Raw genomic sequence first — 144,179 nt, 5'->3', positions numbered from 1 at the left:
GAAGGGTCCCTTGGGATGGCCATGCCCGACGCCACCTACATGTGGTGAGAGGTTATCTATTAGTAATCAACATATATAAGCAGCAACTTGCAGAATGGACAAGTCTAAAAACTATAAACTACGAGCTTACCTTTATTGATAAGTTCTTGAAGGGAATATGCACCTCACATGGTGTCCGCTGAGTGATGTCATCAACGGGGCAGGTGGTTTCGTCCTAGGTTTGCATGGCGTCCATGCTCTGTGATCCTACCTGCCCCGTTGAGGCGCAGCTGCTACGATTGCTTGAAGGGCTAACCATTGCAGGAGGAATGTACGGCTGGGGATCCTAGGACCGATGTGCGGCCATGAGTTTATCCACCTTCCTTGCCACCTCCTCTTGCATGCTGAGCTCGTAGCTCGATACCCTGTACTCAAGATCTGCAATCTTCGCCTCGGTATCTCTCTTGCTCCTCATCCGACTCATGTACGTGTGGATGTCCTCCTTGAATCCAATCTTCTAGGGAATCACGCCTTTCCGTCGTGTTCGTCCTGGATGCTCGGGAGTCTATAGGGCAAGTGACAGCTCGTCCTTCTCTCTGTCGGGTCGGAATGTGCCTTGAGAAGAGGCTTCCACTACGTCTGTTAGTCGACTGGCAGCCTCGCGTATCTGATCGCTGAAGTCAAGGGAGCCATCAACTGGGTTAAGCATTCCACCGTGAGCATAGTACCAGAACTTCGATCGATCCGGCCATTTAGCGGTGGCCGGTTCGATACCCCTCTCAATCAATCTTGCCTCCATCTCCTCCCACTTCGGCATCGCGACGCTATAGCCGCTTGACCCCAAGTGGTGATGGTACTTCTTCTTGGCGGCATTTTCTTTGTTTTTGACCATCATCGCTTGCCCTTGTTGCCCTGTCTTGTAAGCAACGAACTCGTCCCAATGATCCCTTAGCTTTGGGAATACGTCGAAGTTCGGTGTTAGTCCCTTCAGGATGTATTTCTTGTAGAGATCTCCCTTGAAGCTCTAGAACTATTCTGCCATTTTCTTAAGAGTCCACTGTTTCACTATGTTCTCCGTATCCGCGGGGAGCGTGAACATCTCGAGCATTGTGGTCCACAGCATCTCTTTCTCTGATTCCGGGACAAAGCTGTCATTATCCCCGCGTGCCCTTGTTCTGCACCAGTACACCGTGCTGACAGGCACGTTATCCCTCACAACCCAACCGCTGTGGCGTACAAAATTCTTGGCTGCTTCTGCCGGGGCACTAGGTCGGCCGTCTTCGTCCACCTCAGTTATGATGTGCCGACCCTCTATCTTCTTCGCAGAACCTCGTTGTCCGCGTGCCGTCTTCTGTCCAGCGGAGGGATGACTTTCACTAGCCTCCTCCTCCTCGTTCCCCTCCGCATCCCTCTCCACGTTCCCCTCCTCGTTCAAGTACTGGTTTGGATCCTCGTTCCCCTCTTCTTCGTTCTAGTACTGGCTGCTTCCCTCTGCGATTGTATCGTACATTATCTGTTCCTCATCGCGATCAGCCATTTGTTCATACAAGAAATATTTGCTAAGTCTATAGGTCATATTTGCTAAGCGTAATATTAAAACTCTACTAATCTTATATTAAATCTCTAATAATCTTATATTAAAATTGTAATAATCATATATGCTAAGTCTAACAATCTTGTATTAAATCTCTACTAATCTTATATTAAAATTGTAATAATCATATATGCTAAGTCTAACAATCTTATATTAAATCTCTACTAATCTTATATTAAAATTGTAATAATTATATATGCTAAGTCTAACAATCTTATATTAAATCTCTACTAATCTTATATTAAAATTGTAATAATCAGATATGCTAAGTCTAACAATCTTATATTAAATCTCTACTAATCTTATATTAAAATTGTAATAATCATATATATGCTAAGTCTAACAATCTTATATTAAATCTCTACTAATCTTATATTAAAATTGTAATAATCATATATGCTAAGTCTAACAATCTTATATTAAATCTCTAATACAATATGATAAGTCTAATAATCTAATAATCTCTAACACTCGCATTTGCTAAGTATAATAATCTAATAATCTCTGACACTCACATTCGCTAAGTCTAATACAATATGCTAAGTCTATCACGAATCTCTAACACTCACATATGCTAAGTCTAATAATCTAACACTCACATATGCTAATAATCTAATAATCTTATATTAAAACTCTAATAATCTTATATTAAATCTCTAACAATCACTTTTTTACATCACTTGCCTGCGCGAATTCCTTCGATAGCTAGCTACCACTTCGGCTTGAGGGACGACAACGACGTCTTCTCTGCAACATTACCAGGAAAATGTATTAGTCTAAACGCAAAGGAACATATATTGTATTTCACGTTTTCAACTATATATATAATCATATATATATATAAATATATATATATATACAAATAATCAAATATATATCCTAAGTTTAATAATCATTTAATTATCTCGTTCGTACACGTTTCGCTCGCGTTCGTTCTCGTTCATTCACGTTTCGTTCACGTTCTTTCACATTCGTTAAGCGTTCGTTCACGTTTCTTTCACATTCATTCACGTTCGTTCGCGTTCGTTCACATTTCGTTCACGTTCGTCAAGCATTCGTTCACGTTTCTTTCACGTTCGTTCACGTTTTAATCACATTCGTTCACGTTCGTTTACGTTCAGCAATGTCGGGGCGCGCGGCAGTGGCGGCAGCGGAGCGGTGGCGTGGCGGCGCGGCGGCGGCGTGGCGCAGTGGTGTGGGGGCGTCTCGGCGGCGTGGGGTGGCCCGGCGGCGTGGGGGCGCGGCGGCGGCGTGGCGTGGCGGCGGCGTGGCGAGCTCGAGGCGGGGGCGGCGGCGTGGCAGTGGCGTCGGCGTCGTCGCCGTGGCGGCCGCGTGGACGTTACGTCGTCGGCGGTGTCGGCTGCGTCGAAGTCGGGGTCGGCATCGGCGGGAGACGGAGTGGGGGTCGGGGTCGGCCGCGAGCGTCGACGTCGGCAACGAGCTAGGCGGCGGCGGTTTGGAGAGAGAGAGAGAGAGATCGAGAGAGAGAGAGAGGCAGCGGCGGCGAAGGACCGCGAGACAACGGCGAGAGACGACGGCGCCGTCAGCGCGGGGTTGCCCTAGGCAGTGGCGGCGAAGGAGAAGCCGAGATCGATCGGAGGAAAAACTTCTAAGTGTTGGTGGAGAAGACGAGGGCACACCGGGAATATATATACCCCTAGATCTTTAGTCCCGGTTGGTTAGAACATCCGGGAGTTAAGATATCTTTACTCCCGGATGTTCTCACCAACCAGGACTAAAGATATTTTTTCGCTATTTTCAAATTCTTTTTAACCCCGGTTAGGGTTAAGAACCGGGACTAAAGATAATAGCATTGAATTTTGAATTTAATTACATATGCGTTTCTAAAATAGTAAATAATGCATTACAATTATTTAATAAGCACATGAATAATTTAAAATGGTTAAAAATTCTAATAATCATATATAATTAGCATATGCATGATATTAAATTGTTAAAAATTCTAATTAACATATGTAAATACCACATGCATGATTTAAAATTAATAAAAATTCTAATAATCATATATAATTAGCATATGCATGATATTAAATTGTTAAAAATTCTAATTAACATATGTAAATACCACGTGCATGATTTAAAACTTTTAAAAATTCTAATAATCATATATAACTAGCATATGGATGATTTCAATTTGATAAAAATTCTAATAATCAAACATAATTAACATATGCCATACAACAATTGATTTCTATGGATATTCAATACATCCAAAATAGTTTACATCGTGTACACAACAATTACGGCAATACATCGGCGGTGACGGTTGACCGCACGTACTTTCTCCTCACTATTGTTCCTTCCTTGTGATCGCTACGTGAGTAAGGGGTGTCTTCATTTGATAGGAGGATGCTAGGGTCAATCGTCACCGTGAAAGGGGGTTGCCCATCAAACTGATCGTAATCCTCATTAGTCTTGTCCTCTACTCCGACGATTTTTCTTTTTCCTGGAGAACCACGTGGCTGTTCGGCTCGTCAGGCCCTTTGCCCTTTTTTCCTTTCCTAGACATGTCCTTGACGTAAAAAACTTGCGTTACATCATTGGCAAGGACAAAAGGTTCGTCCGAGTATCCAACCTTGTTAAGGTCAACCGTTGTCATCCCACTGTCATCAATCGTTACACCTCCACCAGTCAACCTAACCCATTAGCACCGGAATAGAGGGACCTTGAGAGGTCCATAGTCAAGTTCCCATATGTCCTTGATGGCACCGTAATACGTGCCAGTTGTACTATCGTGTCCCATGGCATCGATACAAACAGCACTGTTCTGGTCCGTGCTCTTCATGTCTTGGACTCTCGTGTAGAATGTGTACCTATTGATTTCATATCCCTGGAATGTCGTGATCGAGCCAGATGGTCCCCTCGCTAGGAAGGCCAGTTGTTGGTTAATCGTCTCGTTACCCATGAGATGTTGTCGCAGCCACACGGAGAAAGTATCAATGTGATGCCGTGTAATCCATGCATTAGACTTACCGATGGTTCTGGCACGAACTAGAGCCAAGTGCTCCTCGATGTAAGGAGCCACCAATGAAGATTGTTGTAGAACCGTGAAATGGGCTTTATGGAATAAATTGTTGTCTACCGTCATTATTGCTTTCCTTCCGAGAGTCCCCTTTCCCCGTAGTCTCCCTTCATGGTGTGATTCAGGTACCCCGATTGGGTGAAGGTCTTCAATAAATTCTACGCAAAATTCAATGACCTCCTCTGTTCCATACCCCTTGGCGATGCTTTCCTCTGGACGAGCACGGTTATGAACATATTTCTTCAGAACGCCCATGTACCTTTCGAAACGAAACATGTTGTGTAGGTACACAGGGCCGAGAATACCGATCTCTTTGACAAGGTGACAAAGCAGATGCGTCATTATATTGAAAAATGAAGGTGGAAATATCAACTCAAAGCTGACAAGACATTGCACCATATCATTCTGAAGGGCTTCTAATCTATCTGGATCGATGACCTTCTGCGAAATTGCATTCATGAAAGCACATAGCTTTGTTATTGTTGCCCGGACATTGTCTGGGAGGATACCCCTTATTATAACTGGTAGCAGCTGTGTCATCAACACGTGACAGTCATGAGACTTTAGGTTTATGAACTTCTTCTCCTTCGTGCTTATTATTCGCTTTATATTCGTAGAGTATCCTGACGGTACCTTGATGCTCTCCAAGCATTCAAACATACTTTCCTTCTCTGCCTTGCTAAGAGTGTAGCTGGATGGACTCAAGTAATGGCTTCCTTTCTCCTTTGGTTCCGGGTGAAGGTCGCCGCGTTCTTCCATATACTTCAGATCATTACGTGCTTCCAGTGTATCTTTCGACTTTCCATATACACTTAGGAAGCCAAGAAGGTTTACGCAAAGGTTCTTAGTGAGGTGCATCACGTCGACTGCGTGGCGGACGTCCAAGAATTCCCAATAGGGTAACTCCCAAAATATGGAGTTTTTTTTCCACATCGCCGCGTGACCATCTTCGCTCTCTATAGGCTGGCTGCCAGGCCCCTTTCCAAACACTACTTTAAGATCTTTCACCAAAGCAAACACTGTTTTACCGCTGCGATGTTTTGGCTTTGTACGGTGGTCCGCCGTATGTTCAAAGTGCTTGCCTTTCTTCCGTACTGGGTGGTTTGCTGCAAGGAATCGACGATGACCCATGTACACAACCTTCATACTGTGCTTAAGATACGTACTTTCTGTTTCATCCATACAATGAGTGCAAGCATTGTACCCCTTGTTGGACTGCCCGGATAGGTTGCTAAGTGCAGGCCAATCGTTGATGGTTACGAACAGCAACGCTCGTAGGTTAAACTCCTCCTGTTTGTCCTCGTCCCACATGGGGACACCTTCCTTCTTCTACAACAGTTTAAGATCTTCGACCAGTGGTCTTAGGTACATATCGATGTCGTTACCAGGTTGCTTGGGGCCTTGAATAATAATCGGCATCATTATGTACTTCCTCTTCATGCATAGCCAAAGGAGGAGGTTGTAGATACACATCGTAACAGGCCAAGTGCTATGGCCGCTGCTCATCTCTCCAAAAGGATTCATGCCATCTGTACTTAAACCAAACCATTCTGTCGAAGTTTCGCCACTGCGAACCATCGGCGGGGTGTCTCAGCATCCCGTCCTGTTGACGCTCTTCAGCATGCCAACGCATCATTCTAGCATTCCCCTTGTTCCTGAACAAACGCCTGAGCCGTGGTATTATAGGGAAATACCACATCACCTTAGCAGGAATTCTTTTCTTCGTTAGCTACCCATCAACTTCTCCTGGATCCTCTCGTCTAATCTTGTATCGTAGTGCTTTACAAACAGGGCATGCTTCTAGGTTCTCGTACTCCTCACTGCGATATAGGATACAATCATTCGAACATTGCGTGAATCTTCTGAACTTCCAGTCCTAGAGGGCAGACTATCTTCTTAGCCTCATACGTTGTCTCAGGCAATTTGTTTCCCTCCGGAAGAATGTTCTTGACGAGTTTCAATAAATCGCCAAATGCCTTTTCACTAACACCATTTTTTGCCTTCCATTGCAAGAACTCCAAAGTGGTATCCAACTTTTTGTGCCCCTGCTCACAACCTGGGTACAACGACGTTCTGTGGTCCTCTAACATCTTGTCCAATTTATGGGCCCCCTTTTCACTTTCGCAGTCCTCCTTGGCGTCCTGCAACATCTGACCAAGATCATCCACAACGCCGTTACCATCAGCATCCCTTTCCTCCTAGCCCGTTTGATTTCCTTCAAATCCAGCGTACTGAGCAAAATCCGGAATATTGTCGTCTTCCACTTCATCTTCTTCCATTTCAACCCCTTGCTCTTCGTGGGATGTCCAACAATTATAGCATGGCATGAACCCCGACTCAAACAAGTGGAAATGAATAGTCTTGGATGCAGAATACTCCTTCTGATTCTTACACTTATTGCATGGACAACAAATAAAACCGTTATGCCTGTTAGCTTCGGCCACTCTCAAAAAATAATGCACGCCGTCAATAAACTCTTTGGACCGCCGGTCAGCGTACATCCATTACCGATCCATCTACATGAAATAAAAAAAATCGTACACAAATAATTATTCGTACAATAATGACAGTCATACAATAATGATAAAATAATTACAAACTCTTTCAACAGTCATACAATATTGACATATCATTATTCATACAAAAATTATAAAATATTACACCAAATAATTCTTATTTACTATTTCTAAAGTTTTAAACTCAAATTAATGTGTTGTACTTCTTTTAATTTTCATTTTAGTGTGTTTTCTATTATTTAAGATTAACTTTCACTATATTTTCCTTCTCAACTATTTTATAAATCCTTCTTTAGCAAATAAACTAAATTTCTATATATTCTTTCTTCCCCACACAAATTTTCTCTCTCATCAACTTACAACAAAATTTTGGAGACAAAAAAGTGTGCAAAACATAGCTCCAAATGTAATATGACAAAAAAAATACATTGGAGGATGAAGTTGCTAACCTTTTAGGCACCTCCGATTTGTATATAATCACCAAAATAAATTCGCTAGAAATTTTGGCACGACCTCCCCTCTTTTTTTGAAGAAATTTTGAAGCTTGCTCGGGCTGGAGGAGGAAGAAGACATATATATAGGGGTGGGACTTTAGTCCCGGTTGGTGGTATGAACCGGGGCTAAAGATCGCCGGGGTCTTTAGTCCCGGTTTGTAACACCAACCGGGACTAAAGTTATGATCTTTAGTCTCGGTTGGTGTTACAAACCGAGACTAAAGATCCCGGGGACCTGATAAGCCCTGACAGCATTTGAACCGGGACTAAAGATCATCTTTAGTCCCGGTTTTTATTGCAACCGGGACTATTATGGAATTCGGCCGACCGACGAAATATGGTTTCTTCACCAGTGGTAGGACTACTGCCTCCACCAAAGTTGCTGATCGGTACACAATGACGAAGGGTCATGATCCTCATGACAGCATCCCCAAGGGTACTGAAATTACTGATCCTCACCCAGAGAAAGCCATCCCCAAAGAAGACCGACGAGATTAGTGAGTCTGATATCTAAGCACACCGCCTCGCCTTTACTTCTCCAAGAATCACAAGTGGTTAATTTCTTCATTTTTATTTTTAACGTGTGCAGTGGTTAATTTGTTATTTTTTTCGATCAACATGTGCAATACACGTATAGTTGATTAATTACTTGATTTGCTGGAATGCAAAATGTGATGTAACACGTGCATTAATGGTTAATTTGTTCTTATTTTTTTATCAACATGAGCAATTCACCCACCATCGTATTTTGGTTTTTCTAAATACTAATTTTGTCATATTTGTATTTACCATGTATCCAAAACATAAATGAAGAGTAAATTAAATGTTTGATCGAATTCAAGGATCATCTTAATACTTATTGGTTCAATGAATGCGTACGAAGGCAACACTTTACACTCGGCCTCCTCCGTATATACTTTCTTGCATAACTTGCATATATGTCTATCAGGTGTAGTGCCACCCTTATCCCAAAAAAAAAAACCAAATCGGCTAGGGTTTCAACTGCGAGACAATGAGAGACGGCGAGGTAGTGGTTAACGGCGAGAGGCGGCACAGTGCGGCAAGGTTCATGACAATTGGTGGCACAATGCGGCTTACACGCTCGGGATCCCCATGGCTTCTCCAAGTGGATGCAAGGGGGTATATCAAATATTTGCGAAATGTTGTGATGCGGATGAAGCCAAGTGCATAAAAATTGCCTACATAGCACTCCATGTTGACGGTCAGCCATAATCAAAGGACGATTGAATCGAGGGTGGTAGTTGGTACAATAAATAAAGTGTACCGAGCTAAGTGATATTATCACACAAGTTTAAGGTTCGGCCTTATATTTCACAAGTATTTTTTTTTTGAAAAATGTTGCTATATTCTTATATAAATTTGATCAAACTCAAAAAAAGAAAGTTGTCTTGAAAAATTTAAAAATATCTTATAGTATGATGGGGAGAGACAATATCTTAGTTTGATGGGTTATAACCCCAGAAATGAAGACTTTATTCAACAAATATTTTTGGAACGCTAGAGGACGGAGTATGTCACAATCTCGGTGCCCGCAGGGTCTTTGAGACTCTTGACTCGGACTGGTAATGCTTCCCAAATCAATTCGCTGTCAGCCCACATACGAGATACGACTTAGACTCCGTACCGGCTACAGCCCGTGCAGCCACGGCCTCATCGCAGCGATTCCGCTTCCTCTTCTTGCTTGCCGTCTTCCTGACGTGGCAAAGTACCCAGTAGTCGTCGTCGTCTTCCTCCTCGTCGGCGCGCCGGTACGTACCGGGTTCCGTGATCTCGTACTCCGCCAAGACCCACCCTCCCCCGAAGGTGCTCAGCCGGCCGCCCTCGTCGCGCCGGTAGAAGCAGTAGCACGTCTTGCTCCACGGCACGACGACGCCGAGGTCGGTCACCGACTTGCCGGACCCGGTCCAGCTCTTCTTCCACAGCCCGCCCGCACCGCCACCGCCTCCGCCTCCCTCGGCGACGGTCCGCCGCACGTTCGGCCGGCGGCAGCGCCTCCGCCGCACGAAGTAGAACGCCTCGCCGCGGCGCCTGTCGGCGGCGCCCCCGTGCCGCGCGACGAGGTCCAGCGGCGCCGCGGCGGCGGGGTCGTCCCTGACGCCGATGACGGGGACGTCGCAGTCGGCGCAGTGGAAGCCGCGGAGACGCGGGCGGAGGTGGCGCAGGACGAGCTCGCCCACCGTCGGCGTGTCCTGGAAACCTGTCGCGCGCAGATTATCGGACGCCTCGCTGGCGTCGTCCGGGGGATCGACAACCATTCCGTCTTCTTCTACTTCCTCCTTGACCTTGCTGGGTCTCCAGCAGATGGTTGTTGGTTGCGTTGCCGCGGAGCTTGGGGATGCGCGGGAGTGGTCAGCTGCAGCAGCGCAGATCGCCAGGCGCGAAGGCGAAAAGAGCGCGCGCGGCGTGTGCGTGGCGTCCGTGTCCGTGGCGGCGGCGATTTTTATGAAGCGAATCATCTGGTTTGTTGTGGCCCACGATGGATGCAGGACACCGAACTGAAATTGGTTTCAGTTGTAAACCTGATACGAAACGGAGTTTGAAGTGGAGTCCTGTTACAGTGTGAGTAATCCGGTTTAGAGTTTAGACCATATGTATCAGGTGCTGCGACCTGCGAAACCAGAGGTGGGCTCGGGTCGGAGGCGACATGGGCCACGGCCCAGTACATAGAGATGGAGAATGGGAGACGAAAGGGACGAAATGGTCCATTTGCCACCCTCAACCATGGGCTGATTTTGATTCGCATTTCTCGAATTTTTTTATTTATACATTTTTTATTAAAATATTTACGAAAATAATTTTTTTAATCTAGTCGCCTCTCGTCCTTTCCAGAGAGCGATAAGGGATCTAAATGCAAATTTTCCAGCACAGCTTGTTAGCTCTATAATTTTATAATTTAAAATTACATTATATAAAGTCAAATGAAATAAAACTTTATATCAAAATTGTAGAGCTTGAGGAGATCTACAACAACAAATTTTACATTTAAGATCTTTTAGATATCTAAATATTTGTTACAAAATATAAAACCTATTTAAAAAAATCTCAGATCTACATTTTAAACGACATCGGATGGAGATAAACTTTATATAAAAGTTGTAGATCTCGATGATATCTACAACTTTATAGTTTATCACTTTTCCAGTTAAAATCAATTGAAGTGTCGAATAAGCATTATTAGTATTTAAGCATTAAAACCGGTGGAAAGGGTTTGAACACAAATAAAAAAAATTTGCATTTAGGTCCCTATCGCCCTTTGGAAGGGCGATTTTTAAAAAACGCCTTTCCAGAGAGGCGACTAGATTTGTAAATTTTCAAAACAAAAAATTATTTTTGTAAATATTTTAATAAAAAAATGTAAAAATAAAAAAAATTGGATTTCTCTATTGACTATCACAACTGTTATAACCGGATCATTAGTCCTCCCTCACTGGTTAGCAAGGTGCTTTTGACCGATATAGGACCTGCATAGTATTACAGTCAGCACAGTACAGGACAATGCTTTAAGCTGATACGACATCTACGTGGTATTATCATAGAAAAAAACATCAATAAGATCCACATCAGTCAACCTCATCTTCTTCCTCCAACTCTTCATGTCCTTCATGCTCTCTCTCCTACACCCTCTACGGCAGCCCTACATAGCAATACTAGCAAGGAAGAAGACAAGACATGCAGCGGCCTCAAACGGTACGGTGATGACCTAGGCAGTAGCAGCAGCCAATAAGGATGATGCATGGTTACAGGGAAAGGAGCGATTGTGTTGATTTGGTGGGCGACTGCATCAATGACTTCACCAGATCGACAGTGAGCTCTAGCGCGTTCTCCGGTGGCCACCACCTTCGTGTGATTCTCTAGCAAGATGACGAGATGGTGTGCTCAAGCCTCTATCTCTCCATTGCTCGTGGCCACCACCTCATCGCCCTTCCCGTTGCCTCCTCGTGACCAGTGGTCGAGCTCGACGAGAGCCCTATGCATGTGCCTCCTTCCTTCCTTCCTTCCCTCGCACTTGCCATCTTGTGTTGTGACCAAGGGGCGTCCTCACCTCGCCGTTTGTGTCACTCATCATGGACCTTCGCCGCTGCCATGTCACTGTTATTGACTTGTGCTACACCTAGGATGGCATCGCCACCTCACCGCTACTACCACCGTCCTCACCAACGAGTGGAGGACGGCAATACAGGGGAACTGAAGGAGTAGCATGGGCGTGCTGAGGAGTGAGCCGAAACGGAAGGGCGCCACGGCCTTCGGCTACACAACATGCTGCTCCACACCTTCCCGGTCTGGCTCCTCCATGATGTCGATCTAGCCATTCATGGCACCTGAGCTCACCGGTTGGCGGTTGCTCGAAGAGGTCAAGCTATTCGGATTTGGATGGGCCACACCAGGAGCCGCTTCTCATCCTCCTCTCTTCCTTCCCAAGCGTAAGAGCCACATAGCCGCTGGCCTTATCGAGAGCATGGGTGTCAATGTTGAATCGGCCTCTTTGGTCCCCAATTGTCGGCTCAATCTGCTGCCCCGGTGGCAGCAACTGCAGAAGTCTCTGTTGTCTGGTTAGGCTCCACCATACGCTATACTACTGCCACTACAGGTTAGAGAGGGAAGAGAGGACTGATGATTGTGGTAGAGAAAGTGGGTCACTTTACTTTTTATCTTAGAGAGGACTGATGATTGTGGTAGAGAAAGTGGGTCACTTTACTTTTTATTTTTCTTATTTGACTGATATATGGGTCCCACATAATTTTTTTATTTGTATGATAAAAAATATCACTGATATGTATGTCTTATTTTGTTTTATAATTGTCATATAAAACAAAACCATCGTTAAATCGTTCAGGAAGATAAAATAAACCGTTTCACTAGTTGGAAGTGCCTTTATATTCTAAGGGTGTGTTTAGTTCGTGAAAAGAAAATTTTGAGGTGTCACATCGGACGTTTGATCGGATCTCGGAAAAAACTAATTTCATAACTCGCATGGAAACCGCGAGACGAATTTATTAAGCCTAATTAATCCGTCATTAGCACATGTGGGTTACTGTAACACTTATGGCTAATCATGGACTAATTAGGCTCAAAAGATTCGTCTCGCGATTTCCATGCAAAATGTACAATTAGTTTTTTCTTTATCTATATTAATACTCCATGCATGTGTCAAAAATCGATGTGATGTTTTTTGGGCTAATTTGTTTAGAAATTAAACAAGTCCTAAGTTCTATGGTTGAAGTTAAGGGTTGCAAATCAGATACGCGTGGATGGGCGACGAGTGTGGCGTTGCGGTGACAGCCCACGCCCCACAGCCTCAGCAGCCGGTGGCCTGACCTCACCACCAACCGGCGGCCTATGCGCGGGGAGCGAGCGTGACGATCGATCGAGAGGTGATCCACAACACATCGTACGCTTGCCGACACTACTACTACTAAATAATCAATCATGTGTACATCAGTGATCCGTCCTACGTACGCGATCGATCGAGTTAGTAGCTAGTGCGAGTGCGACACGTACGTGCATGGACGACGCGCCCGAAACTAAGGCAAAAGCTCGAAAAGCATATCAATCACACTCCAGCATGCATTCATCTAATTAAACCGTACCATGCATTAAGCGTACAGCTAGCTTCAACCACAAGTCATGCCTAGCTTAGCCTCGTGGCTGCTGGGCCAACACACAAGTACACACAACCACCGTCCGAGATCGACCATACTGATTCACTGCTTTGGCTTAATTTGGTCCACACGACACGAACAACATCATCATTATATATTGGAGTTTATTCTTTTGGATTCGTGTACCGGTGCGTGCACTGCACTGTCTAGCTCGCAGGCTATCTACCAATTAAACTTTGGCCCGATGACGTACAGCTGGATGGCTAGCTGTTAGGTGTTCGACTCCGGTACTGTACTAGTGTGTTAGGAACAAACGGTTCGATCGATCGCTTTGTCGACAAGACCACCATCTGGCGCCTGCAGCACAGTCAACAGCAACAAGCCGATTAATGGCACCGCCCTTGGCTATGTTGCTGGTTTGATGGATTTTTTACACATGCGTAGCCACAGGCCCACATGGGCGAGACAAGTACGTTACACGTGGACGCGAAAGCGACGCAGGTGCAAACATGAGCAAATTAAAGCATGCTAATGTATATTTTTGTTCGATGGTATCGGTAAGGTCAATTCTTGTCATTGTTCACGGCTTTGAGTTTAGGCCGTATCGAAAGTAAAAGAAATTAGTGGTAGGCTGCAAAGATAAATAAAAAAACATGGTAATTAAGCCAGAGGCCGCGGCAACAACAACGAAAGAGGCCAGACAATCAGCCACCTTACAGGTTATAAGTTCAAATAGAGACAATAAATTGATCAAAGATTTACCCAAAAATGTCTTAATAATCTGCTTGAACAGAGCTCCGTCGAGGATGCGATCCATAGCTTGTGATGTAATTGCTCGTTTCAGGTATCAATCTATATTTTCCCAAAATACTTATAGCTTTGAGTTTTTATTTGTAACGTTTGATCATTTGTCTTATTTAAAACATTATGAAAATATTATTTATTTTGTTTGTAACTTGCTTTATTACCAAAAGTACTCTAAGTATAACTCCTATTTTCTATATATGTATTAATTTTTCCAATGAGGCGAATGGTCAAACGTTGCACGCAAAAAGTCAAAGCGGCTACTAATATAGAGCGGAGGTAGTAGTTGATACTACTTACTTCTAAATCTCAATATGCAAATATGTCACATCATCACCCATTAGTAATTATTATCTAAAGTATTTTAAATCACAATGCAAGTGTACCACATCATCACCTACTAGCAATTATTATCTAGATTATTTAAATCTCATGCAAACGTAACATAAGATTATCATTTTATTGTATATTTAGAAATCAATATGTAAGTAATGTTTACTCATCATTTCATATTATTTAAACATATACCTATTTTCTATAATGTAATATATATTCATTCACATATTCTGTAGCAAAGCGCGGGGTATGAACTAGTTCTTGCCATACCGAGTTGCGCCACTCTCTCCAAGCTTTTCAGTTTGCTTTTAATATATTAAATGCCGGGCCTTTCTTGCAATTTAAGCATAAAGAAAAGTTAACTTTCTTTTTTGACAAATGGTCCAACCATGCATATTCGTGATTCCCACCTAATTGATGAAATTACTATATGCTTACTATATGCTTTTTAATATACGACTAGTGTTGACTTTTACCATTCGTCTTATTTAGAATTCTTATGTAAACATAAAAAATATAAATCATGCTTAAAAAACCTTTAATGCTATAAACCAATAAAGAATAATCCTCAAGGTTCAAAATCTGCGGAAATCATAAGCTCCGACCGAAGCCATTATTGGAGATTAAGGAAATTTGTGATCGTTCGCTCCTAAGGTAAAGCCATAAGGACATGTACAGACGCAAATCAGATTGGGTGTTGGAGATTTTTATGGGTAAGGAGTTAAAGGACAAATGGACATCAAAATATATAGTTGCTACATGTCTTATATTTGTTGTTGTATCGTTTGTGTCTAGGGTTAGACGCATGGACAAGCCTGCTTAGTCGCTGTCCTATACAAGGGCTGGATCTTGTTTGTTTGATTGCTGCCCCGAGAGATCTTTCCACTCGCCTGGCCTAAGAGAACTTGCCTGTGGTTTGGTTGCAGTAAATTAATTGTCAGCTAATGGAACCACTAAAATATTTTTCCCTTAACCCGAATTGTTTTATGACTACTGATTTTTTTTCTCAGGCACGTTTAGCCTTAGTTCTTCGAGAAAACAGAAACCAAATGGGCAAGCCTCATCAGATTTTAGCACCACTTTTTCTCAGGCACACACTTCAAACTCATCATACTTAAGTGTGCCACATCTCATATATGATAAGTTTGGTCCCCATCGGTTGGCTTTTTCCCTAATAAGCCAAAACGGCTTATTAGGGAATAAAAATAAATTTGTAGGTAAAATTTTTATATATATGTTCTTATGACTTAAAAGCCAATGGTGAAAAAGAAACTATGTTGAAAATATCTCAAAATTAAGTTAGAAAATTTAAAATTTGGCTTTTTCTTTGGCTGATTATTTTTTATAAGACGGGGAGAATATATAACTAGCGTACTATAGCTATAGATGGCCATATGGCCCGCAGCCCGACAGCCCGGCCCAAGGCACGGGCGTTTGGCCCGGCCCAAGCACGGCCCGGCCCGTCAGTGTTCGTGCCCATGCCGGCCTGGCCCGACAGCCGGGCCGTGCCTGGGCTCCCGCAGCAGCATGCTGGGCCGGCACGGCACGACCGGGCTGGCACGGCCCAGGCCTATATAACGGTAGGCACGGCCCGACGAGGCCCATCGGGAGCCGCCGCCGCGCACTCGCACCTCATATATAAAGGCCGCCGCGTCCTCTCGCCTCCGCCAGTTGTCTCCCTCACAACCCTAACCCTAACCCTAGCCGCCTCCGCCGATCCACGCACGCCTCCCCCTCCGCCTCCGCCACCACCTTGACCGCTCCGCCTCCGCTTCTGCCTCCGTCGATCCACGCCTCCACCTCCACGCGACCACGCCTCCATCTCGTCGCCATCTCTGATGAACGCCTCGCCGGATCTACCACCGAGGGTCGCCGCCTCGCTGGATCTGTGACCTTGTCTCATCTCTTCCTCTCCAGTCTTCGGATCGTCGGCCGTGCTCTCGATTTCCTCTTTCTTTTTCATTTTTTTTGCCACTCTCGCCCGCTCGCCGTTTCTCCGTGAGCTCTTTGTCAGATCACTCCCCAAACCCAGTCTCTGCTCTCTTCTTCTCGTAGATCCGTCGATCTCTATCATCAACAGCAACTCCGGTGCTCCGGATGCGCAGGTACACCATACACACCTATCTCTGCTCCTCTCTCCTCTCTTGGTTTTCTACTTCTCTCTGGTCCCTAACTGCTCTCTTCTCTCATTCTGTGCATTGGTGATGGTAGTAGTAGGTTCTAGAACCCTGGAGCTGAAGGGATGAGGCTTATCGTGTGTGTTGCAGGTCGCTGAGCGGTAGCCGCCGTTGAGGAACCGGAGTGCCGACGATGGACGATCCATCCTCTTGCAACCACGAGTTGAGGTTGATGGGGATGCGGGGTGATGACGAAGATGACTTGGAGGAGGAACGCGTGCAGGTGTTCGGAATCACTTCGTCACCTCCTCACTTCAATGGGTCGCAGCCGGAGTCGGAGCCGGACGTGGACGGTACTGGTGGCAGTGACGGTGATGGTGGCACAGGCGCGCCGTCCGGCACCGACTTCAGTGCTACCAACAAGCGGCCAAGATCATCCAAGGTATGGGATGACTTTGAAGAACTCTTTGAATCACGCAATAGCGCGCAGGTTCGCGTTTCTGCTAAATGCAATCACTGCAAAAAAAACTTTGTCTGCTCATTCATCTGGTGGCACTAGTCATTTGCTTAGACATCTCAAGTCATGCAAACCTAGAACTGCTAGTAATTTGTCTCAGTCTATGCTTAAGTACAATGCTGATGGTACTGTTCGTCCATGGGAATATGATCCTGATTATGCTAGATCTGAGTTGGTTAAATTGATTGCTGTAGAGGATCTGCCACTTAATTTTGGTCAATCTCCTGCTTTTGAAAAGTACATTCAGAATGCTCATAACCCTAGATTCCATGCTGTCTCTAGGCAAACTATTAGTAGAGATGTTTTTAAGTACTTTAACAAGAGTCGTGCTATGCTTATTGAGAGGTTCAAGTCTGTTAACTCTGTTGCTTTGACATCTAATATATGGTCTGGTAATGCTAAGGAGGATTATTTAAGTGTTGTTGCTCATTTTGTTAATTCTGATTGGCAATTAGAGAAAAGGATTTTGGGTCTGGTGCTGATTGATGTGAAGCACACTGCTGAGAATATTTCTGAACGTGTGCTTTCTGTTGTTGAAGAATATGGTTTGACTGATAAGGTTTTTTCTATTACTCTAGACAATGCCTCTTCTAATACTAAGGCAATGGATTTTCTAAAACCTAAGTTGTCTGCTTATGTTGGTGATTTATATTTGCATCAGCACTGTGCATGTCATATAATCAACTTGATTGTTAAGACTGGTCTAGAAGTTTTCAAACACATGCTTCAAGATTTTAGAACAGCCATCTCATTTGTGAATGCATCTTATCAGCGCATTGCTTTATACAAAAACTAGTGTATTGCTAAGGGTGTTCGACCTCGTAAGTTTGGTTTGGACATGGATGTTAGATGGAATGCAACTTATCTAATGCTTAAGCATCTCTTCCCACATAAGGAGCTTTTTTCATTGTTTATTGAAACTCATTATCCTAGGGAAAATGGTAGACTATTGCTTACTGATTTGCACTAGACAATTGCTGAAACTGTGCTTTTATTCCTTGAACAATTTTATGATTCAACTGTTATTTTGTCTGGTGTTTATTATCCAACATCTCCATTAATTATGCATCACATTCTTGAGATTGCTGACATCTTAACACTTATGAGAATGATATTAACTTTAGAAATGTTGTTGTTCCCATGAAAAGTAAGTTCTTGGTATACTGGTCTGAGATTCCATTTCTGTATTCATTTGCTTTTATCTTGGATCCTAGGGCTAAGATCAGAGGTTTTAGCAATGTTCTATAAATTATGTCACAAATTTTGACCTCTCATTACTCTACTTATTTAACTGAGGTTAGGGCTGCATTGTCTGACATTTTTCTAAGTATGAAAGTAAGTTTGGTGCTATGAGATTGCAAAGAACAACCCCAGGCAGTACTGCTAGTAAGAAAAAGACAGCTTGAGGAAAGATTTTTGGTGCCAGTGATGCACTTGGACATGGTGCTGGTGCCAGTCCAGAACCTGGACTTGGTGCTGGTGCCAGTCCAAGTTCTGGACTTGGTGCTGGTCCATTTTCCATGAGAACTTCTGCTACTGCTTTGATTCAAGCTGTTTCTTCTAATGCTAACTTGAATGACTCTGAGTTGTCTGCCTATCTTGATTGTGACACTGTCAACCAATTCGACGATGACTTCAATATCCTAAACTGGTGGCATGAGCACAAACACACATATCCTATTATGTCCATATTAGCTAGAGATGTCTTGACTGTTCCTGTTTCTACTATATCGTCGGAGTCTGCTTTTAGCTTAACTGGCAGGATCATCGAGGAGCGACGACAGCGTCTAGGTCCTAACATGGTGCAAGCTTTGGCATTGATCAAGGACTAGGTGCAGGTAGACAAGAAGTTGCAGCACACTGCTGAGAATGTAGAGCTTATAAAATCATTTGAGAATTTGTGTCTTGATGATGTAACCAGTGGCAGTGCCACTGGAACTGGATGATTGTACTGGACTTGGACTTTAATATGATAGTTAGATGAAAGCTATGGGCTGCACTCTTTTTTCCTTTCTAGGGTTTTCTCACGAGGTGTGAGTTTTTACCTAGAAAGGTTTTTAATGAGGCAGCCATTGCACTACACAGCTACTATTATTTTTGAAAGTATTTGTGACTTGATCACTTGAGTTTGAACTGTGATTTGTGAACTGTTAGACTTAGTATTTGAAAGTGTTTTGTGGATTTGTGACTTGAGTTGTGAATTGTGAGACTTAGTAGTTGAGTTAGAGAATTGAATTGTGATATTGCACATACTATAACTTGTGAATTGTGATATTGTAATCTGAGACTTGTGATATTGTGATATGTTAACTTGTGAATTGGATGGTTTTGTGCTGATTTTTGTGATGGACATTGCATTTTCGATATGTATGTGCAACACTGAAGTGAACAAGTGGCAGTTAGTGTTTGGCGTGCCTGGGCTAGCCCGGGCACGGTGGGCTCATCGTGCTGTCGGGCCGGCACGGCCCGGCACGACTGCTGTCGGGCCGTGCCTGGGCCTGAGGTTCAGCCCGTGGGCAGGCACGGCACGGCACGAAGTGCCAGGCGTGCCGTGCCGGCCCGATGCGTGCTGGGCCGTGCCTGGGCCTGAGGTTCAGCCCGTGGGCAGGCACGGCACGGCACGCGCCGTGCCGGCCCAATCGCCTCGGACCGTGCCTAGGCCAGGCGGGCTATATGGCCATCTATAACTATAGCAACTAAATTGCCCTAATATATTAGGCAATTCTCAATACAACTCACCTGCTAGTGTCACAATTCAAGAGGTACTTATGTCGCCTATTATAAAATAGAGTACACATGGCCCATGCTAGAAGTTATTTGTGTCTAGACCAGTAGAAGTCTACGTTGGTTCGGTCCCTAAATACATATACATCGCAAAGTGATTATTTCTTTATTGTTAACTTTCAAAATCAACAATTTGTTTATGTAGCATTTTAAGTGCCTTGCAAATTTCAACGGGACTGTAACTAGTACCACTTGCATACAAAAATAAGTTCACTTTATATATGAACCTGGTATAGGCTATATCTATATTTATGTACAAAATTGAAGTTATTGTAGAACGGGGCAGTAAATATTTTTGAGCTAGGGTTCAACTATCTCTCTTTGTTTTTAGTTACCATGTGTATTACATCTGAAAAAAAAATAAATACTCCCTCCATCACTAAAAACAATGAATTTGGACTTAGTTGAGTTTTTTTTTATGGAACATATAAAGTACCTGGTTATCCCCAACCGTACGAATGCAAATGTCCCAAGTACCAATTAAAAGTAGGTAAAATTAACTCCAAAGAAGTGGCCAAGAACTCAAAAACCCCGCACTCCCCTAATTAAGACACAAAATGGGGATATGAGACTTTCTAATTAAGCAACGGACCTAATGTAGAAAAAGGTACTACTCGAACTAGAAGATGTAAATTCCTTCCTCTAAACCGTACGTCATCCATATATAGTGGGAATTAGAAAAGGAGCGCTATCTGTACAAGTTTTCACAATTTGAGCCTTTTAAACAAACTAATTTTACAAATGAACCGCCGCCAAAACTTATTTTAAAAATGATCCTTTTTTTCAGCGCCAAATCATGTGGTGTTGAACTTAGACACCTCAGCGCTACATCAACTAGCGCTGAATACCGTACCACCGCAGATGGGAGGCTAAGTCAGCGTGCCAACGTACATTCAACGCTATGCTATTTGGCGCTAAGGTGTCTAAATTTAGCGCCACACGATTTAGCGTTGAACAGAAGGGTCAGTTTTGAAATAAGTTTTGACGGCGGTTTATTTGTAAAAATAGTTTTGCAAAGGGTTAAATTGTCAAAATTTGTGCGCTAGCTGTGAGTTAACTAGCCACTCTATATATTTCTGAGGGTGTTTTTTTTATACAGCTTTAAAAGTTCTGGGTGAAAAATAATTGCTTTTTGTAGTTAGGGAGAAAATTAGTCTTTGAGCAAGTTAGACGTCAAAAATGTACTTTACCCAATTAATAGCATCACCAACAACATTGGCTAAATTTCATCTCCAAAAATATGAATTTGAGAATCTTAAATGAAATTTGATGTGTAAAAATAGTTATCTTCTGTTCAAAAAAATTGGGTAAAATTAACCCCTAAAACCAAAAGGTGGGCCCTATATGAAACTAACATAATATCGTACAGACGGGCACCTGTTAATCAGTACTACAGTTGTACAAACTACAACGTAAAATATGACAATGAAAGTAGAAATTGAATTAAATTATTGTGATCCTATGTATTTTTCTTCCAACACCTAAATTAATTAAAGTGGACTATCATCGAAGGGCAAGCATGTTGCCCGTGTACGTTCAGATTAACGGAACAAGCACCACTACGTACTAAAACAGATTCTTGCGTAGGATCGGAGACGAGAGACGTTGAAATGTTGACATCCTATCATGATGATCCCCCTTAATAGCTCGGGCTGGTGGTTGCCACTTGCCTGCAGCCCTGCTGATAAAGTCAGGATCTATCTGTAATCTGACATCCGCTCACATTAATCCCGTGACAGAGATCTGCAGACGCTCAACACTCGCATAAAAGAAAGGCAAGAATTTTGCCGGCGACTTGCATTGGTGTACGTTGATCGAGTTAGTTAGCTGGGCTACACTAATTGGAAATATAATTAAGCACATGTGGGTACACTAAACATGCATGTATATCAATAGATCCATCTCACATGTATATGATTTATACATGTATACGACAGCACTGCATGTGAATAGATCAACACGAAACATAGTCGAAACGTACTGATGGTTTAGTTCTAAAGGACGCACAACACCACTGCTACAAAATACTTCATATCTTATAGGAAATTGCTCGTAGGTAAAACCGACACATATAAACTTTTCCCACATCCGTGTGATGAAAAAAATATAGAACTAGCATTTTTAAACACTATAGATCCACATCCGTGATGAAAAAATATAGAACTAGCATCTTTAAACACTATGGATGCCAGTTCTTAAAAAAAAAAGGCACTTATACTTATAAGTACCGACACATATAATCCTATGTATATATACTTATATAATTCATCTAATCCACTAAATATAATTAATGCTATTCTCTCTTTTCTCATTAAGTCACATCACCCCAATTATTTTTAGTCTTTGGATGATAGGTCTATGGTTCAAATTGTCTCTTTTTTCTTCTCTCATAACACTATGCGATCTCACTTGTTTTTAGGATCAAAATTCATAAATATCAATTTATTTTAGTTTTAATAATCATATTGCATCTTATTTGTATATATTATGAAACTTAATTTTCCACGGTAACGCGGCAGAGTATTCATCTATACCAAACCGAGCCGAGCCGGTGAACCGAGCGCCATCCTTATCTACTCCCATCCAGCGCTTGCGTCCTATCCATTTCTCTCGTCTCTCTCCCTCGCGTCTCTATGCCTCCCCTCTCTCTCGCACATCTCTCGCCTGGCGCTCGCTCTCTCCCTCGCCCGGCGCTCGCTCTCTCTCGTGTGTCTCTCTGCCTCCCCTCTCTCTTGAAGCGGCTGCCTAGCGAAGGCGGTGGTGGCGGCGGCGGCGGTGGGCTCCCTAACGCCAGATCCAGCGAGAGGGGAGGCAGCGGCAGAGGCAGCGCTCTCCCCTCCACCAGATCCGGTGAGAGGGGAGGCGGTGGGTTTCCCACGTGTGTTCCTTTAGTTCTCTTCACACGCATTACTTAGCCATGTTTCTTTCAGCTTAATATTATTGTAATCTAGATTATTGACCCAGATTACTATAAGTTGGTTTATAATAAGCTGACATAGTTGTTAGCTGTTTGTTTATCTGGATTATTAGCTTTTTGTTAGTTGTTAGCCACCCAATAATTTAAAAAAGCACCTTTAGAATGGATTACCAGATTATAGTAATCTAGCTTATAGATTGTAATAATCTATTATAATAAGCTATATGTTCGTTGTAGCTTACTTAAAATAATCCATATTATAATAATTATAAGCTGAATCAAACATGACCTTAATTGATTAGAAGAGCATTAATTATTTTAAGGTGGTTTCACAGGCATGCATGTCTCCCGTGGGCTAAAGACCCACGTATAATTTCATCATATCTAGACATATGTACTATAAGCATTAATTTATGTGTAGATTAATCCGGCTAATAAAAACACAAAGCAAACAAAAAGATACAACACATTCATACTAAAGTTACACTGTTCTATATTTTGCAAACTTAGGCCATATATATCTGTGTGCAAGTTCAAGTGATTGACAGATAAAAAAAATAGACGACTAACAAATAGCAAAACTGTAATTTATTTTAATATCATCAAGACACATCAGCAACAACTTGTATATATGGTCAATTAATATGTAATAATGTATTAGTACCCGGCGTACAAGTATATAGATACACTTGCACATACATCGGTTGGCTATATATATAACCGATGAGTCGATATAAATTAACTCGGCTAGCTAGCTAGATAGAGCTCACGGCCGGTCACTACTCACCATCGAGAGGAGAGCAAAAATAATTGAGTGATAGCTGTTAGCTAAGCTACCTAGCATCATGCAGGGAGGCGCCAATAATAAGGGCTTGGTATGCTTGATCGCCGCCGCCGCCGTGGTGTTGGTATTCGCCGGCAGCAGCGGCATTGCGGCGGCGCAGGCGGCCGGGCTGAAGAAGGGGTTCTACAAGAAGAGCTGCCCCAAGGCGGAGGAGATCGCGCAGCGGGTGGTGTGGAACCGCGTCGCCGGCAACCCGGAGCTCGCCGCCAAGTTCCTCCGCATGTTCTTCCACGACTGCTTCGTCAGGGTACGCACACAAATTGAATATATCCATATACTGGCCAATCATATATATATTCCCCTCTGTAGATTATAGGTTTGACTGATTAAAGTTAAACTACTTCAAATTTAATTAAGTTTGTAGACATATATATATAGGATGTGTTCTTCCCCCTTTTCCCAACTCACATCTCTCGTTTTCTACGCGCACGTTTTTCAAACTGCTAAATTGTATGTTTTTTTGCAAAAAAAAAAAACATATACGAAAGTTGTTTAAAAAAATCATATTAATCTATTTTTTAAAAAATAGTTAATACTTAATTAATCATGTAATAATACGTGCTTCGCTTGGGAGGAGAGGTTCCCAACCCCTTCTCTCGAACACAACCATAGTAATATTTACAACACCAAATTAGTTTTATTAAATCGATAATTAAATATATTTCATAATATATTTGTCTAAATTAGTTTTAGATCGATAATTGAATATATTTTTATGATATATTTGTTTTGTGTTAAAAATGTTTTTATTTTTTCTATAAACTTGGCCGAATTTGAAAGTCAGAACGAGTTATAATCTGAAGCAGAGAGAGAGTATATCCAAACGATACACCATGCACAATTGTATTCTTGATGTGTGCAAATGGATATATAATGTACATGAAGGGGTGTGACGCGTCGGTGCTTCTGGACTCGGCTAGCAACACGGCGGAGAAGAACGCGGCGCCGAACCTGTCGCTGGCGGGGTTCGAGGTGATCGAGGAGGTGAAGGCGGCGGTGGAGCGGGAGTGCGCCGGGGTGGTGTCGTGCGCGGACATCGTGGCGCTGGCGGCGCGGGACTCGGTGTCGTACCAGTACAGGAGGAGCCTGTGGGAGGTGGAGACCGGGAGGCGTGACGGCACGGTCTCCAGCGACCAGGAGGCGCTCGCCGACATCCCGGCGCCCACCTCCACCTTCCCCATCCTCCTCGCCAACTTCTCCGCCAAGGGCCTCGGTCTCCAGGACCTCGTCGTCCTCTCAGGTACGTACACAATTTCTTACATTGCTTGCATCGATCACTGAAGAAGTATACGTACGGAGACTAATTATTTTCTTAGATAATGGGCAGTTCATTAAGACTGTGTTCGGCAGTGCAGGATGGAAACTCATTTCTTTTACACGTAAAACGGAGTGGTCTTTTAACATGATTAATTAAGTATTAGCTATTTTTTTTTAAAAAAAGATCAATTTGACTGCTTAAAGCAACTTTCGCATAGAAATTTTTTTAAAAAAACACACTGTTTAGTAGTTTGAAAAGTGTGCGCGTGAAAAATGAGAGATTTGGGTTGGGGAGATGGGGTGCCGAACTCAGCCTAAGTACATTCATGAAAGCATCCGTTTTCTGAACAAAACTGATGAACTCGACCAAAACACAACGACGCACATGGAAGAAGAATAAAAGAACAGTACCGGCCGGTACTCCCCCTATTACATCTTAACTTGAACAAACTCATTAGCTAAGTCCAAGATGGTTACGCCATCCAAAATTAGACCACAAAGCACAGGGACAACTAATCATTGGGGTTGATTTCTTGATTTATCACTTCAGCAGTATCAAAATTGTTTAACTAGCTAGGGCCTATTTTGTTTATTTGTATATGCCTAGTATTAGCCTGTAATATGTTTTCCAAGTTGTCCTAGTGACCTAGTTCACGACATTTCTCAAGAAAAATTCTACTTTGACATTTCTTAATGCATAAAGGGAAATAATTTTACCATCCTTGTAAAGGTAAAAAAGATAACATATTTTCAAATTGTAAAATTTGGTATCTACTAATATCTCAAGGTATTAAAGTTTTTAGTTTAAAATCTTGATACATTTAGTTACTTTCTCAAGTAAAGTAAAATTTGTAAAAAGAAAAAGAAAACCGTCCATATGAAAGGTTGCATGGATTTGAATTGAAGCATGTTGATTAAAGACAACTGTTCCCGTAGTGTGAAAACAACCGCTTGATTGCAATAGCCCAGCTGAAAATGACATAATTGTCGGTGATGGGGCAAAGAATTAATTAAACTTCACCACAGGCCACATGCACGTCCGGTTAATGCGCATGTGAGCCAAAACAGTATACGAAGATGCAACCACCAGATTGGATAGATTTAGCTTCAATTCGGTAGGTAAAAAAAAAACAATCCTTGGGAAAGTAATCCCAGTCAAGATAGCAGCTTTAGGAATTAAAAAAATTCAAATCAAACGTCGGATAAAAAAAATTATACCAAACATGAATGTTTTTTTATTCATATTCAACATTATTACCACAGTCCATTTTTGGATTGTTGTAAGACGGACTACTCACCGTACTAAAGTAGGATGGATGACTGCAGTACTTAAGTAGAATAGACGGTACCGCTTAGATAGCAGACAATCCTCCTAATAGCGTGCGACCCATACTTAGAGCGCGTGAAACTCATCACATGTTATCTTGAGCGGTATGTTACTAGAAAGCGTCGGTTTCTCATCAGTGTTACTATCATACAGCTGTTCAACTTAAAAGCTACTCGCTCTGTGGTTCGCATGGGTCGTGCCACTATCTATTGGACAAGACCCATAAACATAAATCCTTCGAATAGAATTACACAATTTTATACATATTCTCTATGTTAATATAAGTTCTTGTTTTTCGCAAAGTAAATATTTGAAAACTAATCTTAATGAAACAAGTCAAATTTAATTTTGGAACTGATGGTACAAGAGCATGTAAGGTGGAGCAACTTAGTACATGAATATGTAAAATGATTCGTTCGATCTATATGAACTTTTTTGGATCGTGTGGATCAAGACCAAAACAACGTACTATGACTAATTTTGTTTAGTTGAACTCTGATCGATTAATATAGGCGGGCACACCATCGGAATCGGGCACTGCAACCTTTTCAGCTCTAGGCTCTTCAACTTCACCGGAAAGAACAACCCCAGCGACGTCGACCCGTCCCTCAACCCATCCTACGCCAGATTCCTCCAGGTAATTAATTAACCTGTTAATTAGTGGAGTAATGGCTAATCTCTGCAGTAATTTAATCTCATCATGTCTTGTAAAATTCAGAATTAAGATCAGTAGCTGCAAAAAGGAAAAAAAAAAGCATAGAAAAATATGTACTACAGCAATTGTGTGTGTGTGTGTGTGTGCAAGTGCAGGGGCAGTGCAGGCGTAACCAGCAGGACCCAAACGACAACTCGACGGTGGTGCCGATGGACCCGGGCAGCAGCGTGTCGTTCGACAGCCACTACTTCGTGAACCTCAAGGCGCGGCAGGGGATGTTCACCTCCGACGCCACGCTGCTCACCGACGGCCGCGCCGCCGCGCTCGTTGACAAGCTGCGGGACCCCGGCGTATTCCTCGACCACTTCAAGAACTCCATCAAGCGCATGGGCCAGATCGGCGTGCTCACCGGCGCCGCCGGCCAGATCAGGAAGAGGTGCAACGCCGTCAACTCCTAGCTAGCCGGCCGCTCGCTAGCTTGGCTTATTATCATTCTCTAAGCTTTTTAGCTCTTACGATGAAAACATGCGTCATATCCGCTGCGCGCACAACCATTATTAGTTGTTGTATCCTAATTATTGTTATGCGTTGAATACAGTAAAATTAATGCCCACGAGTTAAGTACAAGAAACATAAAAAGATTACAGATATATATATTTTATTGCTAAACAGAAGTACTGCCAGTATATACTGGTAGTACATTGTACCGTAAAAGTTCAACCCAGCCATCCCTTCAAATTTCAAACCTACACCTCTCACTAATTTCCCCTCCCTCTAGCCGTCCTACGCCCTCCTTGATAATCCCTCTCGAGTCCAGACCTCTCCCTCCACTTACCCTTTCTTCGGCCACCCACAGCCTCAACCCCACACTAGAACCCTTATCGATGGGGCTTGTTAGCAGTTGTCGATAGGGCTCATGCGGGTTTTGATAGGGTTGGTTAGAATCCACTCGCTTGGAACGGACGTTTGCAAAAAGCAATTTCAAACAAATTTCTTCTTTTACAACGAATGAGATACCAAGATACTTGCTCCCCCATCATCTACAAGCTAGTATTACGTTACGAAAATGCTTATCATCATACGTCCGATAAAGGAGGAAAAATTGGACACCTCAACTCAACGGAGTAGTAGTATAGCACAGGTGCATGACAACTGACAAGTGCAAGCAGCCAATGGAGCATGCATGTAAATCACATCGATTCAAAATTTAAATGATCTTTCTCTTAAACTATTTATCAGAATTATGAACTAATTATACCATTGGATTTGTTATAATTAACTATTTATAACAAGATCTCACATGACAATATTCCGATGATTTTTATCACATAATGTTATTATAATGTTTCAATATGTTTTTACTCATGTTTCACTAATTCAGATGTAATGTTGCATGTGGTCTTTTTATATGCTTTATGCTTTAGTAAATGTATTTTATGTTTCAAAAAAAGTACAACTTGACGCTTCAAGAGTGATATAAAATTTTAACAAAATAAAATATTTGCAAATATGTTGCACCATATATATTTTTATGTTTCCCTAGGTATGACCTAATGTTTTATGTAATGGTAGTTATTGTTGCAGCCAGTAATTTTTATATAGTTATTGTTACACGTGATCTATTTATATGTTTCAGCAAATAAAATTTTTATGTTTCAAAAATTGCAGGTTAACGTTTCAAGAATGATATAAAATTTAAACAAATTAATATTTAAAAATATGTTGCATCATTTTTTTTTTATGTTTCAGTAGTTTGGGACATAATATTTCATGTGACGGTGGTTATTGTTGCATTTAGTAATTTTTATAAGTTACATCTCTCTGGGTTGAGTTATCCGTACAAGTGATAAAACAATATTATGGTGCAACGAAAGGTTGATTTTTCCAAAACACATATAAAATGTTGCATGGCATTATTTCGATATTTCAATAAATATTTTTCTGACGTTTCACTAGTTTATTTGTGAATGTTGCACGTGGTACTATTGGATATTTTAGTAAGTATTTTCTAATGTTTCACTAATTCATTTATAAATGTTGCACGTGTTGCTTGGGATGTTGCAGTTAATATTTTCTAATGTTTCAATAATTATAACTCGTTGTTTCACATATAATATACAAATGTTTCAGTTAGTATAGGTGGAATCTAAACCATACTCCCTCAACAATAGGTGGAATCTAAACCATACCCCTCAACCACAAAACCGGGTAAACCAGTGCAAAATGACTCCCTAGATGGTTTTGAAGGTGGTTTTCGCTGACGTGGTGCCTACATAGCACGGTTGACTTGGTCTTAAGCTGACGTGGTGATTATGTGGCATTACAATGAAAAAAATGTGAGACCCACATATCATTCACATAAAAATTTATTGTGGGACCCACTGACCATGTGGGACCCATATATCCTCCTGTCCCTCCTGCCCTCCTTCCTCCTTCCACTCCAGTGTTAATGAAAAACACGAGGCCTGGGAGATCAGCTTAACTCCAGTGCAGGTCCAAAACTCGCCTTCAGGTATGATAGCGTGCCAGTTGATTTGATCCTGCAATCAACTAGAAATAAAGACAAAGAAACCGTGGTTAAATCCATAAACGATAGCCAATCGACTAAGTGCCGATGACATATCGTTTATCTTTGAGCCGATGTCATATATGCATCGATCGGCAGTTATAAATAGATAATAAAGAACTAAATCTACTCGATCGGCTGTAGACATTAACAATATATAATCCTTATGTCGATATATACTTAAATCAAGTAATTGGGATAGATCGGTCGCCATGCCTTGACAGTATAAATCACTTAGATTGAAATATATACTAACAACAAGACTATATATGTTCATAGCATAGCCGATCAGATAGATCTAGCATGTTAAGATATTAAAGCAAGCAGAATATACCAAACAAAAAGCCTAATATACTTAAATGCAATAAGATTTTGACATAAAGGGTAGATTTAACATGTCAATAAAGCATATAAAGCAAATATAGTTAAATCAGGTAAGATCGGCTGAAACCCCGATACTACCCTAATCGGCAACCAAGAAGCAGGCTAGAGATTGAGATTCTAATCACGACTCATAAGATCAAACTCAACTGATGCAGCTATAAGTATGAAAAGAAGGACAATATCTAGACAATCAAGCCATTGGAAGTTTCATAGAGTGGTGGATATCATATATAATCTAAGCCAACATCGATACTTAACCTAATCGGGTGCCCTCTATTGATAGATGTTAGCTGAGTGTAGGTTAGATAGTGATATTGCCACAGATTATATAAGATATATGATAACTCGACGAATTACATAAACAAGATTAGAGTATCATAAAGATGGAAGCACTAATCCCAAGAACGCAAGCCGTCATAACAAGTTTTACCTCTTGTTGAAGATCGAAATCGATGCAGCTCAACCCGAAAGCAAGAACTCGTCGAAATAAAACTAAAGTAAAAAAGGGTGGCGATGCGCCGAGATTGTATTGAACGTGTGTGTTCCTTTGATTACATAGGGCTCGGGGTCTATTTATACCCGAGAATTATCCAACATGTCCATATCGGACACGACTCTTATCCTTGACAAACTCTAAGATACCATAAGTCTTTGCGGCAGACTTTTGCCAAACATATCTCTAAGGAATTTATATAAAATATCCTAACTAATAGATACAGTCGCCTTCTCAGGACTCTATCCATGCGTGGCAATCATCTTGAAGCATATCAACTCGACCCGATGTCGTACACCAAGTCGTATTGTCGGAATTGGCTGTATCACCTAACCCAGTCTGACTCGGACTTAGCCGATCCCAATCCTAGCCGATTCGAACTCCAGCCGATTCTTACTCTGTTTCCACGACAATCCTCATCTTTGATTCTGCTTCGATCTAATCTTCTTCTCCGATACTGATATAACCAAATTTGGTCGTTAACACATGCCCCCCAAGTCCGGAATATTTGGTAATGTTTCGGATTTGCCATATATCGGCTCCGAGCAAGATTCGCACTCTGTTGTTTTCTGACCGTTATTCCAACGCTTTAAATACTAACCGTTGCTCCTGAAAAGTCTTCACCGCCGAAGCCAACTTTTTCCTTTCTCTCTCCGGCGATTTCTCCGACGCTCAAGGCGATCCCCAAGCGACTCCATCTCCGGCCAAATCTCCGCCCACGGCAATGTCGTCCTCCGCCAGCCCGTCTACCGCGCCGTCGACCGAATACGCTGAGGTAAGTTTTCATCGGCTAGATCTTCTCCTTTCGCATCAGATTGATTTCCCCTTTCCTCATCTTGTTTTCTTCTTCTCTATTCTTGTTCGCATCTGTAGCATCTGTCCAATTTGTTTGCGATTCCAAGTCTATCGCATGAGGGACATTATTTCCTCGGTTCGATCCGTAATCTAGATCCCACTGACTTCATCATTGGCGAAACCAATAGAATCCCCTTCAGATTAGCCAACCCTAATCTAGGTCACTGGAAGAACACCTTCAAGTCTTGGCCGTCTCTCGAGAAAACCACCCCTGAGAAGAGTTGGACCTCATGGTACAAGCGTGTATCGCCAGCAAGCAAACACATTGGGATGAAATTGGAATCGGCCAAGCACTTGCCCTCACCATAGCAAATTCAGCCAAAGATGAACCCTTAATGGCCATCGCCACCTACTTCTGGTCCAATACTATCAATGCCTTTCTGTTCAACCAAGGGACAATGACACCAACTCTGATAGATATTACTATGATCACTGGTCTAGATGTATCCTCATCTGCTAATCCCATGAACCTGAACACCAAGAATCAATACGATTTCAGGACCAAAAGCATAGGTGGTTGGTCTGGTTATGTGGCAGCATATATGGGCCACGGATCTGTTACTCCTCGAGAGCATGTGGCATTTTTACTCATGTGGCTAGAAAAGTTTCTTTTCTGCGGATCCAGTTGTGGCCCTACAACCAACTGGCAGTTTGCAGCCAAAGCTCTTGAGTCAAAAAGAGAATTTCCTCTAGGCAAAATCCTCCTTGGCTACTTATACAAAATGTTGAACAATGCATCGGCCAAAATAGCCGTCGGCTCGGTGGTTGAAGCAGGTGGACCATGGTGGCTGCTACAATCTTGGCTCAACTTAATGGTCATGAAAGTTGTCAATCGGCCATCAGTGACAGAAGCCGAATTCCCAAGGCTGGAGCCGATCATAGAAGATGATGGAGAAGAACGCACCCATCGCAGATGCATGTTATATGGAGAGTATGCATCCACATCAGCCAATGCTGGAGCAAAACTATCGGCTGAACTGCTCAAGGATTGGTTCTGCAGCTTTTATGAGGACTCAGCAAACCTTGAGCTCCCGTCAGACTTTAGATTTTAAGATATCAATCATAAAAGATACCAAAAGTCCAGGGAAGTTTTCTCAGTTGCAATCAGCCCATGCATCCTTTCTATCGGCATTCATCAGGGAAGAAACATTCAAGTCTCTTATGAATTCTATCACCCAATGAGCTCAGCCAGACAACTTGGAATGGGCCAACTCCCAATCGGCTTATTTTTCGCCGATAAGATCCAGTGCCGAGGGGAAATTTCATCAACCTTGATGATGGATCGACTGCTCAATCTCTAAGGACCTCCTCTGGACAGCATTGAGAATATCGAGCTGGCGGGATTCAAGAGCAAAAACTTTGACATATGGTGGGGTGAATGGAAGCTACATCTATTCCACCAACCGGCCTCGATGTACATGACAGATCTCTTCCCTGATGTTATACCTCAGGTAAACCTTGTCATCATTAATCTAAACAATTGTCAGCTGATTCATAACTTGACTAATCTTTTGTTTCTGTTTTGCAAACAACCGAATCTTCCCCACCACATCAAAGCAACAGTGACAGAGACATTGAATATGCCCCAGGTCTGATTCCCAATGGAGGTGGGCCATCTCCTCCTGTCATCGGCTATCATGCCCCCAAGACTTCAACTCTTCTCCAAGGCCTAATCAGAGAACCAACCGATGCAGGCAAGAAGAGAAGAACCAGGTCATCGGCTGTGGACACATTGGCTCCAGCCCCAAAGAAGAAGGCCAAACTCAAGAAGTCTAAACCAACCGATGACCTGCCTGCCCTAGATCCATCCATTGAACAAGCTCTAGGTGAAGAAGAAATCAGCGAGGATGTTGATCAAGCCACAGATGAAGTAAGCGATACTGAAAGAACCCCATCGGCTTCACCTAAGCAAACTCCTCCAACTCCTTCTGCCCCATTCCATTTTTCAAAGGTAAGCAGCTTTCTTTTTGCAATCCCTTCACTTATAGTCGATTACTCACAGATTTTATGGTTGCAGAAGAAGAAAATTGCTATAAAGAAGAAGTCGGCAGCACCAATTCCCAAACCGGCTCCACCAATAAGATATTCTTAATTCTTTTAATAGTTGATCTCAACCGATTTTCCGTAATACTTATCTTTTTGCAGCCTCCTCCTCCTCCTTCTCCTGTTCAGCAACCATCAAGCGATCAAACTCCATCGGCTGCAAGGAGTCATCATGTTGAAGAAGAAGTACAACCAGCTGCTCCTGCCATCCCAATAAGTCTTGTCTATAAAAGTCTTGAATCAGCCAAATAACTCATGTTGAGACTCAATTTTTTAAATTCCTTCTTGCAGGCCTTAGCCGATCTGTTCTCTTTCGATATTAAAGACTATCTTGATGAAGAAACAGAAGAAGACACTACTAGCAAGTCTTTAGCTCCCTTGTCCGATAATGTGAAGAAAACCCTTGAAGACATCTCTCTTCGGCTAGAGGCATCATCATTAGACAGCTTGGTGGTAAACTGTGGGCCAATTAGGACTCGGTTACACGAGGTTCAAGCTCTAATCCCAAATGAGCTAGTCGACGTCCTTACTCCAGCTGTCTACCTTGAGCAGCATCAATTCAAGCTGGAGAAAGCCAAACTAAGACTAGCCAAACGTTGGGAGCGCAAGGACATTGAAGCCACAATCCAAGCCAATTGGCAGCTTGTGCATGAAGAGAAGTCCAAGCTTGATCAGCTATCCGAGGGCCCGATCAAATCCAACGTTAATCGGCTCGAAGCTCGCAAGATTGAGCTCTTGGCCCAACTTCAAGAATGCAATGCCGAACTGGATCTGGAAAACAAAAAGCTAGCCGATCTCCCGCGAGTCGTTGAAGAACAAAAGGCGAAGCTGAAATCGGCCATCAAAAACGTCGCTGATATGACCAAGTCCTTGAAAATCATCCCTGGAACCGACGCTCAAGATGTCCAAGCTATTGAAGAAGTAGAACAAATTAGGCAAAGAGCTATATCGGCTATCCAGCAATATTTGTCTCGGTGACTTTCTGTGTAATAGATCTTATAAATTTTTGTAATCGGCTAAGATACTCTGGTACTTTATTGTCTTGACAAACCTTTGTGCCGATTAATATAACTTCTAAATTTGCTCAAAAATTTTCATTTTTCGTATATATGTGCCCCCCTAATTTTACAACGTCAAAAGCATTGACAAAATTATAAAAACAACTAAAGGCGATATAACCATATCGGCCATCGGTACATCGGCAAACCACAACCGATTACAATATGAAAAACAACTAAGGGTGATATAACAATATCGGCCATTGTACATCGGCAAACCACAACCGATTTACAATATGAAAAACAACTAAGGGCGATATAACAATATCGGCCATCTCAAGGCAATGTAGACACATCGGCTGTCATGTATCGGCAACATCAGCCGATCATGCATTAACCCAAACACTTAGGTAATATTTCTTCAAATACTTGCCATTTAGTGCGCGTCCATAAACTTCTCCATCAAGTCCATGCAACATGTAAGCTCCCTTAGAAACAACTTTGTGGATTTGGAACGGTCCTTCCCAATTCGGCGACCACTTGCCGAATTTGCTATCTCGAGTCCCAATCGGCAAAATCACTTCCATACAAGCTCACCTTCAGAAAAAGTCTTGGGCACCACTTTCTTGTTATAATGTCGGGAAACTCGTTCCTTATCCTTGGTAACCCTTGCAAGGGCTCTTAATCTAGACTGAACCAAGTCTTCCCTTTCATCGGCCATGAGATTATAATACTCATCAACTGTTAAATCATTTTACAATTCCGTTCTCCTTGAGCCGATTCTAACTTCCCATGGTAAAACAGCCTCATGTCTATAAACAAGCTTATAAGGAGGGACTTGGATCGATCCATGACAAGCCATCCAATAATACCACAATGCTTCGGCCAACCGAGTATGCCACTGCCGAGGGTAATCATAAATCTTTCTCTTAATCAATTTGATCAAACTCTTGTTAGATGCCTCGGCCTGCCCATTAGCTTGTGCATAATATGGTGAAGAATTCAACAATTTGATAACCATGCTATCGGCAAACTGAACAAACTCATCGGACACGAAAATTGAACCTTGATCGATCGTAATGGTTTGAGGAATACCAAATCGATAGATTATATGCTCTTGAACAAACTGTATAGCATCCCAGAATCAACTTTCTTCAAAGGAATCGCCTCAACCCACTTGGTAAAGTAATCGGTTGCCACCAATATAAACTTATGCCCTTTACTCGATGGTGGATTAATCATACCGATCATATCAATTCCCCAACCCCTGAATGGCCATGGCTTAATGATAGGATTAATAGCCGACGCTGGTGCTCTCTGGATCGCCCCAAATTTCTGACAATCTTGACATCCCTTGTAATATTTGAAACAATCCTCTAACATTGTCGGCCAAAAATACCCTGCGCGTCGAAGCAACCACTTCATCTTATGAGCCGACTGATGAGTGCCACAAATCCCTTCATTAACTTCGCCAATTGCAACCTTAGCCTGATTGGCGCTCAAACACTTAAGCAACACCCCATCAATCGTTCAATAATAGAGTTCATCATCCAATAAAGTATACTTCAACGCCTTATATCTCAATTTCCGAGAGGCCGATTGAGATGGATTCTGTAAATATCGATGTACATCATATCTCCAATCATCGGCTGTTATTGCAGCAACTTCAACCTTAACATCTTTGATCATTGGCTTATACCCTGACGCCCCTTAGGCTAAATCATTAGCTTCAATATTTTGCTCTCGAGATACATGCTTCAAAGTAACCAGCCGAAATTCCTTCATTAGTTCTTGGCACTTCTCATTATAAACTATCAATGTATCATTCTTGCACTCATATTCTCCTGCCAATTGACTGATTACTAGCAAAGAATCCCCCCATAATTTCAATAGCATCGGCTTCAACTTCCTTGAGTAACTGCAACCCTTTAAGAACTGCCTCATACTCAGCTTGATTGTTGGTTGCATAAGGTTTGATAGTATAGGCAAACTGAAAACTTGCCCCCCGAGGGGAAATTATAACCAAGCCGATGCCACAACCATGAGTGCATACTGACCCATCAAAGAATAAAGTCCATGGCACGATCTCAACCGAGCCGATTGAATCATCACGATGTTCTGCAATAAAATTGGCTATAGCTTGCCCTTTGACCGCCTTCGGTTACTCATACCGAAGATCAAATTCAGTTAAGGAAAATATCCACTTCCCAACACTTCCTTTCAAAATTGGAGCTGATAACATGTATTTAACGACATCGACTTTGCATATAACAGTGCATTCGTTGGACAATAGATAATGCCTTAACCTTGTACATGAAAAATATAGGCACAAGCACAACTTCTCCACAGGAGAATATCTAGTCTCTGCATCCAAGAGTCGACGACTCAAGTAGAATACAACTCTTTCTTTCCCTTCAAGTTCCAGAATCAAGACTGAACCGATTGACTTCTCACCGGCCAACAGATATAATCTAAAAGGTATTCCTTTCTGTGGAGGAATCAAAACTGGAGGAGAGCTAAGATATTCCTTAATACTATCCAAAGCCTTCTGTTGCTCTACCCCCAAGTAAACTGTTGATCGGCTTTCAATCTTAACAACGGTGTAAAAGGTTCTAACCTTCTAGACAAATTAGAAATAAACCTTCTAACAAAAATTATCTTGCCGATCATCTCTTGCAACTCTGTCTTGTTCTCTGAAGGCTGAATCTTCTTGATTGCATTAACACTTCTCTGAGTAATCTCAATTCCCCTCTCATGAACAAGAAATCCCAAAAATTGGCCAGCCAATACACCGAAAGCACACTTTGTTGGGTTCATTTTCAAGCCATATTTTCTGGTTCTCTCAAAAACCTTCCTCAGATCGGCTATGTGGTCCTTTATCTCTTTAGACTTAACAACCACATCATCAATGTAGACCTCAACCAACCAACCGATCAGATCATGATATATATAATTCATGGCTCTTTGATATGTAGCCCCAGCACTTTTCAAGCCAAAAGTCATTACAACCCACTCGAATAAGCCGATTGCACCAGGACACCTAAAAGCTGTCTTATGAATATCTTCTTCGGCCATAAAAATCTAATTGTACCCTGCATTACTATCCATAAAACTTAAAATCTTGTGTCCTGAAGCAGCATCAACCAGCTGATCGGCCACTGGCATTGGAATTCATCTTTTGGGGTAGCTTTATTCAAGTTTCGGAAATCAATGCACACCCTGACCTTGCCGTTCTTCTTGATAACAGTAACTATACTAGAAACCTACTCAGCATATCGGCAAGGACGAATAAAACCAGCATCATATAAACGTTTAATCTCAGCCTTGACAAGTTCAAGCATATCGGCTTTGCATCTTCTCGGAGGTTGTTGATGCGGTCTAACCCCTGGTTTGATAGGTAGCCGATGTTCAACAATCGATCGGCTGAGTCCTGGCATCTCATAATACTCCCAAGCAAAGCAATCTCTGAATTCCTTCAATAGCTCTATCAACTTGGTTCTAAACTCCGGAGATAAATTTTTACTAATAAATGTCGGCCTTGGTCGATCACCCAGACCTATGTCAATTTCTTCCAATTCATCAGCCGACATGAAACCCTATCCTTGCTTGTCATCGAGATCATCTATTGTATCCTTGATGTAGACGTTTGAACCCTCCACGACGCCCTCAAAATAATAGCTTTGGTTCTCCATCTTCAATTGGCCATATATCAGAATCGGACACTTTTAGAAAATCTCCATCCCAAACTTTTCCAGATAAACAATCAAGACCATCCATCTCCCAAAGAGCTAAATCGGCACTGGCAACATTGACTGACCTGTTGGCTGGCACAATTTCAATCTTGTCGCCTTGCCACTGAATCAAGCATTGATGCATGGTTGAGGGAATACAACAATTGGCATGAATCCAATCCCTTCCAAGCAACAAGCTGTAGAAACCCTTCCCATCGATGACAAAGAACGTTGTAGGTATAGATTTGCTGCCGACGGTCAGTTCCATATTCAAAACTCCCTTGGTTTCTGATGGATTGCCACCAAAATCTTTAAGCACCATGTTTGTCTTGATGAGACCTTCAACATTTCTACTCAACTTCTTGAATGTAGCATAAGGCATCAAATTCACTGCAGCCCCACCATCGACCATCATCTTGGACACCGGCTTCCCATTGACATAGCCATTTATATACAATGGCTTAAGATGCCGATTCTCTGTCCCCTCTAGCTTCTCGAAGACTTCTTGTTCTGGTGATAAAATCAACTTAGCCGATTCCTCTTCAACTTCATCGACATCGGCTTGCTTGACCCCAAACTCAGTAGGCAGCGTGAAAACCATGTTAACCGATGCAGTCACAACACTTTTTCCTTTGGCCAATCTCTTTGCTTCATCGGCTGCGGCCTCGTCGGCTACAGGAGCTTGTTTCTTAACGCGCCACTCCTGCTTTGGCTTCGTTTTCTTTAGCTGATGATTGATTTCCTGTTCGACCTCCTGAAAACGCTCCCTGTTCCTCAATCTTTAAACCCTTCTCTTATGATTCTTTGTAAATATACCAGAAGGACATCATTGAGTCTTCATGTTTTCATTGTCCTCCTGGTTACAATCTTGGTTCACTGAACCCAATCTTTGATGAACAGGAACTCTAGTCTGCATTAGCCGATTGCCTCTATTATATGATCGGCTTGAGCTTTCTACAATATTACCGCACCTAGGACAGTCCTCGATAGATGGCAGCCTCACATCCTCATTCCAGCAAAATCTAAAGAACTCGCAGCCCCAATGAGGATCAAAACCGTCATCACCTTCCTCGTAATGCCTCTCCTGCTGTTTGTCATACTTCTTCTGATATTTGTTGATAATTTTTGCCGAATTCACCTGAAAACCTCTTGCACGTCCTCCATCAGCTGTTCGGCCAGCTGTTTGCACCATATTAACAGGAAAAGGATTGCCATCAACCTTCATCAGCCTCTTGGAGTCATCAAATTTTATTTTGCCTCCCTCAATAGCCGCTTGGATCTGCTGCCTGAAAACCTTGCAATCATTGGTAGAATGAGACCCAGAATTATGCCACTTGCAATACCTCTTCTTGCCCAATTCTTCAGCCGATGGAATCGTATGACCAGCAGGAAGTTGAATCTGCTTCTCTCGGAGTAGCAAATCAAAGATTTTATCAGCCTTGGTAATATCAAAGTCATACCTCTCCTCCTTTCCAGAACTCTTTACCCATTGGCACGGTATAACTTTCTTGCTTCTAACCCATTCGGCTGCTGCTATTTCGGAGTCATCATCATCATCATCATCATCCAATCCATACATGTAAGGACAGACATGATTAACTTTTTTAAAGTTCTTCCTTACTTTTGAAAACCTCTGTTCATGCAAGGTCACCTTCTGTGCAAGATGTGACAAGCTATCAAAGTCTTGAGATGAGAACTTCTCCCTGATTGGAGCAATCATACCCTGAAAAGCCAAATCGGCTAACTGGGCATCAGTTAAACTCAAGCTATAGCACTTATTTCTCATCTCTCTGAATCTCTGAATATATTCATGCACAGGCTCATCATGTCTCTGCTTGATCGCTGTTAAATCGGACAGTTTCATCTCATGTACCCCACTGTAGAAATAGCTGTGAAAATGCTTCTCCAAATCGGCCCAACTGTTAATTGATCCATATGGCAAAGAAGAAAACCAAGTGAAAGCCGATCCAGACAAAGACAACCGGAACAACCTAACCCTTAAGGCATCCACAGCCGATGCTTCACCACACTGGGCCAAAAACCGGATAATGTGTTCATAAGTTGACGTACTATCTTGCCCTTAGAATTTTGAAAAGTCTGGAACTTTGAACCGGTTAGGTAGAGGGACTCTCTCAAACCATTCAGGGTAAGGTTGCCGGTACAAATTTCCAGCGTCTTTCGGCCTGAGCCCAAACTGCTCCTTCATCACATCCGCAATCATATCGGCCCATGGTCGTTGCTGAGGTGCTCCTTGAGGTTGTTGTGGCATGAGCTCGAATTGATTGTACTGAGGAACAAATTGAGGTTGAGCCGATCCTCCCTGCTGATATTAGACTTGCGGTGAAGGAGGTTGATACTGATAATTCAAATTGCCCCCCTGGTAATCTTGAAAATTTGGCTGAATATTGCGCACCAAATGCTCGGGAACAACTTGAGGTACCACCGTTTGATTCGGTTGCACATTATGGACCAAATGCTCTGGAACAACTTGATTCGCAGCATGCTGCCTTGGCTGATTATCAGGTCTTGCAAACCCAGCCGATGCATTCATCGAGGCTTGCTGTTGAATCAGCTGAATAACTTGTTGCCTTAACAGTGTTTGCTGAATTGGTTGCAAAATCTGCCGCCTAGGTGGCGTCTGCTGAATTGGCTGCACAACCTGTTGGATTGGTGGCGTTTGTTGAATCGGCTGCACAATCTGCTGCCTTGGTGGTGTTTGCTGAATTGGCTGCTGCTGGGTTGGGTCAACAGTAGGTTGAGGAGGTAAGAACATAGCTACAACCTGACCTTGCGTTAGCTGATTCACATTCTGTCCACTATGCTGCGGTTGCTCTCTAACCAACAACCGGGGATTCACTAATTGACCCGGCGCCGATGATGGTGCAGCAGGTGCAAGAGCCGATACTGGTGCCGTCGGCTGAGCCGATGCTGCATTGGGAGGAATTGGTTGAACAGCTGGCTGATTATCAGTGACTAATGGCCGATAATTCGGGAACACCCCTCCTGGTAGATAAACCGGTCCTGTAGCCTGATATTCAGCCATTGAACCATCAACCATTGTCTTCACCATGTTTGACAAAGTGTTGACTAATATTCCAGATTGATTGATCAAAGCATGGTGCACGGCATAGTCAACCTGATCCTGGATGTTGTTAAACTGTAACTGTGCCGCATTGCCGTCTTGATTAAGGCCTCCACCTTGAATTCCTTGAGAGCCAACACCCTGAACTCCTTGAGAGCCATCACCTTGATTTCCTCGAAAACCATCTACAGCACCTTTATACTCGGTTGAGCCGCATCATGTCACGTCCCAAAACAACCCTAAAATATATCCTTTAAATTATGCCTAGAATAATTAAAATCCGTGTGAAAGCCTCCAACAATTAAAATGTGCAAAGTAAAAGTAAAATAAGGCTTAGAGGATTTTTGTATATTTCCTAAAAGCCTAAAATGTGTAAATAAATTTTAGTGGAATTTTCAGAGCACAAATAATAATTATTAAGGAATAAACAAAGTTGAAAAGGTTTTATAAAAAGAAAAACCCTAAAAACCCTCCCTCCCTCTCTTGGGCCGGCTCGGCCCACTTCCCTCCCCCTCTCTCCTCTTCCCCGCGCGCGCGCCGCTGACGGGCGGGCCCGCCTGCCACCCTCGCTGACGGGTGGGGCCCACCCGTCATCTCCTTCCTCCCACCGCTCCCGCCGCCTCGCCCGCGCCTAGCGCCACCGCCGCCGCGAATCCCGCCGCCTCCCGTCGTCCCCGCGTGAAATCAATACGGGGGAATTACTCCCCGTGATCCCCTCTCCCTTACCCCCCATTTTTCCCTCTCTCTCTCTCGCATTCAAACGGCCGGATTTGCTCCCTCAAATCTCGCCGGCGCCATTGATGGCGACCGGACCTCCCGGCCGGTTTACTTCCTTCCCCGGCCGCTCTCTCCCCCTTCCAACCCTATTTAAACCCTCCCCGCGCCTCCCTCGCCCGTTTCCGCCCCTTGCCGCACCGTCTCCTCGCCGGAATCGAGCTCGCGCCGCCACCCTCTCTCTCCTCCGTCGCCGACGACCTTTGGCGGCTCTCTCCGCTCGCCGGGACCGTTTCCCGCCCCGGCGTCGCCTCCTCTGGCTTCGCCGCACCGTCGCCGTCCCCGTCTACCCCCTCGTCGAGCTCGCCGACCGCCGGAGCGCCGCCGTCCCCCGCCGTCCTCCGCTCCGGCAGCCTTTTTCGTCATCGCCGTCAACCTAGAGTGAGCCGTGGACCGCCGCCTCGTTTCCCCCTTTCCCTCCCCTCTCTCGGCCGCCGCTCCGCCGTGCCTATGGCCGCCGCCGGCGACCATAGGGGCGCGGGCGCGCCGCCTCCCGCCGGCTACGCCGACGTGGCCGCCTTCGGGCGCGCCGAGCGGCTGCCGCATGGGGTCCGGCCGTTAGCCGCCCGCGCCCTCGGGTGCGGCTGACATGTGGGGCCCACGGCGCCGGCCGGTGTGAGCCCGGGTGCACCCGGTCCACCGTGGACCGTGAGGCTGCCTCATGGGCCCCACTCCCGTGGACCCGGTCCACGCGCCCTCTCCCCTCGGCTGACGCAATAAACCATTTTTAAATTAAAATTTAAATGAAGAAATTCGTAAATATTCATTTAAAGAGCATATAAACTTCAAATGGCCATAACTTGGCCATTCGAACTCGGAATTGGACCGTTCAAGTCTCTAATTTTCCCTTAAGAAGTCAAAAACCCATTTTTGTGCTTTGTTCCTGCTTGTTATATGGAGTTTATTAGAGTAAAAGCATTTTTCCTTTCCGTTGGTCGTGTAGACGCTGCAGCTTCGGAAGATCCGCTCTACGTGGAGGTTGAAGCCGACGTTTGGGAAAGCGAGCAAGGCAAGTCACATCATCCTTGAACATATTGAATCCCAGTTTATAAAATTATTTTGATTTAAATTATTGCATTATCGCTTTATTTAAATTCCCGCGTTATCACTGTTTTATTTAGCCATGCCTTTTTACCTTTGTTATGACCTTATTATTATTGTTATTGTTATTATTACCTTGTTCACCCTAGAATAAACAAAACCCCAACTAGTGGATACTCTATTCATGGTACCACTAGTATGAATTTAGGTAGATGCTTCGCTGCTTAATTAGGCAACATCAGGTGGTTTTACAACTCTAGACTTTGGGAATATTCTTATCACATGGACACTATGGAATGGTTGGATTATTGTGGAATTGGATTCACACCTCCCCCTCTATTCAAAATCCTCAAAATGGTTTTAGGCTAGGCTCAGGGTGCATGGTTTTGATAATAGCACCTCGGCCACATAAGGACCGGTCTTTAGGCCTCTGTTGCAAAGCACTACCGTACTTCCACATGTCTAGTGGGTAAGGCTTAGTTTGTGGCTCAGTCTGGTTATAAACAAAACTACACGGATGGAGATGGACGAAGTCGGGGATCGATGGACATCTCTAGGGCAAATGAAGGCTACACGAGCTGCGGCCCGGTAATCGAGATGTCATGGCACAGGGCTGGTGTCCTGCTGCTAGGGGCTCAGTCCTGCCTACCTGTCCCGGAGGTTCCGGCCGTAGGTGGGGTTGGGTCGGTACTCTTGTCTATGGCTAGGATGGGTTGGAAACTATGTCACGTCTTCCGTCCGTATACCATGGTGGTATGTGGGCACGTGGTTACACGTGAGGAAGATGTGTCTTGTGGGTAAAGATGTACACCTCTGATCAGAGTATAACCTATTCGAATAGTCGCGCCCTCGGTTATGGGCAAGCCTAGCAATGTACCCAAGTTAGTGTTTTAATTCTTAAAACCTGCTTAACAACTAAAATGTGGAATGGTTGGCCTGGGTTGGCTTGGGACGAGCTGAGACCCAGGGTCGGGTTGCCAGTTCGGTCTGAATCATCGTAGGCCTTGGGTTAAGGCAGGTTCGTGTGGGTTCACGGCCTTGATTAATAATATTGCATAGCTCTAGGATCGTGTTTACAAAGTAGCTTTAAGCAACTAAGTGACTTTTAATGATGTTTACTGCAAACCCTAACCCCCTATATTATGGCTCCCTTATACTCCCTTGCATTTATTCTGCACTTATGGGTGTGTCTTGTTGAGTACGGTGGTTGTACTCAGTCTTGCTCAATTTTTCCCAAACCCAGAAGAGGAGTTCCTGGAAGATGAAGGCTTTGGTATCTAGTTCGTGCCTGCCGTCAAGCGCCTGTGGTCGTCGCCCTAGTCTTCCGCTGTTTTTCGTTTGTCTTCTTGTGTGCTGGGCCTTCGCCGCCCATGTAATAAATTATCTATTTACGCTTCCGCTTGTTAAACTCTGAATTGTATCAACTTTTGGTGTACCTTGCCTCCTGGGACAAGGAATAATACATGCACGTAAGGAACGCCCGTTGGGTTATTTCCGGTCGTGACACATCATCTGGAGCTTGTTTCACTTCTTCATCCTTAGAAGAACCGGTCCTAGGAACATCAGCAATTACCTTTACTTTGTACTTCTGAACCAGTGTTCCCTTGCGGGACTCCGTGAATGAGCTCAAGAACTGATTCCGTGCTTGCTGCATCATTGTATCAAGGTCTTTTTGCTGCTCAGGTGTCAATTTATCCAGAGTGATAGGCACAATGTTGTCTTCATCAATCTCAGATAGACCCAGCTTCAGGATCTTTTCTTTAACAGAGCTAGGACCAGCCTGGACGGCGATGCTGGCAGTTTCTCGGCCATAGGGAAAACTGCTGTTGTGATTCTGACTTCTGATGGGTCCCACCAGGCGTGCCAAAAGCGTGTTGATGAAAAACACGAGGCCTGGAAGATCTGCTTCACTTCAGTGCAGGTCCAAAACACGCTTTCGGGTATGCTAGCATGCCAGTTGATTTGATCCTGCAATTAACAAGAAATAAAGACAAAGAAACCGTGGTTAAATCCATAAACGATAGCCGATCGGCTAAGTGCCGATGACATGTCGTTTATCTTTGAGCCGATGTCATATATGCATCGATCGGCAGTTATAAATAGATAATAAAGAACTAAATCTACTCGATTGGCTGTAGACATTAACAATATATAATCCTTATGTCGATATATACTTACATCAAGTGATTGGGATAGATCGGTCGCTATGCCGAGACAGTATAAATCACTTAGATTGAAATATATACTAACAACAAGACTATATATGTTCATAGCATAGCCGATCAGATAAATCTAGCATGTATGGCTAATAATCCGATACCACCCTATGTTAAGATATTAAAGCAAGCAGAATATACCAAACAAAAGCCTAATATACTTAAATGCAATAAGATTTTGACATTAAGGGTAGATTTAACATGTCAATAAAGCATATAAAGCAAATATCGTTAAATCAGGTAAGATCGGCTGAAACCCCGATACTACCCTAATCGGCAACCAAGAAGCAGGCTAGAGATTGAGATTCTAATCACGACTCATAAGATCAAACTCAACTGATGCAGCTATAAGTATGAAAAGAAGGACAATATCTAGATAATCAAGCCATTGGAAGTTTCATAGAGTGGTGGATATCATATATAATCTAAGCCAACATCAATATTTAACCTAATCGGCTGCCCTCTATTGATAGATGTTAGCGAGTGTAGGTTAGATAGTGATATTGCCAGAGATTATATAAGATATATGATAACTCGACGAATTACATAAACAAGATTAGAGTATCATAAATATGGAAGCACTAATCCCGAGAACGCAAGCCGTCATAACAAGTTTTACCTCTTGTTGAAGATCGAAACCGATGCAGCTCAACCCGAATGCAAGAACTCGTCGAAATAAAACTAAAGTAAAAAAAGGGTGGCGATGCGCCGAGATTGTATTGAACGTGTGTGTTCCTTTGATTACATAGGGCTCGGGGTCTATTTATACCCGAGAATTATCCAACATGTCCATATCGGACATGACTCTTATCCCTAACAAACTCTAAGATATCATAAGTCTTTGCGGCAGACTTTTGCCCAAACATATCTCTAAGAAATTTACATAAAATATCCTAACTAATAGATACAGTCGCCTTCTCAGGACTCTATCTATGCGTGGCAATCATCTTGAAGCATATCAACTCGACCCGATGTCGTACACCAAGTTGTATTGTCGGAATCGGCTGTATCACCTAACCCAGTCTAACTCGAACTTAGCCGATCCCGATCGTAGCCGATTCGAACTCCAGTCGATTCTTACTCTGTTTCCGCGACCATACTCATCTCTGATTCCGCTTCGATCTAATCTTCTTCTCCGATACTGATATTACCAAATTTGGTCGTTAACATCCAGCCACCCCACCGGATCCACCAACGCGTCGAGCTCGTTCTGCACAAAGATGGTCCCCGAATACTCCTTCCACGGCCGCGCCATGTACGTCTTCGCCTTCTCCAGATCCGGGTGCGGCGCCACAATGCGGTTGTGCAGCCCCGTCCCTCCCGCGACCTGCGCCGTTAATTATGATGTTCACTTGGTTCCCCATCGGCTTTTGCAGCTGGATCAAGCAGTTCTGGAGCACCACCTGCATGCATTTCATTTGCTTTTCTCAATATTTGCTTATTCTTCTTCGTCGTGGTGGTGGTGTTAATTGTTGGATCAAAAGAAAGAGAAGAAGAAGAGTTTAATTATATACTTGCCTGCGAGTTGCAGCATATGAAGTCGATGGTGCCAGACACGGAGCAGTCGCGTTAGAACTGCCGCTGCGCATGCGGGTAGAGCGTGTCCTGGTACGTCTTCACCTTGTCCGTGAACTTCTCCAGGTCCGGGTGCAGCACCACCATCACGTTTGGCTCGAATTCCTCCGGCTCGGCCTCAGGCCGCGGCGCCTCCAGCAGCGGCTGCTTCCCGCCCTCCGACATCCACGTCGGCATGCCGTCCTCGGCGAGCAGCCACTGCCCGATGCTGAGGCTGCCGAGCGTCGACGAGAACTGGTCGACCACGGCGACGATGTCCTCCATGAGCTCCTGCGAGCTGTTGAGCGCGTTGGGCATCTTGGCAGCGGCATCGGTGGTGGTGTTGAGGAAGCCGTCGAGGCAGGTGCCCTGGTAGGTGAGTGCGGCGCTGAGCCACGTGCGGAGGTCGTCGACGGCCTTGTTGAAATTGGTCATATCGAAGCCACCGAGCTTGTCGAAGGACGTGTTGAGGTCGTCTATGGCGTACCCGAGCAGCTCCTTGCAATTCTGCAGCGCTCCCACTATTAAAACCGCTGGTGCCCTTCCCGGCTCCTACTCTACCTCGCCGTCGTCGCCGCCGCCCTCTCTACTGCTGCTAGAAGGGGAAAGGGGAGGAAGAGGAAGAGGAAGAGGAAGGAGAAGGCAAGGAGAGGGAGAGAGAAGAGGGAGGAGGAAGAAGAAAAGGGGAGAGAGGATAACATGTGGGCCCAGATGTCAGTAGGTCCCACAATATTTTTTTTACATATGGGTCCCTTATTTTTTTTATTTTAATGCCACATAAGCGACACATCAATGTCAAGTGAGACGAAGACTAGGTCAACTATGCCACATAGGCGCCACGTCAGCGAAAATCACCTTCAAAACCACCTAGGGAGTCATTTTGCACTGGTTTTAGTAGTTGGGGGAATCGTTTTACCCGGTTTTGTGATTGAGGGATATGATTTAGACTCAATCTATAGTTGAGGAAGTCAAATTATACTTTTTCCTCCCCACTGGCCCACATCATTTTAGCCCAGATACAAGCTAGGGTTGGGCCTCCCAGCGAAGGCCATAAGATGCTGAGTAATCCAGCAACACCACCACACAAGTAATTACCGTATTCCTTGGATTATAACTTCATAAGCAAACTAAAGTTTTGCATGGCGATTATTAAAAAAAAAAAAAAAAGCTTTGCATGACGAGAAAGGTACACATGGGCACTTTCACATATTAACAGGATTTTACCCTAGCCATGCAATATTATCAATGTTGTCCCTCTTCCAAACTCAGCGTGAATGCGTGATGCAACCTTCCAACTGCAAGAAACTCTCTGAAAGAGTCAGCTTCAGTAAGTGAAGGAGACACAGCTTCAGCACCATATAAAAAACGATGTTGCGCTTGTGTAAAGTTAAGCGCCTATGAATTGATCAAGACTTTTTTACACACCAGAGACAACCATAAGTTACACATGATATATGGCAGTAAATTTAAAGGGGCCAGGTGCTTTGCTTCCAGAGATCAACATTATGCCTAACTGGCTAAATGATTCGATCAGCAGCTGGTAGACTTCAGGCACCAGCCAATGACTCGATCAGCAGTTGGTAGCCTTCAGGCACCACGCTCTGGTTCTTTACGCAAGCGGTGAGGGCAGGAACATCTGCTTTTATGTCTAGGAAAGCAGCAACCAGGAGGAGAAGGTGGAAGTCCGAGATCCGCTTAACAAATGGTAGATGCTTAGCACGATCCAGGTGGCTCTTGAGCGCGCTCATTGCTACAGGGTTTCCACGGTTCTCGATAGGAAAGCCGGTTGAAAGTGGACCCTACATACACAAAATAAATATAGGATGTTAACTGATATATCTTTATGGATAGAAGGTATATGCATATAATCGACTAAAATGGTATAAGAGCAAATGACACAAGCTCAGTTGGTGGGGGGTGTGGGTATCTCTTCTCTATTGATTCAATTCCAAGCTCCTCTGCATCTTTCATTTTTAGTTTTAAAAAACAAAAATTAAATGATAGCAGAGTGTTGAATCATTGCCCTGTTCCCTGGGTGGAATTATGCAAGACATGCGAGATGTACAGCCCTTTTAGAAAACAAATCATTTGCTTTTCTTGGAGAGACAATGTTAAAAAGAAGAGTCACCATCATTTTGAAACCTCAACTATCCTGAAATCAGGTGTATTTCGAAACAAAAGGATGGTGGCCATGTTTATAGTCTAAATAGAAAAGGTTCTTGATTAAACAAATTGACAACCCACAATGTAATCACCAAAGCAGTAAATGAAGAGATTGTGCATATGAAGATTGATCTACGCCCCAGAACACAAATCTACCAGAAGTAAAATGCAACGCTACCACATTCACAGTTACATTCACAGTTATCTGATTACGCTAGTTTCTATTATGGACATCAAAAGATGGAAAAATAGTTGATTTCTAGCTGATCCCTTCCACTCTAATCACTGGCCCAGTACATCATGATGAACAAATATAGGTGGCTTGTTTAGGAAAAATACAGATGCAACACTGTAATTTAACTTCCATAATCAAGTGCATGCGAAATTGCCCAACTAATTAATGATGAAACACAACAGTTTCACTGAAGTATGTAGCCAGGTGCATATTGGCTTGATGCATGGACTGTACAGTCCAAATTAAACGTATTTTCGTTTGTCAGCAAACAAGACAGAAGCTTACCCCCAATTTTAAGTGTTTAAAGTTTAATGTATATGATCATCAAATGCCTGATGATAAGTAAAGGTAAGTTAATATAGATGATCTTACATGAAGCTCAAGTTATTCCAATAGTCTAATTATAAATTTCTGTAAGTAAATACAGAAGATAGATTCGGATACAGGTTGTATTGTGACATTCAGTTTGCCACGTTTTCTTTCCACATAGGGAATCAAATACTGGATATAAAGGTAATGAATTATTAGAACTTTTTAAAGATAAAAGGTAAATGTTCAGATGGAGATTCTTATATTCTTTTCAAAGTAGATTCATGGAATATCTGAGAAAAAGAACTGTTAGTGTATTCTAGGTCAGAATATCAGGTTCCCCTTTATTCTCAGGTAAGCTTCAGACTTGTTCTACACACAACTATCTGTGTCAGTGCTAAAGCAGTACATGCCGCATCTTGTTCTATACAAAAAGATCAGAATAGTTATCTTTGATGCACTCTAGCACCATCCAAGGCCTCAGAACACTGCCATAGAATTCTTCCCTAGAAGCACACCAATATAAAAGAAACCTTCTACTCTTAGGACCTATAATTTTTAAAAAAAGAAAAAAAAAACTTTTCACACCTAGCACATCAGATGCATGACATACATGACATCACCCTGGCCTATTCCATATACACAAGAAATGGTTTACACTAAATATACTAGAAGGGCACATACACTTGGTACCTCACTAACTCTCTCTCTCTTTTTTTTGGCCAGGCGAACAATGGTATGCCGGCCAAATTTTATTAAGAACAAAAGAGAAACCAGTACAAGGAAAGCAACAATAGGATCATTGAAGGCACCCAAGCTTGAATTCTTAGAATGCTTAAAATTAGCAACAGGACCCCCAAGCCTAAACATGAACTAGAACAGCTAGAACAAAAGCAAAAGGAAGAAACAAAGTTAGGCAGGGCCTCAGCAACCCTGTTGTTGTTTCCTTGTACTATTATGCCTTCTATTCTTAACTAAAAAGAGGTTGCATCATATAAGAACTAAAAATCACCCATTGATTCTGCTCTTGAAATAAATTAAATGGAATCACATCAAATTCATGATATCAGTTGCATAGATATCAAGAATCGTCATTCACAGATTCATTCTCATCTAGATCAGCTCTATGAACTAGGATGCATCACTGAAATAAGATGCTCTTTTCTAGAGTAAATTTCACAAACACTATAGATATTTTGGCATATCTATCAAAAAACCACAGATCTCATTGCTAAGTTTGCAACAGCTACAACATTTTGGCAACACTTCCTGACAAACACAAGGCTTTGTCCTGTTCCATGCCAAATAACAAAAATGTGTGCTGCATGTCATAGAACAGGGCCTTTGTGTGTCTGCAAGTGGTTTGAACAAGTAGTTAAAAACTTGTAGTTCTATGGAACATAAGAGTAACTATATCTTTACGTTCTTGAAACAGTTACTTAAATCAGTAGGTCTTCAATAAATGTGCCAAAATGCCTGAATTTTTCTACACATACTCCTTTTCTTATATAGTGGTCAATTACTTCTCAAAAGTGGATCTATTATTACTAGAATTATGAATATTTGTGGATGGCTGTTTACTAACAGTCTAACACTGAACAGAACTCATATATCATGCCCTTACACCCAGAGATTCAGTTTTTCAAGACAGTGCAGGAGGCCCTCTACGAAGTTTGAATCAAAAAATTAACAGAAACATAATGACTTTGCAGAAAATAAATATGTCATGAATTAATTGGTTGCATGCAAATAGGCACTCTACTATTTAGTGGATAACACAAAGGCTCTAATTCTTCTCTTGTATTGGGAAATTTTTATTTCTAATTCATGCGGCATATCTACCTTGTTCGCTGACCATTATGTTGTTTCATTGTCAGTTTTACATCAAATTACTAAAACGAGCACCCACTCAGATCACCTGATGATTCAAGGTTTCAAACATGCTGCTACCCAGTCAAGTGTTAATATTGCTATGTTGTAGGAAGCAAACTTATTTAGTAAACTGTAAGTTCATTATACTATGCAACAGAGTAGGAAAGAATAAGAATACCTGATGATCAGAGATCTTGACAGGCACCAGGAAGAAGTCATTGTCCACCTCCATAGTATCCTTTCCCCCAGCCACCACCTCTTTCCGCATCTTGGACAGGCGGGGATCGTCTTTGTCCCCAATCTCCGTCTCCAGCACACCATCCTTGAACAGCTTCACACAAATCTCACTCATCTGGAACGCCTCGAAGTGCACATCACCGGAGCCATCATCCCCCACCTCGAGCTTGACTATGGCGGTGACCCACTCCGGGATCCCGCCCTCCGCCTGCAGCTCGGTGGCCTGAAGCACCTCGCGGTTGGACATGGTGTACTCGCCAGTGTCGCTGGTCTTCCTCCCGACTGCCTGCGTGAACACCAGGCCGACGCGGCGCATCCCGAGGCCGTGGGCGATGGCGTCGACGCGGGCCTCCTCCTGCGCGTCCCGCATGAGCTGGACAACGTCCTCGGTGCCGACCTGCGGCGGCTCGTAGATGAAATCGACGAAGACCTCCTTGGTGTCGGCGTCGACGCGGCCGTAGAGGAAGCCGGCGCGCTTGGTAGCGAAGGCGAGCGACTCGGCGACGTGGAGCTGGAAGGCGTTGGCGGAGTCGCGGTCGAAGGAGGCGGCGGCGCAGAGCGGGGCCTCCTGGCGGGTGACGCGGATCTGGCGCGCGATGAGGTCGTCCATGGTCATCTTCTTGCCGAAGGAACCGGCGGCGGAGAGGGCCTTGGGGGGAGGCGGCTGGGAGGAGCGGGCGTCGGGCGGGTAGGAGAGGTAGACGAAGGAGCCATTGGAGAGGCGGAGGGAGGAGAGCGGGGCGGCCGGGTCGGCGAGCAGGGCGGCGGAGGCGGAGGAGGGGAGGAGGAGCGCCGGGTCGAGGGAGAGGCGCTGGAGCGGGACGGGGACGGTGACGCGCGCCGCGATGAGACGCTGCAGGTCGCCGACGGTGGCGGCGGCCGGGTCCGGCACGGTGATGCGGTCCGTGCCGTCGCGGCTGCGGATGCGGAGGATCATCGCGGCTTGGGTTGGGTTGGGGATCTCGGTACTTGGCTTGCGCGGTGGGGTTTTTGGTTGCGGATTTATAGAGCGGGGGAAGGTGAGTTGGGGGAGATGGAGTGCGACTCGACTGCGGAATCTGTGCGGGAGGAGGAAACGGGACGGCGGCGGAGAGGAGAGGAGAGGGGAGGCGACGAGAGATGGATTCTCGAAGGGTTGGAGGCTTTGGGGCGGTGGTTGCGTCTTCGTTGGCTACGGTAGTTTGGGTACACCTGGCCCGGTGCGGCGGAAAGACGAGCTCTTCCTCTGGTTTTGCTTTGTAAAAATTGGATTCTATTCTATGACCATATGTGATTCTAATGGTGTTTGAATTTTATTTATAAAGATGAAGATAAAAATTAAGTGTCTCACGTAAGATGAGGTGGTAATAACATGTGATTAATTAAGTTTTAATTATTATAAACTTAAAAAATGGACTAATCTGATATTTTAGAACAACTTTCATATAGGAAGTTTTCACACGAAACGTATCGTTTAGCAGTTTAAAAAACGTGCCATGATAATCTAAAATTTTATCGTCCACTAGTAGGAGAAACGAACAGGGCAATCGTCGATCTCGGGAGCTTTTATCGTTTGAGCTGCTACTCCATCAATCCTTTTTAAAGTATGAGAGATTTTGGTTGGACTTCTATAAAGATTCATAATACTATAATGTATCATGTCGAATCAAAATATCTTATATCTTAAGATGAAATGAGTAATACTCCTACTTAGATATGTCCTTTATCGCTAAAGAGAGTAAAAATTGAGCTATCCAAATGCTATCGACCTAACTATAACCTACAGAAAACTTTGAAAAAAAATAATAATACTTTAGAATTAGCAATGACATAAATATAGGCATGCATATGCTGGCCTGCCAGATTCCAACCGACCACCAAAAGGTGATTAGGTGAGTATGGAATTTCACCTCCATCCATGCATATCCTCTTTGTATGCTCTTCCGACCGAGCACAAGGCCGTTGACACCTTATTGACACACATGAACAATACTTTTCCATTATTCTTTCCTTCTTTTCTTTTCAATTTAGTAACAAGCATTCACTTGTGATCTCACTGGACATGTATGCTATGGGCTAACACAAACATGGAGAATTTTCTAGTATAGAGAAATAAAAGAAGCATTAAAATATTAAGCATTAAACGGTTTAAAAGCTTATATCTGAAAACAAACTACAATGAAAAACTAAAATTAACTCTAAATTTATTAATTTTCAAAATGAGTAAAGTGCACGGTCAGTCTCTTCATACGTGTTATACATATTCCGAAATTCTCAAAATGTATTTTGTTCTCAAACTTGTTAAGGTATGTCATTCTAGTCCAAATTACAATAACTCTTCGGATCCTATGTTGCACACAAATGTTAGATTTATTTTCTTTATATTTTGTACTCCCTTTTTCTTCTCTTCTTCCTTCATGTTCGTGTGAAAAAAAAGACAAAATAAGATAAGGACAACACAGAGGGGAAGGAAAAAAAGAAAAAATGGGACTGGAATGTCAGTGTGGCATATCGCTTTAGTGACTATGTGGCATGCCATGTAGGATACTCGAAGGGTCATGGCAATTTAAGACTGAAATGACTCACTTTGATAAGTTTGGAGACCAAAAATGCATTTTGAGAGTTAGAGAACCCAGATGACACAACTGAACAAGTTTAAGAACCAACAACACACTTCACTCTTTTTTTTTAGAACACACTTCACTCTTCCAAAAATTATTTATTTTTAGCACTCGCGTTTATGAGCTAACAATAAGACGGTAGTGTTAATACATTCATTCGAGCTTTTAAATAGTTAGCAGGTTTAAATGATGCTTTATATATATTTCATATAATGATACTACCTCAAAATAATCTACTATTCATATTTTTTATTCTCACCCTTTCTCCCTTCATCTATTTTACTTACAGTAATATATTTTTAACGCATATATGATTGTATCATATCTTATGTCAAAATTTTAGCATTAATATTCGTCCTTAATTTATAAGTAACGCTCCGAGGACTTCTACCACTTGCTTGTAGAGTCAGCCTTTTCCTCCATCACCTTCATCATCCTCGCTAACGGTGAGACCACAAGGAAAAAGAGACATGTTTCTTGTTCGTTTGTAAGTAAGTTTGGAGAGAGTTCTATCATATGTTTATGGTCTTTTAGGATGTTTATGAAGTTAGGCTTGTTTAGAGCCTCTTAATGGCTACTCCTTTTCATGAGGTCTCTTATGAAGCCTCATTTTTCACTAGGCTCTTTTTAGGATGTTTATTGACTTATTTGTTGAGATTATTGGTGACGAAGTCAGTAGCCATTTTAGGTCATGGCTGCCGAATTATTCAATATCATCAGTTTGTTGTTATGTCTATGAATAAAGTCTTGCTGATATTTGTCAATATGATCATGCATATATTAGAGTAGTCAACGTGATGTGCTTGTCTATTTGCAATTCTTACGATGTTATAATATATAGAGTATCTTTGATCTTACGATGTTATAATTATGATGTTATAATGTATAGAGTATCTTTGCATCTCCTATGATGTTCTAATACATGGAGTCTCTTTTGGTCTGTGTTACACATTTTTTATTTGTCTCCAATATTACTCTTAAAACAACATTATATTGCCTTTTTTATATATTTATTACTATACTAGCCAAATGCATGTGCGTTGCAACAGTATTGAAAATAGCAAAATTAAGTCCTGGTTGAAAAAAATATATTTTTAATTGGTTGAAACACAACCTTTCAACTAAAAGAAACAAACAAGAATATCATGCTTAGAAAATTAAAGATCTGCAGTCTACATAGTACAAACAACTCCCCAAAATCCTAATATCATGGGCCACACGTAAGTGATGGTGCTGGTGGTAGAGTCACCACAACCACTACTATCTTTTAATAGTAGTATAGATCATCCATGGAATCCTTGGATAATCAATCGGTTATCCTACTTAAAAAAGGGATAATTTATTTGCATTTCACACAAAAACATTCCGAGAAAATCTTATAAATTCTGCACCATTCGATTGCTTTGAGATTTGTAGAGTACTCTAACTCTAACCCCACCTCTCCCCCCTCCTCACTCCTAAAGTCCTAGTTCCATCAGCATGCCCGTCCATTGCTCGACCTCGCGCTTGGCTAGAAGTCGCCAATGGTGCCGGCGACCCCCTGCCTCGGTGGGCCTTATCCGCCACCCCCTCCTCCTCAAGCTGGCAGCAATTAGATGCCCTCGCCTGTTGTCTTCCTATCTCCAGCAGCGGGAGCCATCGGATCCACCACTACCGGCCTCCTAACTACTCTCCTTGCCTTAAAAAATCCCCCTCGATTTTTTTGTCAAATATTATTTAGCAAATTACGAGAATGCTTCGTCTCGAACGTTCGAATGTGGGATGAAATATTAGATGCATCATCGAGTGAGTCCCACCACCGAACCAATCTCCTACCTTTTCCTCTCCACTATCAAACTTATACCCGTTCCCCTCTCTCGCATCTCACTCTCTTCCTCTCCACCTTTCGCTCCCTGGCTCTCAGTTGCTTCGCTGAGATGCAATAGCAGGAGGCCGGCTTTCCAACCTCCACGACCACCATTGGTGCCTTATCACTACCGTATCCCGTCGAATCCAACCACGCTAAGCTCCGGGCGTTAGATCTGGGCTGGATCTAGGGAAAGGGGCGCACTAGTCATGAAGGGAGGAGCTTGGCCTCATCTTCGTCGCCAACGGCAATAGGGATGATGGCATATGCAACATGGATCAAGCTTCAGCGCAAGAAGGCAATGGGCAATCTTTATGGCATTGGTAAGTAGAGTTGTCAAGGGATGGCATCCCGGGCGTCAACACGTTGGCCTACTACTAGAGAGGAGGAAGAAATAGATCTAGCCTACTGTTTGTTTTCAATTTTTGATGTTTCAGCTCAACGTATTAGATGTTTCACTAGTTAGGTAAAAAATGTTGCAGTGATTTTTTGTGGTATTCTTTTTGCCGAAATCATTCGGATCTACTGATGTTTCAGTGGTCCATAACCGATGTGTCATATGTTGTACCAAAATGTTTCAAGTGTAAGTTGATTGTGTTTAATCGTTTAGATTGTTGATGTTCAAAAGTTGAGACATTTTTGTTCGAGGAATGAAACCTTTTTTTTCTAAAATGATGAAACATGCGGAACACTTTGCAACAATATGACGCAACACCGTCCGACATTTTACGTCTGACGGAGATGGAGTGCGACTCGACTGCAGAATTTGTGCAGGAGGAGGAAAACGGGGACGGCGGCAGAGAGGAGAGGGGAGGCGACAAGAGTTGGATTCTCGAAGGGTTGGGGGGCTTTGGCCTTTGGGGCAGTGGTTGCGTCTTTGTTGGCTACGGTAGTTTGGGTACACCTGGCCCGGTGGGGTGGAAACGTGAGCTCTTCCTCTGGTTTTGCTTTGGAAAATTGGATTCTATTCTATGACCATCTGTGATTCTAAATCGTCGATCTCGGGAGCTTTTATCGTTTGAGCTGCTACTCCATCAATCCTTTCAAAAGTACGAGAGATTTTGGTTGGATTTCTACGAAGACTTATAGTACTACAATGTATCATATCCAATCAAAATATCTAATATTTTAAGATGAAATGAGTAAAAATTGAGCTATCCGAATGCTATTGACCTAACTATAACCTACGAAAACTTTGAAAAAAATTAATAATAATTCGGAATTAGCAATGACATAAATATAGGCATGCATATGCCTGCCTGCAGGATTCGAACTGACCACCAAAAGGTGATTAGGTGAGGATGGAATTTCACCTCCATCCATGCATATCCCCTTTGTATGCTCTTCCGACCGAGCACAAAGCCGTTGACACCTTATTGATACACATGAACAATACTTTTCCATTATTCTTTTCTCCTTTTCTTTTCAATTTAGTAACAAGCATTCACTTGTGATCTCACTGGACATGTATGCTATGGGCTAACACAAACATGGAGAATTTTCTAGTATAGAGAAATAAAAGAAGCAAATAAAAATAATTTCTATGTAAAATATTAAGCATTAAACAGTTTAAAAGCTAATATCTGAAAACAAACTACAATGAAAAACTAAAATTAACTCTAAATTTATTAATTTTCAAAATGAGTAAAGTGCACGGTCAATCTCTAAACTTGTCCATATGTGTTATACATATTTCGAAATTCTCAAAATGTATTTTGTTCTCAAACTTGTTAAGGTATGTCATTCTAGTCCAAATTACTATAACCCTTCAGATCCTATGTTGCACACAAATGTTAGATTTATTTTCTTTATATTTTGTACTCCCTTTTTCTTCTCTTATTCCTTCATGTTCTTGTGAAAAAAAAAAAGACAAAATAAGAGAAGGACAACACAGAGGGAAAGAAAAAGAAAGAAAAATTGGGATCGGAATGTCAGTGTAGCATATCGCTTTAGTGACTATGTGGCATGCCATGTAGGATCCTCGAGGGGTCATGGCAATTTAAGACTGAAATGACTCACTTCGATAAGTTTGGATACCAAAAATGCATTTTAAGAGTTTGAGAACCCAGATGACACAAGCGAACAAGTTTAAGAACCAACAACACACTTCACTCTTTTTTTAGAACGGGCTTCACTCTTCCAAAAATTATTTATTTTTAGCACTCGCGTTTATGAGCTAACAATAAGACGGTAGTGTTAATACGTTCGTTCGAGCTTTTAAATAGTTAGCAGGTTTAAATGATTGCTTTATATATATTTCATATAATGATACTACCTCAAAATAATCTACTATTCTTTTTTTTTATTCTCACCCTTTCTCCCTGTTAGAATAAATGGGCTAGGCCCAATTTATTTTTATTAAAATCTCAAGGGGCCATAATAAATCCTATCTTCCTATATAGTTTATACCCACTAAGAAGCATTTACTCCTATAAAGCAAGACATGCAAGAAGCCACATCATCAACAATTTTAAGCTATTAGATCATATTAGTACAAAGATAATAACCATTGGATCAAGAAACTACTTATTCATCCAATTCAATCATTTATTAGTTATTGCGCATGGAAATAATATTCATATATTATATATTATACTAACAATGACGCTTGGAAAAATAAGGCATGAATTGTATTGTAGTAATAACACAAGGCATATATAAATCCACATTATCATATATTTTGTATATACATAGAGTTACACCTAACCATTTAAAACTACAATTTTGTTTGACAATAAAACTACAAAACCCGTGGCAAAGACGCGGGGTGCCAACTAGTGTTAAAGATAATAATACCACCTTGGAGATTAAAAGTGGAGTATCTCAACTTAAAGAGGGAGTTATTGAAGGCTCCCTATTGACCGGTTGAGGTGGGGGTCGGATAGCCACGCGCGCGCGCGACAAGCCAGGCGTGGGCGTGGCGTGGCGGGCGAGCGCTGCCGCTCGGCTCTCTCTCTCTCTCCCTCCCTCTCTCTCTCTCCTTTTGCAACGGCTGAGAATTCAATTCGCGAGATTACCTTTGTGATGGGCGGGCGAATCAATTCTGATTGATCGCATCATTACTGCGGCAACGGATGCGAATCCTCTCTCTCCCTGCGCTATTAGGACGAGACAGCGACCCAATTCACGAGATTACCTCTGTGATGGGCGGGCGAATCAATTCTGATTGATCGCATCATTACTGTGGCAACGGATGCGAATCCTCTCTCTCCCTGCGCTATTAGGACGAGACAGCGACACACGAACAGGCTCTCCACGAATTCTCTCCATTGCTGGTTCATCCTCTGTGCTGAGAATTCAATTCACGAGATTACCTCTGTGATGGGCGGGGGAATCAATTCTGATTGATCGCATCGTTACTGCGGCAACGGATGCGAATCCTCTCTCTCCCTGCGCTATTAGGACGAGACAGCGACACACGAATAGGCTCTCCACGAATTCTCTCCATTGCTGGTTCATCCTCTGTGCCTATGTTGCTTTTGTTCTTCCCCGGTTCTAATCGCTTGCACGCACAAGTGATTGGGACGATCAGGGCCTCCGGAACCACACCCTTGCCTGAGATCTGCATGGGTAGGCGGGTGATCAGGTTTTTGGGGAGTGCTTCCGCACGACTGCTCTTGCTACTTCCTCTGCTCGTCGTCGTCGTCGCTATGGCTTCTACTGGAGGTGCACCCGGAGCAGGAGGCGGTGCTTCGATCGACAACACCAACGGAGGCAATTCTGCCTCACAATCCAACGGAGGGATATTCACTAGATCGCTTATTTCTGTTACCATTTGTTTTTCCTTTCCTAAAACTATTAGTTGCAATGCTATTGCGTTATATTGTCAGTGTTGATGCTTATTTTACTTTAAGCATGCTCATGGTTATGTTTAGCTTCATCACTAGATCGCTTCACATTGTGTATGTCATGTTTATTGTCTTAATATTTTGGATTAAAATATACCGATTTATGACCATATTTCCAACACTCCCTTCATCTATTTTACTTACAGTAATAAATTTTTAACGCATCTATGATTGTATCATATCTTATGTCAAAATTTTAGCATTCATGTTTGTCCTTAATTTATAAGTAACGCTCCGAGAACTTTTGCCACTTGCTTATAGAGTCAGCCTTTTCCTCCATCACCTTCATCATCCTCACTAAAGGTGAGGCCACAAGGAAAAAGGGACATGTTTCTTGTTCGTTTGTAAGTAAGTTTGGAGAGAGTTCTATCATATGTTTATGGTCTTTTAGGATGTTTATGAAGTTAGGCTTGTTTAGAGCCTCTTAATGGCTACTCCTTTTCATGAGGTCTCTTATGAAGCCTCATTTTTCACTAGGCTCTTTTTAGGATGTTTATTGACTTATTTGTTGAGATTATTGGTGATGAAGTCAGTGGCCATTTTAGGTCATGGCTGCCGAATTATTCAATATCATTAGTTTGTTGTTATGTCTATGAATTAAGTCTTGCTGATATTCAAAGATTGCCCATTGCCTTCTTGCGCTGAAGATTGATCCATGTTGCAAATGCCATCATCCCTGTTGCCGCTGGCGACGAAGATGAGGCCGAGCTCCTCCCTTCATGACTAGTGCACCCCTTTCCCTAGATCCGGCCCAGATCTGACGCCTGGAGCTTAGTGTGGTTGGATTCGACGGGATACGGTAGCGATAAGGCACCAATGGTGGTCGTGGAGGTTGGAAAGCTGGCCTCCTACTATTGCATCACAACGAAGCAACGGAGAGCCAGGGAGCGAAAGGTGGAGAGGAAGAGAGTGAGATGCAAGAGAGGGGAATGGGGATAAGTTTGATAGTGGAGAGGAAAAGGTGGGATATTGGTTCGGTGGTGGGACCCACTCGATGATGCACCTAATATTTCATCCCACATCGAACGTTCGAGACGAAGCATTCTCGTAATTTGCTAAATAATATTTGACAAAAAAATCGAGGGGGATTTTTTTTATATATTTTGAACCAGTCGAATTGCTTGCAGACTCGTGCGCAACTACTCCTCTAGCTTTAGTGACCGACGGTGGCTCAACAAGCTAGTATTTAGGGGAAGGGGGGAGGGGAGGGTGGAAGAGGGGGGAAATCGTCATGCTTAGAGGGATGACTATGAAAGGCGGTAAACATAGGCAGGTCAGCGAGACGATAGTACCGGAGCTGTAGAGATGAAGGAGGGTGGTGGGCCACTGGTAGTAGGGGCAAGGCAAGGAGAGTAGTTAGGAGGCCGGTAGTGGTGGATTCGATGGCTCCCGCTACTGGAGAGAGGAAGACAACGAGCGAGGGCATCTAATTGCTGCCGGCTTGAGAAGGAGGGCGTGGCGAATAAGGCCCACCGAGGCAAGGGGGTCGCTGGCACCATTGGCGACTTCTAGCCAAGCGCGAGGTCGAGCAGTGGACGGGCATGCTGATGGAACTAGGACTCTAGGAGCGAGGAGGGGGGAGAGGTGGGGTTAGAGTTAGAGTACTCTACAAATCTCAAAGCAATCGAATGGTGCAAAATTTATAAGATTTTCTTGGAGTGTTTCTGTGTGAAATGCAAATAAATTATCCCTTTTTTAAGTAGGATAACCAATTGATTATCCATGGATTCCATGGATGATCTATACTACTATTAAAAGATAGTATTGGTGGTGGTGAGTCTGCCACCAGCACCATCACTTACATGTGGCCCATGATATTAGGATTTTGGGGAGTCGTTTATATTATGTAGACTGCAGATCTTTAATTTTCTAAGCATGATATTTTTGTTTGTTTCTTTTAGATGAAAGGTTGTGTTTCAACCAATTAAAAATATAGTTTTTTTTAACCAGGACTTAATATTGCTATTTTCAATACTGTTGCAACGCACAGGCATTTGGCTAGTATAGTAATAAATATATAAAAAGGCATAAAAATGTTGTTTTAAGAGTAATATTGGAGACAAACAAAAAAGGGTTTTTTGGAACTATGCCACCCTATATTTGCAAAATTTGAGATATACCACCCGTATCTCAATGACATGTAGGACCCACATGAGTCAATGACATGTGGATCAGGGTGGCATATCACAAATTTCGCAAAATTTGTGTGGCATGGTTCAAATTGTCCCAACAAAAAATGTGTAACACAGACCAAAAGAGACTCCATGTATTATAACATCATAGGAGATGCAAAGATACTCTATACATTATAATATCGTAAGATCAAAGTACTCTATATATTATAACATCGTAAGAGATGCAAATAGACGAGCACATCACATTGACTACTCTAATATATGCATGATCATATTGACAAGAATTGGTAAGCAGAGTTGTCAAGGGATGTCATCCCGACGTCTAACACGATGGCCTACTACTAGAGAGGAGGAAGAAATAGATCTAGCCTATTGTTTGTTTTCAATTTTTGATGGTTCAGCTCAACGTATTAGATGTTTCACTAGTTAGGTAAAAAATGTTGCAGTGATTTTTTTGTGGTATTCTTTTTGCCGAAATCATTCGGATCTACTGATGTTTCAGTGGTCCAAAACCGATGTGTCATATGTTGTACCAAAATGTTTCAAGTGTAAGTTGATTGTGTTTCATCGTTTAGATTGTTGATGTTCAAAAGTTGAGACATTTTTGTTCGAGGAATGAAACCTTTTTTTTCTAAAATGATGAAACATGCGGAACACTTTACAGCAATATGACGCAACACCGTCCGACATTTTACGTCTGATCCGTAGTCGCCACCGTAAATTATAAATTAGGTTAAAAAGTGAGCTACTTCTATAAATTAGTTCAAGAATTACTCTCATATATACATAGCCCTCTAATATTGGTCGGATGGAATGTTAGATTTTCTTTTACCTCACCGCCTCACCGGTAAACGAGTCACCGGCTATCCTGGCCGGGCACCCCGGTCTAAAAGGCCCAATCCCATATGTGGAACACCGAACGTCCCTTTGGACGGACCAGATTGCTCCGACCTCACCGTCTCTCTTCTTTCTCCCCAATCCCTATAGCTCTCGCTTCGTCAAATTCTCCGGCGTTTCCAGTTCAAAAATAAAAAATAAAAAATCTCCGGCGCAAATCCTCCTCTCCGCCGCCGCCGCCTCCACCTCCACCGCTCGTCCCCTCGCCGCGCCTCCACTCCTCACACCACGCTCCTCCTGACCTCCTCCCTCGCGCTTCTCCGGCGGCGCCTCGCTCCTCTGCGCGGACCGTTGCCCCTGGCCGAGCGCGGCGCGGCGCGGGCCGCCCGCGGGGGGATCGGGCTCGGGTAGAGGCGGGCGACCTGGCGGGGGAAGTAAGGGGTCACGCGTGGCGGGGAGATGATCTACACGGCGATAGACACGTTCTACCTGACGGACGAGCAGCTGCGGGACTCGCCGTCGAGGAAGGATGGGATCGACGAGGCCACCGAGACCGCCCTCCGCGTCTACGGCTGCGACCTCATCCAGGAGAGCGGCATCCTCCTCAAGCTGTATCCTTCTGCCCCTCCTCCCAGATCCCCCCACCTTTTCCCGCCTTGTTCTTATGCCCAAGTCAAATTGTTAGGGGTCTCTCAAGCATGCTAGGGTTTCCAGCGGTTCAGTGATTACCATCCATGTTTACTAGCGCTCGCTGAATCGCAATTGATAGGGTTATTTGGTTTGCTTAGTTTTAGTTCGAACGTTGTGCTTTGGATTAGGGTTTTGGTTTTGTCAGATTAGAGATGTTTCTCTTTTATATTATCCAGCTAAACTAATGAAAATGTCAATGCTTTCTCTTTCTTTTCGGAGTCTTATGTTTTTTTTTCAATGTAGACCAATACATCATTTATTCAGTTTGATGTTCTCAAGAAGATTAACATTATATAAGGTTACACGCATCACTGAATCTTGATAATTTTGATTCCAATGAAAAAAAATGCAAATAAATGTGTTATGTTTCTTTGTTTATGATATAGGGGAAAATGAGGATCTCTTGGGCTTACTTAAGGTGATAAGTTGTTCCAGGACGGTTGATAGTTGCCATTGCATTTTGTTTGTAGAATTTTGTCTTTTCATGCCATTCAGGTCATCTGTTTTTAACAAAGTTCACAAGCTTGAAATCTGTAAATTTTTGTTGGGCAAGGAATCAGGATGATATGGGTATTAATCAGTGTGCTACTCACATATATTAGGTTATGCACTGTTGCATGGTTTTTTCTGTTTAATGAAATATGATGGAAACAGTTGTCGGTTGCTGGGCTGAATGAAGTGGTACTTGTAGTAAATGGTGCTCGCTACACCATCTTATCTTCTGCCTTGCAGAGGTAAAATAAATTGGATGGAATTGATAGTTGATGTAAAATACATAAAATTTGTCTTCTCAAGCCATTCAGGTTATCAGATTTTCACAAAATGCACAAGTTTGAAATGTGTAAATTTTTATTGGGTCAGGACTCAGGATTATGTGGGTATGGATCAGTGTGCTACCCACATGTTTTAGGTATGCATTGCCTCATGATTTTTGCTGGTTAATGGAATATGATGGAAGCAGTAGGAGTTGGTTGCTAGGGTGAACGAAGTGGTACTTAACTTGTAGTAAATGGTGTTTGCAACGCCATCTTATCTTCTGCCTTGCAGAGGAAAAACAATTCGGATGGAAGAGAGAGTTGTTGCATATATTAGGTTACTTTATAAATTATATACTATAAGTAAAAACCTTTTTCTCATACTGACCTATTTAGGAGAGGGAACAAATCTATAAGTCAAATAGTGGATGGATCACATGCGTGTCCATGTTTTTACATCGATTACAAATTTGAATATTCTCATATCTGAGGTTGAATTTAGATATCATCATTGTTTTAACATGAAATGATCCAAAATGCCAGAACATGAAATGTGCATCCTATGGAGTATTTGGGAAGCACTGAAAGTACACTCTGTGGAGTGGCAAAAATGTTTTTCACTCTGTTTTGTTAGACATGCCACATATATCTTCATTGCATTTTCTAGTTAAAATAGAAAAGAGCATAATACAACATATCCAATGGAAAACATTAAACCATATTTGCATCTGTCAAATCTAGATGAGTGGCTTATGAATTGGTTAGCACAACAAAGAAACAACAGTTGTGGTCAAGCCACCATATTTGCATCCATTCTATTTCAGATGTCAAATAATTTAGTTAGTCAGATGTCCAACCAAACTAGGGGTGTCAATCGGATACGAATTATCTGTAGACTACACAATTCTTTAGGTTAAAATATGGTTTATTATTTCCATCGGTTAAATAGTTTTTCCCTCTATTTGATTGTGTATATGTGTTCTACATTTCCAAATAATGTTATCTGAGCCGTTTGTATTCAATAAACAATATACATATTTTATTGTAGTTTGCCTAACAGTTTTTTCTTTTTATGTTTTTTCCCTGTTCACTCAATTTAATATAATTATTAGTTATGTTTTCTAAGAGGTTAAACGTCCTCAATATCATACTGCTACATAAATTACATGGATATTGAAAATCCAACTGAATTACTTATGTGTTTGTTTCATATTTTTATTCATCACAACAATCAGTTTTCCTTTTTAGTCCGTGTGAGCGTATTTGAATATCTTTTGTTATGTGCTTAAAACATGAGCATGAATGTGTAAAGACCTTACTCGATTCTTATTAGATCTGTTGACATCCCTACCCCATACCGTATTTCATGTTGCCACAATTGATGTAGCAAATCTTCAAAGAAATCTAGTTGGGAGATAGTGATTTTCATAATTTTCTATGTAGCTTGAATTTAGCTAGGCCCCATTCTTGCAACTTTTATTTTCTTTTCTTTTTTAAAAGTATAATATTTGCATGTGGTGGATTCCTTGACGCACCAAAGACCACAAGCAGTGATGGCCACAGCACAAGTATTGTTTCATCGTTTTTACTGCAAGAAATCATTTGTTCGGTTTAGCGTTAAGGTAAGCAAATCTTTTGTCTCAGTTACTCTGATCAAACCAGTCTTTGATTTTATGAGTTGAACCAATGAATATCTCTGTTTATGCTTGCAGAGAGTTGCTGCAAGCTGTGTTTGGCTGGCAGGGAAGTTGGAGGAGAGTCCAAGGAGATCAAAGCATATAATCATTGTCTTCCATAGAATGGAATGTAGGAGAGAGAACGTACCAATAGAACACTTAGATGTGTTTTCAAAGGTTTATCTGTTTCTTTACTCTCTGTTTATTTTAAATAGTTTTTGAACCTTTGTGCACTTCAAATCTTGATGTCTCTAGTTCTTGCTCTCTTGCTGCTAGAGCTGTAATACCTATGCTTTTTTTTAGAAAATATGTAACTTTTATAAAGAATTATGCTAATTGAAAGCTGTAACTATTTGTTGCAGAAATACTCAGACTTGAAGCATGATCTGGTAAGGACAGAACGCCATCTGCTGAAAGAGATGGGGTTTATTTGCCATGTAGAGCACCCTCATAAGTTCATATCTAACTACCTTGCAACACTTGAAGCCCCCGAACTGACGCAAGAGGCATGGAACCTTGCCAACGATAGGTACTTCATTTGAACTAAACTTACCTTATTGTAGTTAGATATTCTTATTGAATTTTATGCAGTTCAATTATATCTTACTCTTAAGTCTTAACTAGTTTTTTATAGTCCTTGGGAGGTATTTCTAGTTGTAGACTATTAAGGCTGTGTTCGGCAGCTTGTGTTCCCAACCCCTCTCCCTCGTTTTCTGCGCGCACGCTTTTCAAACTACTAAATGGTGTGTTTTTTTGCTAAAAAAATTCTATAGGAAAGTTGCTTAAAAAAATCCATTTTTTAAGTTAATTTTAGCTAATACTTTTTTAATTATGCGATAATAAGCTGTTACGTTTTCCATGCCGGAGGGATAGACTCCCAACCGGCACAAACGAACACAGCCTAATTGTACCTGTTATCTTATAATACCTCCCAAGGACTAAAAATAATAATATATTCTACCTTATTGGTGAAATTTTGTTTTAGTTTAGAATTATTGGTTCTCTTAAAAGATTTTTCCAGCATTGCTCTTGACTTTTCTCTTCTTATAGTACTTTGTTTGTCTCGCAGATCCTTACCATTTCTAATTAACTATTGAAAAGCTTGACTAAGTGATACCTTTTATTTTCTGTAGTCATCTGTCTGTATCATGTCATATATGTACATGAATCCTTAATATTCTGATCAGTGTAAATTATGAATGAGTTGCCTGTAGTTTCAGAATGTACAAATTTGCTAATTGCAACAGCAAAAATCAAATAGGGGCTAAAATGCTAAATGAACTGTATTCTGGACATATAGTTCTCCCTTATGCTATCATATGTATAGAGTTGTAGATAGTGCTCTGGTACAGAATGATAACAGTTAACAAATAACAAATCTTCCCACGACAGTGATAAGATCCAGTTAACCTAGTGCAGGTTTGTAGTTTCAGCAATATGAATGCAGCATTGTTAAAGGTGCCCTTAGACCAAAACAAGCCTTCAATAATAATCGCATTAGCTTTTGGATTTTGAAAACTTAGTCACATATGCTGGCCCAAATTACAAGGAGTATGATTATGCTGTAGAACTTGTGGATGAACTTGATGGCCAATACAATATTTTTTTATAAAAAATATGAGTATGTTACCAAAATGTTGTTAGCTGATGATCAGCCTTACACTTCATTGGAAGATTATCATGTATGTTGTATGAAAATCTCATTTATATCTCTTAGCTTCAGTAAGATAAGTGGAAGAGAAGAAAAGAAAGCAAGGGAAATGTAACGTGTTAGCACTCTTGGTCTAATGCAACCAGAATTTATTGTGCCTTTACCGAGATGACTTTTATTTTTTTTTTCATGTAATAGTATATTTAGATGACCAACCTATTTGCCAAGATGATGCCTGTCAGCCATCTCATAAGGAATGCATGTGTCAAAATATTTTAAAACTTCAAGTCTGATCAGTCAGGATTTAGTGTACCATAAAATAGATTTATTATCAAGGCTTACTGCTTTTGCCTTGAGCTTTTTCAATCATACTGAGAGTTGAGTTCAATTTGCACTTCTAATTCAATGCGTATTTTGCATAACAGCTTGCGGACAACTCTATGTGTAAGATTCAAGAGTGAAGTTGTAGCATGTGGAGTTGTGTATGCTGCAGCAAGGAGGCATGGCGTGCCCCTCCCTGAAGATCCTCCCTGGTGGAATGTGTTTGATGCTGATGAGGCAGGAATTCAGGAAGTTTGCAGAGTTCTTGCTCATCTCTACAGCCTCCCCAAGTCACAATATATACAAGTGTATAAGGACAATGATTCCTTCACGCATAGGAGGACTTCTGATACAAATGCTTCAAAGGTTAAAAAGAATGATTGGACTCGTTAAGTTTAATTTAAAAAATTGTTACCGATGTCATTTTTTTGTACTCACGTGCAGGAAAGTCCTGCAACAACTGTTGCAAGCGATAAGGGTACCCCTGTACCGTCAAGTTCTAGCCAGGAAAAGGATGCACTGATTAAGGCAGGGTCAGATAAGGTGAAAGAAAAAGGTGACGATGATGGGAAGACGTTACCTTCTGAACCCAATGGTAAAGAAGGCCCTGCAGTGAATTTGAAGAGTGAGAAGTCAGAATCCAATGTTGATCGCTCTCGGGAAAGAGAAAGAGATAGATCAAGAGGGCGGGACCGTGATAGCAGGGGCCGGGACTCTGATCGTGATAGCAAGGGCAGGGACTCCGATCGGGAGAGGGAGCGTGATAGAGAAGCAGACAGGGATAGGCAGCGGAGACACCATTCTAAGGACAGAAGTTCAGGTATTGCCATTGATTTTTCTGCTTTGGCTCTTTTTATAAGCATGTTACGTTTTCCTTATGTTGCATGATGCCCCTCCAATGCAGGATACTCTGACAAAGAGAAGTCAAGGCACCGCTCATCAAGAGGTATGCTAGCACATTAGCGGCCCTCCAGTAGACCATATATAGTTTTCTTATCTGCTTCATTTTGGCTACCTTTTCAGATCGTGGTGATCACTACAGTTCGCACTCATCTCGTGACAAAGATCGGCACAGGCGGCAGTAATCTAGCAGAGCTCGAAAACATGTAAACTGATGAAGTACACGTTGCACTATCGTGGTAAAATTGCCATTGCAACTGGGCTCCGGGGTGTTTGTTATGATTGTTAAACTCTTTTTTTATTTGCAACAGAAAAAGAATTCTTCTTTTGTGGTGAGTATCAGACTTCATAGACTTAGCTTTGTATGACGCGTGGGTCTGGGCATGAATCACTTGCTATGGGAGAAACTTATTCTTGCTATGCAAATCTATATATCAGTTGATTCTATACTATGGCCACCCAGATTTTACATAGAAGTTGCCTAACCCTTCGATCCTCATCCATGTCGTGAGTTGGATTAGCATAGGGATTAACACTTGGATTAGTGCTTGGTGCCCTCAGTTCCCTGCCTCTCCTTGTGGCCCAAATTGTTGGGTCACCCACTACCTCCAGGTGTCTGCCCTGCCAGCGCCTCCTTCCACTGCTCCTCCCCCTTTGTGGCCCAAATTGTTGGCCCGCTCACTACCTCTAGGCGGATACCCTGCCTTGCCACCGCTCCTCCCCCTGATGCACTGCTATGTTGTCGATATCCTTAGCTAGGCGCTCCCCCCCACCCACCCAAATGGTCCAAATTGTCAGGCTGCTAACCGCTGTTGTGGTCATCCTGTCTGTGTCCGGTCCCGTCACCGGCCCTCAAATTCGCATGGTGTCACTGTCGCCAAGCGCAGCAGCCCTCAATCCGCCTGCACTGTTAGAGATCGCTGTCTCAACGATTGCATGAAGTAGGGCTTTATCTGTGGGAGGATCCTACTTGCGCTATCGTGTCCTTGGGGGGACTCGATATCATCATCTCTAACAACGCTAGCAGATCCTCTCCGCTAGTGCCACCTAACCCTATGAACCGCACTCATGCCACTGCCTCCGCCGCTGTCACCTGTAGTCTCCATGCCACCACCAATTGAAGGACAACTGCCATTCTCAAGATTATACTAAAAGCAGTAAGACAAGAGCTTGGGATGGTGTCCAGGAAGACGACAGATAGGTACACTCTTGCCAATTATTGCAGATAACTCAGGCTTCTACTTTGTACAAATCAGAAGAGAAGAAAACATTTTCTTTAATGCACTGTTGGGAGATTTTGTATCATCATCCAAAGGGGAATGATAGGTTGTCCCAGAAAAAGCAGAAGGCTCATGTCGATCCTTTGGAGAGACCATCTGCGTGCACAAACTCAAAACTCTAGTGAATTTCATTACAACCCCGACATTAATACCTCTGATCCTTTGGTGAGACCATCTGGGAAGAAGCTGGAAAAGGCAAAATGCGCGCGAGGTAATACTTCTTCATGCTCAAGTGAGAGTAGTCCTGTAGTTATTGCATTAAATAACATATGGTTAGAGAAAATGTAGATGAGTGCACAATCTAGGGAGAAAAGAAATGACCGGTTGGCTGAAGTTATTTCACAAGAGAAAGAAAGGTTGAAAGTAGAGAAACGAAAGTTAGATTTAGAAACCCATGAAAGAGAAGAAAGAATTATGAATATGGATCTTAGTGCTAGATGGGCCAAGAAAAGCATATTACTTGTGTTTGCAGCCGGAGATCATATCGTGTCATATGGATTGAGTTCATGATGTATGGATATATATGTCAGGGTTACGGATAAGGTATACCCTCTACCCTTGGATGTACGCTATATGGCAATATGGTACATCTGCGCGTGTACGGACGTTCTCTGTATACGCGAAGGAAATTCATCACGAAGTCCACCAATGGAAAGGTTCCTACTCGTATAGGACTGGGTCGTCACTGTATCGTGCGGTCCGATGTCTCCGAGTCCTACTTGGAGACCACCTGACCTGCGATATAAAAGGGACCCCCTAGGAGGACCTAACGCATCGAATCTCATAGCCAATACAACGACCACAGCCTACGAAGCCAGAGCCTACAGGAGCCAAGTCACCAGGTGATCTAGTCGAATCAACTCGACTACGATCTCGTCGGTATCATCAAGTTCTATTATTCCCTTTGTAATTTGTGGTTCTCTCCAAATAATCCCATATCAACTGGATTAGGGCTATTACCTATTAAGGGGCCTGAACCAGTATAATCTTTGTCTCTTGTTTCCTTGATGTCGTATTACGTAGATCATCGTACCAGCTTACCCCAATACCCTCTATATCCGGTCTACGGATACCCACCGTCAACAGTGGCGTGCCAGGTAGGGGGCCTTGGTGCTCAAGGTTCTACTACTATGACATCAAGCTTCGTCGACAATAGCGTCAACAATGGAGTCAAGCAAAAATCTACTGTATGATCGGCAACGATCTATACAAGAAGGCGCCAAACGGGGTACTTCTCAAATGCGTCTCGTCCGACGACGGCAAACACCTCCTCCTCGACATACACGAAGGGGTCTGTGGGTCACATGCCGCCGGTCGTACATTGGTCAGAAAAGCCTTTCGACAAGGATTTTTCTAGCCAACTGCCCTCAAAGGCGCTTGCGACATGGTACAACGGTGTGAAGCTTGTCAATTTCATAGCAAACACACAAAGCTTCCAGCGCAAGCACTGCAAACCATCCCTCTCACTTGGCCGTTCTCGTGCTGGGGCTCGACATACTCGGTCCATTCCCACAAGGACAGGCCGGCTACAAATTCCTGTTCGTGGCGATCGACAAATTCACCAAATGGATTGAGGCAACACCCACGGGGGAAATCAAGGCCGACAATGCCATCAAATTCATTAAAAGGATATTTTGTAGATATGGATTGCCTCACCGCATTATAACGGATAACGGCTCCCAGTTCATTAGCGCCGATTTCCAAGATTACTGCATCGGACTGGGAGTCAAGATCTGCTTCGCCTCAGTTTCTCACCCTCAGAGCAACGAACAGTTCGAGAGGGCAAACGACATAGTACTACAAGGGATCAAGACCCGTGTCTACGATAGGCTCATGTCACATGACAAGAAGTGGGTCGAAGAACTCCCCTCGGTACTCTGGGCCGTGCGCACCACACCGACAACGTCCAACAAGGAGACACCCTTCTTTCTCGTGTACAGCTCAGAAGCCATGCTCCCGACCGAGTTACGACATCAGAGTACACGAGTACAGAAGTACTCCGACGAGGATCAGGAGGAACAGCGAAACGACGACGTGAACCTACTCGAGGAACATCGAGAACGGGTTGTCGTTAGGGCAGCTAGCTACCAACAGGCCCTCCGCCGGTATCACGAGAAGCGCATCCGAGCACGCATACTTTCGATCGGCGACTACATCCTCTGGCGAGTTCAAAGCCAAGCAGGGTGAAACAAACTCTCACCCAAATGGGAAGGACCGTACACGATCACACAAGTCTTGCGGCCAGGCGCATTCAAGATTGCAGACAGCGATGGTCGCGAGTTAGCAAATTCTTGGAACATTGACCAATTGCGTAAATTCTATGTATAAGTCAATAGTATCCATACTTGTAAGACATCTTACAACTTCAATAAAGCCTGTTTCAAGGTACAGATTTCAATCAAAGTGTCCCTTCCCAATGATCCCTTACCCAGATGACACCTAGCGTTGAAACCTATCCTCATGTTCCTTTATGCCGTCCTGACAAGGCCTCCGAGGAACCTAAGGGAACTTCGGCTGGGGACGCCCAGAGTTGATAATGCCTTGTCGGATCCTTTAGAGACGAAAGACCATGTAAGATCTGGTCGTGTAAGAGTTCTCGCCGTGCGTATTAACCAAGCCGTGTAATTGGAAATGGATTTTCCAACTTTACGGCTGGGGGTTAGGATTAGTGCTTATGCAACTAAGGCAAGTCAAAGGTCCAAGAGCCTTATCTTCCGAGAAAAATTCTCCGACGATAAGGCTGGGGGCTAGGGAGAGTGTATGACTCAAGTGACTAATCGAAGTCGCGAAGTGAGAAGACACTCGTACACACCGCATCCAGAGTAAGAAAAGCTTAGTTAGATATATTTCCTTTCTATTTCACAAGTATTTCTTACAGTCCGCAAAAAATTCCGAAATATATTACACTTTTCCTAAGATGCTTGTCACAGATATAAAAAGAGTACCAGGAAGGCCAACGACAATCCAATACTTCATCCTCCAGTATTGGATGCGACGGTCGCGATCAGCAAGCGCACTCTCGAGGTCTGCTCGACAAGCAAACAACTAAGTTAAGCTGTTCTCCTCTTTTGAGAGCACGACAAGTTAAGCTAATCCAGATAGAAGAGCAAAGGAGATGGAAACAAAAAGAACCAACCTAAAGGAGTCGTCGTCATGCCCGTCTCCACGGGCAGATTCTGGTCTATGTCGTCTTGCGGCACATACGGCTCAAGCGCAAGTGCCGGAATGATTACAGGCAACTCAGGCTGCCCGCGCTGCTGGACATCCTCGACATCGACATCTCTACAAACAACAACAAAGTACTCGGAATCAAAATGCCAAAGAAAACTAAGGTGATAACTGCACACACCAAGGCAGTTGGAACCAACAAATAGTTTTACAATGCATGATTGATTAAGGAGTACAGGCGAACCGAAGTCCTACTCTTCAAAAAGTGGGAGAATAGACTCTCCTAGATCACTGACTTCTTCCATCACGTCCTTACGCGCGTCGTTAGCTGCCCCCTGATCCAAAATCCTTTGGAGATCGAGCTCAAGGTGCGCCAACCTTACGCATGCGAGGACGTGGCACGTCCCGATGTAGATCCCGTTGGACGTCTCCTCTCCGATCCTGGTCGCATGCTTGGAGGGGATCGCCTCCATCACCGCCGCCAGTTCCGCGAGCGAAGTCGTCAGCGAGAACTCATCGGGATTCGCCAGGATGGTGGTCGTGACACCGCACTCCCCGGCGAGCTGGTGCAGACCGGTGTAGGTAACCCATAGCGAGCCATGGATCTCCGATAGGTTGTTCTCGAGCTCCGACATATGGTGCTCAAGCCCTTGCCGTTGTCGTTCGTTGCCGGCCACCAGCTCCCTCATTTTCTGGAGGTCCTCGCGAACCTCTGCCAGATCACGCGTCAGCCTGTCGGCCCGTTCGTTCGCCGACGATGCCGCCGCCGCCCTCGCCTCGGCAATCTCGTGACTTATGCCGCGAGCACTAGCCTCGAGGATGCGTCCCATCTTGACTTGGAGCTCCTCCCAGGTGAGGACGACAGCAGGCGGGTCTCGAGCGGGCACAAGATCGCTAGCTGGCCGCTGGACGTCACCTCGCGGCTCCTGGGCACGACCACGACATCGGTCGAGGCCACTGCAGGAGACGCGCTTGAGTTCCCTCTAGACCCATCTTGCGCAGTCTTCGCCCGCGCTGCCCTACAAAAGATTGCCATGGTGGTCATCATAACAGTCTGCCAGAATCCGATCAAGGCAAGGGCCTCAAATTTCGTCCACTTCTCGCCGAGTGTCACTAGCCTCTGCCGTCGTGGAGGCGGAGGAGACGCATCCGAGGCCTAGGTAAACCGAGTACGATGTGAGAGCGACATCTTCCGACTACGCAATCGATAACCAAAGAGGCTTACCGGTGGGGTGGGCGTCTTCCGGCGGTTGCCGAGCACGGAGGAAAACTTCCTCCCTTTCCTCAGAACATTGCCGCCACTGGTCGTGGCAGCAGCAGCGGCAAGGGCCGCGTCGGATGCCTCCTGGGCAATGCCCTCTTTCAACGAAGCTACCGCCTGCTGGTCCACGAGCGGCCCGATGATGTCAGTCAGGGGGAGAGCCTGCACAACATGAAGTCACGATACGATCTAAGAGTTAAAAGGTAAAGGGTCATCGATTACACTCACGTTGATTGCGTCTTCGCGCTCAGCCGCCCCTTTCTCGCAAAGAGGGGTGGGGACGTTGCTCGCCGTCGTGGGGCCACTGACCATCACCTGGCCAACACGACGCTCCACGGTTGCGCTGTTGAAACCTGTAGATCGAGAACCAAATTTCGATAAGTCAGGAGGAATGCGCATGAAAGGAAAGGAACCCAGAATACAAGAAAAATACCCCGAGGAGAAACCCGGGTCGCGTCCTCCGGCCCAGAGTAGTCAAAGGCTGGATGGGCTCGAGCCTGGAGCGGCTGGATCCGTCTACCAATGAAGTCGGTAGCGACTTCATACCCCGACAACCCTCGTACTCGGAGGTCATTGATGATATCGATGAAAGACTGGAGGGATGGGGTCAAGGCGGGTTTGGCGGTCCAAGACGGAATCTTGTCTGGTTGCTCCTCAGGAACAATGAAGACTGGATCCGAATCTTCTATCTGAAGATAGAACCACCTCGCCCGCCATTTGCTATGAGAAGAGGGGCACTGGAAAGGGATGTATCGCGACTTCAGGCCATCCCGAAGTCGAAAACCAGCACACCCGGATACCTTTTTAGGTTCCATCCAGTGCAACTCGTAGTAAAAACGGAAGAGGTCAAGAAACGGCTCTACCCCAATGTAGGCCTCACAGAGATGAGAAAAAATGCTAAGGAAGGCTATGGAGTTGGGGTTCAGATGGAGCAGAGAAAGGCCGTAGAAGTTCAAGACAAGAAGGAAAAACTCAGATGGCAGAGGAAGAAAACCACAGAGAATATAGTCCTCAACCGCAACCATGCGGCCCAGGACGGGTTTAGGTTCAGTACCTCCTGGTTCCCTCTCCATGGTCCCACGACTGGGGAGAGCGCCCTCCTCTTGCAACTTCTTCAAGGACGCACTGGTGGAAGTGGACTTGTCGAGGTCCATCGCCGCTGGAGATCGCCGGAGAAGAAACCGAGGCGAGCGAGTTAGGGTTTGTGTGGAAGCGGAGAAGACGAAGAGCGTTTGGAGGCTAAAAAGTTTTTCGCAACAGCCGGACTCTAAAATGGATTCCCAAAACCCCCTTAAATAGGCGCACTACTAACGGTGCGAATTCCAAGGAAAGGAGAGAGATGGCCGCCGGAAATTTCTGGGTCCGTTGCGCGAGGCGGTTTTTGGACTTCAATTTAAATTCACTTATAACTGTTGAACTTCGCATGGTGTTGTCGACCACTCCTTGTCTCTACGGTTCTCACACCGAGATCGACCAGTTGAGAACGACAGCAACTTCGACATCAGAAGTCGCGATCGGTTACATGAGTTCATTTAAGTAGAAGTCGGGGGCTACTGTCAGGGTTACGGATAAGGTATACCCTCTACCATTGGATGTACGCTATACGACAATATGGTACATCTGCGCGTGTACAGACGTTCTCTGTATACGCTAAGGAAATTCATCACGAAGTCCACCAATGGAAAGGTTCCTACCCGTATAGGACTGGGTCATCACTGTATCGTGCAGGGTCCGATGTCTCCGAGTCCTACTTGGAGACCACCTTACCTGCGATATAAAAGGGACCCCCGGGGAGGACCTAACGCATCGAATCTCATAGCCAATACAACGACCACAGCCTACAAAGCCGGAGCCTACAGGAGCCAAGTCGCCGGGTGATCTAGTTGAATCAACTCGACTACGATCTCATCGGTATCATCGAGTTCTATTATTCCCTTTGTAATTTTTGGTTCTCTCCATATAATCCCATATCAACTGGATTAGGGCTATTACCTATTAAGGGGCCTGAACCAGTATAATCTTTGTCACTTGTTTCCTTGATGTCGTATTACGTAGATCATCGTACCAGCGTCTATATCTGGTCTACGGGTACCCACCGTCGACAATATACTATTTTTACTATTTCTTAATAGGTTGTGAACTTTTATGTTGTATGCCGTGTAGGCTTTGATGAATTATGTATTGTTGCTTGTAAAAACTTTATGGGTTGTGAACTTTTATGGTGTATGCTGTGTAGGCTTTGATGAATTATGTACTGTTGCTTGTAAGAACTTTATGGGTTATGAACTTTTATGTTGTATGCCATGTAGGCTTTGATGTATTATGTACTGGTTATTGTTAGAACTTAATGGTTTGTGACCTTTATGTTATATGCAAGAATGCTATGATTAATTGTGAGCACATACAGGTTGCATACATAATTAGGATTGCATACATAATTGAGGTTGCATACATTATTGATGTATTGCTTACATAAATGAGGTTGCATATATAATTGGAGTTGCCTACTACATAACTGGGAGGTTGCATACTACACTAGTTCCTACAATGAAATTGCCATAGATGCTCAACTAGATCTTCTTGAAGCTGAGAGTGAGTCTGTCTATTTCTAACGTTATGATGGTTCTAAATAAAGTCCCACAGCTCAGCTATAGGGGTATGCAAAGGTGTGACTCGCTCTCCCTCATTATCATAGTTGTAGTCAAAACCTTCTTCATCCCTCTCATCTTCTACTATCATATTGTGCAAAATAATACATGCTGTCATGATTTCACTTAATGTGTCTGCATACCAAAATCTAGCTGGCCCACACACAATTGCAAAATGAGCGTGCAAATCTCCAAATGCACGCTCAACATCTTTGCGAGCTCCTTCCTGTTGTTGGGCAAAGTGTTTCTTCTTATTCCGTTGCAGTTCTAATATTGTCTTCACAAAAGTGGCCCATGAGGGATAAATACGATCTGCAAGGCAATAACCCATTGTGTAGTTGTGGCCATTGATTTCATATTTCTCTTGTGGAGCCTGTCCTTCAGCTAGCCTTGCAAAGAGAGGGGAACGATGAAGAACATTAATATCATTGTGAGATCATGGCAAACCGAAGAATGCATGCCGAATCCGAAGATCTTTTGAAGCAACAACTTCCAAAACTATAGTACGTTTGCTTAATTTTCCTTTATACATGCCTTTCCATGCTGAAGGGCAATTTTTCCACTCCCAATGCATGTAATCTATGGATCCAAGCATTCCAGGAAAACCTCTCTGCTCTCCAAGTGCAAGTAATCTAGAAGTGTCAGCACTAGTTGGATAACGCAAGTACTTGTCTCCGAAAATCTCAACAATAGCTCTCACAAACCTTTTCAGATTCTCTATAGTGGTACTATCTGCAATTTGCAGATATTCATCTTGAGTGTCGGCTGCGACTCCATTGGTTATCATTCTAAGTGTAGTGGTAATCTTTTGCAATGGTGATAGACCCAAAGCACTGGCATCATTTCCTTTTTTGGGCTACCACATCATTAACTATATGCGCAAGAAAAGAGGACGACTCATTCCAAACCTACGCAACAAAATGTGAATTAATATAAGTGGCGAACAAAACAATATCAACCAAAATATGTAAATTAATTGCAAACCTTCTCCAGAATAAGACTAGGTCATATGTAGGATGCTCCAATAAGTAGTCGTGGTGCAACCTATCATGGCCAGCTCGACGATTACGACGAATAACCTGACGATCAGGAACAAAATCACCTCGCCATGGAGCATTCGACTGCTCATATTCATCTTGCGCGACTATTGTTGCAGCAACGATGATGTCATCACTGGATGAAGATGATTCATCCAATAGAACATGTCTCAAAATGAAGATCATTGAGTGATGGAAGAACAACGCACAATAATGTGGATGGAGCAAAAAGATATGAGTAACTACTTTACATTATGTTCATGTTATACTGAATAGACGGCTAGCTTATCTGGGAGATGCTTTGGTGTGGGTATAATGTTTGCTTATGCAATTACTCTATGTCATGACGATGATATTAGAGTAGTATCTGGTGGTTTAGGCGTGGTGTCTAGATTACGGGATATCATTATTTAGGGTTATATATTGCGGATGAGAGGTGGGCCGCTGATGGTGACAGCTCAGTACGGGTATTCCTCCGCGCCGGTATATAATCCTAAGTTAATTTCCTAGGGAGGGTATTCCTCCATATTTAGCCCCGGTTGTATGGTCATGACGGGCTGTCGTAAGGAACTCGGTAGTCAGGGGTGGCTTCTCGAAGTACCAGGAGGACATCGGATAGAGGGTATTAGCTAGTATATCGGTTAACTAGAATGTATGTATACTATGTATATTAGAAGTATAGGAATAAATTTTCTTCCTCTTTTCTATCCACTTAGCTTAGATGATATATTATGAGAATGAGTAGTGAATGCTTGTGTGTCACTCTACCCTTGGATTATCTTAACCCCTGCTTAGAATATGATCATCACTAGTAACATATAAATTATTAGTCAATGTTCTCTCTACATGATCTTCCCACGGGATAAAATAAATATGATACCCTTGGAATACTCTCGGGTGAAATGCGGAATATGGTATATCCGTGCGCTTGCGGATGAACTCTGTAACCATAATATATCAGAAGTATTTATGTGCCATTGCTTGGAATTATATTTCTAGTAATATTGTTAAGAAATACCAATAAGCATTTCTGGCGCCATTGCCGGGGATTATATTTGTAGTAATGTCGTTAAGAAATATCAACAAGCATTTCTGGCGCCGTTGCCGGGGAAGATTCATAATAGAGATTACTTGAACTTATACTTTATATTTACCTCTGTATAATCATTTTCCTTTGCAGGCTAACCTTGGTTGTTTTCACTTTTTGTTGTGCAAACAGGATAGTGCATGACTGGTTTCAACTTGCCGGAAAACTTCAAAGAAAATCCAGAAGCTTTCTTCTGGAGTGTCAGGCCGCGAGTCGCTGCTCCGCAGAAAACTCTACTGATAGAGAAACCAACCGTACCAGCGCCACCGACCTTCAAGACTACGGCGAACAAGACTCTCCGCGAATTCGCTGCTCCCTCTGCTGACAATGTGGCCATTGGGCCGCAGATCAACATGGGAGACGTGGATTTCGACTTGAAGTCCAGCCTCATCATGATGGCGCAGGCTAGCCCGTTCTGTGGTAAGCCTAATGTGGATGCCAATGCTCATCTGCAACAGTTCCTGGAGATCTGTAGCACGTACACCATCAAGGGCGTCAGTCCAGACGCCGTTAGGCTAAGGCTGTTTCCGTTCTCCCTTCTCGAGAGAGCGAAGCAGTGGTTTTATGCCAACCGTGCTGCTGTCAACACCTGGGAAAAATACTCTACGGCATTCCTCTCGAAATTCTTCCCGATGGGCAAAACCAATGCCCTTCGTAGAAGGATTTCAAGTTTCCAGCAGACAAGAGATGAGTCTATTCCTGAAGCATGGGAACGACTGCAGGAGTACGTGGCCGCCTGTCCTCATCATGGGATGGACGACTGGCTGATCCTGCAGAACTTTTACAATGGACTCACCCCGATGTCTCCCGCGATCACCTTGACGCGGCAGCTGGAGGAGCTTTCTTCTCTAAAACAGTTCAAGGAACCATTGATTTAATAGAGAAGATGGTCTCCAATATGGGTTGGAGCGAGGAACGACTCCAGACCCATCAGCGAGGCATGCACGCCGTCAAGGAGACGGAGTTACTTGCTGCCAAGCTGGACCTCCTCATGAAACGTTTGGACGACCACGAGAAACGGCCACAAGGCACCGTCAAGGCGTTGGACTCACACGTTACGTGTGAGGTCTGCGGCGGCACGGGTCATTCTGGGAATGATTGCCCAGAAACCCGTGAGGAGGCGATGTACATGGGCAACAACAACGGGTACCGTCCACAAGGAGGTCAGGGGTGGAACCAACCACGCCCATATTATCAAGGAGGTAACAACAACGGTAATTTTTCTAACCAGGCCTCCTTGAAGGATCTCGTTTTTGCGCAATCTAAAACCACTGATACGTTAAGCAAAAAGCTTGCGGCCAATGATAAGATCCTAGATAACATTAATGTCAAATTAGATGGCTTTGCTTCTGCTTTTTAAAATCAGCTAAGCTTTAATAAAATGATAGAAACCCAGCTAGCTCAGTTGGCATCCTTAGTCCCTGCAAATGAAACTGGGAGGATTCCGGGGCAACCCGACTCCTCCATTGAAAATGTCAAGGCGATCACGACGAGGGGAGGTAAGTCTACTCGTGATCCGCCGTATCCTAACCCTGCAAGAACTAGTGGGATATCAAAAGAAGCGCCATCTAATGATTCGGCTGACAAGGAAGTTCAGCCAGAAAAGACAGTGCCGCAGGAGTACTGTGACACACGGTTGCCGCCGTTCCCTCAACGGAGTAGGAAACCGTCAGTGGACGAGCAATTCGCTCGTTTTGTTGAAGTAATCTAGAAGATCCACATCAACGTGCCGTTGTTGGATGCTATGCAAGTGCCAACATACGCCCGTTATCTCAAGGATATACTCAACAACAAGAGACCGCTCCTAACAACGGAGGTGGTCAAGCTGATAGAACAATGCAGCAACTTGATACTCCACAAGCTCCCAGAAAAGAAGAAAGATCCGGGGTGTCCTACGATCACATGCTCGATCGGGGCACAACAATTCGACCAGGCCTTGTGCGACCTTAGAGCTAGTGTCAGCGTCATGCCGAAAGACGTCTTCGACAAGCTCAACTTCACGGTGTTGGCACCAACACCGATGCGCCTTCAACTGGCTGACTCGTCGGTCCGTTACCCGGTAGGGATAGCGGAGGATGTGCCAGTCAAGATACGGGATTTCTTCATCTCGGTTGACTTCGTGGTGCTGGACATGGACACGGGAAAAGAAACGCCGGTCATCCTGGGGCGTCCGTTCCTTAGTACCGCAGTAGCCAACATTGACGTGGGAACGGGGAGTATCCGTTTTCATATTAACGGGAAGGAGGAAAAGTTTGAGTTTCAACCGAGGACGGAACAATGCTCCGTGGTCAGAATCAAGTACGGGCCAAACCCGCAGAATATTCAAGTGGTCGAAGTGGAGCCACCCAAAATGGACAGCCTGGTGAAATTCATGCAGAATTTCCTAGAGAACGAAATAACGATGCCCAGGCACCGTTAATGGAAGACGCCGGTAAAACCACCCATACCGGCCAAGAAGTTAGAGCAGCCGGCTCAGAAGAAGCCGTCTTCCGCACCAAAGCCGAAGAAGGTGTGGAAGGAAAAGCCAAAGACGCCCGCTCCATCACCTCCGAAGACGGGTGGAAAATCCACGAACTAAATCAGAAGGAGGTATGGTCTTGCACGTCGGACTTTAAATGACGCGACCTTCGCCAACAGGTAAATTGGTATGTATCCGCATATTTGCTTTCAACAATTTGAATTTTTGCATCAACATATGTTTGAACTTCAAAATTGCATTTATGAATTTTGAGGAAATTCTTCAAATGAATTTTTCAAAGCAAACCAAAATAAAATTTTCAACGAAAATTTGCTGTGCCACGACCACACTGACCGTTGGAATCCAACGGCCAAAAGTGGGGCCGATTGGGCCTACCAGGGGTTCGGCTGAACTCACTGGTTCGGCCGAACCGGCCAGGCCAACGGTCGGCTGCCTCTCTTTTTGAGGCAATGGTTAGTGGGCCCCACAGGTCAGTTTTGACCGTTGTGGGTGCACTTCTTAAGCCAACCGGCCGGGAGAGGGAACTCCACCCTGTTTAAACACATTTTCATTCCCTCTCCAAAGTTTGCTCTCAAGTTCAATCAAGCTTTGATGGTTTCCCTCAAATTCAAATACTTAGTTGCATATATACAAGTTGCTTGGGTGAAACTAACCGGCGGGTGAAATTCTTGTCATTCCTAATTAACCCCTTCGAGTTAATCCGTTCTTGTTCCATTGTGCAGAATGAGGAGTCGACTGTCTTGTCTGTTCAAGAAGTCCGGCTCTTCATCAAGTCATCATGACGAGTCTAGTACTCGTTCATCAGCAGATGTCTCGATGGAAGATGCCGAAGCTCTGAGACGACTCCTAAACGACACCGACTTCGACCTTGTCAGTGATCGGGAGAGACAAACCTACTACATGCTGAGCGACCAGGAGTATGCTCACACGCGAGAGTACTCACCGGAGCTGCTAAAAAAGATAGGTATGGATGTTGAGTTTCACTCTATTTGGAAAGCTGTTGGTTGGTAGAGATTTGCTGTGGTAGATGAGCCTGGTTCTCGTCTGCTTACTTTGCAATTTCTGTGCACTTTGAAAGAAATAGAAGATGGTATTTCCTCTCGCTTTTTTCGTGAGGAGTTCACACTTACATGGAAAGGCTTAAGTACACTTCTTGGTTTTCACGATTCCTATAAAATCGATATCCAGAAAGGAATTTCTGGGTTCGAGAAAAATAGGTTTTGGGAAGATATTTCTGGTGCTCCAATTTGCAAGAAACCTAGGACGAATGATATCCATAATCCTACACTTAGGCTCATGCACAAATGGATTGCTATGACTTTGTTTCCTTGAGGTGATCTTAGACCCATTAGGGGAGATGAATTGATTATCATGTTTGCCACGGTTAGAAAAATTAAAATTACTCCTGTGAAATGTATGATAAGGCAATGGTTAGAAAGTATAAAGTTCTCTGCTCCTGTTGAGTGCACTTCTTTGATTACTTGGATAGCAAAAGGGCTAGGGGTCGTTAGCAACCAAATTGCTTTTATCTCAGCCGCTCGTTCGTGTATTGATGAGGCTTATCTAGCGCAAGGCAATATTCTGAAACATGGAGTAGATGGATCTTTGATTTACTTTTTACCCGGTTGTACAAATGAAATCCCGTTGCAAAATACGGGGTATCATTTGTACAACTGCTGTGAACTAACCATTCCCCTGTAGACCATAGAAGAATCTCGTGCAGGTGGAGCATACAGGGAGACACGCAACATGACAAGGAACGAACAAGAAAGTTCATCTTCCTCAACACCCGTACAGATGTATGAGGCAGGTTGGGCACCAACCGAGGATGCACCCGGATGGACCCAAGCTCCACGCCATAGCATCGGAGTCTCAACTTGGGCAAGTGCCAGTGAGGACCGGTGGCATGCGCCTCATGACATCCAATGGGGGGACAATCAACCTCCCAGATCATGTGGTGTACCTCCATCTCTAAGTGAATGGCGCTCAAGTTCCTCTCGTTGGGACTTGGGTGAAATCACTAGGAGAATGGACACCCTTGATGTGCAGACAGGGGAGATCCAGTACAACCTCACGGAACACATAGCTCAAACGTAAGAATGGCAACAATCTGCTGATGCTCAGTTCACCAACATCAAATGATGCAGCAACAGCACGATGACCTACAAGCGTACTTTCGCTTTCAGGGGTTCAATCCTTATCAAGGACCCTGAGCGAAAGCCAAGCTTGGGGGGATATACCTCTCCCTCCACTAAGGTAACTTGTATCACATTGTATATTTCCCTTTCCAATTGCATATTTGCTTTCCACTTGCATCTTATAAAACTTGAAAACAATATAAAAATTTGCAAAATAGAAAATACCAAAAAGATAGGATAGGTTTGAGTCATGCTAGGTAAGACAAGCTAGTTCTCTTCGTTGAAATGATGAATAGTTGCTCTGTTCTATATTTCTGATATATGGGTTCTTGGTAAATGCTCTCTCAAAGGTTAAATATAAGTAGCCAACAATTATCCGGGAACCTGAGGTAAATGAGCTGCAGTTGCTGATCTAAGTCTAAGTTGTTGCGAGATATGAGATAGTAAATATGAGGTTCTATGATCCTGATACTAGTTTGACTTTCATTCAGGATGTTTTGTTTTTCAAAATGATAAATTGAGAGTTCCTCATTTGATATAAATTCCTACCAGAGCCAAAAATGTGCTATCATGATTAAACCATATACATTTTGGTTGCTTGTCATTCCATTGAACTTTGTCAAACTCTTGTGACTTGTGTAGATAATTCTCATGCTCTATGATCAAGATCATACACCCACATATATGCACATGCTAAACTCCTACACTGGGAGCTAAGCAATATTCCATTCCATTTCCATATTACCACCAAAATAAATTCTCCATGCTTTCATATGCTTTCTTCTCCTAAAAAAATCCTTTTGAAAAAGAAAAAAAAAGAGAGAGGGAAAGGCATGGTTATGAAAAAAATAAATAATAAAAATAAAGTTATGCTCCATTAAGCATGAGCATGACACTGAAAAAAAATGTAGCCATGCCCTCTCCTAATCAATAAAAGAAGGATTTTTTGGGAGAAGAAAGTAAGCACAAAGGAGAAGCTTTCTCTTTATTTTCCTTTATATACCATTTCCATCATATACCACACACACATATTGCATGATCTTGATCTTGAGTATGTTTAGTCATTTGCTTTAGTCTAAGTTTTTATTTAGTAATAAAGGCGAATGCAAGTATGCCATGTTTGATCCCTACCAAGCTCCACATATCAAGCCTTAGAGTAGGAATCAAAAAGGCAAAGTGGTGAGGAATTCATTTTGATACACTTAGAGAGACTGAGTGAATCATTTGAGGAACTAGGCTTTCTTATGCAAAATCATTTGAAAACTTCCGGAATAAGAGTTGAATAATGATTGGGTGATTGGTGCTCTAATTGTTGTTCTGTCTTTCAACTGCCCAAGGCAAGGAGAAGCAGTGTCTCGTGGGAATCAAGGGTAAGGGTAAGCCACCGTGCCAAAGATTATTTAATCTGAGAGAGAGTACATATACCTTGCACCTGTATCTTTGAGATATGCAGCATAGTAGCAACTCGTGATCAACAACCAAGTCTTTGTTTCCTTTCGTCCTTCACTTGGGACGAGCAAAGGTTCAAGCTTGGGGGGTTTTGTTGACGGTCGTTATCGATCAGTTTTGACCGTCAATATTACTAAAATATAGAACTAGTAATGCTTGCAACACATATATCTGTTAGAATAATAATATTCCACTAGTATTAGGTATACTAACCTTTTGCAGACAACGGCAATAAAATGGAGGAGAATCGACATCAACTCAGACGATAAATCAATCGGACGTTGTCGATAACCAGACTGATGTATGAATGGGCCACAAACTTAGAATTGACACGATGAATTGGGCCAAAATTTACAAGTCTACATAGTGAAGCAATAGAGGAGGCCGCCAGCCGAAGATGGGCCGGGAAGACCTAGCCCATGGTTCGGCCGAACCCATCCTAGCACCGTTGGATGCAAGGTTCGGCGTGGACGTCCAGGATTGCATCCCAATGACGGTTGGAGGGCACTTCGGACAATTCCCCTTCCACAACCGACATAACTACCTCTATATAAGGACTTCACCTTCTCACTTCACTCACACACCTTAAGTAATAGCTCTCTCATTCCCCTCAAGTTTAGTTTAGTAGCTCTCTCATTCCCCTCAAGTTTAGTTTAGTAGTATCTAGCTGGTGGAATAGGAATAGAGTAGAAATCAGGAGTCCGGAGCCTTCGGAAGAGTTCGGGTATGGCTCTAGTAGCTTTTCTCTTCTCTTTTGTAAGCTTTGTAATTTTATTAGAATACTCTTTTATATAAATTTATGGTATTGAAATACTTTCCGAGTATATGAGTACCTACTTTACATTATGTCCATATTATACTGAATATACGGTTAGCTTATCTGGGAGATGCTTTGGTGCGGGTATAATGTTTGCTTATGCAATTACTCTATGTCATGACGATGTATTAGAGTAGTATCTGGTAGTTTAGGCGTGGTGTCTAGATTACGGGATATCATTATTTGGGGTTATATATTGCGGATGAGAGGTGGGCCGCTGATGGTGACAGCTCAGTACGGGTATTCCTCCGCGCCGGTATATAATCTTAAGTTAATTCCCTAGGGAGGGTATTCCTTCGTATTTAGCCCCGGTTGTATGGTCATGACGGGCTGTCGTAAGGAACTCAGTAGTCAGGGGTGGCTTCTCGAAGTACCAGGAGGGCATCGGATAGATGGTATTAGCTAGTATATCGGTTAACTAGAATGTATGTATACTATGTATATTAGAAGTATAGGAATAGATTTTCTTCCTCTTTTCTTTCCACTTAGTTTAGATGATATATTATGAGAATGAGTAGTGAATGCTTGTGTATCACTCTACCCTTGGATTATCTTAACCTCTGCTTAGAATATGATCATCACAAGTAATATATAAATTATTAGTCAATGTTCTCTCTACATGATCTTCCCACGGGATAAAATAAATACGATACCATTAGAATACTCTCGGGTGAAAGTGTTTCTGCGGATGAACTCTGTAACCATAATATATCAGAAGTATTTCTGCGCAATTGCTGGGAATTATATTTCTAGTAATGTCGTTAAGAAATACCAACAACAAACACAAAGAAGAGTACAATGAACACACCAACAACCTTTACATAATATGTAGACCATAACCTCAAATGCCCATCAAACAATCAACTAGCCTAACAGCTAACCAATCAGTAGCAAAGATACCTTTGTGGCCACTCAAAACAAACATTATACAAAACAAAACATTAAAGCATATCAACCACCATAAAAACTTTAACCAAACAGAATAACATGATAATGCCAATCATTAGACTTGTACACTCGTTCTCAAAGCATCAAGCAAACATTCCATCGAAATATGGTTTCATCTATCCCTCACAGCCCTCTTGGAACACTCAAGTCCAACCCCCTATTATGATATTGTGATTGGCTGAAAATATCATCACTAAAAAGAGCACTCAAACAAATATCCAGCCTAGCAAGTAGTTAAGATGCATGGCATGGTGGCTAGTCCATCTATCACTCAAATATTTTTCTCAAAATGGATAGTTGTGACCCTAACAATTGAGACAGAACAATAGAAGGCACTAGCACTCGACACACATACATTGTTTTATTACACTTACTATGTAGGAAAAGAAAACAGGCCCAACAGACAAGAGCAACAACAAAAACCTCTTAGCATCGTCATCACATATGAATACAAAATCTTAATGATATACAAATAAAAACATAGTGAAAGGCAACACAAGATCACACACATACATACAACGCCTTAATGATGACAAACAACCATGGTGAAAAATTAACACAAGTGTACTTGTACAAAGCATATGGAAAGGTAACTCTATTTACGCAGATGAGCAACGATATAATCCACATCAAGGTACCAATACAACAAGATAAGGAACATCTACAACAGGCATTAAGAAATATAGGAATCATAATCATTTGCAATACAAAAATAATAGTTGGATGCAAGTCGCAAACCCACAGCCATCCTATATGTGCATGTGTGTCAAGTTAATCATTGTTTTTCCTAGAATCTAAAGCCTACACTCTGATACCAATTGTAACACCCCAGAAATTCCCAAAAGCCTGGGATGCCACTAAAGAACCATACGACCATGTGAAAATGATGAAATTTTTGCATTAGATTCTTTTTGTTATAAAAAAATTATTGTGGAAGCTTCGACATATAGATACAAGGATCTAAGATGGCAACAATCTGACACATATGAACAAACTAAGAATGGTAGATAAACCATGGTGAATATCTATAGTATTTAATAAATCCACTATAACAACAAACTCTAATTTTACTCCCTAATCACAACATTTATAAACTATGTGATATCATAATGTGCAGTGGTGTAGCTACTCCCATCCATTCGTGCAAACATATCCGACCGAGTACCTGAAAAGGCTATAAGGTGGTGAGAATAAATCTCGGCAAGCAAACGGCTTTGACAAGCTATTTAAACCATAGATTCATTGTATAGTTAATTAAATATCGAGTTATGATTCACATGAAAACAATTTGAACATCCAAGTACTAAAACATCATAACCTTATCAATAAAATCCACATCCTCACAAATCCTAGAGAAGAAAACACTTCTCAAAGATGTCTTCGACTGTATGATTTCCATAGCATCCTGCAATATGTGTGTATGCAATGCAATGATATGAACTCCTACCTTCACACCCAACAAGGTGTGAAGCTGCATCGTATTACGACAATATACGATGATGTACCGGTACGGTCGCAACCATAGGTTCGTAGCATAAATCCAAATCCAAGCAAATGTGACGCGAATGTAGGTTGAATTCTAGAGTAATAATACGACAACTGCATTCCTACATAGGAGACCAATATACATAATTATCTCCAATAGCATAAAGCATAACCATAAGAATGTAAATCAATAAGTATGACTCGGATAGGTAAATCCTTTGTATAACATATAAAAGTATCTTGGTTGATGATATATAATTTCAAAGTAGAGGTAGAATAAAATAACAAGTCAAAGCGGTAGCAAACCACCGCTACATTTACTTGCCTCTAACAACGAAGAGACAATACCAAGCATCACCACCTATTCACAAGTCAACCTCAGCATATTCACTCAAACACGCATATAAAGTAACGACAAAAGTTGCACCTACTGCTTCATCCCACCAAAACACAATAACAAGGAATGCCACTTGAACTATAAACAATATTACTACTTCAAACCTTTATATCCCGAAATATAAAAAGGCTATGACTGCAAAAAAAAATACATTTTAGAAATCTACAAAACAAGACCTAGTTCTTTTATGTAGAAAGCACTTTTTTGTTCTGCCATTTAAATGGTCTAATTCACACTTGAATGCAGGCTTCAGAATCTGTACAGAATTTCAGAGGGTACATAGAAAACAACTATATCCGGAGTTCTACCCATCCGATCAAAGTGTACTTTACCAACATGGAAAGCTCACAGAAAACTCTAAGGGGCCTGATTGATTCCACTGTTTAACCTCTCCAAAAACAATTCAATCTACAACTATCTAGATTTTGACAAAAAAAGCAATAGTCATACTCAAAAATTCATATCGCTTATACCACTTGAGATAAAATCATTCCCTTTGGTCAGAAGATAGATCACGATGTTATCTACAACGTTTCTGTGGACACTTTGTTCAGAATATATCATTTTGACCATGTAATTGATGGAAAACAGAGGCACTATAAATCTGCCCAGCCTAGCTAGAACTACCAATTCGATTCACAATGTCCAAACTCTTCTCTAACCATCTTTAACCACGAATTAAACCACTAAATTCACCCCAGAACTGATGCACAAGGGGATAAACCTCACCTAGGGTTTTCCTTTTATATCCCGCGGGAAACAGCGGGGAAACTCCGATCTAACCCCTCCTTCTACTTTTCTCCTCCTCCACGTTCCATTTTTCCACTTTGCTTCTTGATCCAAGCTATGAAGGTGGAGATCTAGGGAGAGCAAGGTCTGCTAGAGAGGAGAGGAAGCAAAACTAAGTATAGGAGGTGGAGGAGTCACAACCGGCGTCATGGGGGAAGGGAGGGGGGATGGTTCGGTTCCTCTCCCCTAGGGTTTTAGGTGGGGGTAAGGGATTTGGCTGGGCTCTTGGGCCTTGACCCAAGCTAACTTGCCCACTTACAAAGGAACTTTATTCAACTAATTGTGGCTATCTTAATAAACCAAAAACATTATCTTTTATTTTTTAGGGGTATTACAACTATAGAGCGAGACTGCAGATATATACTTTTTATGTTAAACCATAGTCCTCTTAAATGGTTTAATTTTGATGAATATGATTATTTGAAATGATCATAAATCGATTGGTAAAATCTATCCAGTGCGTGTGCGCTGCATGTTCTTATCTAGTGACCCTTTTGTGAGCCGTCTGAATCAGTTGATGATGGTTGAGATATATATTCATGGGTGTTGTACTAACCAAGAGACAAAAAGGGGACCACTTGCTAGAATATGAGGACCATATGCTATCTACCAGTTGTCATAGCAATTCACTTGTATTTTTAAGATCTGTTTGAACCACCCTACACTACTTAAAGAGAAAATTCCCTGTGTACCCCTGAAAGTTCACCCAATCCCTTCTATACCCCTGAGATTTGCTCATTCTCTCCCATGCCCCTAAATTTCAGTTTGGATCCCTTCTATACCCCTTCCGTCAGTTGACCGTTAGTTGACCGTTAAATTCACATCATAAAGTCTATTTTACCCTCTGGTATCAAGAAAATATAAATTTATAAAGTATATTAATGGAGTGTATAAATTTATTGTATGCGACTATTATATTTATGAGTTTATTTCGTGAGGTATTATTTGCGACGGAGCGGCGGCGGCAGGCGTCAGAGGGGCGGCGGAGCGGCACGGCGGTGTGGTTGTGGCGGCGGTGCAGGGCGTTTTTAGCTGGTGCGGGAGCGGGCATGAGAAGGGTAGGCGCGAGTGCGGTCGTGAGAGGGGGAGGCGCGGGTGTGGAGTCTATACGTATGTCTACGTTGGCTTCACCATCACCACTACGAATTTTTTAAGTAGTAAAGGGTAAAGATAGTGAGGAAAAAAATAATCTATACTATATAGTATGCATGTTAGCTTAGTCAATACTCAATAGTTAGCGATGCTATTAAACTTGCTCTAACCCGATGAGTGTTAATGAGTAATGACCGGCACAACACGCTAGCACGTGCGGACGAATTGCGACGGGAAATCACCATGGCCGAGCTTCCTCTCTATCTACTTCTCCTTGCTCTGCTGGTCGCCGTCCCCTTCCTCTGCCTGACCCGTTCGTCGCTCTGGCATGGCGGCGGCGGCGGCGGCCGGCTGCCTCCGTCGCCGTGGGCGCTCCCTGTCATCGGCCACCTCCACCACGTCGCGGGCGCGCTCCCGCACCGCGCGATGCGCGACCTCGCCCGCCGCCACGGCCCGCTCATGCTGCTCCGCCTCTGCGAGCTCCGCGTCGTCGTCGCCTGCACCGCGGAGGCCGCGCGCGAGGTGACCAAGACCCACGACCTCGCCTTCGCGACGCGGCCCATCACCCCGACGGGGAAGGTCCTCATGGCGGACAGCGTCGGCGTCGTGTTCGCGCCCTACGGCGACGGGTGGAGGACGCTCCGCAGGATCTGCACCCTCGAGCTCCTAAGCGCGCGACGCGTCCGGTCCTTCCGCGCCGTGCGCGAGGAGGAGGTCGGCCGGCTGCTCCGCGCCGTGGCGGCGGTGGCGGCGGTGGCGGCGTTGACGACCCCGGGGGCGACGGGAGCGGTGAACCTGAGCGAGCGGATTTCGGCGTACGTGGCGGACTCCGCGGTGCGCGCCGTCATCGGGAGCAGGTTCAAGAACCGCGCCGCGTTCCTGCGGATGCTGGAGCGGAGGATGAAGCTCCTGCCGGCGCAGTGCTTGCCGGACCTCTTCCCGTCGTCGCGCGCGGCGATGCTCGTCAGCCGGATGCCCCGCCGGATGAAGCGGGAGCGACAGGAGATGATGGATTTCATCGACGACATCTTCCAGGAGCATCACGAGAGCAGAGCCGCCGGCGGCGCCGAGGAGGACCTGCTCGATGTCCTCCTGCGGATCCAGAGCCAAGACAAGACGAATCCCGCCCTCACCAACGACAACATCAAGACCGTGATCATCGTAAGCCGAGTTCAGCTCGATCAGCTACCTCCCCACTTAAAAAGTTCAATTTCCTCTTCTTTTTGTGCAGGACATGTTCGTGGCGAGCAGCGAGACGGCGGCGACGTCGCTGCAGTGGACCATGTCGGAGCTGATGAGGAACCCTAGGGTGATGCGCAAGGCGCAGGACGAGGTCCGACGAGCCCTCGCCGTTGCCGGGCAGGACGGCGTCACCGAGGAGAGCCTGCGCGATCTCCCCTACCTGCACCTCGTCATCAAGGAGTCGCTCCGGCTGCACCCGCCGGTGACGATGCTGCTGCCGAGGGAGTGCCGGGAGACGTGCCGGGTGATGGGCTTCGACGTGCCGGAGGGCGTGATGGTGCTCGTCAACGCGTGGGCGATCGGCAGGGACCCGGCGCACTGGGACTCGCCGGAGGAGTTCGCGCCGGAGAGGTTCGAGGGCGTCGGCGCCGCCGACTTCAAGGGGAGGGACTTCGAGTACATACCGTTCGGCGCCGGGCGGCGTATGTGCCCCGGGATGGCGTTCGGGCTGGCCAACATGGAGCTCGCGCTCGCCGCCCTCCTGTACCACTTCGACTGGGAGCTGCCCGGCGGGATGCTTCCCGGCGAGCTGGACATGACGGAGGCGTTGGGGCTCACCACGCGGCGGCGCTCCGACCTCCTGCTTGTCCCTGCCTTGCGTGTGCCGCTCCGAGACCATGAGCGATAGATTGCTACAGTATCATTTGGAAATGGATAAGACATACAGAAAAAAAAGAAGGATCAACTGGATGTCATCATGTCATCAGTATATATACAGACTCATACTCTCATTTGGTGATGTTTCAAGTGTTATCTGTAACTTTTAAATTACTGGGTTTTGTCATCATGTAACATATTTAACCTAGCATTGAATTTGTGGAGGGGAATGAGTAACTCACCAGCGGTGGCGACAACGACTTTCAGATTGTAGCATCAGCGTGTTAAAACTCCGACAGAGAACATGGAATTCAATGTTCCAGGGTGAGCTAGGACAGGAGGGTTAGGGGAGGGAGGGAGGGGAAGTTTCCTAGACTTACGAAGCATAGGCGTGTAGAGACGGCGGTGGCACTGCCGAAGCCATGGTTTTGGAGGAGTATGGTGGGCAGGCTTCGACATCTAGGGAGTTAGACCCGAAGTGGTTAGGAGGCGTGAGCGATGGTGACGTCTTTGATGACAGAGAGATACATGAGACAAGGAAGACATCGGTGCAGAATGCCTTGGAGAGATATATGAGACAAGGAAGTTGTCGGTGCAGGATGCCTTGCTACTGTGCGGCTTGTGGAGGAGGAGAGATGGGGGGGGGGGAAAGGTGAAGAAGGTAAGTCCGGCTAGCCTTGCTAGCACCGAAATTGCCAGGCGTCAGCACTTGGTTAGGAGGTGCTTTTAATGGGCGGAGGTGGGACAGAGGAGGTGGTATAGAAGATAGGAGAATGTTACTATGGTGCACATATCTGACCATCCAAAATAACTGAAATTTTATATGTATTTTCAGGTGTTTCCTGTTTTCAAATATTACAAAATTGTTAGTAAAATATGATTGGTAACTATAGATTTTGAAAAATCCATAGTATAAACATCCAATAATCACATCATATTTCAATAAGGGAGTATATGTATGGCTGTCGACATATTTTTCACATAGTCATGGTAAGAAGAAAACTCTGCGTTCGGCTGCTAGGGTTGGCAACTAATCACTGTTGCACGGAAAACGGAGTGGTCCATTAGCGCGTGATTAGTTAAGTATTAGTTATTTTTTTTGAAAAATGGATCAATGTGATTTTTTAAGCAACTTTTGTTTAGAATTTTTTTTGCAAAAAACACACTATTTAGCCGTTTGAAAAGCGTGCGCACGGAAAAAGAGGAGAGTGAGTTGGGAACTCTGGCTACCGAACTCAGCATAGGAAGTACTTAGGATATTGTAGTTTCATTCCATATATAGAGTATTACACCATACTTATATTAATATATTCCATAGCACAATACGAATAGATTCACAATAGAACCATCAACACAATCCATAATTTTAATATATGACAAAAACATTGAAATTATAAAATAAGCATAGTTGCAAACATTGCTTGCTGCTCATTTATTCTTCAACAAGTTCTCTAGCTAATTGGTCCAACACATCTTCATGTCTCTTCAGTTTTGCTTCATTGAAGGTTGATGTATCCTTCTCCATCAATTTTTAAATACATTTGGTATTTTTCTACCCTTGCCTCCTCTCTTTTAGCAATTGCGTTCTCTTTTATTTTTGCTTCTGCTCCAATCAGTGTTGCTTCTGCGGCCTTTAGCAATGTTGCTGCTTTAGTTGTAATAGCTTCATGAAAGAGAACCATATTTTGACTTGGCTTGTCCCCCAAAGTTGATGGAGCACCTTTTCCTTTTTTCCTCTGTTTTGCTGCCTTTTGCCTCTCAAGGCACTTCTCTTTGCGCTCTGTTTTCTCCTCTATTTCTTGGTTCGATGATGAAGTATATGCTCCTGATTCAGAAATCTTGTTCCTCTTATTATGGCTACTCTCTTCAAGGACTCTACACCATTTAGGTTGTTCTTTAAGATCTTTCCACATATAATCCAAGGTGAAAGTATTTTGGTTGTTCTAACTTTTGTGCCATTCACGGGCTTTCTCTATTATCATATCATCAGAATACCCATTAGTAAAAGTATTTCTAGCTTTATAATAAAATCCACAGAACTTAGTGACATCTCTCTTGACATTGTCCCAATGTGTTCTGCATTGCTTGGGGTTCCTTTTGTGCCCATTGCTAGGCAATACTGGTGTTGAACTCTCAAGCTATAGCCTTCCAATACTAATATGATTTTTTGTCATTGCCTTTGATGGGATCAACTGAGTTGTTTAACCAAGAGCTCATTAGTCGTATATTGTCATCTTCAGTCCAATTGATGCGTGTCCCTCTTCTTCCTTCTTCACTGCTTTCACTTGCCTCTTCAATCTCAACTACTTGTTTCTCCTTATATCTTGTATGGTATGGAAAAGCTCATCCATGTGAAGAAGTGTTGGCTGCAGCCCCAGTTGAAGTACTATAGTGCATACCAAATTGTGATCTATAGGCTGCAAATCCAAATGCTTGGATAGATGACTACACTAGATTTTCTTGAAGTTGAAAACCTTTAAAGCTTCCTAGAGTAGTTTGCGCATAATAATCTTGTTGGTGAGCACCTTAAAAGATTGAAGGGTGTCCATATAGTTGGTAGTTGCTTAGAGGACCAAAAGGATGGAAATTTTAGAGAAAACTAGGTCTCAAGTTTTGGGGATAACTTGTGGGAAATTGGGTAGAATGGGGAGTATTGGACATCACTATTTGTTGCTTACTTGTTTGGCTTAACAAAAGGCTCCACTTAGTATCTAGGGGAACTGAATGGATCAATATGCTGTTCATCTCACTTGTGCCTCCTTTCGTAGGTAGCACAAGAATGTTGTAAGAAGCCAATGGCTAGGAAAGCAAATGAGCAACTCAAATGGAAGAGCACCAACGGCTAGTAGAAGTAGTTACTATCTGTAGTAACTGACATGTATATTTTATTGGTGTGAACAGAAAAACATTAAAAGTATTATATTTTGTAGCTTTGTGGCCATACCTTAAGCTTAAAGTCTAGTTTTATTGCATGATTTGTGGTCTGACTCCACAATGTTAAATATATTGTACTATAGCAGCATTTATTGCTTATGGTTACTTTTTAGTGTACATTGTGCTATTGTGGATGTCCTAAGACAGTATGTAATTCAAAGGCAATAAAATTATTAAACGAGATAAAAAAATGATGTAGCTTGATTTATAAAAAATACATATTTAAATTTCATTCATAATAAATAAAGATAAAAAGTTATATACATATTTAACAAAATTTACCTGTATAGCTAGAGAAATTACATTGCAACTATGTAATTACAATGTAATTAGTCTAATTCAGTAACATATTTTAAGAGCACACGTTACGCTTACAAAAAATCCTCGAAAATAGTAAAAGTGAAGTGATTTCTTGCATACACTGTTTAATGCAATTTCAAATTTAAATTTAAGTTTAGATTGTTTGTATGTTTTTTTTAAAAAAATCGAACTGTTTGGATCAGTAAAAAAAAACAAATTGTTCGGTTAAGTGCCAAAATTATGGAATCGTTTGAGGTACTGAACCGAACAAGCACCTCCGCCGAATCATTCGCGGCATATCGCATCGGCATCGGATTGCAATTCGCACCAAACCGACCGCCACCGCCGCACCACCACCGAAATTCTCAATTTTCTCTCGCGACGAAAAGGGAAAAAAAGCGCTTCGCCTCGCCCACTGCCACGCCCCCCATCTCTTCTCCTGACTCCTGAGAGAAGAAGAACCGCTGCTTCTCCACCCGTCGCGGAGCCCCGTGTCCATCCTCCGGCGCGGCGGCCGCCCCCCAGCGATCCGCCTCAGGTGAGAGCACCGCCCGCACCCCCTCCTGCTCTCCCCTCCCTGGAGATCGGCGTCCCACTCACTCCCATCCCCCACCTCATCGGTGGATTGGATTGGATACCAGTAGGGGGGCGATCGCTCATCGCTGCTTGTGTGCATTTCTTCTGGTAGGATTGGGGGATTTACTGCGTGACCGTGGTGTGATATTATGTTCGTGTTCAGTGCATTGCTTCTTCTTCCAGGAAGAGATATCAACTCTCTTTTATTAATCGACACGCGTCCTGTGTGTTCTTCTTTTTATCGCATCGTAACATCGTTAATGATGCAGGGTGGTTATCCGCGTTGTTAGAAGATACTATATGGATTGTAAAATCTATAGAGGATTGTTTCATTTTCTTCTTATTGTTGCTAACATTAAGAAGATGCTAGGATAGGATCATAGGATGGTGTAGGTCGACACTGACCACTGCATTGCTATTCGCGCAACGCCAATCTTTTAGTACTTCACTTCCTGCTTCACTCCTCTGTCAAAAGTCGATGCTTGGAATTAAATTCTTCTGGAAATTGGGAGCTTCTTCAAAGAATCGTGTTGTCCTGAATTTCTTTGTCCCGTTTGGCATTTTCCTTTTTTTTTATATTGAATGACTCAAGCCCATCTAGTGTAAGTGTGTAACTGCGTGCTCTAACATTTTCAACTGAACCAGGGGATAGTTTTCAAGTTTATCACCTTGCCTTTGCTGGTTTAGCTGTACCAAAAGATAAAAGGAACAATTTCCAATGAATTACATATACATTTTGTTTAACACCAAGTGAGCTTTATATAATATTTATCAAAAGACTTGAAGACTTATATATATATTTGTTATACCCTATGCCTTATTCGAAACGAATCCAGTATGCTTTTTTGAGTAATGGCCTGGACTGCAAGTTGATTTACTGTTTATGACTATTACTATTCACAGTTAAAACTGCAAATTTATAGAGGTGTTAGGAAATGGAAGAAAGAAAATAAAAACAAACAGCTGTTTCCATGTCTCCTAGGAACTCTCAGTTGCTACCTAAAAAGCCAGGTGTTTCACTTGCTTGGTAAAATGCCACCGCACAATTTGGTACCACTGCTTAGGACCTGGCACAGTTTGGCACCGTTGCTTGGAACATAAACAGAAGGTCTCTTTTTAGTGTTCTGCTCAAGAGCTTTAAGACCTCTCAAGCTCACAACCATCATCATATGCAGGTTGCTAAAATGGATAAGCTCAGTGGTTCTGCACGTCTTATGATCGTTTCAGATCTTGACCACACGATGGTTTGTGTTTTTCAACTCATATCTTAGACTTGTTCAGAGATAATTGCAGCCTGTTATATGTCGTTTTAATCCTTCTTCAATTCAAACTTGCAGGTTGATCATCACGATGAGGAGAACTTATCCTTGCTTAGATTTGGCGCCCTGTGGGAGTCCGTTTACTGTCAGGATTCTCTACTAGTATTTTCAACTGGAAGATCCCCTACTCTTTATAAGGAATTGAGGAAAGAGAAGCCTATGCTAACTCCAGACATCACTATCATGTCTGTGGGGACTGAGATAACATATGGTGAGGCAATGGTTCCTGATGATGGTTGGGAGGAATATCTGAACAATAAGTGGGACAGGAATGTAGTTGTGGAGGAGACAGCTAAGTTTTCTGAGCTGAAGCTTCAGGCACGTTCAATATTTCACATCTGATTCTGTTAATCTACAATTATTTCGAAAATCTGATGGCTAAAATAACTAGTAACATTGCTCTATTGCCGTACATTTGCATGGATACAGCCAGAGACAGAACAGCGTCCACATAAGGTCAGCTTTTTTGTTGATAAAAAGAGTGCTCAGGAAGTGATAAAGTCTCTCTCCGGTAATATGGAGAAATGCGGGGTGAGGCAACATTCGACTTGATGTTAGCTTGTTTCAATTTTGGATAACTTAAGAACTATTTATGGTTTGTTTTCGTATTATGTTAACTGCTATATTTCTTGTAAACAGCTTGATGTTAAAATAATCTACAGTGGTGGCCAAGACCTTGACATATTACCTCAGGGCGCTGGGAAGGGTCAAGCACTTGCATATTTGCTTAAGAAGTTAAGCTCCTGTGGAAAACCACCCAACAATACTCTTGTTTGTGGGGACTCTGGTAATGATGCAGAATTATTTAGCATCCCTGGTGTACATGGTGTCATGGTCAGTATACAATAAATTTCATGAAGTGTCTAACAAAGTTCATGCCAGATTGAATATAAGTTTACTGTAACTGCAATCTTTTTTTAAATTTTTCAGGTTAGCAATGCCCAAGAGGAATTGCTTCAGTGGTATGCAGAAAATGCGAAGGGTAACCCTAAAATTATTCATGCAACTGAGAGGTGTGCCGCTGGTATTATCGAAGCTATTGGACACTTCAAACTAGGACCTAGTGTTTCTCCAAGAGATGTGGGGTTTCCTTATGTTAAGGAGGACCATATCAAACCTACAGATGCTGTTGTAAAGTTTTACGTTCTCTATGAGAAGTGGCGCAGGGCTGAGGTTCCAAAATCAGATTCAGTTGTACAGTACTTCAAAAATATCACTGTAAGTACATCACTGCCCAGTGTGATGTTTCTTCAAAATAATTTGTAACCTTTTTCAAAATCAGTTTTATCTTTTACCTCAAAAGAAATTATCAGAACCTTCTAATTTTGGAAAAGAAGTTATATTTCCAATTAATAAAGTGAACTGGGTCTGACGTATTATATTGTTGAGTTAACTGATTTTTTATTTGTTTTTGGTTTGTCTTAGCATGCAAATGGTGTTATCATTCAACCTGCTGGGCTTGAATGTTCTCTCCATGCCTCTGTTGATGCATTGAGTTCATGTTATGGTGAGAAACAAGGGAAAAAATACCGAACATGGGTGGACAGACTATTTGTCTCACAATCTGGTTCAGACAGTTGGCTGGTCAGATTTGACTTGTGGGAGGCAGAAGGTTAGTCCTTAGAATTGTGTAGAATGAGTGAATTAGCTCTTATATGATATTTTTTACACTTCATTCAAATTTCTTTAATGTTTTACTTACACAATTTAGCTTGTTCAATCATATTTTTTCACTTGTAGGTTTCTCTAGACATGTCACTTCAATCTATTAATTTTGTTGTGTGTTGTAGTATATCCTCGTACACACCAGAAATTATATGAAGGTTTTAGGCAATAGTTTATGAAAAGATTGACAACATATTCAACTCTGCATCTGTACGTACAAATGTCATAATACATTACACATATGCAGTCTAGTGCAATTCATTTGTAAATAAAAGTAAGAAAACATACTCCTCAATAAAAAATAATTTATTTTATATACGATTTAAATTGGACCAAAGCCAAGAAGAGAACCAGCTGTCTCGGCTAGGGACAAAGAAGACCCTGCAAGTACACCCAATGAATATAAATGATTAAAATATGTCCAAAGTTGTAGAAGACCGGCATCAATGATAATACATTCTTTGGAGTCTACATTTTTCAAAGTACGAAACTTTGGAGTGGCAAACACACATGAAACTCTAATATTTGATTGAAATTGAATATGATTCTCTGTACTAAAAAACACTAAAAATTTTCAGTATGGTATTTATGGATTTCCATGTTTACCTGGATGCATGATTGAACATCTACTCTCTTTTGATGCTTGTGGTTCAGATGTCTATGCTGCAAACTGATATATGATTTATATTAGCTTGTATTGTTCTCTGTACTGTCTAGACAACAGAGCACAACTACTGTCTAACAGAGAGCAGAGCACAACACATAACCTTGATGACAGGCTATAATTTTTGTTATTTTATTCTTTTTGTACAAATGATTCTCACCTGAAAGTTTTAACACATTCCTACTTTAGGTGATGCGCGGTTGTGCTGTTTGACAAGTCTTGCGCTGAATGTAAAGGTACATCATCTCTACTCAGTCTTGCACTGAATCCCGTTGCAATTTTGCATCGTTAGCATGTCTGCATGATCTAAAAACGCAGGTTTAACTTCACTTTTTTTTTTTCAATAATATCAGCCTGAAACCCCTGCTGGCTTCCTGATAACACATGTACACAAAACATGGCTCAAAGGATACTCTTCAGCGGATGAGCAGTCCTCCAAGCTTTAAACCCTTTTTCACCCCTGTGCACACGGAATGAATTTACTTGATGATAAATGAAGGACCTGCTCGTCTGAGAATCTCATTTTCTTGTTTAATGTAATATAAATGATCTGTCTCGTGACTCGTGCGATGATAAAGTGAACGATCTCAGAAGGCAACTTCAACAAATGTTGGATATGATTTTACAGAGAGTTCAGAATTAGATTTCATGACACAAGTACCGCTAAGCTGGCATTATTTGTGGGCACTTGCCAACAAGTTTTGCATCACTATGTGCCTAGCGGTCAAATACCTTGCAAAAATTATGACATTATGCATGTTTTTCTTTATTTCTGAATGATATTAGGTAACATCATTGGTTCGCCACGGATAAAAAACATTTGGTTCTTTCTTTTCCCCTACCAAAATAAGCCTCTTGCCATTTAAAAAATATATGGCTTATTCTGAGTTGGCACAAGTATTAAGGCAATTAAAATCAAGAAAAATATGAGTTAAAGTATTTATGCTACTGATGCTTAAATACATCGAAGTAGGGACATCAGCTAGTGATAAGTTTTAGGAGAGAGGGAGACTGGTGATAAGTTTAAATTCAAGCTAATTATATATTTTAAAATTCACATTGTCGGTGATATGTGTCCGGGGGTATCAGGACCAGAGGGAGGAGGCTGCCGGTACCCACGTGGCACTCCCTCGAGGAGGGTCGGGCCCGTGGTAGGGCGGCGACCGCCCCGCCCCCTCCATGCTTGGGGTCGGGCTGCCCCGACCCCCTTCGCATGACGCCGCTTGTGCGCGGTTAGGTGGGCGCCCAAAGCCCACCTAACCGCATTTAAGGCGGCGTGAGTGGGCGCACCACGCTGCCTTAAATGCAACGTGTGGTACGCCTGACCGGTCGAATGACCGATGGGATCGGGATAGTGCGTCTACGCACTGGTTGCATGTCATGCGGCCTCTGTCACGTCGTGATGATGAGAGGCTTGTTAGTCTCTCATCCTAGCCGGAGTCAGTACATCTCACCTAGTCAAAGCAGGGTTTCCGTTTCCCCGTGCAAGTAAAGACCCAGAAGTCTTCACTCATTAATGATGAATGACACGGGTGCCCCCCGTGTCAGGCAGTTGGATTTGATGGGCCCCATGTCGTAGCGCTCGTGCGAGTGGCTTCCAAGTTAAGCAACAAGACATGCATTTAATGTGAATGCCCTCGCTCTCCCCTAGGCAGTTTTCTAGGCCCATGTGGCAGCCCCTTGAGATATAAAAGGAGGTCCAGGCCTGGTGAGGGGAGAGATCGATTCTTGGGCGAACTCACACTCGAGTCTGAGCGACTTAAGTGATCTATAACTTACACTCAATCAGCCAGACACATAAGTAGGGTATTACGCTTGCAGCGGCCCGAACCTGTATAAACCACTTTTGTCTCATCGTTCCTGAGGGGCCCAACCCCCTCTATGTCACACCTTCCATCGAGTCTTCGATTTTCACCCACGGCCCCCGGCCGAACTAACAAGGGGGGCCTCACTATCCCTCGCTTGAGGAGTGCACCCTCCGACACACATGCACCTTGTAGATTATATTTGAAATATGAGTATAAATCTATAGGAGTATTTATATGCTTGTGTGTTTGTTGATGTAAAAACACGAGGCCTGGGAGATCTGCTTAACTCCAGTGCAGGTCCAAAACTTGCCTTTGGGTGTGTGAGCGTGCCAGTTGATTTGATCCTGCAATCAACAAGAAACAAAGACAAAAAAACCGCGGTTAAATCCATAAAAGATAGCCGATCAGCTGGATGCTGATGACATATCATTTATCTTTGAGCCGATGTCATATATGCATCGATCGGCAGTCATGAATAAATAAGAAAGAACTAAATCTACTCAATCGGCTGTAGATATTAACAATATATAATCCTTATGTCGATATATACTTAAATCAAATGATTGGGACATATCGGTCACCATGCCGAGACAGTATAAATCACTTAGATCGAAATATATACCAACAACAAGACTATCTATGTTCATAGCATAGCCAATCAGATAGATCTAGCATGTATCGGCTAATACTCCGATACCACTCTATATTAAGATATTAATGCAAGTAGAATATATCAAACAGAAAGCCTAATATACTTTTAGCGCAACAGGATCTTAACATAAAGGGCAGATTTAACATGTCAATAAAGCATATAAGATAAATATAGTTAAATAAGATAAGATCGGCTGAAACCCCAATACAACCCTAATTGGCAACCAAAGACAAGCTAGAGATTGAAATTCTAATCACGACTCATAAGATCAAACTCAACTGATGCAGCTATAAGTATGAAAAGAAAGGCAGTATCTAGACAATCAAGTCGTTGGATGTTTTATAGAGTGGTAGATATCCTATATAATCTAGATCAACATCAGTATTTAACCTAATCGGCTGCCTTCTATTAGCAGATGTTGGCCGATTGTAGGTTAGATGATGATATTGCTAGAGATTACGTAAGATATATGATAACTCGACGAATTACATAAACAAAATTAGAGTGTCATAAAGATGGAAGCACTAATCCCGAGAACGCAAGCCGCCATAACAAGTTTTACCTCTTGTTGAAGATCAAAACTGATGCAGCTCAACCCAAAAGCAAGAACTCGTCGAAACAAAACGAAAGTAAAATGGGTGGCGATGCACTGAGATTGTATTGAACGTGTGTTCGTTTAATTACATGGGGCTCGGGTCTATTTATACCCGAGAATTACAAAATACGTCCATATCGGACACGACTCTTATCTCTAACAAACTCTACTTTTGCCCAAACATATCTCTAAGGAAATTATATAAAATATCCTAATTAATAGATACAATTGACTTCTCAAGACTCTATCCATGCGTGGCAATTATCATGAAGTACGTCAACCTAAACCGACAACATATGCTGTGTCATATTGTCGGATTCGGCTCAATCGGCTAACCCCGTCCAACTCGAACTCTGTCGATCCTAGTCGTAACCGATTTGGACTTTAGCCGATCTTCACTCTGTTTCCGGGACAATCTCTATCTCGATTTCCATCTCGATTCCTCCTTCACATCCGATATTTGGACTACCAAATTTGGTCGTTAACAGTGTTGCAACGGTGTATTCATAATAAACTAAACTTTTTATGGGTTCATGTGACCGAGAAAAGTAGGCCTCAGCCTCAAATGAGGGAAATATCCAAGTATGGTCATCAACTCTCATAACTCAACTAAAACATTCGTGCATAGTTTTTTATGTATTGTTTTGATCGTTTGTTTCTATAGATTTATTACAATAAGATTTTTTCGAGAAAATATTACAGTAAGACATAGTGCTAAATTTATAATATTATGCATATAATTTTTCATGCACAATTTTTTATTTCATATTATAAGTCACTTTGAATTTTTCATGCACAATTTATTTAAAAATCTATAAGTTGCTAAATCATTCTTTAATCTTAAAAAAGTTTGACTACGAAAAGCTCAAAGCAACTTATAATATGCACTTTTTTGATGAACGTAGTAGAGTACTATGTATTTACTGTATACGTAAGAAATTAAGATATATAGACATTGTTATAGATATGATGCATTGGAGTGCTCTTTTTTTCGAGGGAACGGGTGGGAGTTTATGCGATTCCACTATAGAAGAAGAGAGTTGATCTAATTTAAAAAAAAAATCAGACCCAAAAGCCTTACAATGGCTCAGTTAATTTGTGAAAAATTAGCAAAAACCCTGCTATTAACAAACTGAACCTAAGAACAAAGCATAACCATCCAACAAGGTAAAAGCTCCTAAAATGAAGCCTTCAAGGACACGCCGACAGAATGGCAACATCGCCCGACCCTAACGAATTTATGGTTTTCATCCGGAGAAATCTCTTGATGTGGAGTTGAACAAGGGCTCCAATAATAACGCCTTCAAGAAAGTGAACGGCGCCCGAGAGCGTCGCCGTTGCTAGCATCGGCAAACCTGAGTAAGGCTTTCACCAGTACGTGCGGAAGCCACCAGAGAGGTGCCGGATCTAGACCTACGTGGTCAGATCAGGCCGTCCCTCGCACAGCCTTCGCCGCCGGTCTGGGACGAGAGGCCGCCAGCGCCGGGTAGGGAGGAGGGCTAGGCCGCCGGTCACCTTAGATCTGGAGAAAGGGAGGAAGGGAAAAAATAGAGAGAAGGAAGAAGGGGAAAGGAAGAAGCAGGGAGGAAAGGGAGGGAGCGTCGCTGCTACCGGCCACCGCCGCATGTGGCAGCGTTGCCGGTGGCGTGAGGCCGGCGACCGTGCGCTGGGGAGGTTGGGGAGGCGGGCTTTGCCTCCCGGATCACTGAGAGAGGTGACACGGGAGTCCGGCGTGACGCATAGGCATTGGAGTGCTTTTAATGGGCAACTTTTGTTCTTTAGTAAAGCGGCTCGTTGTATAATGTTTATCTAGATCACGATCATATTTCATTATCTGCAAGGCCTACTTGCGTTGGAAAGTTGCATGGGAAAAAAAAAAGGCAGAAATCGTGATCAATGGAACTTTTGTTGATGATGGTCCTTCAGTCCTTGCATGTGGATTTTGTGGTACCAATCTGCCAGCAGCACAACTTTTCCTTAGGTTTATAAACGGCTTATATATAGTAATATCGTCGATTTTAACTTAGGATCATAAGAATGTCGTGAAATGTACAGGTGACGATCGACCATCCTTTAAAGTGTGGTGGCATATATATTAACAAATCCAAGTAAGGTCCATTAAACAACACAACAATTCTCAGTGATTTTGCAAAATATATACAATAACCTACCAATTTTATAAAAAGAAAGGAAAAAAAGTGCAATGCGAATATAGCTTTAATTGTAGATTTGTAATAATCTGGATGAAAAGTTAAAAATTATACATCTTAAAATGTTGTTTTAAAAGTATAAACATATTTAGGATTCACAAATAGATGTCACTAGGTAATTCCCCGCGCTTTACTGCAGGAATTAGCAATTCTCAATATATTTTTTCTCGACAACCAGAGTAAAAAAGGGAACACAAATAATGAAATATAAGAGTTTATTAGTACTTATCATGAAACAATCAAATGATACCCGTGCTTTTATGTGAAACATATTGATAATTATACGTTAAAAATTATAAAAATAATAGATAGATTTGTTAAAATGTTATGCAAATATTTACATCATATACAATTTATTTAATTGTGGGCTATAACTTTATAGAAAGTATAGATTTCAGATGTATAAACTTAAACCTTGAAATCTTAAAGCACTTTGATTAGTAAAGATGATAATTGTAGATTGGTCCTGAAAAATACTTCTATATAATTATATTTTTAATGATCTCTATGACCAGGCATGTGAATAAAAATGTAATGATAAGACATCATACACATTGGAGACAATGTCAATGGAAACGGCAAACAAAAAAAAAGATCTGGTATATATGTGATTAGGGGGATCATCAATATCAATCAATTTTTTAAACTGCACGATTGCATCCAAAGGTCACAGGTTAATTTTTTTACGATCATCAAAAGTAAAGAATCCCCACCAGTATAAAAAAATATTATCTTCAAAAGCATTAAAATAAATCTAAAAGAGATCGTGAAAAGAATATGAAACACTGATGCTATACTAGAGTTGGAATTAACTTCACAACATATATATGAACTCTTTTGGATCCTTTCTTTTGTGAAAGCAAACCCTCATCGGTACAACTGAGAAATAATTAAGTGTGTAGTAAAAAAGGATGAAATGAAGAACAGAAGAGCAATTAAATGGAGCCTTCCATTCCTTCGATCGATCGATCGATCGATGAGGCATGTCAGCTTTGCTAGAAGCCGTGAGCAATGCACGCCTCCCAGAAGAGCCTGTCACTCTCGGCGTCGCTGTCGCCGGCGGCGGCGACATCATCCTCCGTTGCCGGCGCGGCGCACTTGCCGTCGTCCGCAGCCACCACCAGCTGGTAGCCCGCGCAGTACTCCCGCATCCAGCGCTCCCACGACAAAGCCTCCACGGAGCCAGCCGCCGCCGCCCCGCCGCCTCCATCCTGATCACCCCCGCAGCACGACTCGGCGTCGCCGTCGTCCGCAGGGCAGCTGCCGCGGTCCACCGCCGCCGCGTCCGACTCCGAGTCGCCCGTCGCCTCCATCAACGACGACGCCATGCTCGGCGGCGGCTCGGAGTTCATACCGACGCGGCGACACAGGAGGCCGAGAGGGAGATCGTTGTGTCGTGGCGTGGCGTGGTGAGGAGAGGCGTTTCGTAGCGGGCGGGGAGGTAAAAACGTGAAGAATGTGGGCAAAGGTCGCAAGGAAATGAGCGAGCGACGGGTCAAAGATTACTGATGCGAAGCCGAAGCAGCAGCGGCAGCAAGAAAAAAATGGGTTTTAACCGTGCGGTGGCGTGGTAGGCTGCTATCTAGTTCATACTTCATACACGTCGCGACTTGGTTGCGCTTGCGCGCCCTCCTCTCTACTTTATGATATACTCCCTCTATTTTGTAATGGATGAAGCCATTGATTTTTGAACAGATGTTTATCATACAATTTAAAAATTTTATATAAATGTATAAGATATAAATCATTCTTAAATTACTTTAAGTGATAAAACAATCCACAACAAAATAAATTATAATTACATAAATCCTTTTACTAAAACGAATGGTTAAACCTGTGAAAAAAAATTAACAGTGTTATCTATTAAAAACGGAGATAGTAAGATAGCTAAGGCTAGGTCGGCTAATAAAAGGTCAAGCAGTTAATTTGTTACTAAAGCCTGTGGCCATGGCAGTGCATCCATTGGCCAAAAATGCGTGGTAGTATTAATTAATGGATCTGTGTCAAAAGTCTCATGCCATATGCATTTGACCAAAGATAGCTCTATCGATCGCTTATACGGTGTGTCGTTGATGAAGTCGGATTATTCTACATGGTACCATTTGTTCTAGTTCTTCCGTATATGTTTGTCATCCTTGTTAGTCAACAGTTAGTTATGCACCTAGAGTGAGATTGTGAGTTTGTTTGTTTCGTTCTCCGCGTGACTTTTCCCGAACTATTAAATGGTGTATTTTTTGCAAAACTTTTTTTATAGGAAAGTTACTTTAAAAAATCATATTAATCTATTTTTGAAATTTAAAATAGTTAATACTAAAAAAAAGTCTCTTTCTTTCCCCACAAAAGAGTACTTCTATATTTTTTTTACCAGCAATGGCGCTATATTTTCCCAATAAAAAACAATCAAATCGTTTTTACACTGTGAATTTTAAATGTTACACCGCCGTAAATCACTTTACAAATTTCAATAATTACAATCTAAATTTTATAATACAAGTTTTATAATGAAATTAAGACTAAAAGTAATTGATCAGAAGAGGAGATAGATGAGATAGAAACATGCTTAATTAGATATAACATATAGAGATACTAATCACTACTACCTCCGTCCCAAAATAAGTGCAGCTATGAGTTTTCGCGCCCAACTTTGATTATCTGTCTTATTTGAAATTTTTTCATAATTAGCATTTTTGTTGTTATGAAATGATAAAATATGAATAGTACTTTACTCATGACTTATGTTTTAAAATTTTTTCAAATTTTTTTCAAATAAGATGAACGGTCAAAGTTGGGCGCGAAAAACTATGGCTGCACGTAAAAAAAATTGACTGAATCAAGTAAAATGTGGCCCGTGTTTTTGAAAACAGAACATATTTTCTTAATTAATGCCTAAAATACCGTTATCTGCTTTGTACAACCAAAATTGTATTCCATTTTCCTTTTTAGTTTTGAAAAACAAACGAGAATCCATACATCACGATCAGAGAACACTACAAGAAGACATAATTCATACTATATATTCATCTTACCGACGTGCAGGAAAAAAAAACAAATGAGTAAATTTCCAAAACTATTGATGTTTTGACCAAACTATTACAACACTAAAGATTTAGGGTGTTGTACTACAAAATTATAGAATTAGCTCAAAATTTATCACCAAACTAGAAGTACAGATCTATAGATTTGGGAGTTTAAGTCCAGTGATAGTTTCATTATTATTGAATATGTTTTGCTATATATGCACTCTGCGTTAAATATGTAGTTTAGTAATAAATTATCGCTAAATTCATAGTTATGATACAACATCTTAATTAAGTATGCAGTTTTGTAGAATTCAGTCTAAATAAATCTAAATTTAAGGATCCAACTATAGGGACTAAATTAGCAAATAGCCACCGCTAGCTACAGCACAAGTTACTACATATATATATATATATATAGGGAACATATCCTATGCACACAGGCCCTCACGTGTACACACGTGCACACCAACTAAAAAATGTCACCAAAAAATCTAGAAAAAATCATACACATACTTTCAATTGTATTACACCTAGGGTTAAAATCTTAACGTCAAATTCATTATATTTTAGCCGTAACAAAAAAAACAAAAAATCTGACAGTTTTAAGGTTGCAATTTTGTCAGAATTTTATCTTTTTTGTTATTCTCTATGTAGAATGAATTTGAACATGCGACTTTGCACGTAGATGTAATACTATTGAAAGTATATGTATGAATTTTCCTAGAATTTTTTGTGATAATTTTTAGTTGGTGTACACGGTGTGTACATGTGAGGGCCTGTGTGCATAGGATACGCTCCCATATAGGGAACATATCCTATGCACACAGGCCCTCACGTGTACACACGTGCACACCAACTAAAAAATATCACCAAAAAATCTAGAAAAAATCATACACATACTTTCAATTGTATTACACCTAGGGTTAAAATCTTAACGTCAAATTCATTATATTTTAGCCGTAACAAAAAAAACAAAAAATCTGACAGTTTTAAGGTTGCAATTTTGTCAGAATTTTATCTTTTTTGTTATTCTCTATGTAGAATGAATTTGAAGATGCGACTTTGCACGTAGATGTAATACTATTGAAAGTATATGTATGAATTTTCCTAGAATTTTTTGTGATAATTTTTAGTTGGTGTACACGGTGTGTACATGTGAGGGCCTGTGTGCATAGGATACGCTCCCATATATATATATATATATATATATATATATATATATATATATATATATATATATGCTCTTATTAATCTATTATAGTTTTATTCAACTACACAAAAGTTTTCAAATCTAGAAATATATTCCACGGTTCTAGATGTCAAGCACATGGTACTACACGACTATAGCCAAAGTCAATAATGACTACTCTAACAAACCTGTATACTAACATAAGTAGTGTAGGAACATATCACGTGCGTACTCCCACTAATTGCAAGTATAAGGCTGTGTTTTTCTGAAAAAAAAAGTTAGGAATTTATTGTGTTGGAAAGTTTTAGATGTGATGTGATGTGATGGAAAGTTGGGAGTTAGAGTGAAGTTTGGTGTGAACTAAACACACCCTAAGTCATCTTATATTTATGCATGATAATTGAGGAAACAACACAACTTTGTAACCCTTTATTCATTCTACTGATTTACTTGTGAGAACAAGAACACATTAACTTATTGAAGTTAATGTTTTTGAAGAAGAGTTGATGATCTTAAAGAAAGACTTACATTTAGAAAAGAGTTAGTGCAACTAAAACAACTTACACTGGGAAAAAAAAAGATGAATTGAGCTCATTTCATTACTTTGAAAACTGGAATTTCAAATTAATTTCAGAGAAATTTTGCTACATGTCATCCAAAATTTGTGTAATATGCTGATAGATATTAAAAAACATGCTAAGGCTAAAAAACACCTAAAAATTGGTAATTACGAGAGGACATTTCAAGCTCAATTAGAGAGAAAAATTATTTAAAAAGATAAGAATGCTTCTGAAACCACAAATTTCTAACCTGATCATGTAGTGAAAATTTTGAAATTATGCAACTCTCAATCTACCATCACCCAAAGTACACTAGTAGCGCACATCATACTTCATCTTTACTCTTGCATCAAGTTAGAATTTCTAACCCCAAGACATTCTTATCTTTCTTTTTAAAGAATTCCTCTCTCTAATTAGGTCAGAAATATCACAAGTTACCACTTTTTGGTTGTCATATAGCCATGATACATTTTTTTGATACCCACTAGCATATTACACATACTTTGAATGCCCTATATCATAATTTGTCTTAGTATAATGGTCACCTAAGAAACTGCCCCGTTTTTTTCTATTCTTAATTCATTTTTTGCTCCTTTTCTAGGTGTATACTTCTGCTGATCCTTTTGGAGAAAAAGGGAATATTAAATAAGATTTTCTAGTCAAACTTTTTTCAAATAAAATTTTCTAGTCCAACTTGCTTTGCGTTGAGATGCAGACTGACTGGACGTATTGTCCACATCTAGAACGTACAGGACAATCTAGCACGGATTGTACATTTCTAGAAGCTCTAGGACGTATGAACTGGTCTTCCTTTGTCTGCAAATATAAAAGACATATACTCCCTCCATCCCATAATTACAGGAGATTTTAAGTTTTTAAGTTTTTGTTTATATTATTTGACCACTCGTCTTATTCAAAATTTTTTAGAATTATTATTTATTTATTTGGCTTACTTTATTATCCAAAGTACTTTAAGCACAACTTTTCGTTTTTTATATTTGCACAAATTTTTTGAATAAGACGTGTGGTCAAACAGTACAAGCAAAAACTCAAAACTCCTTATATTATGGGACAGAGGGAGTAGTATACTGACGAAATTAATTATGCAGGGTCTATTCTGCAGATTACTGCTAAAATAAACCGTTTTAAATTTTGACAATACCAAAATTTTAGCAAGTTAACATTATTTTTAAGGAAAAAGTACGAATTACCCCCCCCCCCGAACTATCGTGGTAGGCTGAATTACCCCCCTGAACCACAAAACCAGACATTTTACACCTTCAAGTATTCATACCGGATAAATTACCCCCTGAGCACTATTTTGAGTAGTTTTGACTTAAGCTTGCACACGTGGCGCCAACGTGGCAGTGCAGTCAGCAAATAAAAAATAAAAAATGTTCGGGCCCACCTGTCATCCCTTAGACTCAACAAATTCCTATCATTCCCCTGGGCTCTCTCTCTGGCAACCGGTGGCGGAGGTGTACCTCGCTCCGGTGGCCAACGGCGGAGGTGGACCTCGCTCCCGGCGGGGACGGGCGGCGGATGGCGGTGCGCGGGAGGCTGTAGCGGGGCGCGCGAGGACGGGCGGTGGACGGCGGCATGTGGAGGTGGGTGCGGCGAGGATGACCGACTTGGGCATGCGCTCGGGCGGCTGGCTGTGGCGATGGAGGTGGAGGTGCCCGGGCGGCTGGTGTCAGCGGACCGGGCTGCGGGTGACGGCAGCGCGCGGGAGCGGGCGGCGGGCGGCGGACGGCAACGCACTGGGGCGGTGTAACGACCCGATTTTTGTTCGGGAATTAAAAATCATTAAATAATGCATTTTCTAGAAACTAAATAAAAGTTAAAGCAATTTAATCAAGTGAAATACTGGGAGAAATAAAATTTTCCTTTAAAAATCATTGGCCGGAAATATTTTGTAATATTCTCTGTGCCCTAAAATACTCTGTGAAATTTTCCGCGAATTTTCGGAGCTCGAGTAATAATTTGAATAGCACAAAGTTTATTTAACCAATTTAATAAAAAGAAAAACAATTAAATCTACCCTCCTTCACTTTGGGCCACTTCCGGCCCAAAGCCCTCCTTCCCTCCCCGTGGCCCGTCCCCTCCCTTCTTCCTTCCTTCCTCCTTGGGCCGTCGACCCATCTTCCTTCCCCTCGCGCAAAATCTAAATAACCCCCTGGGTTCTCCTCCCTCTCTCCCTCCCCGACAGGTGGGCTCGGCGACCCCACCTGTCAGGCCCTCCTCCTACCTTCGGCTTCCCAGGCCGAAGCCGCCATGGCCGGCGGTTGCTGCCCACGTCCCGCCAAATCCGGCGCCCTCCCGCTCGCACCCTCACACCCAAACCGAGTGAAACCGGTTCCCCTCCAACTCCTCCACATTTTCCCCCACTTTTCCCCAATTTTTGGCGCCAAATCGAGTCCCCACTCCGCCCACGTTGAGTCCCACGTCACCGGCCGGTTGCTGCCTGATCCCGCCCCTCTCGGCCACGATTTCACCCTCCCGAGCCTATATAAACCCTCCCCGTGCTCTCCTCTTCCGTTTCCCCCTCTTTCCCGAGCCCATCGCGCCTTCTCCCGCTCTCTCTGCGCGAGCCCGAGCTCTGCCGCTCAACGCCGTGCTTCCAACCGCATGCCATCGCCGCTCCAGACGCCGCCGTGCTGCGCCGCCACCACCGCTAGCCTCGCCGTCCCGAGCTCCACCCCGGCATCCACTTTATTTCCCTGAACCACCACCGTGATGCCGTGTCCACGCGCAGCCCGAGCCGCCGCCGCTTTTGTCGCCTCCGGCCGCCTCTTGCTGCCGCTCCCGTCGCCGCCGCGCCGCGCAAACACCGCCGTCGGCATCGCCATGCCTTACCGCACACCGGCCTTTGCTTGGTTTTCCCAAATCGCCACCGCATCTACCACCCCACCGTGAACCCGAGGTCGCCGCCGTGACTATCGCCTCCGGCCACGTCTTGGCGTCGTTTCCGACCTCCTCACGGTGTGCTGTCGCCTCCGTCGGCTTCTCTGTCTGGTGCCGCACCTCGGCCGCCCCATCGCCCTCGCCATCCACCGTCGGAGTCCTCTCCTTCCCGTCGAGGTGAGCTACTCCCCATGTCGCCGGCTTCCGGCCAAGTTTACCCGCCGCCTCGCGCCTCCTCCCTTTTCCCTAACCCTTCCATCGTGCTCCCCAGGTCGTCCCGGTCGCCGTCCGCAGCCTCGTCGCCCGTTGGCCGCCGTTGGAGCGCCGCCGCTATCTCGCCTCCGTCCGGTGCCGTGTTGCTTGGTGAGCATCCCCTTCCTCCTCTCCTTTCCGCCACCCTCCGCGCGCCCTCTCGCGCCACCACTCGCCGCCGGTGGCCGTTCGCCGCCGCGCATCGTGTCTCGGTTGGGCCGGCTCTAAGCCATGCCCGTGCTCTGGGCATCCTGCCCTGTGGCCGCCCGTGGACCACCCGTGGTCTCGGTCCACGGTGCCGCCCCGGCCGCGGTGGACCGTGTCCACCGTGCGCCCTCCCCTAGTCTCGCTGACGTATGGGGCCCGCCTGTTGGCGCGCCCTTCCTCTTTGATGACGTCAGCCGTGCCTTTTCCCTTGAGAAAACAATTAATAATTGTGCAATAAATCGATATTAATTCTAAAAATTCATTTAAATGGCTCAAAACTTCTAAAATTCATATCTAATTCATTCGAACTCCGAATTGAGCCATTCAACTTGCAAAATTCATCTAAAATTAAGCTCTACATGTTTGTTTACTTTTCATGTACTGTTTTCTTGGTGTTTATTAGAGTTTTTCCTCGTTTTGCGTGCCAGCATGTGGGATCCGTCGTTTCGGAAGTTCGCGGTCGCGAGGAAAAGAGTTCGGAAGATCAAAGTGAAGAAGCAAGGCAAGTCACACATTCCCCTTGAGCATGTTGATCCCAATTTACAAATGTTTTACCATTTGCAAATAAATATGCATGTTTTGCTAATTACATGGGATCAGGGTTTTACCTATCTGCTCGCTTGTGCCATGTTTACTTGATATCCGTCCTTTGTCAACATTGGGTAATAAATCGGCTAGCTCATGTTACTTATGTGACCTAGCTAGAACTATATGCTTAGCCATGCTTAATTACCACTAGCTTAGTTGATGGGATAATTACAGTATTAGACCTTTTTAGTATCAGAATGAGCTGCGTGCTCGAGACATCTGGCCATGCTTCATGGTCGTAATTATCCAACTAGAATGCGACTGAATGGTGGGCTGTGGGTGCATGGTTTTGCTAGTCGCACACATGGCAATTAAGGACCGGTTCGTGGGATGCCCTGGAAGAACTTATCGTACTTACCACAAGCCAGCGTGGCAATGGCTAGGCTTGTAGTGTAGCTTTCCTCTAGCCGACGTACCCAGGCGAGGGTGGGCATGATGGAGTTGGGTCGGCCGGGGTGTCCGGTTGATCGGCTTCTGGATTCATCGCGGCACGAGAGGGGGGCTGCCCATTGTCTGCTGGGGGCGGAGGCGAACCCTGAGGTGTGGTACGATCGGTTAGAGGGGGTTATGCGAAGGGTCCTGTCACAGCCTCTTTCCAGTATGTCGTGGTGGCATGTCGGCGCACGGAAACGTGTCGTGGGGCTGAGTCTTGTGGGTACAGTTGTAGACCTCTGGCCAGAGTAAAACTATTCGAATAGCCGTGCCCGCAGTTATGAGCGGTCGACCAGATTCACCGTGATTAGTCCCACCTTAATAAATCGACTCAATGCACTGTAGTTCAGGTGGGTTGGTTGGGCCTGTTCAATGTGGTGTAGCGTTGATGAGTGGAGATTTAATGTTACTTTAATTACTCAACAGTTTTACTGTTTTGCTCAATAAAATGTTTTACAACCGCCTTTATGCAAATAGCCACAAACCATCCTTGTGTTCCCCTTGCACGTCTGCATCATTGGTGTGGCTTGCTGAGTACGGTGGTTGTACTCAGCCTTGCTATTATTCCCCCTTTTCAGAAGTATTGTGCTTCTGAGCTGAAGACGAAGTTAGAAGACCAAGGCTCAGACCCCAGTTGAGTTTTGCCTGTGGAGTGGAGCTGAAGCCCCGCTAGGATCGCCTTTTTCCGCTGCTACTGCTTTTGTTTCGGTGTGAGGACTAAGTGCCTCTTCTGTAAGTATTTTACGCTTTATTTACGTTTGGAACGGTATATTACTTGTCGTTTTGTGTACCCTGGCTGGTCCTGGACAGAGATTTAATACACAAAATAGTCTGGAAATTTGGGCTAAATTTCTGGGCGTGACAGGCGGGCGGTGGATGGCGGCCCTGTCGCACTCATCGGGGAGGGACGAGGCTGTGGCGGCGGTGGCAACGGCAACGGCAGTAGAGGCGAGGCGAGGCGAGCGCGGCAGGGATGGCCGAGTCGGGCACGCGCTCGTCGGGGTGGGACGAGGCTGCGGCGGCGGCGGCAACGTCGGCAGAGGCGGCGCACGACGTCGACGTCGGCGGCAACGACGGCAGAGGCTACGGCGCACGATGGCACTTCCCCCTCGCCGTCTTCGAGGCCCCGCCACCCTGCACCAAAGACGGGATTGGAAGATAGTGGCGGGCGGGGGCGGAGGGCGGTGGCTCGCTTGGGCAATAGACGGCGGCGCGCGAGGAAGTGCAGCGGTTGGGGGCAGGCAGTGGGCGAGGACGGGCGGGGGCGAGAGCGGCGGACGGCGGCGCGGGAGGAAGGGGGCGGCCACCGCAGTGCCGGTGTGTCCGAGCTCTGCGCCGCCGCGACAGTGGGGAAGGAGGTCGCCGTCGCCGTCGCCGCCTTGCTCCACGTCCCACCGCCCTTGCCTCCGCCGCCGCTGCCACTGGAGCCGACCGAGCTCGTCGACCCGCCGCCGCCGCCCACCACCTGCCCCTGCGCGGCGCCGTGCGCGCCGACCGCCCGCGCCGCGACCTGTGCCCAACGGCCCGAGAGAGATGGGGAGAGAGAGAGGAAGAGTGAGAGAGAGAAGAGAGAGGAAGAGAGGATGAGGAGATGACAGGTGGGTCCCACATTTTTTTATAAATAGAGTGCTGACTGGACTGCCACGTGTACGCCATATGGACCAAAACCACCGCGGATTTGGTGGAGGGGAGTAATTTGTCCGGTTTGCATAGTTGGGGGTGAAGAATACCCGGTTTTGTGGTTCAGGGGGTAATTCGGATGACCGCGATAGTTCGGGGGGGGGGGGTAATTCATACTTTTGCCTATTATTAATAAATGCACCCATATGTTTGTCAATTTTATCAAACAATGATATGGTTCAAAATGTACTAATCTGAACATACTCATAGTATCAACTGAGTTAGGCAGACTATATCAGAATACAACTTTAGCTTAATTGAGCTAAATTAACAATAATTGTTCATAACTTTTAGGTATAACTGCATTTATCCTAAATCAAATATCTTTACTGAATTTATAGAAAAAAACATAGCAACATCTCGACACAAAATCAATTTCATTAAATCTCCGACTAAAATATTTTTATAGTGTATTTGTTTTGAGTTGAAAATATATATCGCTATATTTTTTTATAAACTTACAACTAACACAAAATGGTTTATAAAATGGACAAAAGGGAGTACTTGTAGAAGTTATCCAAGGATAATTTGGCAGTTAGTAATAATATATTAATTATGATGTTCACACTCAATACATGTGACACGTCCCGTCCGACGATTTTGCTGTCTTCTGTCCATTCATGACACCCAAGATAATCTTTATCTGCACAATATATCTATATATGAACATCTTATCTGATCTACAGCTCCCTTATTAGGCCTAACCCTCTCAGTTAACGTTATAGGAGTGCCGTTTACAATGTCAGACAACACCTACAAATTCAAGTATATATATGAGCTAAGAGGGAAGGAAAAATGGGCAAGCAGCTAAACAACAAGATTAAGTCACTGATGTATTAAACTGTAAATGTGCGCACTTCCATTAATTGGAATTGCCAGTATGCGTGTTAATCTGTGACCTAATATTTCAATCGATAATTGAGTGTTAATTGTTGGTATCATGTGATTCTTTCCGTTGACTCGTCATAAAATTAAATATAATGAAACACCGCGCGTTGCTGTGGGCAATTAATATGATAATGTAGCCAGATGACGTAAACTTATAGAATTTGTATTTTTGTGCGATCATTAGAAAATGCTATAAACCACTTAAGTTGATGTGATTTATGATAATTTAAATAGTATATAGATTGATACTCCAAAAGTAAAAGTAAGGTGATGTGGTTTCATGAGAAAAAAATGAGGGAAATAATTTGAACTATAAATTAATCATCTAAAGGCTTGAAACAATTAAGTTGATGCGATTTAACGAGAGAAGATGGAAAATTAAGTAGGAATGAAGTATATAGGATATTGTAGAAAATGATAGAGAGTTATAAGTTGAACTATTATGTAAACAAGGTAGATAGACCGCGCATTCATGCAGAGTGTATCATGTCTGTTTAGCAAACTTATAAAGGCAGACCCAAATTATTCACTTTAGGTATCAAAATTATGATCTATCTGAAAACTTTCTTAAGTGGTATTTGAATCTCCCGAAGATGAAGATGAAGATAAAGATTAGGTGTTTCACACGAAACGAGGCGGTAATAACATGTGATTAATTGAGTTTTAATTATTACAAACTTAAAAAATGGATTAATCTTATCTTTATAGCAACTTTCATATAGAAAATTTTCGCACGAAATGTACCGTTTAGCAGTTTGAAAAGTGTGCCACTTTTATCCAAAAGTTTATCCAGTTTTTGTTGGAGAAAAGAACAGGGCCAATTTATAATACAATGCATTCAATAAGAAAATACTTATGATCCATTTCATCATCTAAAAGAAATTAGACTTAGTTTGTTTTAAAAACAAGTAGGTGTAAATTCCTTTTCTTTATGGAAAGTTTAGGGGCTCTCTCTTTTTTTTTCACAAATATAAAAGCACTATTGTTGCTAATAATTATGTTTAATTGTACAATCAAATTAGTCCTCCCTCTAATTGGATCATACAAATAAAGATAGAGAAGAGACATATCTAGACCATGCTTCCTTCGGATGTGTGAGATCCATAGTACTTCCTCCGTTTTACAATGTAAGTCATTCTAGTATTTCCTACGTTCATATTGAATGAATATGTCTAGATTCATTAGCACCAATATAAATGTGGAAAATGTTAAAATGACTTACATTGTGAAACGGAGGGAGTATATCTTAAGGAAAAAAAACATAGTCAATTATGTATTGCTACCTTAGTGCCTTATATATGTAAGATATGGAGGAACTAATAACACCGTATAGGACTGTGAGAAGGCTATTAGGATCTAAGCAATTAAAAATTATGTAATGCTACGATAACGGGTGTTCCGATTTTGGTGAAAAGGAACTGAGATTTTTATAAGATTTTCTCGAATTGATCATTTTACTTCTTATTGGCATTTCCTACATAAAATTCTTGTTTCATGTTCAACTTCTGTGAGATGGTAAATAGTGACATAGAGTTGCACCATTTGTAATTTTTAATAAAAACCAATCACCTTTTGTATAAGCAGCTTGTCATGACCCAAAATTTCTCATTTTGTTTGGAGTCTGTCGTATCCTTATAAGCATATATACTGATTATATATATACATATGTTCCATAAGGATACAAAGGGATTATATATATACATATGTTCCATAAGGATACAAAGGTAAGATGTAATGTCTAACTATCACAACTAGAGTTTGCAAAACTAGAGCAATGGCTTCATTTATTTTGCACCAGCTACATGGCTTAAATACATCCACTGGTCCACTGACCACCATGTTGTCATCAGGTCTATTCCCTACACCTGGCAAGCAGCTATATATCCTCTTAATTTAAACTGAAGACTAAAGAAGACAACACTCCCCATTAGGCCTGTCTGTCGCCATCCCCCTTTGACATCTCATCATGACTACTTTCTATGCACATCAAATAGCAAGAAATACTATGAGTATGTTACACATACTAAGCAAGATTAGTATATTTACTCTTTTTCTTAGATGAAACATTATTACTGTAGATATTAATAGCCATCCATTAATAAAAGATACTAAATATAGTGGTTCAAATACACTCTTCAGAGGTATTAAAATAATTGTTATAATCTTATTCCTTTAGTCTATTTTCCCAACCAGTGATACCCTGATCTGAGAATCACGTCACTGGATTCCCTACTTGTGTGAGGCATTCCAGATATCGGCTGACCCTATATTGTTGTTTCAGATATCGGCCATCTCAGGCTAAGTATCACAATCATGTTCTATGATTATGACATTATTATTCTCATAGATAAAATCATCAATCTGTTATTCTTTAATAATATTTATTGTTAGCATCACCATCTCAATATATAATGCAAGTAAGCAAATTTAGTTAGAGATGATTAAGTAAAATAATCGATGCGCACAGTTTTGCCTGGTCTCCTGCTGTTCTACTGGTGCGTCCCACCTAGTCAAATATACAAATCTTTGACATTAATTGATATCTGGCACTAGCTGCTAGCAACATACTCCCTCTGTTACCCCTCCTAGGTTGTATTTTTTTAGGACGGAAGGAGTAGGTAGCTAGTTGACGTGACTGTCCTAGAGAAAGAGAACCAACATGTAGGTGTGCTTTCATGCATCTAGTCCAGCATGCATGCATGTAGCCACGGCCAAATAACTAGCCACTGAAAGTACTAACCTTTACACTAATATATCTACTAAAACTACTACAAAACATCAAATAGGTGTCAGCACTGTAGGTGCCGGTTTTACTAAAACCGGTACCTATAAGCCTTTTCCCACCTCTGCAGTCCGAAAACACAAAAAAGGGCACCTTTAAGATGTTATAGGTGTTGGTTCTGTAAAAAAAATTCCTATAATAAATTAAAGGTGTTGGTTTTTTTAAAAAAGCTGGCACCTTTCTGATCGAGCCATGAGTTGAGCCGCCTGAGGAGCGGATAAGGAAAAGTGCCTCGGTCTCATCGAGCAGATAAGGGAGACTGCGCCTTTCTCACGCGTCTCTCTCTCTCTCTCTCGGTCTCTTCTCTTCCTTTCTCTTCTCCACCGCATACCTCCTCTTCTCTTCTCTTCCTCCTCTCTTTCTCCTCTCCCGGTGGCAGGAAGAGCGGCAGGAGGAGCGGCGACATCGGTATTGGCATTGTCAGCAGTTGCAAGGAGGAGAGGCGTGCGGCGGCGTCGGCGTCGTCAGCGTGCGGCGGGAGGAGCGGCGGCCGCCCGGAAGTATCTAAAAGTACCCTATTTCTATCGAGAAAGTATCTCACAGTTCATTTACATAAAGACTAACCCATTACCCCAAACATAAATCACTTATCCATCTACTCCGTAGCTAGACATCAGAAGTTCGTACTATCCATAGAACTAGCCATATGCTCGTAAAAAACCAAAGGACAGGGTTCTATGCATCACCGAAGGCTTCTACTAGCTCTACTGCTCTCCATCTCCCATGCCCCTCGTCACAGCAAGAGTAGAAAGAGTTATACTGATGGTGTAAGTATAGTATAGGGTCAAGTATAGGCTTTATATAGGGCAGTTTCCTTCAGCCTAAAGGAGAACATATGTCCCGGATTCATGATGAGCTAGATAGGTAGATAGGTTTCCCCCTCTCTCGTCCTCACCTCAAGAGTGGTTGATTCTATCCATTTCATCAATACACAGATATATTTGTCTGTCTTCCTCTCCAAAATAATTCAAGAGTTAAAACAGATTGTACATAGTTAAATATCATGTATAGTACTATTCCTTATTATTATTATTATTATTATTATTATTATTATTATTATTATTATTATTATTATTATTATATTCTTGTTGTTTATTAATGGGTGGATTTGGGTTGGACATGATCCTATGCTTAATGCACAGGCTCGTAAAGTCCAATTCAATTGCACAGTGTGCAAGACAACCCATCAAATAACTTTTCGAGCAGAGTGTGAGTAAAGAGTCCACGCAATCCAGTGAGAACACAATGGCTAAATATAACTATGTGTGCATCATTGTTATTTATATGATTTTTTATGATTGCTTCTATGATTTAAATACTTTTTCTAAAAAATCAACAATTAAATATTATGAATTATATGTAAGGATGATCCACTTTTTCAACGGTTTGTACACTAGAACAAATTATGTTCATCTATGATGTATTAAAAATACATTAAACATTGTCTAAATTCGATTAGATGGTAATATAGAATATATTTTAAAGCACTTATGTGAAACATTATTTGGCTTGCTTGGATTATTTTTCTCTCACTGAAGGCATCAGATTGTTTATGTAATGGTTTTAGTTATTAATTTTGGGTTAGTTCTTTTTTCTTACATAGTTTATATTTTATCTAGTCACATTTGCAAAATAATGTATAATGGTGCAACCTTTGTTGTTGAATAATTTTGTAATGTTTTTATGTCAGTTGAGATGAAGTTTAGAAGGGTAGGGTGTTGTCCCTCGATAAAATATCGCTGAATAGTTTATTTTCTAATCTTTGTTTGGATACTGGAAATTTAATTTAGCCATACATATGCCTATAGAATGGTATATGGTGATGCAATATATGCTAATTTTTAAAGTAATTTATTGCTATTTATATGGCATGCAAAGTGCACTGCTTTTTGGCCGAATGACATATATAGCTAAAATAGGGGCACTATGGATTTAATTATGAATGCAACAACATTTTAGTTAGATTAAAAACATTTGATTTTTTTTCTCTTTTAATTTGATATATAGCTACAAAATAAAAATAGGAGCTTCAAAATGGGAAGCAGGAGGGGAAGCAGGAAACGGGTATGCGCAGCTGCATGCACATGCGAGGGGATGGGGAGGAGGTGAGGTGGGAAGAGGGTTGTGGATTTAATTGTTTTTATTTTCCTTACTTATAAATCCAATTCATAGATATAATATAGCTACAAAACATGAATGGGAGCTACAAACTAGGAAGCAGGAACGTTTAGGACTGCCCTAGAAACGTTTGTAGAAAATTTAATGGACTAGATTATGTGGGATGATGATTTAATATATTTGTATGTATAAGCTTTAGAATATAATACATATAGATGATATAGCAATGTTTACATGAGGATTAAAATATAATAAATTACTATTGCATGATGATGTGTTATTTTTGCATGTTAAGTATTACAATTTAGAATGTAGTAGGTTATAGTAATTATTACATCTGGATAGGACAAATGTATATTAATTTGAGTTTTACTCTAATACATAAATTTTTGCTTTCCCTGATACGATCAGTACTCTAACACGAAATTTGGAAAAATGATGCAAATCAGCAGCCCAATGAATCGGACGAACCCTGTTACTGTCACATGCATGTCTAGCTGTTTCTTCTCCTTCTTTCCTACTCTCTTTAAATATTCTTTCTCCTAAATTACTTATCCAATCTACGATCCGATCATACCGTTGTATTCGTTGCAATTAAATCTTCACAACAATATATCATATGATTATATTATGTCAAAAGAAAAACATGTGTTTTAAACCGTTAAAACTAAATTTTTCATACGTGGTAGTGATATGTTTCAATGTGTGTCTTCATTGTGTTCCACAAAATTCCTTAAACTACTTGCTACTACTCTCTCTCTCTCCACTCTCTCCACCTCATCCATACATACATGCATGTATTTTAGCAAGCTTCAAAATGATTATTTTTCTCCTAAATTACTTATCCAATCAACAATCCGATCACACTATTGTATTCGTTGTAATTAAATCTTTAGAACAAGATATCGCATGATTATATTTTGATGAAAGGAAAACATATATTTCAATCTGTTAATACTTGTTGTTTCATATGTGATAGCTAGATGATTTTCCTATTAGATATCTCGGCATTCCTATGCATTATAGAAAGCTTAATAATAAAGATTGGATAACAATTGAAGAAAGAATTGAAAAAAAAAACTTAGTAGTTGGAAGGGTAAACATATATATGTTAGTGGGAGATTGGTTTTGATTAATTCTGTTTTGTCAAGTCTAGTTATGTTTATAATTTCATTTTTGATATTCCTAAAGGGGTTCTTCAAAAAATTGGTTATTATAGATCCTGTTTCTTTTGTCAAGGGGATGAACATAAAAAAAAGTATAGATTGACAATATGGGATATTATTTGTCAGCTAAAAGATCAGGGCGGACTTAGAGTTCACAATTTAGAAATAAAAAACCAATGTCTTTTAAGTAAATGGTTGTTTAAATTAATAAATGAGCAAGGTGTGTGGCAAGATTTACTGAAAAGAAAATATCTTACTGGTAAATCAATAACTCAGGTTGAGAGGAAACAAGAACTCAGGTTGAGAGGAAACAAGGGATTCCCATTTTTTATCAGGTCTGATGAAGGTTAAAAATTCATTTTTAAATATGACTTCCTGGATTATTAATAATGGTGAACAAGTAAGATCCTGGGAGTAAGATTCTGGGAGGATAAGTGGCTAGGGAATTATTCTTTGAAGGAAAAGTACCCCTCATTACTTTCTATAGTTAGAAGGAAAAATGCCTCAATTGCTAACGTTATGGGTTCTATTCCGCTTAATGTTACTTTTAGAAGAGCATTAGTTGGTCAAAATCTAATTAGGTGGCATAATTTGTGTGCTTCCATTGTACATATTAACTTAACAGACGAGAGTGACATTTTTAGATGGAATTTTCATCAAAATGGCCAATTTTCTGTTCGATCTATGTACTTAGCTTTAATTAATAATACATAGAGAGAAATAAGATTATTTGGAAACTTAAAATGCCTATTAAGATTAAGATTTTTATGTGGTATCTCCTTAAAGGGATCGTTTTAACTAAAGATAATTTGACTAGAAGGAATTGGAATGATAGTTTAAGATGTTGCTTTTATATGAAAAATGAATCAATATACCATCTATTCTTTGAGTGCCATGTTTCTAAATTTCTTTGGAGAGCTATACAATTATTTTTTGGACTTTATCCTCTACATAGTATATCTCATACGTTTGGGAATTAGCTTTTGGGTGTTAGTAAAAAAATAAAAAAAATTATTCTTGTTGGAGCTTCCGCTGTACGTTGGGCTCTTAGGCTTAGTAGAAATGATATGGTTTTTGATAAAAACACCATCAAAATCTTATTTGCAGGTGTTTTTCAGGGCAACATATTAGTTTCGAGGATGGGTTCAACTACAAAGACATGATGAAGATATCAAGCTAATAAATGATGAATGTCGTAAACTTGACACGACAATTATGCATCTATTGCCAACTTCGGGTCGAGGTTCTCTAATAGAATTAAGTAGTTAGGGGATCTTTTTCTTCTGTTGGTGTCTATGTAACATCCCAGGTAACCACGTACCTAGAGTGCCACACCAAAATACACTCAAAAACCACTAACTCCGAAAATTATTAGAAATTTCGGCAGTCTCCTCCTAAAATTACGGACATCCACGACAGTCAGTTATAAGATAACTCAATAACGATATAATCCACACAATCCAAACCATCCTAGCTCCTCAAATTCCACGTGAAAATAAGGACCGGAACTTTAAATGACCGTTACAAGTTCTACGCAAAACTTATGCTAAGCAGAAACATAATCTAAAACTAAATTCCAATAGTGTGCAATAATAATGTGTAGTCCAAGGGTGCTACTCCCGCCCCATGCCGATCAATGTCATTTGGTACCTAAAAACCAAATTAAACACAAGAGTGAGTAAAGAATACTTAGCAAGTACAATATTGAACTAGTAAAACATACGCAGGTTTAGTGCAATAAGAAACCAATATGAAACATTTGCTTTCCATTAATTTAAAACGAAGGAGACAAAAAGTAGTAGTTCCCTCCCGAGCAGGTGTGAATATCCTCTTAGCATTACCGGTAAGCCGAGCAAGCGTGATCAGCGCTTCTCAAGGATCATGAATAAAGATCCAAATTGCACTCCCATAACTACGCATGGTACTTGAATAATGTAAACAGAAACTTCCGGAAGAACGAAATATGAATAACGTCGTGAACTTGAACATGAAGTGAAATATGAATATGTAACATAATACCAAAACCACACAATTGATAATAGGAAGCTTCAAATAATAATTGGGTAAATAAAACCAACAAAGTAACACAGTTTATCCATCGCACAAGTCCGTCTTGTACTTGCTTTAACTCCTTCAATACTCCGACTCAACTCCTCCAACGTTGGAACCCTCCATACCTGTGGAGCAAAACTACGCATAAACCACTATATCGAACTAATAATAGATACAAGGGATATTTACTAAAATCGATAACCTGAACATATAAAATAACCTATAGCAGTTCCCTTACTATTTTATACGTAACTCGCAAACCGTCTAACGGAATCTAGCAAATAATATAACTTCGGACATCTAGACAAAATTGTCTACAACCTTCATGTTGAGTGAAAAATCAGATTATGCCTCTGAAAATCCCAGATTAAGGAAAACGAATTTGCTGTCCTGATTTCAGGACCCGGCCAGCAGTACTATTTCTGTTGTTTGTCCTAAACCGTTTATCGGAATCGAGCGAAACCAGCGGCGTTAGAAAGATATCGTCGATGACTACAAACTTTATTTAGGACAACTAACCTGAATCGTGAAGGTTTAATGTCAGTTTTGAAAATACGGTTTCCAGCCCATAACCAATAATCTCAGAAATTGCACAAACTGCCAACGAATTAATTCCTATTGAAATCTTTTACATCTAGAGACTAAAAGAAAGTTCCAATTGCAGAGAAACACTACTTTGCAACAAATTTCCCTAATCTGCGAAATCGCTGAAATTCCCCAAAGTTGTTCACCTTTTCCTTCCCTTGTTACTCCTGTTCAACTGCTTCCTGTGCTGTCTGGAGCCTTCTCGTCTCTGATCGATGCAGCAGCGTCAAGCAGCAAGCCACGCTATAGCATGAGTAGCAGCAGGAACGTTAGCATGCACAGGCAGCGGCACCAACACCAGAACAGATCCAATTGACGGCAGCATTAGGGAAAACAGGAACAGCAGGGAAGAACACAGCAGCAGCTCACCAAGGAGACGAGCGGATGGGGTGGCGAAGGACGACGACGGCTGAACCGGCGGCGGCGGCGGCGCCGGCGGAGACAGGAACAGCGGCGGCGGTGGTAGGACGCAGGAGATGTGGCGGCTAGGGCTTGCAGGAGCGATCCCCCTGTTTTTTTTTCTTTTTTGTTTTTCGTTTTTCTTTTGGTTGGGTATATAAGGAGACTGAAAAGATCTAACGGCCCACATTCTTGGTTGCACTGTAGATGAAAAGCACGGTAGCTCTAGGATCATCGGCTAGCCAAACTTTGTTGGAGGCATGCCATGAAGCCCTTCTGCCAGACCTACCGAAACCATAGCACCAGCAAGGATTCAAGCCAAAGACATCAAAACCATTCAGGCGAAGCCCTATGGCGAAAGCCATAAGCAAAGATGGAGAAGGCTGGAGAGCCGCATCGGTACTCCGAAAGTAAAGGCATCTCGGGCGAACTACAAAGACTTCGCCATAACGAGTTCGGCATCAAGGAGGACCAACAGGCTGCCCCCGGCCTTTTAGGCCCGTTCGCCATAGACCAGGCCCAGCCTATCAGCCCATTAAGGGCCCATATGTGCAAATGACACTGCGTACCCATGTAAATGTCTCTTTCATAAGGGCAACCATGTAAAATCCCCTATAACCCTAAACCCTAGAAGGTGCAAGCTTGTGCTAAGGCTATAAATAGACCTCTAAGGCCATGTAATAGGGGGATCCCCAAAAAATTTTATGAATTAATACAATTGCTTTTACATTCCAAATATTGTTGAGAGAACCACCCCTTTCAACGTGACATAGTTGTCCATTCGACAACAGCTGGCGCCGTCCGTGGGGATACCCAGACCGAAAGGGCAAAATGGGACCCTTCTCGCCACACGCCACGCCCTTCGCCATAGTACCAATAAGGTACGTCGTCATGGGCTGCGGGCGAAGAGGTTTCGCCACACCCACGCCCTTCGCCATAGTACCAATAAGGTACGGCGTCAAGGGCTGCGGGCAAAGAGGTTTCGCCACACCCACGCCCTTCGCCATAGTGCCAATAAGGTACGGCGTCAAAGGCTGCGGGTGAAGAGGTTTCGCCACACGCCACGCCCCACGCCACGCCCTTCGCCATAGTACCAATAAGGTACAGCGTCAACAGCTGCGGGCGAAGAGGTTTCGCCACACCCACGCCCTCACGCCCTTCGCCATAGTACCAATAAGGAACGGCGTCAAGGGCTACGGGCGAAGAGGTTTCGCCACACGCCACGCCCTTCGCCATAGTGCCAATAAGGCATGGAGTCTAGGGCTGCGGGCGAAGAGGTTTCGCCACAACCACGCCCTTCGCCATAGTACCAATAATGTACGGCGTTAAGGGCTGCGGGCGAAGAGGTTTCACCACACGCCCCGCCCTTCGCCATAGTACCAATAAGGTACGGCGTCAAGAGCTGCGAGCGAAGAGGTTTCGCCACACCCACGCCCTTCGCCATAGTGCCAATAAGGCACGGCGTCAAGGGCTGCGGGCAAAGAGGTTTCGGCACACGCCACACCCTTCGCCATAGTGCCAATAAGGCACGGCGTCAAGGGCTGTGGGCGAAGAGGTTTCGCCACACGCCACGCCCTTCGCCATAGTACCAATAAGGCACGACGTTAAGGCCTGTGGGCGAAAAGGTTTCGCCACACGCCACGCCCTTCGCCATAGTGCCAATAAGGCACGGCGTGGTGGGCTGCGAGGCGAAGAGGTTTCGCCAAACCCACGCCCTTCGCCATAGTACCAACAAGGTGCAACGTCAAGGGCTGCGGGCGAAAAGGTTTCGTCACACGCCACGCCCTTTGCCATAGTACCAATAAGGTACAGCGTCAAGGGCTGCGGGCGAAGAGGTTTTGCCACACCCAAGCCCTTCGCCATAGTACCAGCGAGGTACGGCGACAAGGGCTGGGGGCGAAAATGGGTTAAGCAGTTGCTCCCAAGAGCAGCCGAAAGAGATTTATCATTTTTCAAAATGCTCCGAGGGGCCGGCAAACTCAATTGGACACCTAAGTATCAAGCCGCATTCGATGGGCTCAGGCAGTACCTTCGGCACTAGTGTAAAAATCCATTTGGAAAAACATTTTCTGTTGATTCGGTGTGCCGAAAGAGTTCATTACCGGCAATAACAAGCGGTTTGACTCCGAGAAGTCCAAGGAAATGTGCGAGGGGCTAAAACTTGAAATCAAGTTCGCATCGGTTGCACACCCGCAGACGAACGGGGCAGCCGAAAGGGACGAACGGCAAAACCCTAGCAGCACTAAAGAAAAGACCGAAAGCCGATAACAGTTAAAAAGGTCGAAAGTACTAAAAAGACCGAAAGCCGGCAATGGTCAAAACGATCAAAGTACCTAAAAATACCTTTGCCAAAGGCAAAACGGGGAAAGTACAAGCCGAACAGCCGTAACACGCACCACACCCCATTTATTTGCCAAAAAGCACAAGTTACAGATAAATTCCATTGCCCACCAAAAGGCATTCGGACTTTACATCCGATTCATCAGCAAAAGCAGTCCTCAATGGCGAAGGACTACCCCCTTGAGCATCTTCTTTATCGCTAGTTGTTAGATAAACACAAAAAAATTTTAAAGCGGCGAAGAAGGAAAAACGGGGATTATGCTGTGTCGACGCTGGGCAATAGCAAACTAACGCTCAGTCATATAAAATTCATGGGTGTCTTCGCCTTTTTTGTGTATGATATTTTGTGGAAAAACCCCAAGGCAAACATTTGATCAACAAAAACACCAGGGGGGCGATACGAATCGGCCGAAGCATAGCTTGCCGAACGTTGAAACCGCGACAGCTCGTTTTCGGAAAACATATCGATCGTCGCTACACTCAACTTCTGCAAATACTTAAGCATTTCTGGATGCATATGCCAAAAGTCGAGAGCGAATGATGCGGGCTAAAAGTCAATGTGAATTCCTTTTGCTAACACACAAGGGGGCCGACACGCTTCGCCCTTCCGAACGTACAAGTTACAAAATGCAATGATAGCGAAAAGAAACTTAAAAACACGCACAAGCTCCATCGGGCAAAAGCACATACATGTTATACAAAGGAGCAAAAAATTTTATAAGTATATTACATCATCCGTTTCAGGACATTTTCGCCTCGCCCCTACTAAGTCCGGCGAACACGATTCGTCATCTATACTGTACACGACTTTAAGGTGGGAAAGAGGCGAAATACACACCGACGTCAAGCGATAGCAGCTCGACGATTAGTCATTTCGAAGTCTAACCAAAGTGTGGCAATGTCATCGCGGCGCTGGATGTGGCACCGGTCGTAATCCTCTAAGGTTCGACCAGGATGTCTTCGCCTCCAATTCGCCATTTTGACAACCACATAGCTACATAAGAGGCGAATGCTTGATCGACGAAAATGCCAGGGGGACGAAACGAATCGGCCGAAGCAACGCTCGCCGAACATTGAAACCGCGACAGCTTGTTTCAGAATAAAGATACTAAACGCCGTTATATTCAACTTATGCAAAACACAAGCATTTTTCCCAGCGCAAAATGCTACGAGTCGAAAACAGAAGTCGAAAGCTGAAAAGTCAACAAATCTTTTCGCCAATCCCCGAAAGGGGGCCGAACGCATGACTATCGGCAAAATCCCCTCTAAAACAATAGGGAAAAGGGGAAAGAAAAAAAATATAAGTCAAGAATCGTGCAAAGCAGACAAACTTCGCAAAATATAATCACCCAGTGTCATAATACAGCTTCGCCATTTTCGAAAGGCGAATGCCAGTGTTCATATTTTTTCTGCAGGAGTCTAAAAAGAGGTTTCGACAGGAACATCAGCCGAAAGGGGCGTCTCATGCCATACCGTATAGTTTGCACGGTCTCGGCCGAAGCTCCTTACTCACCCTTGCCCGTGAGGGGCTTGTTGGAGGCATGCCATGAAGCCCTTCGGCCGGACCTGCCGAAACCATAGTACCAGCAAGGATTTAAGCTAAAGACATCAAGACCATTCAGGCGAAGCCCTATGGCGAAAGCCATAAGCGAAGATGGCGAAGGCTGAAAAGCCGCGTCGGTACTCCGAAAGTAAAGGCATCTCGGGCAAACTACAAAGACTTCGCCATGACGAGTTCAGCATCAAGAAGGCCCAACAGGCCGCCCCCGGCCTTTTAGGCCCGTTCGCCATAGACCAGGCCCAGCCTATCAGCCCATTAAAGACCCATATGTGCAAATGACACTGCGTACCCATGTAAATGTCCCTTTCATAAGGGCAACCATGTAAAATCCCCTGTAACCCTAAACCCTAGAAGGTGGAAGCTTGTGCTAAGGCTATAAATAGACCTCTAGGGCCATGTAATGGGGGGATCCCCAAAAAATTTTAAGAATTAATACAGTTGCTTTTACATTCCAACTATTGTTGGGAGAACCACGCCTTTCGACGTGGCATAGTTGTCCTTTCGACAACAAACTTATTAGAGAAGGTTAGTGATTTGATAAACAACGTTAGTTAGTCAACTGGTTACATCATTGCCCCATTTTCAAGGTAAACCAAAAAATTATCAAGAGTAATGCAAATTAACAGCCTGCATTATCTCATAAGTTGAGAGTGTAGCTCCTGAGACAAGTCATCTGGGCTGATGGACAGGGGTGGACAGAAATTCCCCGAAGACCGAAGGCCGACCCAACCCGACCCGAACCGAACTACCGGTTTTTTTCGGTCTTCGGCTGGAGCTTGGGTTTCTAATTTTGTTTTCTTCGGTGTTCGGCTGTTTTATCGGCTTGTAGATAACGCAAACCGAACGCACCGCATACACCGATCTACTATAGCATGTCTTGTGTCTCACAATCAAGAATGGCATGTGGACCCCACATGTGGGTGGGTCCCACATTATTTTGATGTGAATGACAAATGGGTCCCACACATATTTTTTTAATTCTAGAACACATAAGCGCCACATCAACCCCATATGGACCGAAGACTAAGTCAACATCGCCACGTAAACGCCATGTCAGCGAAACCGCCCTCCAAAACCGCCAAGGGAGTCAAATTGTACCGGTTTTAAGAGTTGGGGGTTGAGATATCCGGTATTTTGGCTTAGGGTCACGAATTAGATTTTGATCAGTTTTGAGGGTCACAGAATAAACTTATTCCTCAGATAAAAGGCAAGCAGAACTGAAAAAGTACACTGAAGGTCCCTAAACTTGTCATCGGGATAAAAAACGTCCTCAAACCGCAAAACCAGATATGTGGGGTCCCTTAACTATATAAAACCGGTCACCCGAGGTCCTTCGGTGGTTTTGACCCCGGTTTTGGTCTACGTGGCGGCTGAGCCAGCGTGGCACCCATGTGGGCCCCACATGACAGGTGTCCACGTCGCCCTCTCTCTTTCCCCTTTCTTTTTTCTCTTCTCTTTGCCACGAGTGAGTAGCAAGGGACGGGCGGCGGTGAGTGGGGCTGAGCGACGGTCAGCGGAGGCGGCTTGCGAGCGCACGGCGGCCGGCGAAATGGAGTGGAGCGGGGGCGCGGAGGAGGAGGCGGGAAAGGAGGAGGGCGGCGCCGCGACAGCGGAGGACGCCGGCGGCGGCGGCCGCCGCCGTAGTGGGGAGGCGGTCGTTCCATGAAAACCTAACCACTACCAACCCTCTTGCCCAGACGCGGACAAAGTGGCGAAGCTCGGCGCCGCCGTGTCCGATGGCCGGAGCGAGCGCGTCACCACTGCGGCGGACAACCCAGAGACGCTGGAGGAGGTGATTGGCTTCTCCCCATAGAAGCTTGAGGCTATGGGTGTGGACGCACTCATGATCTAGGCGAAGATGGCCGATGAGGACGTGCCGTTCAAGGTGGCGCTGGCCGCGGGTGACACCACCACCGTGTTCGACACGCTGGTGTCACCCGACGAGTAGTTGGAGTCACATGGCTCCGACGCCTGTGTCACGCTAGTGGCGACCATCTAGCTACGTGACCCGTCACGGCGCTGCGAGGCGTTGGTTGCGCCCTGGAGGCTGGAGGGGGGAGAGAGAAGAGGGTATTTAGGCGTTGACAGCACCGAAGACCGTGGTGAAAGCGCCATGGTGGACAAAACCAACGCCACGGTAGACAAATCCGGCGTCAATACTGTCCTGGGACCTCAGGTGATCTGTTTTATACAGTTAAGGGACCCCGTATATCTGGTTTTGTGGTTCGAGGATGTTTTTTATACTGATGACAAATTGAGAGAACTTCGGTGTACTTTTTCCCATCCAGAACCAGTCAACCACAATCTCATGGAAAGGCATGCTGAACTTCTCTCGATATTTAGGGAGCCGCTGCACTAATCCCTCTCGGAAGCGCGGAGCAAGCAAAAACGGTGAGGGGCGGAGCCTGCGACACGAGCAGCGGAGCGGGAGCGCGCAGCTAGCAGGATGGCGAGCACTGGCGCTCGTCAGAGCGGCTTACTCCATGGCAGCGCTAGAGCTGGTCTGCGGAGGACTCGGCGGCAGCGCAGAAGCTCTGGTTGAAGGGGCACTTGGCGGCAGTGTCAGAACTTGTCGACGCCGCTGCTCAGTGCCTTCGAATCGAGTGGTATCGGCGCATCCGCGCGGTCAAAACCGAATCCCGTAAAAACCGAACAATTTTCTTCGGTTTATTCGGGTTGGTTTTATTTTTTGTAACTTTTCTCGGCTTGTGTTTTAGAGAAACCGATCTTGGAGAAAACTGAAGAAACCGACCCAATTTATCCGAGTAAACTGAACGCCCACCCCTACTGATGGAGTTCATGAAACTATTCATTTCTCTGCTTGGGTATAAACCAAAACTCTATACAATAATTCTATGATTGGATTAGAACATTCATAGGTCAAACGTCACTCACGTACACCTTTCTTCTGAAGACTCGCACGAAGTACGATGGAATAGATTAGAACATCCTCCTTCTGTCCCGAAAAACTGTACTAATTTTTCCTAAGGGTTAATTAGATAGCTATCATGTGAAATCATTGTCATGATTAATATTTGTGATGAACAAATTGACTTTGTAAATGATTTAATCAATGAAGTGGTTTGGAATTGTGTGTGGATGTTTGTGTGAGTGCGTGTGATTAATGTGGGTCAGGTTATGATATATGTACTAAGGAACGGTTGTTTTATCTAATTGTGTGCAGGTGACTTGAGGCTAGTCTTGGTCAATGGTGAGGACCGGGACTATGCTTAGGGAGGAGCAGAGGTCTAGTGCGGTCGGGATACCATGTGAGAAGGTAAGAGAGTCAGGATTCTTGAAGGACAATTTCAGTCAACGGTGGGGATCGGGACTAGACTCAATAAGGAGTTGAGGTCCAGACGGTTAAGAATGCCGGGTGACGAAGTTGGATACGACAGTACTACAAAAACCCTCATAGAGAATGACTCAAGGTGCAAGGTTCATTTAAAACCGATACCAATGTAGCTTTTCCCACCTCCCTACGATGAAAAAACATAAAACGACACCTATGCCAGTTCTAACAAAAAAAACCGACACATATACTATAGGTGTTGGTTTTTTAAAAGAACCGACACCTATAATATATTATAGGTACCGGTGTTTTTTTAAAAAACGGCACCTATAGCTTTGAGCCAAGCCCATCAGCACCGCACCCACCGCGCATCATTATTATCTACTCGTTTCTCCGTCAACCCTTATCCATCCACCTTCTTTCTCTCGTTTCTCTGCTCTCGCGTCTCTCTTCCTCCCTCCTCTCTTTCTCTCTCTCTCACGGTGGTTGCCCGGCGAAGGCGGCGGGCCCTGCGGCTGGTAGCTGGCCTAGCGGATGCGGCAGCGCCCTCCCCTCGCGGCGGGTTCCGTGGTCGGCGGCGGGCACCCCACGAGCAATGGCGGCGGGCTCCCCTCCGCTAGATCTGGCGAGAGGGGAGCCTGTGGGGCAGGAAGTGGGGATGCGGCGGGCTCCCGCACCGACGGCTGCCTGGCGGAGGCATCTGCGGCGCACCTCGACAACGGTGGTGGCCATGCCATCCCCATGCGGCGACGGCGACAGGGGTGGAGAAGGACGCCGATGGTGCGGGCGAGGTGGCGGCCCCGGCATGAGTTCTTGATTTTTTTTTCTTTTTGAGTTCTTGTGTTCTTGAGTTCTTGTTGAGTTCTAGTCCCAAACTTGTTGAGTTCTTAATGCTTTGTACCATGCATATACTAGTTTGTTGTTGATTTTGATCTCGGATCCGAGAGACGGTAATGAAGGGGAGTAGTGTTGGGCTCGAGGAAGGATGACAACAATGGTGGTGTGTGGTTGGTGAGTTCGGCTCGATTCGAGCCATCTCTCTCTTTTTTTTTTTGCTCGAGCAAAGCTAATAGTGCCGGTTCTATTTTTCCACATAGGTGCCGGTTTCTTATATTAGTGCCGATTGGAAAACCGGCACCTATAGCCCGTTCCCAACCGGCACCTATAATGGTTTCGGTACTAATGCGAGATGGCACACGATGGATGGATATCGTGTGAGAGAGATCTTCGCAACGGGTTTCACGAGATGTGTGTGCAAGCGTCGGCGTTCGCGAAGGAAAACTGGAAGAAAAATTGAGTGATTGCTACAGTTCTCGCGGTACTGTAGCATGGCATGCATATGTGTGTGCACTGTGTCCGGGCTGGTGGCGAGCAGTATGCATATGTTGATGCATGTAGGTGTGTGTTGACGTCAGCTTGCATGCACGGGTTTCGGTTGGCTCGGTTGGTTAGTAAACCGAGTCGGCTAGGGAGCAGCAGCGGTCCGCCTGGTCCGAGCCGGCCCACGCGAGGAGTCGCAGGAGTCCGAATGGAAGTCCGGCTGCGGTTTTGGAGAAAAAGAAATATGATGGATTGAGTAATATCGTGAAATGGAGTTTTACACGTACTTTAAGTTGAAGTTGAAGGTTCTTGCTATAAATAGAGATGGAGGTTATGCCTTAAGGTAAGCCAAATTTGAGAGATTAGAGCGAGAATCCTAATTCACGCGCGCGCGCCGGCACCGCGCACTCCCGGCCCATACGGCCCACGCGACGCGCGCACGAAATCTAACCACCGCTGTTTTCTTTTTTTTTCCGCTTTCTTTTGCTTTTTTTCCTGATTACTTTTTAATCTTCCAGTAGCAAGTGTTTTCATTTTTTAAAAAAGTTTTTAAATCTTGACTTGAAAATTTTTAAATCTTAATTTAAAAATTTTCAAATCTCGAGTTGAAAGTTTTCAAATCCGAGTTGAAAGTTTTCAAATCTCGAGCTGAAAGTTTTCAAATCTCAAGTTGAAACTTTTCAAATTTGAGTGGAAAGTTTTTAAATCTCGAGTTGAAAGTTTTAAAAAATTTTCTTGCAAATTGAAAATTTTCAAAGTTTGAGTTGAAAGTTTTCAAAATTTGAGTTCAAAGTTTAAATCTTAAGTCAAAAGTTTTCAAATGTAACTTATTTTTTTTCAATCTATTAGTAAAAAAACTCTCCTAATAAAATAAAAAATCTATTGTTAATTACCGTCATTATCTTTAACTAGCAGAGTTAGTAAGGCTACCGCGTCCTTCCGAAAACATGCGCCGCGTGCGCGCTAGTTCTGCTCACGGCGCGTACGCACGTACTAGGAACTCCCATATTAGAGAGGGTTTCGTGAGAAATTTATAAGGGGTGTTGTGGCTACACCTTGTGAACAATATATTTAAGCGATAAAGATCATATTCAATCATCAAGGCATCGATGATCTATTCCGGTTTCGTAAGTTTTACGTTTATGTTTGGTTTTGGCATTAACTTGTGATTGTTTATTTTGCTGCGATTTTGTTCAAGTTAATCCATCCAAAACCTTTCTAATACTTCATAGATCAGATCTGGAAAAGATCTGGAAAGTTTCGTTGATGGGTTCTTACTAGATTCGAATTTGCTTAAGTTTTAGGTTTAGTTCAGATTTGCTAAAATTCTGAGACAGCTGACTTTTGAGGGTGTTTTCTCTTAAACCGTTTATAGTTTGCAAATCTCTCAGGTGGAGTTGTTCCTCAGTTTGTTTAGTTTATTCTATCGAGTCTGCAACTCGATCTAATGGTTGGTTTAAGAGAGATCAAGTTTTCACAGAAGCGTTGTCGTGCTGGTTTTAGGCCTGACGGTTAGACCGCCGAGTGACCTGCGGTTAGACCGGCTAGGTTTTGGTCAGACCGACTCTAGTAGGTCGGATAGACCGCCGGACGTGTATTCCATTGGTTTTTGAGGTTGGGGTGTACTTTTAATCTACTAAGATTCGATTATTTGTTTTCCACTGACATAATCTACCATTCACCTCCTCTGGTAGGCTTGTCATCGTAACTTTTGTAGTTTTGAAATATAACACTACCATTTATATATTTGAACATATATACCATTATAAACTTGTAGATATTGGATATATGCCTCTCACTGCCCTTACAATGAAATTTTGGACTAACTTACCATTTCTTCCTCCTCCATCCTCTCTCTTGTTCATCTTCTCGCCAATTCGATTTGATAAAAATTCCATTAGCGCTATTCCACGCTCTACAGCACGGAATATTAGTTCGAGCGCCGCACAACGCTCTCTCCTTTCGGTTTTCCCTTTTTTACCACCCCACCTTTCCTCCGCATCCCACCTTTTCTCGGTTCGTTTTTTTCGTTTTTTACCACTCCACCTTCCGTGTTTCTTTTTCTCTTTTCCATCTCATCCGTGCTTCATCAATGGGCCCGCTAAAATATTAACCATCCAGATTTTTCTGTTTTTGGTTCCTTCTATGTAGTTTTTCTGTTTTCGCGTTTTAGTAAAATATTTACCGTTTAGTTTTTATTTCCGAGTTTTCCATTTTTCTAGTATCTCCGCACGTTTCAAAAGTAACAAATTTACTCTGTGGAGTTTTTCATTTACTCCCAGCCTCCCACATCTGCTCATTTAAAAGTAACAAATTTACTCACATGAATGTCTCCACATCGTATGACGCCATACCTAGATGGTCGTAAAAGAATTACTACCAGCTTACAATGCTAGTAGTTCTTTTACCAATATTATAAATATTGTTTAGATTTTGTGGTATGTGAGTAAAACAATTACTACCTTCCTCTCGATATAGCCCATGATCTCGTAACCACCATGTAGTAATATATTTACTGATGTGTTCAATACATAGTATAAGAGTAAAAACTGAGATTCCGTGGTCTGCGAGTAAAACAATTACCACCTTCCTCTCGATATAGCCATGATCTCGTAGCCACCGTGTAGTAATATGTTTACTGATATGTTCAATGTATAGTATAAGAGTAAAAAATTGATACTAAGAGTATTGTTGATCTGTATCATAAAATAGTCATACGTGTGAAAAAATTACAGGCTCAATTACACACAAGCGATAAAATTACTCACAAGTGAATCAAACTAGAAATGAAAAAAAATGATTCAGCTAAAAATCCATCTGGTGGCTTTGCTGGATCTTGCTATAAGGATGAAGAGAATAGTCTGTGTCTTCTGACTGGTAACACAGACTGGTAGTGGAGAGGGCAACCAGGGGGCGAGTAGTAGTCGACGATGGAATAATGGAAGGATGTAGCGGTGTGGTATAGAGATGAGCCCGACGTTGCGCAACCATCCATCGTCTAGCAAGCACGAAAAAATGTAAAAACATTCTCGTTCATGTCAATAGAGATGACGAGCAAAAGAAAAATATCAAACAACCTACATCACCGACGGACTCCACCCTATCCTCTACGGCCAGCCACATGGAGCACGATGTGCAAATGTAGGACCTGTGCAGCCCATCAATTGAGATCAGGTAATATTGGAGATTGCACGTTAATTTGATTTGAAAAAAATATGGGGGCTTCATGCGTGAAGTTGAAGGAGAGTATGCAGATGCAAATCAAAGTGTCATTTCCTTACTTGCTTGTTCTATCAATGTCGCCGACGTGGTGGAGTAGCCGCTGGTTGTTGCTATTGGCCCAGGTGAATACCTTCTTACTGGTTAAGGTGCTGCCCAACGTCCGGCAACGAGGCCCGAAGCAGTGCCTTCGCCTCAACCGCCGCCGGCCACCGCTCGCCGGCCACCGCCATCAACCGCCACGGTGTCATCGTCCTCCTCCATGGTGTGTCGCCGATCTGTGGGGTGGGATGGTGGATCGATTTAGATCCGAAAAAAAAAGAAAAAAAAGGAAGTGGGGCGAGAGTGGTTGGTTGGGTACGGGAAAAATAGAATATATACCGAAAACAGAAAAGTTGTTTTTATCGAAGTAAATCATTTGATAATGGTCGGAGCACGATGCGGGACGTGGGGTGGGATCAGAAGCAGGGGAGTTGTTTTTATTATCAAAGTAAATCGTTTAATCGAATAAAGGTGGGTGGTTGAGGCGTGCGATAGGAGTAAATCGTTTACTCCGACAATGGTGGGAGTGGGATAACGGAACATGGGGTGGGGTGGGCCTGGGCTGGGACATGGGGTGGGGTGGGCCTGAGCTGATGCATGTTTGGCGCTTGTAATATTAGGAGCGCGCCTAATAGTAGAACTACAATTTATGATAGATTTTACATCAAGGACCTTAGAAGTTTTTGGCCATGCTCAACACTTGGATAGGTTTAACCCAATATATAACTAAACTAATTCCTAAAATAATATGACACTATAAATCTTGAAATACTTGCACTTAGCAATACCTACGGGCTAAAAATCACAAGCACGCCCATTTTCTAGTCATATCTTAACTAATATAAATATTGCTATTTTTCCAATCGTCTCATCCTCTGATCCGCATTTTTTCGTCCATCACCGCGTTTTCCGATTTCTAATCTGGCGCTATTTTTTCCACTGCATCCGATTTCGGATCGGGACCACCTATACATTTGTCGACAAATTTTCTCCTAAAAATTTGACAGGTGTAATTATAGTACAATCGTAGTGTAATTATACTGTAACTTATATGTAATTATAGTGTAACTTATATGTAATTACGCTGTAACTTGCATGTAACTACCATATAACTTGTATATAAGTTTCACGTAATTTTGAATCGTTAAATAAAAAATCACAGCACACACATATGTGTAAGGATTTGTTCCCACAACCTCCATTTTACCGAAATAAAATATTACAGAAAGATTTTTGAAAGTTACATACAAGTTAACACTGTAGTTACAGTGTAATTACATGCAAGTTACAGTGTAATAACACTACGATAACTGCAGTGTAATTACATGCAAGTTACAGTGTAATTACACTACGATTGTACTGTAATTACATCTGTCAATTTTTTGGAATAAAATTTGTCAACAAATATATAGCAAAAAATTTGTTTCGGATCAGATTTGGTTAGATCGCATAAAAAAAGCGCGCCCAATTATCACGCAAAAAAGAAACCCACACCGATTCCTACTCCAGTTTGAGATTAAGCCCATAGGCCTAAATTAAAAAAAAATCGCATATACCGTCTGTTCCAAAAAAAAAAAATCCAAGTCGTTCGGCAGCTAGCCCGTTTCCAAATTTCCAATTCGTACGCGAATATGATAAAGAGAACTTTGAATTGTCAAATTGGACTCTAATCCACCCAAATAAAATCAGCAGAGGGATCCATGAGAGAACTCCAATCCACCCCAATAAAATTGCATTGCAACATGAAACATGAGAACTCCGGTACCGGCATGAACATGAGGCGAGATGCACCTTGGACGACAGACGCGATGTGGTGGCGGCACGAGCTTGACGCAGCGCGTGCGCCCGAGCAACAGTAGACAACGCGCGCCGCCATCGCTGGGACCACCGCTGCCGCCGCCCTCCCCCCTCCGGCCAGATCTGGGAGGGAGGGAGGGAGGGAGGGGAGGGAGCGCCGCCTCCGCCACCGTGGCTCCCTCCTCCAGCCAGATCCCGCCTCGACGACCTCCCCGCCGGCCGTCTCTCCCACGTCGCCGCTGGGGAACAACTGGATAGGCCTCTCCACACGCCTCAGCCGCCCCTGTCCGGATCTGAAGAACGGCTCCACGACGACGAGCGCCCATGGCCTCCACCGCCTCCCGCCGTTGCTGACGTGCTGCGCCAAGCCGCTAGCAGCCACGGTGTTCAGTGTTCACACATGGATGGAGACATGGAGTAGGTCGTGGGAGGATAAGGGCAGCCACAATGTGGCCATAAGAAGAGGCCATAAGGTTTTATAGTGACCATATACATTGTGAAACAAAGCCATAAGGCATCAAATGCAAAAGAAAGCTTTAAGCTTATGGCTTGACCACAAGCAATAAAATAATAGGGTAAAATGAATGTGAGGATGAAAAATTTGCATGGCTGATAAAAGAAGTACTAGAATAGTACATTGTGGGACCCATCTTAAAAGTTTACTCTTGCTTCAAATATTGTGGTAATAACCATAAAAATAGTGGGACTCACCTTAATGCTACTTATGATCATAAACATTGGAGATGCCCTAAGGCTGATATGGCCATATGGGGTCGGCTGACTGGGTTTCGACAGGACATGGACTTGGTCTATAGACCATGGAGCACTGTGGGCTGGTTACTGTGCTGCGCTTGCTGTACCTTTTTGTTTTTTTTTCCCGTTCAATGAACGGGTTTGCGTCGTCGACTCTTCGTGTCCCCGACATCAGCATTAATTCTGCTCCGTCTTCGTCGTCTAGCCCCGCGCAACTTTGACTTAATCACCGTTCAAGAGCTCGGCTACAACGATTTCCTCGACAATGCCGTGATCGACTACGGTCTACGCGGCATCTCTCACTCCAGTGTCGTACTGTGCGTGGTTGGCCTGATCACCCAATCAAGCGTCCGTCTGCGACACGTCTTCATGGGATGAATCGTCTTTGAGCAAGTGTACTATGCCAAGCTTCGGTCTCTTCTATACTATCCAACACTGGAAGCTAGGGAGGGAGGGAGGAGCTCCACCTCCATCGCCTGCAGTGGCCGCCCCCACCATCGCTCCCCTCCTCCGGCCATATCTAGGAGCGAGGAGGGAGGAAGGGGAGGTGAGTGTCGCCTCCACGCCGCCGCCTGCAATGGCCACCTCCATCCGCGAAAAAAAGACGAAAAAAAAATTGAATCTGTCCGATTCAAAAAAAAGAAACAAACTCGGGCGAAAAAATGGGGCGAAAAATAAAATCGAATCCGATTACATGTGACGCGGTAAATCCATCCACGGGAAGCTGTCGGCGCCATCGGTGAAGCCGGATCGGTGACGTCTACGTCATCGCTGGATCCACCGCAGGAAGCCGCCGGTATCGGATCCGGCCGCGGGAAGCCACCGCCGTTGGGAGGACGCCGCCGGATCTTGAGGCTGAGAGGGAGGGACGGCCATCGAGGCCGATGGGGAGAAGGAGAGGGGGAGGGACGGCCGTCGCTGCCATCTCCACCGTACCCCGCCGTCGCCGCGCCATGCCGGTGAGACAGGAGGGAAAGGGGGAGAGGGAGCAGCACCACCGGAGGGAGAGTGGAGAGGAAGTGGCGCCGCCAGAGGGGTGAGAGGAGGGGGAAATGCGGCGCCGGTGGGGGGAGGCTGTGCGGGCGGGGGAAGGCGGCGTCGGGCGGGAGGAGGCGGCCGATGGTGTGGTGGGGGAGGGTGGGGGGAGAATGATTCTAGGGTTAGGGTTGCAATGGGGTTGTCGTCCATCGAAACGAACGGCTCAGATCGATCGAGTGTTGGGCAGGCCTCCATCACCACACGGTGACACTTGGGCCGCATGCGGGCCGACAGTCCATCACAAACGTGGAACTGAGAGGAGTATGGAGATGTTATTTAGACTTTAGTACCTTGCGGCCTGAGAAAAGTGGGACGGCTCGGTTGCGGGCTGAAGAAGAAAATGGGCTGAAAATGGCCCATAGAGAAAGAATGTTTTTTATTTAAATAAATGCTAAAATGATGTTTAGTTTGTATTATCAAAATTAACAATTAAGCTCTGTAAATTCCAAGAAAATTTCAAAGAGTGTAATTAATATGGAGAATTTAATAAAAACTAAATGCAACCATATCATTTTATTTCTCACACTTAGTTTACTTATAAATTAATTTAATTATATACCTACCTACTTAAAAATACCCAAATATTCCAAAAAATTTATATTTCAATTAATTAGAATTTAATATGTTTGAATTCAATTTTCTCTTTTTTCTTCCCGTTGCAACGTACGGGCACTTTTGCTAGTATTATATATTTTAGTAGCAAGCAAGTCGACAGGTGTAATCTTACGTGATGAACATGGAACCATCTGATCGTATAGCTTGATGCTTTATTAGTTTCTTTGAAGCCCATCATGATCATCATGCAAACTGCATAGTCATGGATGCAAGTTCTTAATTTATTGCAAGTACGATGAGATTGAACACTTAGCATTTTCTGTTTACATCTCTGACAGGCGACAAGTCGGAGAAATTAACGTTACAACAAAGAATCTCCAACCGAGGAGAAAACTGGCATCCAAAACTTTTGTTAACTTAACCCAGAGGAATACTTGGGCTATAATTACTCACAACCGTTCCCGCTTCCCCATTCGCCTACAGCTCTACACAAACAGTTATATCAAAACAAGTTGATTCCAATGAGCGCTAATATAATAGGCTAAGGTACTACCTTAGTAAATAAATAAATAAAAGGAAATGGTCTCCACAGAATTTATTTACAACTCAAGTCATTTCCACATGGCCAACCTAAACAAACCGCAGATATATAAGGGCACCCACAATGGTTATCTATATGCTCTCTACAAGAGATTCATGTCAGCATATTTTACTATATGGAAGAGATTAAATGAAGAGAGAGAGCAAAGCTATCTACTAACTTGGAGATAGTCTATAGAGAAAAACGAGGCAATGTATTAGAGAGCTATAGATACCCATGTAGACATACTATTGAGGCGGTTTACTATTAATCTAATCTATTGCTGAGATGTACATGTTTTATAGAGAGCACCTTACTTTACCATTGCGGGTGCTCTAAGTGACCACAATTCAACTAGGTAAGAAAGATCACCATAACCACAGTAAACTAATTGAATGTTTGGTTTATGAAATGGAATCTTGTTGCTCCATCACCACCTAAATCCCTCCACGTAGGCATAGGCAATAATTTCTCGACGACATTGAATTTTTCACATACGTTTGGTCACTCATCTTATTTAATTTCTTTTTGCAAAATTATGAAAATGCAAGTCATGCTTAAATACCTTTAATGACCAAGTTACAACAAAATAGATAATAATTATGTAATTTTTTAATAAGACAAATTGTTAAACAAGCGTAAAAAAAAATCAATGTTGTCAACTATTAGAAACCGGAGGCAATACAAATTAAGGGACAGGACCATCCCGCCAAAGTTCATGGCGTGATCCATGATAGACCAACCAATTAATCCTACAAGGAGGTTCTCAAATAAAAAAACCACACTAAGAATCAAATCCTACAACCAATAGTTAAACATTATTGGCATTATATATAGTTTGGCGTTTAAACTATATTAATTCTATCGGTTGGTTAGTTGGTTTACAAAAACATCTTGCCCTTGTGGTTTTGGCATGGTGTTAGAGAACGTCTTCAATGACAAATGATACAACAGAATCTAATAAATATACTAAACCATCATCACTACGACTAGAAGAATAGAAATGAAAAGGCAAAAGCTGAAGAACGAACCTGTTATGTGTGTTTTGCTAATACCTCACGCATCAGGCTTTCAGGAGCTGTAGAAAGTAGATTATCAGAAAGAGGAATGGGTGATAGCATTTGGCATAACAAAGTGTATGATATAAGTTAGAAGGACACAATACCTTCAATACCATTTGTGAAACGCTCGAACTGACCCAAGGCTTGTCTGAGAAACATCTCCACACCGCTGACAACTTTAACCCCACATTCTTCTGCTTCTCGTAGAAGCCGGGTGACTTTCGGAGCATATACCGCATCGAACACAACATCGTAGAAGCTTAGTGCTTGCTGCACATACAAATGGAAAATATTGTGGCCGCAATGAGCGGACAGGTATATCAAGGTAGTATCAAATGTGCTAATTAGAGAGCATGCCAAGATTAATTGAAATTAAAGATGGTAACAGAGTAGAAGGGAGGGTTCCACCAGTTTATAGCTGGAATATATATGTTAAGAGTTTGTTATTGCTACTTCCTGTAATTAGGTTTGGATTCCTTCTGTACTCCCGATTCTAATTTTATAAGTTGGTAGAGATATAGAAGGCCTAACCTATATATGTACTC

The 144,179-nt window shown here is 43.0% G+C and overlaps 9 protein-coding genes, 1 long non-coding RNA gene and 1 other non-coding gene across 17 annotated transcripts in view; 4 read left to right on the top strand and 7 right to left on the bottom strand.

Moving 5' to 3' along the window:
• Window positions 1-9,078: 9,078 nt before the first annotated feature.
• LOC127772801 (uncharacterized) lies at window positions 9,079-10,103 on the bottom strand. The gene has a single exon (XM_052298813.1). It carries the CDS (start codon window positions 10,101-10,103, stop codon window positions 9,225-9,227), a length of 879 nt encoding a protein of 292 aa, XP_052154773.1. The 3' UTR covers window positions 9,079-9,224.
• Window positions 10,104-23,456: 13,353 nt separating this feature from the next.
• Window positions 23,457-27,418, top strand: LOC127768130 (peroxidase 27-like). Its single transcript, XM_052293696.1, has 4 exons — window positions 23,457-23,813; window positions 24,452-24,806; window positions 26,663-26,787; window positions 26,961-27,418. Exons 1-4 carry the CDS (start codon window positions 23,568-23,570, stop codon window positions 27,261-27,263), a joined length of 1,029 nt encoding a protein of 342 aa, XP_052149656.1. The 5' UTR covers window positions 23,457-23,567; the 3' UTR covers window positions 27,264-27,418.
• An 18,275-nt stretch (window positions 27,419-45,693) lies between these two features.
• On the bottom strand, window positions 45,694-47,175 carry LOC127760168 (pectinesterase/pectinesterase inhibitor-like). The gene is made up of 2 exons (XM_052284387.1): window positions 46,507-47,175; window positions 45,694-46,391 (listed from the first exon to the last, which is right to left on the bottom strand). The coding sequence occupies exon 1, from the start codon at window positions 46,975-46,977 to the stop codon at window positions 46,558-46,560; it is 420 nt and encodes a 139-aa protein (XP_052140347.1). The 5' UTR covers window positions 46,978-47,175; the 3' UTR covers window positions 45,694-46,391; window positions 46,507-46,557.
• A 754-nt stretch (window positions 47,176-47,929) lies between these two features.
• On the bottom strand, window positions 47,930-52,553 carry LOC127756965 (NPL4-like protein). Its single transcript, XM_052282360.1, has 2 exons — window positions 51,300-52,553; window positions 47,930-48,341 (listed from the first exon to the last, which is right to left on the bottom strand). Exons 1-2 carry the CDS (start codon window positions 52,293-52,295, stop codon window positions 48,090-48,092), a joined length of 1,248 nt encoding a protein of 415 aa, XP_052138320.1. The 5' UTR covers window positions 52,296-52,553; the 3' UTR covers window positions 47,930-48,089.
• A 10,181-nt stretch (window positions 52,554-62,734) lies between these two features.
• On the top strand, window positions 62,735-69,069 carry LOC127754445 (cyclin-L1-1). The gene is made up of 8 exons (XM_052279985.1): window positions 62,735-63,235; window positions 65,610-65,691; window positions 65,782-65,922; window positions 66,108-66,274; window positions 67,822-68,083; window positions 68,162-68,537; window positions 68,622-68,663; window positions 68,741-69,069. Exons 1-8 carry the CDS (start codon window positions 63,084-63,086, stop codon window positions 68,800-68,802), a joined length of 1,284 nt encoding a protein of 427 aa, XP_052135945.1. The 5' UTR covers window positions 62,735-63,083; the 3' UTR covers window positions 68,803-69,069.
• Window positions 69,070-79,745: 10,676 nt separating this feature from the next.
• Window positions 79,746-79,852, bottom strand: LOC127760875 (small nucleolar RNA R71). Its single transcript, XR_008015152.1, has one exon. It is a non-coding gene; the product is annotated as a small nucleolar RNA R71 (small nucleolar RNA).
• An 11,023-nt stretch (window positions 79,853-90,875) lies between these two features.
• LOC127780651 (desmethyl-deoxy-podophyllotoxin synthase-like) lies at window positions 90,876-92,780 on the top strand. Its single transcript, XM_052307589.1, has 2 exons — window positions 90,876-91,853; window positions 91,924-92,780. The coding sequence occupies exons 1-2, from the start codon at window positions 90,876-90,878 to the stop codon at window positions 92,560-92,562; spliced, it is 1,617 nt and encodes a 538-aa protein (XP_052163549.1). The 3' UTR covers window positions 92,563-92,780.
• A 3,355-nt stretch (window positions 92,781-96,135) lies between these two features.
• Window positions 96,136-100,821, top strand: LOC127780661 (probable sucrose-phosphatase 1). Its single transcript, XM_052307599.1, has 9 exons — window positions 96,136-96,303; window positions 97,517-97,585; window positions 97,679-97,978; window positions 98,090-98,191; window positions 98,300-98,494; window positions 98,591-98,878; window positions 99,086-99,272; window positions 100,179-100,225; window positions 100,343-100,821. Exons 2-9 carry the CDS (start codon window positions 97,526-97,528, stop codon window positions 100,433-100,435), a joined length of 1,272 nt encoding a protein of 423 aa, XP_052163559.1. The 5' UTR covers window positions 96,136-96,303; window positions 97,517-97,525; the 3' UTR covers window positions 100,436-100,821.
• Window positions 100,822-106,050: 5,229 nt separating this feature from the next.
• On the bottom strand, window positions 106,051-106,776 carry LOC127752398 (uncharacterized). Its single transcript, XM_052286647.1, has one exon. The coding sequence runs from the start codon at window positions 106,604-106,606 to the stop codon at window positions 106,250-106,252; it is 357 nt and encodes a 118-aa protein (XP_052142607.1). The 5' UTR covers window positions 106,607-106,776; the 3' UTR covers window positions 106,051-106,249.
• A 17,682-nt stretch (window positions 106,777-124,458) lies between these two features.
• LOC127765695 (uncharacterized) lies at window positions 124,459-126,214 on the bottom strand. 2 transcript variants are annotated; one of them, XR_008016147.1, is made up of 4 exons: window positions 126,047-126,214; window positions 125,824-125,920; window positions 125,119-125,217; window positions 124,459-124,690 (listed from the first exon to the last, which is right to left on the bottom strand). It is a non-coding gene; the product is annotated as an uncharacterized LOC127765695 (long non-coding RNA). The 2 variants fall into 2 exon arrangements; XR_008016146.1 differs by lacking the exon at window positions 124,459-124,690 and having other exon boundaries at window positions 124,983-125,217.
• Window positions 126,215-141,615: 15,401 nt separating this feature from the next.
• The window catches only part of LOC127760272 (bifunctional 3-dehydroquinate dehydratase/shikimate dehydrogenase, chloroplastic-like), a 16,255-nt gene continuing 13,691 nt past the window's right edge, over window positions 141,616-144,179 (bottom strand). For 4 of the 6 annotated variants that reach the window (XM_052284539.1, XM_052284546.1, XM_052284506.1 and 1 more), the window contains 3 exons: window positions 143,739-143,904; window positions 143,605-143,651; window positions 141,617-142,478 (listed from right to left, as the gene is read on the bottom strand). In XM_052284539.1, the coding sequence (XP_052140499.1) occupies window positions 143,608-143,651; window positions 143,739-143,904 (210 nt within the window). In that variant the 3' untranslated portion in view covers window positions 141,617-142,478; window positions 143,605-143,607. Of the gene's footprint in view, window positions 142,479-143,604; window positions 143,652-143,738; window positions 143,905-144,179 lie in introns of all 6 variants that reach the window. The other 2 variants (XM_052284513.1, XM_052284522.1) reach the window with 1 other exon arrangement.

This window comes from Oryza glaberrima, chromosome 1 (genome assembly GCF_000147395.1).
Source record: "Oryza glaberrima chromosome 1, OglaRS2, whole genome shotgun sequence".
NCBI classification, from domain to species: domain Eukaryota; kingdom Viridiplantae; phylum Streptophyta; class Magnoliopsida; order Poales; family Poaceae; genus Oryza; species Oryza glaberrima.
Note: the sequence above shows the minus strand (reverse complement) of the source record. Positions and strands in the feature narration are given on the sequence as shown.

What these genes read in the sequence shown, in the direction of transcription:
- LOC127772801 (XM_052298813.1), bottom strand. Translation starts at nt 10,103, where the DNA reads ATGATTCGCTTCATAAAAATCGCCGCCGCCACGGACACGGACGCCACG.
- LOC127768130 (XM_052293696.1), top strand. Translation starts at nt 23,568, where the DNA reads ATGCAGGGAGGCGCCAATAATAAGGGCTTGGTATGCTTGATCGCCGCC. An exon ending in GGACCTCGTCGTCCTCTCAG is followed by an intron (nt 24,807 to 26,662) that starts GTACGTACACAA and finishes CGATTAATATAG; the next exon opens with GCGGGCACACCATCGGAATC. An exon ending in CCTACGCCAGATTCCTCCAG is followed by an intron (nt 26,788 to 26,960) that starts GTAATTAATTAA and finishes GTGCAAGTGCAG; the next exon opens with GGGCAGTGCAGGCGTAACCA.
- LOC127756965 (XM_052282360.1), bottom strand. Translation starts at nt 52,295, where the DNA reads ATGATCCTCCGCATCCGCAGCCGCGACGGCACGGACCGCATCACCGTG. An exon ending in TCAAGATCTCTGATCATCAG is followed by an intron (nt 48,342 to 51,299) that starts GTATTCTTATTC and finishes TTGTGTATGTAG; the next exon opens with GGTCCACTTTCAACCGGCTT.
- LOC127780651 (XM_052307589.1), top strand. Translation starts at nt 90,876, where the DNA reads ATGAGTAATGACCGGCACAACACGCTAGCACGTGCGGACGAATTGCGA. An exon ending in ACATCAAGACCGTGATCATC is followed by an intron (nt 91,854 to 91,923) that starts GTAAGCCGAGTT and finishes CTTTTTGTGCAG; the next exon opens with GACATGTTCGTGGCGAGCAG.
- LOC127780661 (XM_052307599.1), top strand. Translation starts at nt 97,526, where the DNA reads ATGGATAAGCTCAGTGGTTCTGCACGTCTTATGATCGTTTCAGATCTT. An exon ending in CAGATCTTGACCACACGATG is followed by an intron (nt 97,586 to 97,678) that starts GTTTGTGTTTTT and finishes TCAAACTTGCAG; the next exon opens with GTTGATCATCACGATGAGGA. An exon ending in TTTCTGAGCTGAAGCTTCAG is followed by an intron (nt 97,979 to 98,089) that starts GCACGTTCAATA and finishes GCATGGATACAG; the next exon opens with CCAGAGACAGAACAGCGTCC.
- LOC127760168 (XM_052284387.1), bottom strand. Translation starts at nt 46,977, where the DNA reads ATGACCAATTTCAACAAGGCCGTCGACGACCTCCGCACGTGGCTCAGC.
- LOC127752398 (XM_052286647.1), bottom strand. Translation starts at nt 106,606, where the DNA reads ATGAACTCCGAGCCGCCGCCGAGCATGGCGTCGTCGTTGATGGAGGCG.
- LOC127754445 (XM_052279985.1), top strand. Translation starts at nt 63,084, where the DNA reads ATGATCTACACGGCGATAGACACGTTCTACCTGACGGACGAGCAGCTG. An exon ending in TGGAACCTTGCCAACGATAG is followed by an intron (nt 66,275 to 67,821) that starts GTACTTCATTTG and finishes TTTGCATAACAG; the next exon opens with CTTGCGGACAACTCTATGTG. An exon ending in AAGGCACCGCTCATCAAGAG is followed by an intron (nt 68,664 to 68,740) that starts GTATGCTAGCAC and finishes CTACCTTTTCAG; the next exon opens with ATCGTGGTGATCACTACAGT.